The 144,179-nt window shown below is 46.3% G+C and overlaps 1 protein-coding gene across 1 annotated transcript; it reads right to left on the reverse strand.

Moving 5' to 3' along the window:
* Positions 1 to 1,104: 1,104 nt before the first annotated feature.
* On the reverse strand, positions 1,105 to 80,856 carry FKBP1B (FKBP prolyl isomerase 1B). The gene is made up of 4 exons (XM_075341162.1): positions 80,723 to 80,856; positions 69,780 to 69,827; positions 8,329 to 8,441; positions 1,105 to 5,488 (listed from the first exon to the last, which is right to left on the reverse strand). The coding sequence occupies exons 1-4, from the start codon at positions 80,757 to 80,759 to the stop codon at positions 5,360 to 5,362; spliced, it is 327 nt and encodes a 108-aa protein (XP_075197277.1). The 5' UTR covers positions 80,760 to 80,856; the 3' UTR covers positions 1,105 to 5,359.
* Between the last annotated feature and the right edge of the window lie 63,323 nt (positions 80,857 to 144,179).

Raw genomic sequence — 144,179 nt, forward strand, 5'->3', positions numbered from 1 at the left:
GAAGGGCTATTAAAAGGGAACCAGTCATCCATAAGTGCAGAGCAGAGTGCTACAAAGCAGGGGCAGAGCTATAGTGGTCGCAGTGATTGCGACTGGGCCCAGGAGTGCAGGCGGCCCAATGGCCACAGCCCCTGCATCAGCTGGTTGTGCATCCGAGGCTGCACATCCAGCTGAAATGCATTGCGGTGCAGAGAGTGGACAGGTTCCTGCACTACAATACTCACTGCCGGCTGGCAGCTAACACTGGCGTCCTTGTGGCTGAGCCAGCGCATGTCAATGATGTCATGCATTGCCATAGCACGGACGCTGATGAAAGCTACCAGCCACTGCGGTTCGGCTATAGAGGAGCTGGGGAGGTTGAGTTTAGTCTATATCAGGAGGGAACAGTAAATGCCAGGAGTGGCTTTGGAGAGGAACATATGTACCAGGAGGAGGACAGTATATAGTAGGAGGGGCCCAGGAGAGGAACATATGAACCAGGAGGGGGACAGATTATAGTAGGAGGGGCCCATGAGAGGAATATTTATACCAGGAGGGGCCCAGGAGAGGAACATATATACCAGGAGGGGCCCAGGAGAGGAACATATATACTAGGAGGGGGGACAGTAGATACCAGGAAGGGGCCAGTATATACCTGGATGGGGACAGTATAAACCAGGAGGGCCCCAGGAGAGGAATATATATACCAGGAGGGGGGCAGTATATACCAGGAGGGGCCCAGTATATACCAGAAGGGGGACAGTATATGCCAGGATGGGGGGTATATTTACTAGGAAGGAGCCCAGGATGAGTTACATTAGAACAGGATGGAGGACATTACTACATAATGGGGAAGAGGACAACTTGTATGTCTTTACACGATTTAGAACGCTAAATGTATACATACATATACATACATCTGACCAATATACGGAGATGGGGTGGCCCAGGTCCAAATTTTGCATCGGTACCCATCGAACTCCAGTTACGCCACTGCTACAAAGAGTGCCAGTTCTAAAGGGTCAGTTGCACCGACCAATTACGGGAAAAGGCAAAAATAAAAGCTTGCAATAATTTAAACAGAAAGAATAAAGAAAACCAAAAACCATACAGACAAAGCCAAGGTGATTTTTCTTAAAATTTATTCCTTTTTTTGTAATATATATATATAGATCTGTATATACGTAGTTAAAGGAGAGGCTCTCTTTAGATCAGCAGCAAGCAAGACTTACAGGACTGAGTTGGTGTGATACAGCAGATAACCGTTAGCTAATGCCCATTTGAGTGCAGAATGTGCCGAGAACGTCCCCCGAAGGTCTCCATTCCTAAGTGTACTGTAAGGCAGTGGGCTTTATCCCATTAGTTTTATTTTTTTTTGTAGTGAGTTATGCCACAAGCAAATTAAAGGTTGTTGCTTCCAGTCGAGGCTTTACAGTCAGAAAAAAAATAATTCTGCCCCCCTCCATTTCCAAACACTTTTTCAGGAGTCATCATTTTGCTTGTTGAGACAATGGTCATGATTGAGCAGCAGTTTTTTTTTTTAAAATCACTGAACCCTGAGAAGTGAAGTTGCGGTATTATTTCTAGCACATAGAATGGCTGGGGGTCCCCATGTGTAATGCCTTAACCAAAAACAGTCGAAAGATTACGACCTCGGTCTTAGACAACAAACTCACGTTGGCCAAAAATTTGCCTTCATACCGGTAACTGGGATCTTTAGAATAATGGAACGATTGTCACAAAAAGTTAAATATTTTTGGTTCTTAAAAAAACCCAAAAAAACCAAAAAGAAAAACGGAAACAAAAATCCCCCTTCAGTTAAAGATAATATTGACAAGTAAAAAAACAAAACCAAAGTACTGTATTTTTCGTTTTATAAGACGCCCCGGATTATAAGACACTCCAAATTTGAAGGTGGAAAATAGGAAAAAAAATAATTTTTACTGTTAAAATGAGGGTCCGTCTTATAATCCTAGTGCCTCTTATATTAGCTCACCAGGAGGTAGCGGCGGTGGTGGAGCAGCTCAGGAGGGTCGGCGATGCTGCGGGCTCGGAGGAGGGGGTGTCCCGACTTAAGAGGGCCAGTGTGCAGAGGGTCGGCGATACAGTGGGCTCGTGGGGTGTCATGGCGGCGAGCACCATTGATCTTCGGGCAGGCTCAGAGGAGGGGGTGTTGCGTCTCAGGGTCAGTGTGCTGAGAGTCGGAGATACTGTGGGCTTGTTGGGTGTCATAGCGGCGAGCACCATTGATCTGCATGCGGGCTTGGAGGAGGGGGTGTTGCGTCTCATGAGGGTTAGTGTGCTGAGGGTCGGCGATACAGTGGACTCGTGGGGTGTCATGGCGGCGAGCACCATTGATCTGCGGGCAGGCCCAGAGGAGGGGGTGTTGTGTCTCAGGGTCAGTGTGCTCACGGTCGGCGATACTGTGGGCTTGTGGGGTGTCATGGTGGTGAGCACCATTGATCTGCAGGCGGGCTCAGAGGACAGGGTGTTTCGGCTCAAGAGGGTCAGTGATACTGCGGGCTTGTGGGGTGTAGCAGCAAAGAGCACTATTGATCTGCCGGCAGACTGCGGGCTCCATTGAATCGCTGACGGACTTCAAGAAAATGGCCGCAAAGTCCTATCTGCGTACGCACCGCCTCTGTGGCTATTTTCTTGAAGTCCATCTCATCAACTGCGGGCGATTTAAAGCAGCCCGCAGTCCGCCAGCAGATCAATGGTGCTCGCCACCGCGACACCCCACGAGTGTGCAGTATCGCCGATCCTCCGCTGCCGTAGACCTACCCTCTTGAGCTGCAACACCCCCTTCTCCAAGCCCACCGGCAGATCAATGGCGGCCTCTGCAGTGACACCCGAGCCCGCAGTATCGCCAACCCTCCGCTGCCACCCACTAACCCTTTTGAGCTGCGATACCCCCCTCTCCAAGCCCGCCGACAGATCAATGGCGCCCGCCGCCGTGACACCCCAGGAGCTCGCAGTATTGCCAACACTGTGCCACCACCGCCACCCTGGTAAGCCATATGTAGTTTGTAAGACGCACGCTCATTTTTCCCCCCAGTCTTGGGGGAAAAAAAAAGCATCTTACAAACCGGAAAATACGGTAAATAAAAATGTTCTACCCGAAAAAACAAAAACAGCATCAATCCACCATGGGCAATGACGGTACCATAACTCAGCCCCATTGTGTTGAAATACAATTTATGGTGTATTTTTCTGGAAACAAAAACAGAATGAGGTGGATAATGGATTTACATGCCAAAATAACAGGGGCCCTGGCTAGTTTGGGTGTTTTCATGACGATTGACTCCACACACAAAATGGCAACTCCTTATAAAACCGAATTGCAAAAAAAGGCAAAGCAAAAAAAACCCATTTTCCCCACTGGAAGGAAATGCTTAACAAAATGTACAACTTAGAGAGTGTTATAGCCAAAACAGCAGACTTGTTTGTGGTTAAAGTAGTTTTTTTTTGTTTTCTCCCTTTCCTTGTCTTCTTAGAAATCCATAAAGTTATTAAACTTCAAGACAAAAAACACAGACACCACTTAAGAAAATAAAATGACAATAACAGCAATGATCACCCCCCTCTTCTTGAGGAGCAGATTAATTCTTTTTTTGTGTATTTTTTTTTTTTTTAAATTTCCTTACATTTTTATTTTTTTTATTATTATTTTTATTTTTTACTTCTGGGCTGAGGCCAAGATCTGGGAAGATACTGTGATGAATGTATTAAAAAAAAAAACAATAGGTAAGTCCCTTCAAAGAGGCAGCCCCTTTGGCAATTTTTTTTAAGTCTATAAAGCAGTATTAAAGTTTTAAAATTAAATGAGTAAAAAAAAAATTTTAAAGGACAGCTGGCCATACTATAAAAAAAAAAAATTACATTAAAAAAATAATATATTTAGTAGAGTGGTGCAAAGAAAAAAATAAAAAAAATACTACATTTGGTAAAGTGGTGCAAAAAAACTAAAAAAAACAAATAAAAAATACTATATTTATTAGAGTCGTGCAAAAAAATAAATAAAAAAATATATTTAGTAGAGTAGTGAAAAAACCCATATTACTAAATATAGTATTTTTTATTTATTTTTTTTGCACGGCTCTACTAAATATAGTTTTTTTTGCACCACTCTACTAAATATAGAATTTTTTATTTTATTTTTTTGCAGCACTCTGCTAAATATAGTATTTATTTTTTTACACCACTCTACTAAAGATATTATTTTTTATTTTTATTTATTTTTTGCACCACTTTACTAAAGATATTATTTTTTATTTATTTATTTGCACCACTCTACTAAATAAATAGTAATTTTTATTTGAGTGGTGCAAAAAACCTAGAAAAAAGAATAATACAAAATACTATACTAAGTAGAATGATGCAAATCGATATGCATCACCAGGTCCATTTGCCATGACAGTCATCTCTTCTTGGTAGAACTGCTGCTCTTCTTTTGAATAACTGGCCTGGCACGATGTCACATGTGGTTTATACTGTTAAACTGATGTTGTGCCAGGTTAGTTAATCAAAAGAAGAGTCACAAACGCAGTCAGGTTTGAGGCGGATCTCACGCCCTCCTTCCCAGTGGTCACAAATTTCGGTGGTGGTCAATGGACTGGGCTGGACGACGCGTTTCGCACCACCCCTAATACTTAATAATATACTTAAAATACAATAAAAACTAAACAAAAAAAAATTGTTTTTGAAGACTCCCCCCCCCCCCCCCCCATCTACTCAACTACATTGTTTGATGCCGTTTGATCTTCAATTTTTTCGGGACTGCCTCTTTCAGCTGCCAAAGAACAGGACGACTTTAAGGATCAGCAGCAGATGGTTTTCAGTTTTAGCTTCAAACCGGCCACACGAGATACATTCATATTTTACGCAATTTGTGATGAAAGTTCATTCCTGGCCTTCTAAACAGCCAATGAATGTCGCCACCAAAAGATCACAATCCTACGAACGCTTTCGTAACTTTGTGGAATGTATGTGATTTGGAAGGTCTTCGTATATCTCGAGTATGAGCCGGTTATTTGAGCATCATTGATCTAAATGAAGGAGATCCGATGGGAGATCAATGAGTCCTTCATATCTCAATGACCTTAGTAGGAGCATGCTAAGATTGACCTACATTAGAAGACCATAGATTCCGTAGTCCTGTTATAATAATGCCAGAGAAGACTGCAAAGGAAGACAATGCAGTCCGCTTTGGCCATGGTTTAATGTAAAGACTTGTGGGCCCACTTTCTGCTGAAGTCTCCCTATTTAAGCTCGTCAACTTCTCCAGCAGAGAGGGTGGTGGTGGAGGAGGTGGTCAGTTAAAGGAAGAGATGGATAATGGTTTTGGAGATCTTTTTTCTCAGCCTGCCCTTGTATACGTTCACTCAATTTTCAAAAGCTCCACATCAAAAAGCAAGGTAGCGTTGGGCGGGATGACTCCAGGGTGTCCAGTGGCTCCGTACGCAACATCCGGTGTGCAGGTCAATTTTGCTCGTTGACCCAAACTCATCTGAAGAACGGGAAAGACAAAGAAAAATTCAGTCTGTACAAGAGAAATAATTGGAGCAGATTTACATTGGTGCTTGGACATTTGAGAAACCTTTAGAATTTTCAATAGCTCTACATAAATTTGGCTAAAAATGAAATTGGATTAACACAATAGTCCAAAAAGTTGATAAAAACAAAAATATTGGACTGTAATTTTTTAAACTTAGGATAATGATCTCATATGACATGTCTGAGTGAGGCCAAAATATGTGAACCTTTGCGGCCAGTATCTGGTGTGACCTCCTTATGCATCTAAACATTTCTGATAATTGTTGATTAGTCCAGCACACAGAGGAATTTTAACCCTTCCCTCCCTACAAACAGCTTCAATTCTATGTTTGTCACAATAACTTTTTTTTTTTGCAAACAACGCCAACTGTCATGGCGGCGTCAGGATCTGGGGAAACTTCAGATTCTTGCACTCTGCCTTTTAACTTCTCTGATGTCTGTCATCAGCGCAGGGAGACTCAGGTGTCGACCCACAGACTTGTAGTTCATAGGCAGGCTAGCAAGAATTAATCTCTGCTGGGCTGCTTGTTAATCTCTTTTAGTCACATGCTATAGGAGACCCAGTCACATTCACTCCCCTCCTACGGTATATATGCTGGCTGGACTTTTGCATTAGTGCCAGCTATAGCTATACTATACCGGCCTGGATAGGTGGATTTATCCAGACTTACTGGAAGTTGTTATATTAGTTATGGTGCCAGCTATAGCTTGACTATACCTGGCCTGGAGAGGAGGATTTATCCAGGCTTACTGTTGGTTGTTATATTAGTTATGGTGCCAGCTATAGCTTGACTATACCTGGCGTGGAGAGATGAATTTATCCAGGCTTACTGGTGGTTGTTATATTAGTTATGGTGCCAGCTATAGCTTGACTATACCCGGCCTGGAGAGGAGGATTTATCCAGGCTTACTGGTGGTTGTTAAATTAGCTATGGTGCTAGCTATAGCTTGACTATACCTGGCGTGGAGAGATGGATTTATCCAGGCTTACTGGTGGTTGTTATATTAGTTATGGTGCCAGCTATAGCTTGTCTATATCTGGTGTGGAGAGATGAATTTATCCAGGCTTACTGGTGGTTGTTATATTAGTTATAGTGCCAGCTATAGCTTGACTATACCTGGCCTGGAGAGGAGGATTTATCCAGGCTTACTGGTGGTTGTTATATTAGTTATGGTGCCAGCTATAGCTTGACTATACCTGGCCTGGAGAGGTGTATTTACTTGTTATATTATTGTTGTGTTTGGTTGTGGTGTTAATCCTTGTCCTTTTGTTGCTGCATTACTTCACATGCTCTTCTCTTTAGATTTTTGTTGTTTGATCCTGTGAGTTTGTAATGTGTCTCACTTTTGTTTTTTCCCCTGTCTGTCTTATCTGTGTTCCACATTCCTGCCGCCCCTTCTTTCCCTGGGGGGAGGGGATGAACAGATTAGCTTTAGTCAGGAGTATAGTAAGGTTTGGGGCTCCAGAATCTCCACCATCAGGAATCAGGAGGACAGGATAGTCTAGTGTCTCCTAGCTTGAGAGCCAGTATAAGGAGCCCCTGTCCCTCACTATCCCACAGTCACATCTTGACAATTTTATTGGCAGTTTTTTTTCCCCGCGAACTGCTACCTCTAGGGGTTGAACTTTAAAGGGGTTGTCCACTACTTTTACAATGATGGCCTATCCATTGGATGGGCTATCAATGTCTGATCGGCCTGAGGCCGACAACCAGACGATCAGCTGTTTACGATGCCGGCGGCAGCAGCTGGAAATGCTCAGTTCCAAAGCTGCCCCATCAACTGTACAACTGCCTGCCTCCTATTGATTTCAATGGGAGGTGGATGTGCAGTACCCGGCTGCGGACGTTATCAGAAGACGGTTAGCTCCGGAACAGAGCATTTCCAGCCGTCTACTGCTGCCATCGACACAGAGAACACCTAATCGGCAGTAATGCCAGGTGTCGGGCCCTGGCTGATCAGACATTGATAGGGCATCATTGTAAAAGTAGTGGACAACCCTTTTTAAGGAGTTACAAAACCAGGATCAGAGTTAGCTCCAATCCCACCCAATAAAAAAGGGGTATATTACAGCTGACAATCACTATAGATGCTACCCACACAGCTAACTCTTGTGAATCAAAGGCCTAAGTCCCCTGCTCTGTAATAATGAGATGGCTCTGCTAACCCAGTCCCTGTCTACAAAGCAAAGCTTATCAATGAGCTTCAGAAAATAGGAATATGTCTGCTCCACGACTAAAAAAACTTAAAAATGTAAGGTCTGTTTATGTAGCTAGTCACATACAATATATATAAGGCATATAAAAGTAGTTCTGGATGGGAGGGTTTGTCACACCATGGAAACAATTATCCAATTTGGGCAATTCTCTCCCAGCAGCTATACTTGATCTTGTAGTTCCCCGGTGAAGAAATGCCTCTGCCTTTCTATAAAAAGCATCTTAGCCGCCAGTCACTCGTGAATCACAGGCTTCTTATATTATCGGGAGACGTCCAGGCTATAATGAGGCCAGGATGAAAATACACATAGGGAGGACATAACATATTTTATGAGATGGTGTAAAAATAGCAGCGTCATTTATATTGGTGTCACATTGGGGACAGGAGGCGCGCAGCGATCGCAATATATGAAGGACAAATTACCGTCTTCTCAGAGTTCAGCAAGCTCCAAGAATAGTGGGACATGAAAAAAAGCCTCTTACCCTCCCCCGCTCCCCAAAAACGCCACCATTTTTGACCACAGTGGTTCATTGCTTTTCAATAGATGTTATTGAGGGTTTGCGGGATATGGCGTACCTGTGCAATGCCGTCATCCCAGCCTTTAATCACTTCCTGCCGTCCTAGCCGAAATTTGAAAGGCTTGTTTCTGTCTCTGGAGGAGTCAAACTTCTTCCCATTCTGAAGCATACCTGAAAACATCAATTTAAAAAAAAAATATGTTTAGGAAATTTGTTTCAAAACACTCTCAATATTGAAATTGTAACGCCAAGAAGGAAACCCTGCGAAATTCTGGAAATCACAGGATGGATAGACATGTTAATAATATGGAAATGATGAAAAAATGGAAGCAAAATTTTGAGCGTCACGTGCAGAAATCCCCGCACTTTCAACCTTGGCTGCTATCACTGAGGTTATTAATGGTTGTCTGAGGAATGTTCTGCCACTGAATGCACTTGAGCAAATCATCAAGGTCCACTGCTGGCAGCGCCTTTTGTAATTGTTCCAAATGTGCTTGATAGGAGACAAGTTCGAGAGGCTGAAGGCCATGGTACTACTATAATACTAAAAATAAAACAGCTATGATAATGCCCCATATGTAAAAAATATAACTATAATACTGCTTCTATGTACATGAATATAACTACTATAATACTGCCTCGAAGTTCATGAATATATACAGTAACTACTATAATACTGCCCTTATGTACAAGAATATAACAACTATAATACTTTCCCATATGTAAAAGAATATAACTACTATAATACTGCTTCTATGCACAAGAATATCCCTAACTGCTATAATACTGCTCCCTATGTACAAGAATATAACTATTATAATACTGCTCCTATGCACAAGAATATAACTACTATAAAACTGCCCCCTACATACAAAAATACAACTATTATAATACTGCTCTTATGTACAAGAATATAACTATTATAATACTGGCCCTATGTACACGAATATAACTACTATAATACTGCCTCTATGTACAAGAATATAACTACTATAATACTGCTCCTATGCACAAGAATATACGTAACTACTATAATACTGCCTCTTATGTACAAGAATATATCTACTATAATACTGCTCCCTATGTACAAGAATATAACTGCTATAATACTGCCCCTAAGTACAAGAATATATCTACTATAATACTGCCCCTATGTACAAGAATATAACTACTATAATACTGCTCCCTATGTACAAGAATATAACTACTATAATACTGCCCCCTGTATACAAGAATATAACTACTATAATACTGTCCCTATACACAAGAATATAACTACTATAATACTGCGCCCTATATACAAGAATATAACTACTATAATACTGCCCCTATGTACAAGAATATAACTACTATAATACTGCCCCCTATGTACAAGAATTTAACTACTATAATACTGCCCCTATGTACAAGACTATAACTACTATAATACTGCCCCTATGTACAAAAATATAACTACTATAATACTGCTTCTATGTACAAGAATATAACTACTATAATACTGCCCCCTATGTGCAAGAATATAACTACTATAATACTGCTCCTATGTACAGGAATATAACTACTATAATACTGCCTCTATGTACAAGACTATAACTACTATAATACTGCCCCTATATACAAGAATATAACTACTATAATACTGTCCCTATACACAAGAATATAACTACTATAATACTGCGCCCTATATACAAGAATATAACTACTATAATACTGCTCCTATGTACAGGAATATAACTACTATAATACTGCCTCTATGTATAAGAATATAACTACTATAATACTGCTCCTATGTACAAGAATATAACTACTATAATACGGCATCTATGTACAAGAATATAACTACTATAATACTGCCCTCTATGTACAAGAATATAACTACTATAATACTGCCCCTATGTACAAAAATATAACTACTATAATACTGGCCCTATGTACAAGAATATAACTACTATAATACTGCTCCTATGTACAAGAATATAACTACTATAATACTGCCCCCATGTACAAGAATATAACTACTATAATACTGGCCCTATGTACAAGAATATAACTACTGTCCCCTATATACAAGAATATAACTACTATAATACTGCGTCTATGTACAAGAATATAACTACTACTGTATAATACTGCTCCAATAATTTTAGTGGTTATATCTCATGACGGCGGACACACTGCGAATAAACTGTAATATTATTTTCCCCCAATAGGTGGCGTTATTTGATAGCTTGCGGTTATCAGCCATCACTGCAGTTCCCCAGAATACTTGGTGTACATTATTACCCTGCACTGTTTTTACAGAAGAGGGATGAATCACGCTCCGCTCACTATGAGGTTTACATTGGGAGACATTACAATATGTATCCCTGTGCTGTCACATTTTCCGTCGCCTCTGGCTCCTATCATCAGGAGGACACCGCTCCTCCCTGTACTACAGTTCCAGAAGTCTGGCAGTGACACCAAAGAGGTAAACCAGACGACATCTTCCTGAATAACAGAATATGAACTTTCCATCAGGGAAGTCCACCGACAAAACACAGTACGAGGTGAATTGTGACCTCTGCACAGACCATTATCTGACCTCAGCGACCTTGCTGACTAAATACGTTTCCTTGTTCACCAATTCTAATCCTATTACTATTCCTATTGAACCTAAGAGGTCATGAAGAGTGATTGCAGCAGTATGATTGCCAAAACTGTCTGGATCTGACATCATGTAGACCAGGGCTGGTCGTCTCGCGGGCTGCATCTGGCCCTCTGGTTGCTCCAGTCCGGTCTGAAGGGTACAAAATACCATGCCCTCTATGCTCGGCCATGTGAAGGCTCATACTGTATATAATGGGTTATGTGAGGGGTCATAATGTATATAAGGAGCTATGTGAGGGCTCATACTGTATATAAGGGGCCATGTGAGGGCTCATACTGTATATAAGGGGTTATGTGAGGGTTCATACTGAATATAAGGGGTTATATGAGGGCTCATATTGTATATAAATAGCTATGTGGGGGCTCATACTGTATATAAAAGGCCACGTGGGGGCTCATACTGTATATATGGGGCCATGTGGGGGCTCATACTGAATATAAGGGGTTATATGAGGGCTCATATTGTATACAAGGAGCTATGTGGGGGCTCATACTGTATATAAGGGGCCATGTGAGGGCTCATACTATATAAAGAGGGGTATGTGAGGGCTCATACTGTATATAAGGGGTTTTGTGAGCGCTTATACTGTATATAAGGGGTTATGATAATGTGAGGGCTCATATTGTATATAAGGAACTATGTGAGGGCTCATACTGTATATAAGGGGCTATGTGAGGGCTCATAATGTATATAAGGAGCTATGTAAATAGCTCATACTGTATATAAGATGGTATGTGAAGGGTCATACTGTATATAAGGGGTTTTGTGAGGGCTTATACTGTATATAAGGAGCTATGTGGGGGCTCATACTGTATATAAGGGGCCATGTGAGGGCTCATACTGTATAAAGAGGGGTATGTGAGGGCTCATACTGTATATAAGGGGATATGTGAGGGCTCATACTGTATATAAGGGGTTATGTGAGGGCTCATACTATATATAAGAGGCTATGTGAGGGCTCATAATGTATATAAGATGGTATGTGAAGGGTCATACTGTATATAGGAGGCTATGTAAGGCTCATATATATAGGAGGCTATGTGGGGCTCAAAATGAATATAAGGGGCTAAGGGGGCTTATACTGTATATAGGATGTTAAGTGGGGATCATAATATATATAGGGGGCTACGTGGGGCTCATGTGGGAAGCTATGTGAGGGATCATGATGTATATAGGAAGCTATGTGGGGGCTCATGTATATAGTCGGCTATGTAGGGCTCATGTATATAGGAGGCAATGTGATGGATAACGCTGTATATAGGAGGCTATGTGGGACTCAATGTATATACGGAGGTTATGTGGGGGCTCACTGTATATAGAGGGGCTTTCTCTATGGGGGCTCACATTGTATATAAAGGGGCCATGTGAGGTGCTCACACTGTATATAGAGGAGCCATGTGGGGGCTCACACTGTATATAGGGGTCTGTGTGTCAACTCATACGTCATATAGCGGGATGTCAGCATAGATAATTCTGCTCAATATTAAATGATACAATTAATATTTATATAAAAAAAATACTTATATTTAATATTAACATTGAGCAAAAGTCATTTCAGCCTCCACATCATTCACGGTTTCTCATGTGGCCCCTCGGGAAAATTATAATTGCCGACCCCTGAATTAGACCATACAGTGGTGCTGGTAAGTATGTGAACCCTTCAGAATTTTCCATATTTCTACATAAATTTTTCCTAGAATTACATCAGACAATTTCACACAAGTCCTAAAAGTGGAAGAAGAAAGTAGTGATCACCTCTTTGACCATGCTTTTGTTGAACGACTTGTCTGCTTTGGGTCATTGTCTTGCTGTACGAGTCTATTCAGATGTCCTGACATTTTCCTTTAGAATTTGCTAAAACAATGCAGAATTTATTGCTCCATCAGATTACAAGTCGTCCTGGCCTAGATGCAGCAAAAAAGCTAAAAATAAGACCTACCCCGAAAATAAGCCCTAGAAGCATTTTTCAGTCATTTTGGAGTATACCTAAAATGTGAGCCCTTCTCCAAAAATAAGCCCCAGTTGGGGTTCATCATACTAATGGTGTCCTGAAATAGGGTTTGGGCAGCCCTTTCAGGATATGTAACTTTTATTGGTGTACGGTGCTGTAAGCCCCAAAAGTATATACTCACCAGTTAGTTAATAGAATGAATATTCACCCTTTTGATGGCCCATAAAGGGCCCCTAAACACCTTACATTGTAAGCCCTTTGCTAAAAATAAGCACCAGTGGGGGTTCATCATACTAATAGTATCTTGAAATGCGGCTTGGGCAGCCCTTTCAGGATATGTAACTTTATTGGTGTACGGTGCTGTAAGCCCCAGAACTTTATAGTCACATGCCGGCTAGTTAATGGAATGAATATTCACCCCTTTTCCGGCCCATAAGGGGTCCCTATATACCTTACATTGTAATCCCTATGCCAAAAATAAGCACTAGTTGGGGTTCCTCATACTAATGGTATCTTGAAATACAATTTGGGCACCCCTTTCAGGATATGTAACTTTTATTGGTGTATGGTGCTGTAAGCCCTGGAAGTTTATAGTCACATGCCAGCTAGTTAATGAAATGAATATTCACCCCTTTTGTGGCCCAGAAGTGGCCCATATACACCTTAAATTGTAAGCCCTACGCCAAAAATAAGCACTAGTTGGGGTTCATCATACTAATGGTATCCTGAAATAGGGTTTGGGCAGCTCTTTCAGGATATGTAACTTTTATTGGTGTATGGTGCTGTAAACCTAGAAGTTTATAGTCACATGCCGGCTAGTTAATGAAATGAATATTCACCCCTTTTGTGGCCCATAAGTGGCCCCTAAACCCCTTCAATTGTAAGCCCTATGCCAAAAATAAGCACTAGTTGGGGTTCATCATACTAATAGTATCTTGAAATACAGTTTGGGCAGTCCTTTCAGGTATGTAACTTTTATTGGTATACGGTGCTGTAAGCACCGAAAGTTTATAGCCGCATGCCGGCTAGTTAATGGAATGAATATTCTCCCTTTTTGTGGCCCATAAGGGGCCCCTAAACCCCTTAAATTGTAAGCCCTACGCCAAAAATAAGCCTTAGTTGGGGTTCATCATACCAATGGTATCCTGAAATAGGGTTTGGGCAGCCCTTTCAGGATATGTAACTTTTATTGGTGTATAGTGCTGTAAGCCCCAGAAGTTTATAGTCACATGCCGGCTAGTTAATGGAATGAATATTCACCCCTTTTGTGGCCCAGAAGTGGCCCATATACACCTTAAATTGTAAGCCCTACGCCAAAAATAAGCACTAGTTGGGGTTCATCATACTAATAGTATCTTGAAATATGGCTTGGGCAGCCCTTTCAGGATATGTAACTTTTATTGGTGAAGTTTATAGTTACATGCCAGCTAGTTAATGGAATGAATATTCACCCTCTCTCCGCCCATAATTTCAGCAGGACCGTCTGATCATGTAAACATTGCCCTCCTAACTTTGTCAACTCATCATCCATTTTGGGAGTGTTAGGAGCCCCCTTTTCACGTTAAAAAGATAGACAATGTTGAATTACAAAGCCTGATCCTTTTGTTCCTCTGGAAAATAAATCACAAGAAGTGACAGGCAGCAAATTTCTCCACTATCCCCATTTAAAATACATAAATGGGGAAGTCGGGAGAGATTGCGGTCTGCCCAATTAATGTTCTAGTTGAACTGGTACCTCGCGACTTTAGCCCTTTTTCATCAAATGCCAGAATTATGGTGGAAAATTATTTGAAATTTTGCAAACATTTTTGCACAATTTGTAGGTGCGCTAAAATTTTGCAAATAGAGTATAATTCTTATGCTGGAACAAGGCAGCTGAAAGATATAGTCATTAGGAGGGGCACATTCTTTGGTGCAAATTGGACCTCGAATTTTCTCATGTTGATTCACTTTAAGGATGAATCCAATTTTCATTTCCCCGTCCTCCCCTTTATATCAGAGCCATAACTTTTTATATATTGTCGTCTCTACATCAGGGCTTGCATGTCACAAGACGAGCAATAGTTTGGAATGGCACCAGTTGCTTTACCATGTATTATACTGAAAAACTGCTGAAAACTACGGAAACAGACAGTCAGGAGAAAGCAAAACTCTGTTACTCCGCACTCACACAGAGGTACAAGACAGTAAGAGATTAGGAGGAAAAGAAGAGCAGGAAGAAAGCAACAAGACAACAGGGTTACACTCCGCAACCACACGAAACAAAAGCAAAAGAGCAACACATCTGGGACACCAAAGCTCATAGACCAACACAGGACAACCTGTAGCTGGTAGTTTGGAATTACACCAGTCGCTTTTCCATGTAATATACTGAAAAACTGCTGAAATCCACATAAACAGACAGTCAGGGGAAACCAAAACTCTGTTACTCCGCATGCACACAGAAGTACAAGACAATAAGAGATTAGGAGGAAAACAAGAGCAGGAAGGAAGCAACAAGACAACAGGGTTACACTCCGCAACCGTACGAAGCAAAAGCAACACGTCTGGGACACCAAGGCTCACAGTCCAACACAGGATATAATATACTGAAAAACGGGGGGAAAGTGAAATAGGGAAGGAAACTCAATTCCGTCATTTTGTTTTAAATTATAAAAAGGAGAACAATTCAATTTTTATTTTAATTATTTTTTTTAGCCTGGCCTATGGCAGAGTTTCACAGAAGCACCTAGATGATGGTGACGGGGACCTTCAGCCACCCCTCGGCACCCTGCTGTTCCTTTACCCCACTAGAATCATGCCAAAAATGATAAGCAAGACTCTAGCAAGACCGGCGTGGCGGACGTTAGCCTACATCGTCGGACTGCGGCAATGAGTATGTGACAATATGATTGTCTTTGGTTATTCTTGGATGTCTTGATAGGTTTACAAGGAGATGATAAGAATAAAAGGCCCGAAAAAGTGGCATAAGACAGGATGGGTAAAAATAGCCGAGGAATGCACAGTCTGGGAATGTTTATGGAGAGCGTCAGGCCTGACAACCACGTCGGCAACTGTGCTGTGTTTTCATCTGGGACCACAGTTGTTCGGGCCGGTGTGATGAGTGAGACCACTAGGACACAGACTGTTATCCTGAGAAAAGGCTCTAGCTCAAAGGGATGGGTGGGAAAATAATAATACCAGGGATTAATGGATAATAATCTTCATGCAATTGGGTAATAAGTAAAATGAAATTGCGATGGAGATGCGAATTGTTTTTGTCACGAAGACTATGGGACAGCGGGGAACCGGGGCTACTAAGGTGACTTTCAAGCTAGGTAACCATATGCTATCCTTATCCTCAGGGATACTCCTAATGGTGGAGAGGCCTGAGCCTCCTTCCTGGCCTTGCTCCTGACCAGTCCTGATCTTATTTCCTCTCCCCCTCCCCACAGGAAGGGACGTAACAGGAGTTTGTTGAAAACCACAGAAACTGACAGACAAGGGAAACCAAAACTCTGTTAGGCTACTTTCACAAATCAGGGTTTTTTTTGCAGCACGCACAATACGGCAAAAAACGGATAAAATGGATCCGGCGCCGGATCAGTTTTATCTAGGGATGATCGAATACCTCAAATATTCGGCTTCGCGAATATTTGCCGAATAGGTCGCCACTATTCGCGAATATTCGATGCGCAATGTAAGTCTATGGGAAACCCGAATAACAACTATTCGGATCTATTCGGGCTTCCCATAGACTTCCATTGCGCATCGAATATTCGCATAGCGGCGAGTTATCCGTTGAATATTCGCAAAGCCGAATATTTGAGGTATTCAATCATCCCTAGTTTTATCCCCATTCATTTGTATTAGCGCCGGATGGCCTTGCGTTGCATCTAGCTTTTGCAGGATCCGGCGAGATTAGCTAATGCTACGGTCGGATGTAATGGGCCTTGTAGCGTTTTTTGTCTCTGTCAAAAAATCAGACCATGCCAGACCCGGCGCCGTCCGTCATGTTGTATAATGGAAGCCAATAGGCGCCGGATCCATCGTCATCTGGCAAAAAACGCATTCCGGTGATGGATCCGGTTGTTTAATCTGAGCATGCTCAGATGAGATGTGAATTCATTTCTGGCCTTTCTCTCTCTCTCCGTCGGTCCCCCCCCCCTCTCTCCCCCAATCCCATACTCACTGATCACCGACGCAGCACTGCACGGCTGTCACAAAGCTCTGGCGGCTTCTCCTCTTTTGAAAATGCCGGCTGCTCATTATTCTATCTCATATTCACTGCTTCCCCCGCCCACCGGCGAGATTGATTGGTTGCAGTCAGACACACCCCCACGCTGAGTGACAGCTGTCTCACTGCAACTAATCACAGTCACCGGTGGGTGGGTCTATGTAGTGCAGTACAATACATAAATAAATAATTTAAAAAACGGCGTGCAGTCCCCCAAAATTGATACCAGCCAAAGTAAAGCCACACAGCTGAAGGCTGGTATTCTCAGGATGGGGAGCCGCACGTTATCGGAAGCCCCCAGCCTAAAAATATCAGCCAGTGCCGCCCGGAATTGCCATTTTCATATGATGCGACACTCCCGGGACTCTACCAGGTTTATCCCAAATTGCCCTGGTGCGGTGGCAATCGGGGAAATAAAGAGTTAATGGCAGCCCATAGCTGCCACTAAGTCCTAGGTTAATCATGGCAAGCGTCTATGAGACACCCCACATGATTAATCTATAGTGAAAGTAAATAAACACAAACACCCTCTTTCACCACTTTATTAATCCCCAAACACCCCTCCAAATCCGGCGTAATCCACACAAGGTCCCACGATGCTTTTAGCTCTGCTACATCGGAAGCTGACAGTGGCCATAGAACACCGCTGCTCTCTGTGAGCTCCACAGAGAAACTGAAGTGAGTCGCGCTGTCAGCAGTGACGTTACTCAGGTAGTGCCAGTGTGTGCGGTGATGATGGGGCGGTAGTGGCGGTGTGCACGTTGATGATGGGGGTGGTAGTGCCTGCTTGTGTGCAGTGATGATGGGGGCGGTAGTGCCGGTGTGTGCGGTGATAATGGAGGCGGTTGTGCCGGAGTGTGTGGTGATGATGGGGGCAGTAGTGCCGGTGTGTGCGGTGATGATAGGAGCGGTAGTGCCGGTGTGTGCGGTGATGATGGGGGCGGTAGTGCCGATGCATGCGGTGATGATGGGGGCGGTAGTGCCGGTGTGTGCGGTGATGATGGGGGCGGTTGTGCCGGTGTGTGCAGTTATGATGGGGGCGGTAGTGCCGGAGTGTGTGCGGTGATGATGGGGGCGGTAGTGCCGGTGTGTGCGGTGATGATAGGGGCGGTAGTGCCGGTGTGTGCGGTGATGATGGGGGCGGTTGTGCCGGTGTGTGCGGTGATGATGGGGGCGGTAGTGCCGGTGTGTGCGGTGATGATGGGGGCGGTAGTGCCGGTGTGTGCGGTGATGATGGGGGCGGTAGTGCCGGTGTGTGCGGTGATGATGGGGGCGGTAGTGCCGGTGTGTGCGGTGATTATGGGGGCGGTAGTGCCGGTGTGTGCGGTGATGATGGGGTCTCTCTCCCTCTCTCTCTCTCTCTCCCCCTTTGGCATAAAAAAGAAAAAAAAAACCCCAAACAAACGAATCCGTTTTCTGCTGGATCCGTCGCATCAGTTTTTACACAATCTGCGACGGATCCGTTGCATCAGTCACAAACCGGATTGTGCCTGATGGCAAAAAATGTATATGTGAAAGTAGCATTACTGAGCACGCACACAGAGCTACAAGACAATAATAGGATTAGGAGAAAAACAACTGCAGGAAGGAAGCAACAAGACAACAACGGTACACTCCGCACCAAGCAAAAGCAACATGTCTGGGACACCAAAGCTCACAAACCAACACAGGATAACCTATAGCTGGCATGGTTAGAAGATTTCATCCAGCATAAATAGGAGGAGACCATATGTGATTGGCGTCCCCACCACATATGATCACAGGATCCTATCAGGCAGACTAGCAGAGATTAACTCATGCTAGCCTGTCTATGAATCAGCACACAGCAGGTCGACACCTGAGTCTGTATGTGTTGATCCCAGACACCAGAGAAACCATCAGGCGGAGTGTCAGAATCTGCAATGTGAACAGAACCCGACGCCACCAAAAGGTGTCCAGTATAAAATTAGCCCATATTTTCAAAGTAGCTCCCTTTGTAGCACCTCAATAAAAGAGTTTATAGGTCCCACCAGTCTGATAATATTCCTCATCGAAATAGGATGGTAACGTGAATCGGCCGACCAGTCGTACTTGATATAAATCTACCATAAGGTCGGCTGGTGCGGTTTCCACATGTACCGACAACTTGCTTGTCTCACTTGCTTCTATGCCGCTGAGCCTCCTGATCCAGCCAAATCAGATTAATTGTGTGGTTCCTTTTGCACAATTCAATAACGCTGCTCTTAATGTAGGTAGAAAATATGTATTATAGACACTAACGTAATTGAACAGCACTTAGGGTAATCCAAGGAAAGATCATGACTTCATCCCCACACCATTACCAGGATAGTCAATGGTGAAGGGACACATAATAATATTATAAAGAGGGTTCCTTTGGGGAATAAAGTTTTTGAAACTTTTTTAATGCATATATTGCACAGGTCATGACTTGACAAGTCCTAGATGTAAAGTATCTAACATGTTGAGAGCTCTGCTAAAAGACTAAAAGAATATAAAGAACGTACCTATAATAGGTAAAAGACGAGAACTAATGTGCACTCCTCACCATTGAACTTGCAACGCCAAGAAGGAAAAGTCGTGTAGCAACAGAAAACATGTTAAAGGAGAAATGGAAACGAAACTTCCAAAACTCCATTTATTTCAGTATGGAATATAAGCACCACTCGCAATAATCCCCGCACTTACAGGGTTGACTGCTATCAATGAGGTTAAGAATGGTTGTCTGAGGAAGGTTCTGCCATCCTGAATGCACTTGAGAAAATCATCAAGATCCTCTGCTGGCAGCTCCTGTGTAATTGCCGACCAATGATGTCCTATAAGTGCTTGATGGGAGCCAAGTCTGGAGAGCTTGCAGCATGTTTAGGCCACACATGTTGCCAATCCAACCGTAGTAGGATCAACATGCACACTGGTGTTGTTATTGTCACGATTCTTCTGTGCAGAGGATCTTGCACACTGATGATGCTCTGCTGCACCTTTCTAAATTAAGGAGCCTGTAGTCACATGTTTCCTTTGTGCAGAGCATCTTGCATATTTGGAGATGCTCTGCTGTGTTTCTTTGAGCTCTAGCTAAAAGGTTGTTTGACAGCACAGGATTCCATGCAGGTTCTGGGAGGTTCTGATTACTCAGGTGTTCCACCTTCCTGGTAATTGCTCTGTTTCATTACTGAGCATGCTCTCCCAGAACCTCGCCAGTCGTACTCTCTGGTTCTGCAGTTGTGCTCTTGGTTTGTGTTCTGATCTACGTTTCTTGACCTTGGACTGTTTATTGACCCCTCTCTAACTGCTCCCTGTTCTTGTCGATACCTCCTGGCTTCTGACCTCAAACCGTTTACCTGACCACGTCTCTGTCTGCTCCCTGAATCTATACTTACTGTCCTGAATTTCTGACCCTCGGCCTGTGACCTGACTGCGTTTCTGCTTACTCCCTGTGTCCTGTCGTGTCTTCCGGTTTCCTGGCTTGTCTGACTACCCTTTCGTTATATTGAAAAATTAACATTTTCACATTCCCTTGTGAAGTCTGTCCTCTTCAATCTCCGGTTATCATTGCTTCCAAGACAAACGTTGGACTCATCATTGTTAAGGACAGACCTCCATTCCAGCCTTCTTTTTCGTTTTGCTCTGCCCTATGAAAGTCTTTAAAAGCGGTGGCATCAGGTCAATGGGGCATGGACGTCTGGCTCGTAGGTCAATGTTTGTGACTACGCCTTCTGATGGTGTGTTGTAGACACGGTTTCCTGCCTTAAGGCCCATTTACACACAGCGACATCGCTAGAGATGTCGCTGCCGATCGCACCCGCCCCCGTCATTTGTGCGTCACGTGCAAATCGCTGCCCATGGCGCACAATATTGTTAGTACCCATCACACGGACTTACCTGCCTAGCGGCGTCGCTGTGGCTGGCGAACCGCCTCCTTTCTAAGGGGGCGGTTTGTGTGGCGTCACATCGACGTCACACGGCAGGCGTCCAATAGAAGCAGAGGGGCGGAGAGCAGCCACATGAAAGACGCCCACCTCGTTGCCGGAGGACGCAGGTACGGTGTTGTTCCTCGTTCCCGGGGTGTCACACATAGCGATGTGTGCTGCCTCAGGAACGACGAACAACCTACGTCCTGCAACAGCAACGATATTATGAAAATGAACGACGTGTCAACGATCAACGATTAGGTGAGTATTTTTGATCGTCAGCGGTCGTTCGTATGTGTCACACGCAACGACGTCGCTAACAAGGCTGGATGTGCGTCATGAATTCTGTGACCCCAACGATATCTTGTTAGCGATGTCGTTGCGTGTAAAGTGGCCTTTAGTCTTTGTATGTGACACCAGATTTCACCTGCAGTGCAGAAAGGATCACTACACACCATTATTTGAATCTGATAAAACCAAGATGGAATCGTCACATTGGTCCTAGTCCTGAGATTACGATGAGGGGAGACAGCGTGCAATAGACAGGACCCTCTAATCTAAATACCAAGTGCACTGACAGCTTTGTGTTACAATACACCAGCGGTATGTCCATTTCTCCAAAGTGTCCCAAGAGCTATTTTTTCATATGACAACATCAGGCTCTATGTCGTTTGTGTTATTATGACTAGCCTACATGGTCTAAACGTGCTACCATAGCCTGCAGCGTCTCCAGACTTGTCTCCCATCGAGCACATACTGAATACGGAACAAATCAAGTGGTTTAAAAAACAATTTGTTTTAGCTCTTGATGTTGCAATATCAATGTTAAGAAGTGTAATACTGCCCCTGTAACAAGAATTTAACTATTATAATACTACCCCAATGTACAAGAATATAACTACTATAATACTGCCCCTGTAACAAGAATTTAACTACTATAATACTACCCCAATGTACAAGAATGTAACTACTATAATACTGCCCCTATGTACAAGAATATAACTACTATAATACTGCCCCTATGTACAAGAATATAACTACTATAATACTGCCCCCATGTAAAAGAATATAACTACTATAATACTGTCCCTATATACAAGAATATAACTACTATAATACTGCCCCTATGTGCAAGAATATAACTACTATAATACTGCCCCACCCATGTAGAAGAATATAACTACTATAATACTGCCCCCATGTAAAAGAATATAACTACTATAATACTGTCCCTATATACAAGAATATAACTACTATAATACTGCCCCTATGTACAAGAATATAACTACTATAATACTGCCCCCATGTAAAAGAATATAACTACTATAATACTGTCCCTATATACAAGAATATAACTACTATAATACTGCCCCTATGTGCAAGAATATAACTACTATAATACTGCCCCCCACCCATGTAGAAGACTATAACTACTATAATACTACCTGTATGTACATGAATATAACTACTATAATACTGCCCCTATATACAAGAATATAACTACTATAATACTGCCTCCTATGTACAAGAATATAACTACTATAATACTACCCTAATGTACAAGAATATAAATTACTATAATACTGCTCCTATGTATCAGAATATAACTACTATAATACTGCCCCTATATACAAGAATATAACTACTATAATACTGTCCCTTATATACAAGAATATAACTACTAAAAATACTGCTCCTATGTACAAGAATATAACTACGTTAATACTGTCTCTATGTACAATAATATATGGAATGCATTTTAATGGGCATATACAGTGCCTTGCGAAAGTATTTGGCCCCCTTGAATTTTTCAATCTTTTCCCCACATTTCAGGCTTCAAACATAAAGATAAAAATGTTAATGTTCTGGTGAAGAATCAACAACAAGTGGGACACAATTGTGAAGGTGAGCTAAATTTATTGCTTATTTAAAACTTTTATAAAAAAGAATAAACTGAAAATTGGGGCGTGCAATATTATTCATCCCCTTTACTTTCAGTGCAGCAAACTCACTCCAGAAGTTCACTGAGGATCTCTGAATGATCCAATGTAGTCCTAAATGACTGATGATGATAAATATAATCCCCCGTGTGTAATCAAGTCTCCGTATAAATGCCCCTGCTCTGTGATAGTCTCAGGGTTCTGTTTAAAGCACAGAGAGCATCATGAAGACCAAGGAACACAACAGGTAGGTCCGTGATACTGTTGTGGAGAAGTTTAAAGCCGGATTTGGTTACAAAAAGATTTCCAAAACCTTAAACATCCCAAGAAGCACTGTGCAAGCGATCATATTGAAATGGAAGGAGTATCATACCACTGCAAATCTACCAAGACCCGGCCGTCCATCCAAACTTTCATCTCAAACAAGGAGAAGACTGATCAGAGATGCAGCCAAGAGGCCCATGATCACTCTGGATGAACTGCAAAGATCTACAGCTGAGGTGGGAGAGTCTGTCCATAGGACAACAATCAGTCGTACACTGCACAAATCTGGCCTTTATGGAAGAGTGGCAAGAAGAAAGCCATTTCTCAAAGATATCCATAAAAAGTGTTGTTTAAAGTTTGCCACAAGCCACCTGGGAGACACCAAACATGTGGAAGAAGGTGCTCTGGTCAGATGAAACCAAAACCGAACTATTTGAGCACAATGCCAAACGATATGTTTGGTGTAAAAGCATCACAGCTCATCACCCTGAACACACCATCCCCACTGTCAAACATGGTGGTGGCAGAATCATGGTTTTGGCCTGCTTTTTTTCAGCAGGGACAGGGAAGATGGGTAAAATTGATGGGAAGATGGATGGAGCTAAATACAGGACCATTCTTGAAGAAAATCTGTTGGAGTCTGCAAAAGACCTGAGACTGGGACGGAGATTTGTCTTCCAACAAGACAATGATCCCAAACATAAAGCAAAGTCTACAATGGAATGGTTCACAAATAAACATATCCAGGTGTTAGAATGGCCAAGTCACAATCCAGACCTGAACCCAATCGAGAATCTGTGGAAAGAGCTGAAAACTGCTGTTCACAAACGCTCTCCATCCAACCTCACTCAGCTCCATCTGTTTGGGCAAGAATTTCAGTCTCTCGATGTGCAAAACTGATAGGCACATACCCCAAGCGACTGCAGCTGTAATCGCAGCAAAAGATGGTGCTATAAAGTATTAACTTAAAGGGGATGAATAATATTGCACACCCCAATTTTCAGTTTTTTATTTTTTTACAAAAATTTAAAATAAGCAATAAATATCTTTCACCTTCACAATTGTGTCCCACTTGTTGTTGATTCTTCACCATAACATTTTTATCTTTATGTTTGAAGCCTGAAATGTGGGAAAAGGTTGAAAAATTCAAAGGGGCTGAATACTTTCGCAAGGCACTGTATATTCAAAATTTCACAGACGCAATCTATGTAAGCCCAGCATTTCAGCAGTATGGGTTTAATGCTTAGCAATGAAAGCACCATGAGAGAAATCTGACAATCTTTGGGGCGTCCTCCTATGGCAATAGCTTTGAATGCAGGTTTTATACAGTTTCAGAATAAAAAGGCTCAACGAAAAAACAATTGGTGTGTGCTCGGCGGGGGCACAATCACGCTGCCTTACTCAATAGGCCACAGCGGAGGAGAAGCTTTACAAGTGGAGGATTTCAGCATGGAAAGCGTATCCAGCGCAGTATAATTAGCCGTGTTCTGCGCTCTTGTACTCTACAGGGGAAGTTTCTCTGAAATCCTCGGCTTGGGAATAATTAGGTGCACAGCACAGACGAGGAGCAGCGGGACCCAACAATGAAATCAAAGGCTTTTGTGCATTCCTCTTATAGAACTTTACACCAGAATCTGTTTTTTAGTTTCATTTTTTTTTCTTTTTGTCTTCCGGTACAAGAAAAAGGTAAATTGTTATGTTAATTATGCTATAAAAGGAAGCGTACAAACCCCCCCCCCTCAATAATTAAAGGGGCTATCCATCTACTATGACAATTTTTTTATTTTTATTTACGGTAAATACATTAATTTTTGTGGCTAAAATCATTTTTGCAAATGATCCATTAGATGCGACAACTCCAGCACTTTACCCGGCTCCTCCCGATTGCCCTGGTGCGGTGGCAATCTGGGTAACTAAGGCGTTAATAGCAGCCCACAGCTGCCTGCCACTAAGCCCTAGATTAGTAATGGAAGACATCTATGAGATGCCCCCTTTACTAATCTGTAAGGGAAAGGAAATAAGCACAAATACCAAAAAATATCTTTTATTTGAAGTAAAATACAAAGAAAGACCACCCTCTTTCACCCTTTTATTAACCCCAAAAACACCCCTGCAGGTCTGACATAATCCTCAAAAGGTGCCACAATGCTTCCAGCTCTGCTACCTCACAGAGAGCGATCATGAAGTATGACCAAATGCTGTGAGGTTCAGGTAGAAAATGAATAAGTCTCGTGATGAGTGGTTATGTCCCTTGAGGTCAGGTTAGCCGTGGTCACGGCTGGAGGTTCCCAAGGTCATACATACCTGTGACCGCAGGTGACCTGAACTCAGGGTACCTCAATAAACTCAAGTGAGGTTACTGAAGTCACATCAAGGTCAGGTTGCATGCGGTCACAGGTGGATGACCGTGGGAACCTCCAGCCATGGCCATGTCTAACCTGTGTGACATCACCACTGATCGCTGCAGCTAATTCATTCTCTGCTTGGAGCTCACAGTGGGCAATCATGTTTCATGATCACGAGCTGTCACTCAGATATAGCAGTGCTAGAAGCATCAATGGACCTTGTGTGGATTACGTCAGACCTGAAGGAGTGTTATTGGGGTTAATAAAGGAGTGAAAGAGGGTGGTCTTTTTTGTATTTTATTTCAAATAAATATTTTTTTCAGTGTTTGTTTTTTTATTTAATTTTACTTACAGATTAGTGATGGGGAGATCTCATAGATACCTCCCATCACTAATTTGGGGTTTAGTGGCAGTTGTGGGCTTCTATTAACCCCTTAGTTACCCAGATTGCCACCGCACCAAGGAAATCGGGTAAGGTGCTGGGGTTGTCACCAAGTGATGCGATCCCATAATCGTGCGAGTCATACATTCGTGTGAGAGCAAGGGTCATTTAAGGGGCTACTTTTCTTCCGTCCTGGCTCAGTTTCAGAGAGAAGGAACAGCAGGTTGCAGCTCTAAATCTTGAACAGCTTCTAGGTGGTGTTCACGTATAATTATTACATACAGTGAGGCGCACCAGCGTACCTTACAGAGGAGATGTAACCTCTGCAACTGACCTCGTAGTCACCTAAAGTAAAGAGAGCATAGGAGATCCCAGGGGGTATGCTGTGCTGATAGTCCTGTATATATGTGGACTGTGAGAATCTCACACAACATGTCAACGAGAAAAATTAAAATTATGCTGTTAAAGTATTTATTTAAAAAAAAAACAAAAACACAAAACCATCCTGAGGGCAAAACAGACTCAAAAAATGACTCAATAATGCGGGTCACCAGCCTCGTCATGTGTTCAGATTGCATCCGGGCTCGCTGCTGCCAAGCATCACTTGTTATCCAATATCCAAGGTCACGCAGTACACACGCCTGCTCTGTGCACAAGCACCGATGCATATTCATGCCCCTTAGATAAATGGCTTTTATTAGATTTATCACCCTCATAAGATAACGTGTAATGGAATTATACCCATATATCACAGCACCCCTGCCCTGCGGCGTCATGGTACACAGTAAGGCTCATCATTCCATTCATGCACCCTCTATTTTTTTGCGTAAACTTTGCATTCTAGACATTTTTATCTTTTTCTACAAATTTTCAATGTCTCGCGCATCATTTTTAGTTCTCTTTCTTTATATTATTATTTTTATATTCATTTATATTATTATTATTTACATTCTGCTTTTTCATTTTTGATTTCCATGACAAGTTTTTCATGATTTTCATTATCTAGATGTTTTCGGCTAATTTATCATTCACGACTTTTTAAAATGTCACAACATTTTTGCGCAAAGATTCTTGGGTCGTATGGAGAACTCTGACATTTCTGTTTTATTGACGATTTGTATGGAGTGGAAACCTAGCAGTAAATGCTGCGGGCTAGCTCTGATCAAAGAGGTTTAACCGTTTAGATACCATTGTGAATAGCGACCATGGCATTTAAGTGGTTACATATGGTAGATGGCAGTCTGTTGCCCCCTTTGAGGTCCTAGCGACTTACTATTGGGAACCTGATGAGTTTTTGTTTTTTTTGGCTGCGTTTTGAAAAGAAAAAAAAAAAGGTATTTCGGCATGGATGGAGCAACAATCAGAAACCTATCACTTAGTAGTGAAAGAAGAAATTGTGGCTCCGGCTTCCAAGTTCATATAAAACGATGAGTTTTTATTTCATCCTTCTAAAAATTTGTTGTATACATCATGAAAGAATAAACAGTGCGCCAGAGATGGCAACGCGTTTCGAGAGCAGAGATTCGGCAGCATGTGGCCTTTTCCCAAATCTTTGCCTATGCCAGATTTAAAGGATTTAACTGAAGGCTATTAATTGGAGATGAGCGGACTCACGGATATGGGACTGGCGTGTCCCTGTTGTCTTTTTTTAAAAAATCTGGTTCCATTCTGGAATTTGGTCCCCATACGAGTCTATGGGGACCAGAATATGGAGAGTAAAAAATGTTGGTAGAAGGGATAGGAAGATAGGAGCGTGGGCGCTGTATGTACTGAGGATACGTCATGGCGGTATACTGCTTCACAGTTATGCATTCACTTCCGCAGCCGATAATTAATCCTCATTGAATATTCACTGCTTTCCCAGCTCACCGGCGCCTGTGATTGGTTGCAGTCAGACGCGGCCCCAGAATGTGTGACAGCGTGTCCGACCAATCACAGACCCGGTGAGCCAGTCTATAGCGTACAGTAAAAATAAATAAATAAAAAAATTGGCGTAGGATTCCCCATATTATGAAGCGAGCAATTCATACTAACCGAGGCTCCGTCGCGGCTGTTACTGCTCCATGCGGCTGTATATTGGTTCCGTGGCCTCTCCTTCACTTCCTGGGCCCATTGCTCATCCATATGCACTGCTTTCTCCGCCCGCTGGCCGGCCTGGCATCTGTGATTCGTTGTAGTCAGATGCGCCACCAATCTGTGCGACAGTGTCTGCCTGCAACTAATCACAGGTGCTGTCTGCGAGTCAGTATCATGGTATACAATAAAACAATTGACGTAGGGTCCCCCCATAGTATGATACCCAGCACAGATAAAGCATACAGCTACAGGCTGCAGCCCCTAGCCCTGCACATATCTTGGCTGTGTATCAACATAAAAGGAACCGCATGCGGTTTTTTAATTGTTAATTATTTAAATAAATAATTTAAAAAAACAGGGTGCGGTTACCCCAATTTTAATACTTAGCCAAAATAAAGCCTGACAACTGGGGGCTGGTATTCTCAGACTGGGGAGGTCCATGCTGATTGGACTGCCCCAAAGCCTAAAAATAGCAACCTGCAGCAGCCCTGGAATTGTCGCATCCCTTAGAAGCGACAAGCCCGGCACTTTACCCGGCTCTTCTTGATTGCCCTGCTGCGGTGGGAACAGGGGTAATAAGGAGTTTTTGGTAGCCCACAACAGCCAATAAAGGCCCCGTTACACACAACGACGTATCTAACGATATATCGCCAGGGTCACGGATTCTGTGACGCACATCCGGCATCGTTAGCGACGTCGTTGCGTGTGACACCAACGAGCGGCCGTTAACGATGGAAAATACTCACCAAATCGTCCATCGTTGACACGTCGTTCATTTTCAAAAAATCGTTACTTGTTGAGGATGCAGGTTGTTCCTCGTTCCTGCGGCAGCACACATCGCTACGTGTGACACCTCGGGAACGACGAACTACAGCTTACCTGTGGCCTCCGGCAATGAGGAAGGAAGGAGGTGGGCGGAATGTTTGGCCCGCTCATCTCCGCCCCTCTGCTTCTATTGGGCGGCTGCTTAGTGACGCCGCTGTGACGCCGCACGAACGCTCCCTTAGAAAGGAGGCGGGTCGCCGGCCACAGCGACGTCACTAGGCAGGTAAGTACGTGTGACGACTCCTAACGATATTGTGCGCCACGGGCAGCAATTTGCCTGTGACGCACAAACGACAGCGGCGGGTACGCTTGCTAGCGATATTGCTGCATGTAACGGGGCCTTAAGTCCTGGATTAGTAATGGGAGGGTCTATGACACACTCCCCATCACTAATCTGTAAGTGAAAGCAAATAAACACAAAACACTGAAAGAATCCTTTACTTAGAGTGAAATACAAAAAAACACCCTCTGTATGAACCTCAAAACACCCCTGCAGGTCCAATGTAATCCATATGAGGTCCCACGATGATTCTGCTCTGCTACATCTAAGTCGCAGAGAGCGGCCATAGAGCATGACTGCCCGCTGTGACTGCCTGCAGACAGAGAGTGAACCGGGATCATTAAGTTTCATTTTTATTTTCTTTATTTTCCTTTTTTTTAAAAATTTTTGAGTGTCGGATCTGGATCAAACACCCGGTATCCCGGACTCGACACCTGGGCACCTTTGAACTCACTTTTAGGCTAGGGCCCCACTTTGCGTTCTCCTACTTGCAGTTTAGAACGCACGTTTTTGCCTTAATTGATTTATCCAAAGTTGCCTTTTTCTGAAATTTAGCGCTGAAAACGCATGCGTATTTCCTGCGTTTTAGCTGCGTTTTCAGCGCTTTTTACATGCTTTTCCACTTGCGTTTGGAAAGATGCGTTTTGAACATAAAGATACAGCTAAATAAAGTTTAAGCAGTCAAACAGAATGAAAAAAAGGAAAAAAGTTAAACAAATCTATAATTTAAAGTAAAATGATGGAAATATATTTATATCATTAATTTTTTGCGTTAATTCGACATTTAATGAAAAATTAGCAATAAATTAATAATTTTTTTAATTTTATTGGTTGGACTATGCGTGTGTGTAAAGGGACATATGAAATCATTATGTTGATGTCCAAAAAACATGCGTTTTTGAAGTCCAAAACGCATGTTTTCTGCACCAAAAAAGCAGGTTAAATGCAGGAATTTGGAGGATTCTTGGTTTTTGCCATTTCTCAATGTTATCAAAACTGACCGAAAATGGCAAAAACAATTGACATGCTGCTTCTTTGAACGAATGGTTTTTGCCACAAAATATGCAAATTCGCAGATGCGTTTACAAACGCAAAGTGGGGTTGGAAAAATCCCATTTGCGATTGATTTTAATGGGAAATAGAAACGCAAGCATTTTGGCAGGAAAAAGGTGCTTCTCAAAACAGACCAAAAAAGCACCAGAAACGCAAAGTGGGGCCCTAGCCTAAAGGGGGCTTTACACGCTATGACATCGCTAATGCGGGGTCACGGAATTGGTGACGCACATCCGGCCGCATTAGCGATGTTGCTGCGTGTGACACCTATGAGCGATTTTGCATCGTCGCAAAAACGTGCAAAATCGCTCATCGGTGACATGGGGGTCCATTCTCAAATATCGTTACTGCAGCAGTAACGAAGTTGTTCGTCGTTCCTGCGGCAGCACACATCGCTCCGTGTGACACCGCAGGAACGAGGAAGCTCTCCTTACCTGCCTCCCGGCCGCTATGAGGAAGGAAGGAGGTGGGCGAGATGTTACGTCCCGCTCATCTCTGCCCCTCCGCTTCTATTGGGCGGCCGCTCAATGACGTCGCTGTGACGCCGCAGAAAGGAGGCGGTTCGCCGGTCACAGCAACGTCGCCGGGCAGGTAAGTACGTGTGACGGGTCTGGGCGATGTTGTGCGGCACGAGCAGCGATTTGCCTGTGTCGCACAACAGATGGGGGCGGGTACCCACGCTAGCGATATCGGTACCGATATCGCAGCGTGTAAAGCCTGCTTTACAGTCTGGATCTGCCAATCACTATTGATGATCCAATTATGTTCATATCAGTTGTATGCGGCTGAGCTGTAGTACCAGACAGAGCCTATGGGCAAGAGTGGCGCTGTTTAAAAAAAAAAAATATAAAAAAGGTAAACCCTTTTTTTTTAATTCTTTTTTATTTTTTAGGTTTTTTTTCTTGTATCCAACTGAAAATGTTCCCTCCAACAGGGTTTACCCATCACGTCAGCCTCATAAGGAAACAAAAACAACCCCCTCCCATCGCGGAGAGGTTAATAATGAACACCGTGCTGCCGAGGAAGACAATATGTGCCGTATATAGAAACAGATTCTCTCTATACATCCAAGCTGTAAAATTATCCGCACTCATTACGCCTATTAATTTTCTAAAAGATCATTTGGGACCCGGTTCGAAGACACAAACCCAAAGCCGCTAATTAGCAGTAATGCATTTTCTCTTCCAGCGGGATTAGAAAGCTTAATGTTAATATAATAACATATGCCAAGACATGCCGAGCAGTGTGTGGGTTACAGCTTCGGAGCGCGGGGGGAAATGGATAGAACAATGGCACAGTCTGCTCGTGGCTGTCACTCCACAGCGCTCCGACGTCACACAGACACCTACTTACTCAGTGACTAACAATTATGTGGGTCTGTAATAAGAAAGGAACACAGATTTCTGCGCAAAAACCCCTTCGCTGCTGCTTCGATGCGAGCGGCATGTCCCAGCCTGCGTTTCCCCCACTAAACTACAACTCCCATCCTCTATTTACCAGCCACATTATGACCATGGCATTCCTGCTGAATAACAGTAGTAATTTTCCGATACTCTCTCGGGAGAGGTTTTCGCTATATGTATCTGTATCATGTAGCCACCCAGTGGTTGCGATGTGAACTGCGGCCTGTCGAGGCTTTTGTTACCGCGTCAGGACGTATATAATATTGCTGATTGGCTGCACTGGTCTTAGCTTACCTAGAATGATTGAAGGGGCTATATACCTCCCCTTCAATCATTCTTCCAATCCTTCCCTGTTCTCCCCACCGGCCGGGTCTACAAAGGCCGGTGGGGAGAACAGGGAAGGATTGGAAGAATGATTGAAGGGGAGGTATATATTGTCCCTTTTTATTTTAAATGTTGGATAAAGTATTTTTCCGCTCATTTCGGACTCACAGATTGTGCTGTAAATTCTGCAAAAATGCATTTTATTACGGAGTTTGAGTCTACATTAACTCCTTCACCCCCCGGCGATTTTTCCTCCCCTTCTTCAAAGAGCCGCAACTTTTTTTTTATTTTTTCTGTCAAGATTTACGTATGAGGGCTTTTTTTTTTTTTTTGCTGCACGAGTTGTATTTTTTGAAAGGAAATACTAATTTTACTGTATAGTATACCGGAAAAGGGCAAAAAAAAATATATATAAAATCTCAAATTCCACAATTGATTTTTGGATTTTTTTTATTTACCATGTTCACTATACGGTAAAATTGACCAAGCACTACGATTCCCCAGATCAGTACGAGTTTATAGATACCAAACATGTATAGGTTTTTTTTTTAAATTTAATTGGTGATAAAAATTTCTGAAATTTGTCCCCTCAAAAAAAAAGTCAATTTTTGGGGGGGGACAAATTTCTGAAATTTTTATCACCAATTAAATAAGAAAAACAAAACCCTATACATGTTTGGTATCTATGATTCGTACTGATCTGGGGAATCGTACTGCTTGGTCAGTTTTACCATATAATGAACATGGTAAATAAATAATCCAAAAAACAATTGCGGAATTTGAGATTTTATATTTTCCTTTTTTTTTTTACTGTTTTCCGGTATACTATATGGTAAAATTAGAATTTTCTTTCAAAAATATTTTTGTTGCTATTTTCCGAGACCCGTAGCGCTCTCATTTTTTGGGATCCAGGGTTCAGTGATGTCTTATTTTTTGAGTCCTGAGCTGCCGTTTTTAATGATACCATTTTTGGGTAGATACGATGTTTTAATCGCCTGTTATTGCCTTTTATTGCATTGTTACGGCGGCCCAAAAAAACTAATTCTGTTGTTTTGAACTTTTTTTGTTACGTCGTTTACCGATTAGATTATTTATTTTAGATTTTGATAGATTGGACATTTCTGAACTCTGGGATACCAAATATATGTATTTTTTAATGTTTTATTTTCAATGGGTGAAAAAAGGGGGGTGATTTGAACTTTAGTATTTTTTTTTATATTTTTATCCATCTAATATATAAAGCTGAATGTGTGTATGTATGTGTGTGTGTATGTGTATGTGTATGTATGTGTGTGTGTGTGTCCGGGATTGGCATCTACACCGTCGCAGCTACAGCCACAAAATTTTGCACACTCACACGTCTGGACCCCGAGAGCGTCATAGGCTATGTTTTGAGGGGAAATTTTAACCCCGCGCTTTACAGTTATTTGCCAAAAAACCTGCCTCTATTAAAGCGAATGGAGCTGGGAGCCACAGTGCAGCCAGAACTTCAGAAGAATGCCCAGCCACGCCCTTATATGGAATGTTGGCGTGTCACAATGCAGCCAGGGAAAGAGACAGACACAGGCAGGGAAAGAGGCAGACACAGACAGGGTAAGAAACAGACAGACAAGTAAGAGACAGACACAAGGAGACAGACACAGACAAAGAGACAGACTGACAGGGAAAGACACAGACAGGGAAAGAGAGAGACAGGTTAAGAGACAGACACAGACAGGTAAAGAGATAGACACAGACAAAGAGACAGAGACAGACACAGGGAAATAGACAGACAGGGAAAGAGAGGGAAAGAGACAGACAGGGTAAGAGACAGACAAAGACAGGTAAAGAGACAGTCAAAGAAACAGACACAGGGAAAGAGACAGACAGGGAAAGATAGGGAAAGAGACAGGGAAAGAGACAGACTGGGAAAGTGACAGAGATAGATAGACAGACAGGGAAAGAGATTGAGACAGATGGAGAAAGAGACAGAGACAGTCAGAGACAGACAGGGAAAGAGACAGACAAAGAGATAGAGAGAGAGAGAGAGACAGACAGAGAGATATATACAGAGGGGGAGACAGACACAATTACATTTATATTTATTTGTTTTGTGGTTTTTGTGTGCAGAATACATTTTTGTTAATACATTCTATTTTGTTAACAGCAGTTATTAACCCGGGTGAAGCCGGGTAGTGCAGCTAGTTATATATATATATATATATATATATATATATATATATATATATATATATATATATATATACTGTATATACACACACACATATGTACAGTGCTGGCCAAAAGTATTGGCACCCCTGCAATTCTGTCAGATAATACTCAGTTTCTTCTTGAAAATGATTGCAATCACAAATTCATTGGTATTATTATCTTCATTTATTTTGCTTGCAATGAAAAAACACAAAAGAGAATGAAACAAAAATCAAATCATTGATCATTTCACACAAAACTCCAAAAATGGGCCAGACAAAAGTATTGGCACCCTTAGCCTAATACTTAGTTGCACAACCCTTAGCCAAAATAACTTCCAACAACCGCTTCCGGTAACCATCAATGAGTTTCTTACAATGCTCCCCTGGAATTTTAGACCATTCTTCTTTGGCAAACTGCTCCAGGTCCCTGAGATGTGAAGGGGGCCTTCTCCAAACTGCCATTTTGAGATCTCTCCACAGGTGTTCTATGGGATTCAGGTCTGGACTCATTGCTGGCCACTTTAGTAGTCTCCAGTGCTTTCTCTCAAATCATTTTCTAGTGCTTTTTGAAGTGTGTTTTGGGTCATTGTCCTGCTGGAAGACCCATGACCTCTGAGGAAGACCCAGCTTTCTCACACTGGGCCCTACATTATGCTGCAAAATTTGTTGGTAGTCTTCAGACTTCATAATGCCATGCACACGGTCAAGCAGTCCAGTGCCAGAGGCAGCAAAGCAACTCCAAAACATCAGGGAACCTCCGCCATGTTTGACTGAAGGGACTGTGTTTTTTTCTTTGAATGCCTCTTTTTTTTTTTTTCCTGTAAACTCTATGTTGATGGCTTTTCCCAAAAAGCTCTATTTTTGTCTCATCTGACCAGAGAACATTCTTTCAAAATGTTTTAGGTTTTCTCAGGTAAGTTTTGGCAAACTCCAGCCTAGCTTTTTTATGTCTCGGGGTAAGAAGTGGGGTCTTCCTGGGTATCCTACCATACAGTCCTTTTTCATTCAGACGCTGACGGATAGTACGGGTTGACAATGATGTACCCTCGGACTGCAGGGCAGCTTGAACTTGTTTGGATGTTAGTCGAGGTTCTTTATCCACCAACTGCACAATCTTGCATTGAAATCTCTCGTCAATTTTTCTTTTCCTTCCACATCTAGGGAGGTTAGCCACAGTGCCATGGGCTTTAAACTTCTTGATGACACTGTGCACCGTAGACACAGGAACTTTCAGGTCTTTGGAGATGGACTTGTAGCCTTGAGATTGCTCATGCTTCCTCACAATTTGGATTCTCAAGTTCTCAGACAGTTCTTTGATCTTCTTTCTTTTCTCCATGCTCAATGTGGTGCACACAAGGACACAGGACAGAGGTTGAGTCAACTTTAATCCATGTCAACTGGCTGCAAGTGTGATATAGTTATTGCCAACACCTGTTAGGTGCCACAGGTAAGTTACAGGGGCTGTTAATTACACAAATTACAGAAGCATCACATGATTTTTCAAACAGTGCCAATACTTATGTCCACCCCGTTTTTTATCTTTGGTGTGGAATTATATCCAATTTGGCTTTATGACATTTTTTTTTATTTTTTTTTCATTGAAGACAAATGAAATGAAGATAATAATACCAAAGAATATGTGATTGCAATCATTTTCAGGAAGAAACTGAGTATTCTCTGACAGAATTGCAGGGGTGCCAATACTTTTGGCCAGCACTGTAATATATATATGTATATATATACATACATACATACACACACATACACACACATGCACACATACATACATACATACATACATACATACACAGTGTATATATATATATATATATATATATATATATATATATATATATATAATGACAATTAAAAAAAATAATATATATATTATGCTTTTGTTATTTTTTTAATTCCTTCCTTTCATTGTCTTTACTAATCCCTTGGGATCAGCATCAGCCCCGCTTCATAAAGCTGAAATCATAATCTCCTATGAATGTCGCTTGCAGCCGGCGTTCACAGGACATTTGTCATGACAGACACAGAAGACATCAGCTGATATCCGGCTGTCATGAAGACCCATTGGCGCCCCGAGATCACGTCATGAGACCGCTGATGGGAGTGGGAAATGGCGCGCTCCCTGCTAGCGTGTGTTAAATCCAAAATTTGGAAAATGACAAACAAATACCACATCATAAATTGACACTTTGTGGATTTAAAGGGAACCTATTAGCACATTTTTACATATGGAAGTAGTGGTATGGCTGTAAAGGCACTTGTTCCTCAATAAAAAAAAATAAATCCTTTTTTCTGTAAAGATACGATATGCCAATAATGAGAAATCTGGTATAGAAGCCACATGCAAATGAGGCTGGAAGTGCACTGGGGGCGTGTCAATGCACTCAGAAAAATGCACTGACACGCCCCTTTTGCACTGATTCATATACGGCTTCTATTCCTGATTTCTCATGACTTGCACATCGAACATCTACAAGGAAAGTATGATTTTTACTGCGTGACAAGCGCCAACAAGCCATACCCCTAGTGCTGACGGTTTCCCTTAAAGCGCACCAATCACTAGGATTTTCCTATATAGCCTAAAGCCAGTGCTATACTGACACTATCAGGCTGATTCTATACATATATTTAATTGTCAGCTCAGATATATAGATTTTGAAATACAACCTAGTAAAGTTTGTAAAATCAGCAGCTTGTTGAGTGGCAGCAGCTGCCGATCAGATAATAGCTGGGGGGGGGGTATTCATAGTGATTCCCGCTACCCCTGTTACTTATGATAATTCTATTACACAATCGTTTTACTTTGTGACTAAAAGGTCCTGTGCTGATGTCATACCCATGTGATCAGAAGGGGTGGGGCCTCAGCCAACATAGTGCGTCGCCCAGGGATAGGGGGGATTTATGGTATGGGGACGTAGGTGTACGGCCGGAGCCGTGCTTTGAGTTTGTGACACCACCCACGGGATGTGGTGAAGGTGGACACCACTGCTGCAGTTACGGGGCACCCGGGGGAGATGGTATGCAGCAAGTTGTTAACCCCTCTGTGGGCAGGGATGGTGGCCCTGGGAGCCCTTGGGGGTGTTTTAGCGGTGCAGGGAGATGGGCGGCTGGAGGGCACTGGTGTACTCACTATTAGAATGAAACACTCGAGTCTCTGGTAAACCAAGATGATGGTGGTCGGTGCCCGCAGCCGGCTGCAGTTGGGTTCCCCCACCCGGTTGGTGGTCTCTGCCTTTCTCCTACACCTGTTTGAGATGTTGGACTACCTGCGCTTGCAGCGTCAGGAGTCCACTTCCCGGCTTGTGGATGTCGGAAGAGCCCGTTTGCCCACAGACGCTGGCCCGTGGGATCTCTGAGCCGTGGCGGTGGCTGCTTATCTCCCTCGTTGGGCTGTTATCTTCTATGAGGGACTTTGGGTGGGAAAGGACCTCAAGTCCAGACTGCAATCAGTTAATTAACTCAGTCCAGTAGTTTCTAGACCTCGTTTCAGGGTCTGAGTACCCCCTCTGTGCTCCAGTTTCCCGCGTCGGTACCAGCGGGCCACTACCCTGTCCCGGTCCACCACGGTTCCACCGAGCTGTCTTCCCGGTTTCTGCAGGCAGAGGCCTCCGTATGCCTCCTAGCCAGAGGTACAGGGCTCCTACCGTGGAACCTGTCAGACAGTTGCAGACCTGACACACAGACCTGACCTCCTCCACTCATCTAATTACTTTTCTCGCCTCAGGCTCTCTGAACTCCTCGGTGGGCATGTCCAACCACCTGGCTGCACTCCCTGGTGTGTCCATCCAGTCCTGAGGGAGGTGACTAGGGTTTAAATGGTTGGCTGGTGTTACCTACTGAGGGGACTGGTGTAATGCGGGGCCCTATCTGTGACTACCTGGCTTGTCCAGGGCGTCACAATAGCTTATACCAAGAAGCAACATTTTTCTGTTGGCTGAGGCCCCGACCCTTCTGGTCATTGGTATGACATCAGCACAGGTCCTTCTAGTCACAAATTAAAACTATTGTATAATAGAATTAGCATAAATAACAGGGGGAGGATGGACAGGCAGGGGGCAGGAACCACTATGAATACCCACCCCAGCTATCAGCTGCTCGGCAGCTGCTGTCACTCAACAAGCTGCTGATTTTACAAACTTTACTTGCTTGTGTTTCAAAACCTATACATCCGAGCTGACAACAAAAAGGTATGTAAAGACTCAGCCTGATAGTGCCAGTACAGCACTGGCTTTACATTATATAGTAAAATCCAGGTGATTGGTGCGCTTTAATATTCTGTACTGTAGGGCTATATTTGTTCAATGTTAGCCACTTTACGGTTAATGGATTTCGCTGAGGATTTTTTTTTATCCCAAGCAAAATCCCCGGAATTTCAGGTACGTTTGACCGTTCCCTCGGTGGATTTTGAGCTCTAAATTAGAAACAGTTTTGAGCCCCATGAATATATAATAAATCAGCATCGAAATTTTAAATTGGAATATTTAATCTTTATCAAGGTGGAATTCCAGAGCGTGCTAGGACTTGTAGCTTCAGATGCGCTGCAGACTGTGACGCTCTCGTGCCCTAACTCAAAACTCCAAGCATGACTTCAACACTCCCACCAAAACATCCTGTACAGGGTTAAACTGGTGATGCAGATCCAAATATATATCCATCATGCTGGCTTTTTAATGTTTGGAAGTCTTAAAGGAGTTATCCACCTTTGAGGACTTTTTTTACTAAAGGCCCCGTCACACTAAGCAACATCGCTAGCAACATCGCTGCTAACGAACAACTTTTGTGACGTTGCTAGCGATGTTGCTGTGTGTGACATCCAGCAACAACCTGGCCCCTGCTGTGAGGTCGTTGGTTGTTGCTGAATGTCCTGGGCCATTTTTTAGTTGTTGCTGTCCCGCTGTGAAGCACACATCGCTGTGTGTGACAGCGAGACAGCAACAACTAATGTGCAGGCAGCAGAAGCCGGCTTCTGCGGAGGCTGGTAACCAATGTAAACATCGGGTAACCAAGAAGCCCTGTCCTTGGTTACCCGATATTTACCTTTGATACCAGACTCAGCCGCTCTCACTGTCAGTGCCGTGCCGGCTCCTGCTCTGTACACATGTAGCTGCAGGACACATCGGGTTAATTAACCCGATGTGTGCTGTAGCTAGGAGAGCAAGGAGCCAGCGCTAAGCATTGTGCGCTGCTCCCTGCTCTGTGCACATTAGCTGCAGCACACATCGGGTAATTAACCCGATATGTGCTGTACTAGGAGAGCAGGGAGCCAGCGCTAAGCATTGTGCGCTGCTCCCTGCTCTGTGCACATTAGCTGCAGCACACATCGGGTAATTAACCCGATGTGTGCTGTAACTAGGAGAGCAGGGAGCCAGCGCTCAGTGTGCGCTGCTCCCTGCTCTCTGCACGTGTGGCTGGACACTGGTTGCTGGTGAGCTCACCAGCAACTCGTGTAGCCACGCTCCAGCGATCCCTGCCAGGTCAGGTTGCTGGTGGGATCGCTGGAGCGTCGCAGTGTGACAGCTCACCAGCAACCTCCTAGCAACTTACCAGCGATCCCTATCGTTGTTGGGATCGCTGGTAAGTTGCTTAGTGTGACTGGACCTTAAGTCTGTCAGGTGATTTTCTAGTACAATACTAATGTTATCTTTAAATATGGCTTAACCTTTCAGGATCAGTAAGTTTTATTGTTCTACCTTATTCTGTTATCTTGTTGCTCTGTAGAATTCAGTGTCTCATGCATGGTAGTCAAGTGTATGTAAATACAATTTGCATATTCACACCTCCCAGTGCATTCACTTTCCCTGCTGAGAGGTGGGAGGGAGTATGGGTGGGGGCAGCAGTGCAAATTCAGTTCAGATTTACTTTCACTGATGCCAGCACTGAGAGATGGGAGGGGGGAGCAGGGTATATGCAGTTTGTCTTTACATATGCTTAACTAGTTACTATGTCACAATGAATTCCACTGAGCTTACAACAAGATAACAGGATAAGGTAGAGCAATAAAACTTACTGATCCTGAAAGGTCTCCTTAAGCCCTATTTAAAGATAACATTAGTATTGTACTAGAAAATTACCTGACAGATTCCCTTTAAATTCATATATTTAAGGGTAAATAAATATTTACAATTGGGTTTCATTATAAATGTAGCACTGTTCAGCTTTTGTAGGTTCTTTCTTTTCCTGTACATTCAACCTTGATACGATCTGTCCACATAAATCAGCTGAGAACAGCTCAAAAAGGGCAAATAAAAAGAGTTAAAAGAGTTAGAAGCTTTCCCATTGGACCTTTAGAATGAGCTCACTAGGGGATGTTCATTTTACCCATTTAGCAGCCAGAAATAGACATAGAGAAGCTCAGACAAAAGATAAAAGTTACTAACCCTTCTTCAGACCTTACTGATGGATTCTCAGTTAGCCCATTTTATAGTCGGCATTAGACAGAGGTTATACAAAGTAAAAGGTGCAAAATGTTAATGGAACCCAATTGTAAAAATTATTTTTAATCCCAATTATATGCACTTAAGTAAAAAAATTCCACAAATGCGGAAAACCCCCATTAAGTAGCCTTTATTCACTTTACATATCTTTGGAAAAAATCCTGCACACATAAATTACTGGAAATCTAGGATAATTATTTTAATTATTTGCTTTTTTTATTATTTTCCATTTTGGTGGTGACATCTCCATTTTTTCAGATACTTAGCTCCAATTCTCATTAATAGACTTTTAAAATATAATATTCTTGCTGTCGACAGCCACCACTAGGGGGAGCTCATTGTATTCAACATACATTAAAATAAAAAGTAGTAGCCTGAGCTCCCTCTAGTGGTGACTGCTGGCAAACAAAAAATAATATTAATAATAGCAACAACAGAGTTTTAACCCCTTAGTTACAGATCCAACTTTCTGACATGTGTCACTTTATGTGGTAATAAATGTGGAATATTTCAACATATCCCAGACTCCCAATCAAGAGCTCTTACCTAGCGAAATCAAATACCATGCTTTGCACTGATGAGTTGGAAAAACCCCCAAAACACGTGTCTCTGGTTTGGCTTCTTTTCTAAATCAGTGGCAAGGCTTGTTGAAGGGTCAATATTGACTTTTAGGGGTACTTTGCATGCTGCAACATCGGTAACAATGTGTTACCGACGCTGCAGCGATAGTCCCCGACCCCGTCGCAGGTACGATATCTTGTGATTGCTGCCATAGCGAACATTATCGCTACAGCAGCTTCACATGAACTCACCTGCCCTGCGACGTCGCTCTGGCCGGCAACCCGCCTCCTTACTAAGGTGGCGGGTCGTGCGGCGTCATAGCGACGTCATACGGCAGGCAGCCAATAGAAGCGGAGGGGCGGAGATGAGCGGGACGTAAACATCCCGCCCACCTCCTTCCTTCCGCATAGCCGGCCGGGACGCAGGTAGGAGTTGTTCCTCGCTCCAGCGGCTTCACACACAGCGATATGTGCTGCCTGCTGAAAGGAGGAACAACATCGTACCGTCGCAGCAGCGGCATTATGGAAATGTCGGACCCTACACCGATCATACGATAACGACGCTTTTGTGCTCGTTAATCGTATGTAAAAGGCTTTACACACTACGATGTCGACCCCATCTGCGATATCGTAGTGTGCAAAGTACCCCTTAGGATTGCTACATCTGATAGTTGGCATTAAATTTTAAGTCCTCTTTCTATCTGAAGAGGCTGTTTGTATACTTGAATTTCCACAGGAATATTGCATGGCCTATAAGTCTCCTTACGCTTGGAACTCTCCAAAAAGAAAACTGTTCCCTTCTTAACCAAAAGTCAGAGGCCAATTACCTAACCAAATCAGACCTCCTGCTTTGCACTAAGGAGAGGCAATCACCCCGAAACACGTCTGCAAATGGAGCTTCTGGTTGGCTTCTTGTCCTAAGGGGCACTTTGCACACTACGACATCGCAAGCCGATGCTTGCGATGTCGAGCGTGATAGTCCCCGCCCCTGTCGCACATGCGATATCTTGTGATCGCTGCAGTAGCGAACATTATCGCTATGTTAGCTTCACATGCACATAACTGCCCTGCGACGTCGCTCTGGCCGGCGACCAGCCTCCTTCCTAAGGGGGGCTCGTGCGGCGTCGCAGCGACGTCACATGGCATGCGGCCAATAGAAGCGGAGGGGCGGAGATGAGCGGGACGTAAAGATCCCGCCCACCTCCGTCCTTCCTCATAGCCGGCGTGAGCCGTGATGACGCAGGTAAGCGGATATTCCTCGCTCCTGCGGCTTCATACACAGCGATGTGTGCTGCCGCAGGGGAACAAGGAACAACATTGTACCTGTGACTGCACCGGCATTATGAAAATGTCGGACACTACACCGATGATACGATTACGACGCTTTTGCGCTTGTTAAATGTATCAAAAAGGATTTACACACTACGACATCGACTGCGACGCCGGATGTGCGTCACTTTCGATTTGACCCCACAGACATCGCACCTGCGATGTCGTAGCGTGCAAAGTACCCCTAAGTCATAAGGCAAGATCCGTTAAAGGGTTGATATTGACTTTTAGGATTGCTACTCCCAATAATTGGCACCAGAGATCTCTCTATCAACATATCCCAGTGATTTTGAGATATTTTTTTGTCACAATTTATTTTATGTTAGTGGTAAATTTAAGTTGATATATTTTGTGTTTATTTATGAAAATATCAGAAATCTATCAGAAATATAAAATAATTAGAATTTACAAATTTTTAACGTTTAAACCTTTAGTTAGCACCTTAAGACAATCACACCACACAAAACAGTTAAAGGGAACCTGTCACCAGATTTTTCCCTATTAAACCAAAAATATCCCCTTCTGCAGCTCCTCGGCTGCATTCTAGGAAGGTTCATCTTGTTGCTGGCCCTCTTTTCAGACCTCTAAACCAACTTAATAAAATATTACCTTTTCGTATGCAAATTAATTTGGTTGGCCAGATGGGTGGGCTCTATTTCACCTTCTATCCCCCCTCCTGCCACTGTTCGCCGTCCCCCAGTCTTGATTTGCATGGATGACGATGGCCCCGTCATTCTCCACGTTGATGCCGAAGTCTCGCGCAGGCGCAGTTAGCAGAGGCCACTATCGCGAGCCTGAGCAGAAACTCTCTCTCTCACACGCCAGTGATGTAGTTGCGCAGGCTCGAGATTATGGGCGGGTACTAGGATGATGCTGGTGAGGTCATACACAGCGCCGCCCATAATCTCAAGCCTGCGCAAATACATCACCGGCGCGCGAGATGTATTTGCTCTGAAAAATGCACTAGGGTTTACTTTCAAGGGATGTCTTATATTTTTATTGCTGTATGTTTACCCATTGTGTTGCTGTAAGCCACAGAAAATTTATAGTTGAGCGCTCGCTGTTAATACAAAATTAATATACACCCCTTTCCCGCCCACCCTTCTGTGCTGTTGTCAGTGATTCGTGCATTTTTTCAGATACTTAGCTCCAATTATTATTATTATTTATTATTGTTATAGCGCCATTTATTCCATGGCGCTTTACAAGTGAAAGAGGGTATACGTACAACAATCATTAACAGTACAAAACAGACTGGTATAGGAGGAGAGAGGATCTCATTAATAGACTTTTAAAATATAATATTCTTGCTGCCGACAGCCACCACTAGGGGGAGATCAACGCATACAACATACATTAAAATATAAAGTAGTAGCCTGAGCTCCCTCTAGTGGTGACTGCTGGCAAACAAAAAATAATAATAATAACAACAGAGTTTTAACCCTTTAGTTACAGATCCAACTTTCTGACATGTGTCACTTTGTGGTAATAAATGTGGAATATTTCAACATATCCCAGACCCAAAGTCAAGAGCTCTTACCTAGCCAAATCAAATATCATGCTTTGCACTGATGAGTGGCAAAAAAACCCCAAAACACATGTCTCTGGTTTGGCTTCTTTCCTAAATCAGTGGCAAGGCTTGTTGAAGGGTCAATATTGACTTTTAGGATTGCTACATCTGATAGTTGGCATTACATTTTAAGTCCTCTTTCTCTCTGAAGAGTCTGTTTGTAAAATGCACTGGGGTTTAATTTAAAGGGATGTCTTATATTTTTTATTGCTGTATGTTTACCCATTGTGTTGCTGTAAGCCACAGAAACTTTATAGTGGAGTGCCCGCTGTTAATAATACAAAATTAATATTCACCTCTTCCCCCGCCCACCCTTCTGTGCTGTTGTCAGTGATTGGTGCAGTCAGACTGCTGTACTCACCCAGTGATAATATAAAATTAATATTCACCCCTTCCCCCGCCCAACTCTATGTGCCATCATCAGTGATTGGTGCAGGTACGCTGCTGTACTTGCCCGCTGTTAATTTAAAATGAATATTCACCCCTTCCCCTGCCCAACTCTCTGCGGCAGGTCAGTGATTGGTGCAGTCAGACTGCTATACTCACCTGCTGTTAATTTAAAATGAATATTCACCCCTTCCCCCGCCCGCAACTCTGTGGCAGGACAGTGATTAGTGCAGTCAGGTTGCCGTACTTGCCCCACGATGGCATCTTGATCCTTGGACTGGCCGGCGGTTCTACTGACATGAGAGTGACAGCTGCATAGAAATACACACTGACATGGTCAGGTCAAGAGAGCCACCAGCAAGCCTGAGGATTGCAATGCAATCGTCGGGCAAGGAATACAGCTGTCTGACTGCACCAATCAATGATGCTAGCACAGAAGGGTGGGTGGGGGAAGGGGTGAATATTCATTTTGTATTAACAGAGGGCGAGTACAGCAGTCTGACTGCACCAATCACTGATGTTGGCATAGAGGAGCAGGTAGGGAAGGGGTGAATATTCATTTTGTATTAACAGAGGGTGTGTACAGTAGTCTGACTGCACCAATCACTGAAGCTGGCACAGAGGGGTGGGTGGGGGAATTTGTGAATATTCAGTTTGTATTAACAGCAGGTGAGTACAGCAGTCTCACTGCGCCAATCACTGACGCCAACACAGAGGGCTACTATAAATTTTCCAGAGCTTACCTCAACACAACAAGGCAACGTACAGCAATAAAAGTTACATATCCTGAAAGGGCTGCACACAGGCTCCATTTCAGAATACTAACAGTGTGATTATGCACAGCTTGGGCTTATTTATGGAGTAGGGCTATCTCAACAAAGGCCAAAAAATGCTGCTAGAGGTTAAGTCCAAAGTAGGTCTAACGTTCGGGGAAATACGGTATTATATTTTAGAGCGCACCTTGCACAAGATCTGAAATGACCAGTTATTGCTCCTGTTTTATTCCCGCTGGCTCCCATCAGTATTCAGGGTTATTTTTTTTTTACGGCCGTTATACGGTTCAAGAGATATGGGTTTTCTATTTGGAGATATATTTTATGATGTCACTAAGGGGGCGTGGCTCACAGAGTAATTATGCAGAGCAGCCTGAAGACATGATTCCTGTGAGCCACGCCCCCTTTGTAAAGACCATAAAAACTAACACCAAATAAAAAGGCCAATATCTCTGGAACCGTATGGCGGATTCTAAAAAAGAAAAAACATAGGATACTCAGGGGAAGCAGTGTAAATAAAATAAGATAAAAAACTGGGTATTTTCGACCTAGTGACAAATTCCCTTTAAGCAAATTTTACTGGAGGACACATTGATGCATAATTTCCTGCTATAATAATACGAAGGGGCATGTTTTATTCTGATTTCCAGTCAGAAAAATAAAAATTTTACCCAAATTTCACATTTATTTAAGGACCCTTTTGCGATTTATGTATATGGTATTTAAAAGCGACGGTAATGTAAAAATTAAAGCTCGGCAATATTAACCATGAACCTAGCAGTGAGGGCAATGCTGCATTATTTAAGCTGCCTGGTTTAAAAAGCAAAAAGGGTCCAGTTGCCAGATCCAAGGTGGGTGTTAATTCTGGAAAATAAACACGGGATTTGGGCCCATGTGAGATCATCACCTGCCACAACATCTTATAAGACACGATCCTTCATTGACATTTCTGCCCATGTAGCGCAGCAGAGCTGTGTGTGCTGCGTGTAACATAATACCGCAGTAATCTGTCTGGGCATTGCAAATCAGAAATATGTCTGCTGTCTACGAATCCCACCAGATCATGCCCATTAAGCAATATTACCAGCCCGATGTAACTAGAGGTGATGGGATTCCTCCACCCGGCTATACTTAGCAATGGAAAAAAGCAACTGCATCAGAAACACTAGACCCCCGTCCATCTGCCCCTATACTGGGACCACGTGTCTGTCTGGAAGTAAAAATACATCTGTTAATTGTCTGCACATCAGGCCTCGCTCAGTCAGACGATGACATATGTCCTGGCAGGGGATCTTTGCGGGGATATACTGCTATGATTTATGTCGTTATTTATATAGCACAAGCATAATCTACAGAGAAGACATCAGTATCACTCCAAGATGGGCTCACAATCCAAATACATACAAAGGATCAGATCAAAAAGATGCCAATAAACTGCCGAGATGAGAGGCAACATCCATGTAGTTACGGCACCATATCGTAAAAAATCCTTGGGATAGACGTGTGCCAAGTGAACAAATTAGGGATATGAATATATTCATTCAATACCGCCATACCTGAACGAGGAGTGGCTCATGCCAACATGGAATTACAACTGGCGAATAGGGCCATGGGATTAAATGTCCCCGGAATGGAGAGTCAAACGTTCGAAGGTCTGAAGCTTCACACTATTCCTTACGGCTCAGCAATCTCACGGTGACGGCAAACTTGCCAACTTTTTGAAATAGCTGTTGGAAATTCCAGAACTTCCAATTCTTTTCCCATAACCATGACCCTTTTATAGACTCCATCCATGCCTCTATTTCAGCCCATTCTTTGAATGTGCGTCTAGACACCGGGGCTCACTCTGATGATGAAGCATCATGTCGCCACAAACAGGAACCTTTAAGGGAGGTTCGAGGAGGCTTGGGGGACTTGGGAAATTTGACACATCTTTCTGGAGTAGCCAAGGTCTTCCTTAGGGATGGCAAGTATGGGCTACTTATGAAAGACCCTATTAGGTCCTTCATGTACACAATGCAGGTATGACCTACTACCATTTTTAGGTCCTTTCTGTACAATGGCCTTATGTCATGACTCACTCATGGCTCAGCCTCTACAAAGCCACTGTACGTGTTTGTTTTCCTGCTGACGGTATCCTCTGGGAGTTAGGTGATGTGGGAGGAGCCTATTCTGTTTTGTCTCGTTCCGGGGGTCATGCTAGTTTATCTTAGAGTTTTTTCTCTCAGAACGCAGCCAGTAATAGTTCCTGCTTTGCAGTGTGTGCTTCCTGATTCCCGTGAGTTTGTTCTGATCTTGTCCCGCTATCCAGTACTACTTCCCGTGACCACCAGTCTTGTCTGACTTCGCTGTCTCCCTACCTGCTCTCTACTTGTTATCCCCTCTTTAATCCCTCCTCTATACTTACTTGTTCTCTCGGCTTCTTACCCCAGTTTGTGCTCTAACTACAGCTCTGATTCTCTTTGGCTCTTGATGTGACCTCCTGGCTTTCTGACCCTCGGCTCTCACCTGACTCCGTCTTCACTTGCTTCTCTGTACAGACGTGACCTCCAGTCACTGACTTTCGGCTTACCGACCACTCTATTACATCTGCGCACTGGTGCTAGTGACCTCTAGTGGGCTTGCGCTAAACTGCACTCAGGAGCACTACATCCTCCCTGAGTTCCTGTGCTCCCTAATGGTAGCATCACACCTTAGATGTCTTGGTAAGAACCAGGGGTGAAATAAGATTGGTTGTGGCCAGTGGTAAAAACATGTGTGTAACCACAGTGACCCCCATATACACATATGGCCCTCTACACTAAAGTCTACTGGAGCTTTGGAGACATTCAAGCCAGAAATTATCTTCAGCTGGCCATATGCTGGCGATAACAATTTGCCCAGAAGTTATCTTAGTTTGGTAGACAACTATCCTTCCCGACTTTGCCCACATGAGCTGCCGTCTTGACTCTTCATATGTATTCAACAAAGATGTACCAGAAAGTCACTGGCAGACAAAAATGGCACAAGCCTTTCTCCCTGGAAATCACAATGATGGGCATTGAACTTTTAACTGGCCGATTCTTCTCTGTTCCAAAAAATGTTGGAGGCCTCCTTTGGCCTTCAGCCAAAACTGTTCTAAAGAAATTCATAGGTCCCAGTCATGCCCTCTAAATAGTTCCCAAATTGCTAACCATTGGGTGCCAACTTACAAGAACTCCTAAAAGTTGAAGAGAAGGTGCACTACGAGCCAACCAGGGATTCACCGGAAACCTCTTCCCTATAGGGTGCTTTACACGCTGCCACAACGCTACCGATATATCGTCGGGGTCACGTCGTTGGTGATGCATATCCAGAGGCGGTAGCGACATCGCAGCGTGTGAAACCAAGGAGCGATTATCAACGATCGAAAAATCATTAAAAAATGGTGATTGTTGACACGTCGCTCCTTTCCTTAAAATCGCTGCTGCCACAGGTACGATGTTGTTCGTCATTCCTGCCGCACCACACATCGCTATGTGTGACACCGCAGGAACGACGAAGATCTCCTTACCTGCGTCCACCGTCAATGCGGAAGGAAGGAGGTGTGCGGCATGTTCCGGTCGCTCACCTCTGCCCCTCTGCTTCTATTGGCCGGCCACTTAGTGATGCCACAGTGACGTCGCTATGACGCCGAACGCACCTCCCCCTTGAAGGAGGGAATGTTCGGCGGTCACAGCGACGTCGCTAACAAGGTATGTGCGTGTGACACTGCCGTAGCGATAATGTTCGCTACGGCAGCGAGCACCAAATGTCGCACGAACGACGGGGGCGGGTGCTATCGTGCTCGACATCGCTAGCTATGGCTAGCAATGTCGCAGCGTGTAAAGCACCCTTATGTTGTAACGTACACTAGAAATTCCCGCTGCACAAGAAAGGGAGAAAGAGAACGGATGGTCCCTCCTCTACTGTTTCGCAAATGCTCTAAAGGGTGCTTTACACGCTGCGACATCGCTACCGATATATCGTTGGGGTCACATCGTTAGTGACGCACATCCGGCGCCGGTAGCGACATTGCAGCGTGTGACACCAAGGAGCGACGATCAACGATCGAAAAATTGTTCAAAAACGGTGATCGTTGACATGTTGCTCCTTTCCTTAATATCGCTACTGCAGGTACGATGTTGTTCGTCGTTCCTGCGGCATCACACATCGCTATGTGTGACACCGCAAGAACGACGAACAGCTCCTTACCTGCGTCCACCGGCAATGCAGAAGGAAGGAGGTGGGCGGGATGTTACGTCTTGCTCATCTCTGCCCCTCCGCTTCTATTGGCCGGCCACTTACTGATGCCGCAGTGACGTCGCTATGACGCCCGAACGCACCTCCCCCTTGAAGGAGGGAATGTTCGGCGGTCACAGCGACGTCGCTAACAAGGTATGTGCGTGTGACGCTGTCGTAGCGATAATGTTCGCTACGGCAGAGAGCACCAAATGTCGCACGAACGACGGGGGCGGGTGCTATCGCGCACGACATCGCTAGCGATGTCGCAGTGTGTAAAGCACCTTTAAGTCGAATGACAACATTTTGTTCTCTAAGAGAAAAAATCCCATTATCAAGAATATAATAACTTGTGAGTGTGAACGTTCCAGGTAATTACAACTTCTGCCGCTCATTAGAATCGGTTTTGTTGCGCCGCCTTTTCTTTTTTGGCCTGCATAATAAAGTGCGCATTAGGTGGATATTCCGCCTATGGTCCATTGTTTAGTATGTTTCTTTTATCCTCTGTCGATTCTGCCTCCTCCAGTCTCCCATTATCTCTTTTGAGGAGTAGTATTTGTATGCCCACTCATTGCTATTACTAAAGCCCACTCACTGATCTAGTTCCTAAAGCATTGCTATATTACATCATATGGTATTATGGGAATAACAAAAATAATAGTAATATTGTTATTATTAATAAATAAAATATTATTGCATATTTTTGAAAATGTGTAAAAATCTGCGCTTATTTCAGGGAGACCATATGTTTAATATGAATAGATCATGTTCAATTTCAATTTGTGACTGTCTTTAGGGGAGATAAGAAAAGGGGACAGCAGCTTACGCCCCTCTATAAGATGGATATATCAGGCTCAGCTAAAATTGAGGGTGAATGTGTTTGGGGACTTTGGAAGGAGAAGCGATTGCCGAAAGAGCAAACTGGGTAAGCATCGTAAATTCTAAAAGTTTAAATGGGTTGTAAAACATTAGAAAAAACAAGGCTGCTATCTTTCATAAGCAGCGCCACTCCATATTACAGCCCTGATACATTTGCTTAAAATATTGTCTATCAGGGGATACTGTTATGTCTGCCAATACAAATCTACTTTTGTTGTCTCAAGTGAAACTATGTGAACATCAAGTTCATTGTATATGTTAATGTGTAACCATCAAGCTCATTGACTTATGTGAGACTGGGTTACCATCAAGCCCATTGTATATGTTATTGTGTGTAACCATCAAGCCCATTGTATATGTTATTGTGTGTAACCATCAAGCCCATTGTATATGTTATTGTGTGTAACCATCAAGCCCATTGTATATGTTATTGTGTGTAACCATCAAGCCCATTGTATATGTTATTGTGTGTAACCATCAAGCCCATTGTATATGTTAGTGTGTGTAACCATCAAGCCCATTGTATATGTTAGTGTGTGTAACCATCAAGCCCATTGTGTATGTTAGTGTGTGTAACCATCAAGCCCATTGTATATGTTAGTGTGTGTAACCATCAAGCCCATTGTGTATGTTAGTGTGTGTAACCATCAAGCCCATTGTATATGTTAGTGTGTGTAACCATCAAGCCCATTGTATATGTTAGTGTGTGTAACCATCAAGCCCATTGTATATGTTAGTGTGTTTAACCATCAAGCCCATTGTATATGTTAGTGTGTTTAACCATCAAGCCCATTGTATATGTTATTGTGTGTAACCATCAAGCCCATTGTGTATGTTAGTGTGTGTAACCATCAAGCCCATTGTATATGTTAGTGTGTGTAACCATCAATCCCATTATGTATGTTAGTGTGTATAACCATCAAGCCCATTATGTATGTGTCAGTAACCATCAAGCCCATTATGTATGTTAGTGTGTGTAACCATCAAGCCTATTCTGTATGTTAGTGTGTGTAACCATCAAGCCCATTGTGTATGTTAGTGTGTGTAACTATCAAGCCCATTATGCATGTTAGTGTGTGTAACCATCAAGCCCATTATGTATGTTAGTGACAGTAACCATCAAGCCCATTGTGTATGTTAGTGTGTATAACCATCAAGCCCATTGTGTATGTTAGTGTATGTAACCATCAATCCCATTATGTATGTTAGTGTGTGTAACCATCAAGCCCATTGTGTATGTTAGTGTGTGTAACCATCAAGCCCATTGTATATGTTAGTGTGTGTAACCATCAAGCCCATTATGTATGTTAGTGTGTATAACCATCAAGCCCATTATGTATGTTAGTGTCAGTAACCATCAAGCCCATTATGTATGTTAGTGTGTGTAACCATCAAGCCTATTCTGTATGTTAGTGTGTGTAACCATCAAGCCCATTGTGTATGTTAGTGTGTGTAACTATCAAGCCCATTATGCATGTTAGTGTGAGTAACCATCAAGCCCATTGTGTATGTTAGTGTGTATAACCATCAAGCCCATTGTGTATGTTAGTGTATGTAACCATCAATCCCATTATGTATGTTAGTGTGTGTAACCATCAAGCCCATTGTGTATGTTAGTGTGTGTAACCATCAAGCCCATTGTATATGTTAGTGTGTGTAACCATCAATCCCATTATGTATGTTAGTGTGTATAACCATCAAGCCAATTGTGTATGTTAGTGTGTGTAACCATCAAGCCCATTGTATATGTTAGTGTATGTAACCATCAATCCCATTATGTATGTTAGTGTGTGTAACCATCAAGCCCATTGTGTATGTTAGTGTGTATAACCATCAAGCCCATTGTATATGTTAGTGTGTGTAACCATCAAGCCCATTGTGTATGTTAGTGTGTGTAACCATCAAGCTTATTGACTCATGTGACACTGTATCTATCAAACTCATTTTATTTGTGAGGTTAGGTAACTAGTGATGAGTTAGCACTACCATGCTCGGGTGCTCAGTACTCATAACTAAATGATGAGCGAGCACTACCATGCTCGGGTGCTTGTTACTAGTGATAAGCGGGCACTACCATGCTCGGGTGCTCGGTACTCTTAACTAGTGATGAGTGAGCACTACCATGCTCGGGTGCTCGATACTCGTAACTAGTGATGAGCAGGCACTACCATGCTCGTGTGCTCGGTACTCGTAACTAGTGATGATTGAGCTCTACTATGCTTGGGTGCTCGGTACTTGTAACTAGTGATGAGCGGGCACTACCATGCTCGGGTGCTCGGTACTCGTAACTAGTGATGAGCGGGCACTACCATGCTTGGGTACTCGGTGTGGCAATGTGTCCCTCCCCAACCCCCGGTCTGTATTCATGTACTCTATGCCATATAGGGTCATGTAGGTTGCTTGGCTTTCTTTGTTCTTCGTCGGATTGCCGGGTGGCGTCCCCAGAACTTTGAGGACTCATTGTGGACTCTAAATATTGATATTAGATGTTCTATGCTCCCTGCCTCAATAAAGCTTGTTGGATTGTTCATCGGCCCGGTGTCCCTGCCTGCTCTGTCCCATACCCCGTCACAAACTGGTGACAGCGGTGGGATCAGAGCAGAAGGAATGGAGGACAATGGTGCATCAACATCTGGAACCAGAACCTCAGAGTACAAGAACTGGACTTTGTCGAGCCTCAAAACAAAGGCCCGTTTTTTAGGAGTCGGCTACAAAGGACTCTCCAAGGAGCAACTAATTGAGGCTTTGCCTGTAAGATGGCACTGAGGAAGTATTTCCACAGCAAAGGGAGGAAAGACGGGAGCTGGAAGTAAATATCCAAAAAAGTCAGTGGGTTGTGTGGTATGAGGAGGAGATAACACTGCTGGGAGAGGAGGCCACCATAGAAGATAAGAGGGAGGCTATTCGCAGAGCTCAAGAGAGGGCATTGCTGGAGGGGAGGCTCACTGTGGAAGCAGCTAGAACCTCCAGAGAGACTGTACCCACAGCACCCACCATTAGTGAATTCCCCAGAGTGTCCCGTAAGGACTTTAAACCGTTTAATGAGGCTGAAGACGACATTGAGGGCTTCTTCCAGGATTTCGAGCATCAGTGCCGGTTGATAGAAGTCCCAGAAAGGGAGAGAGTCCGACATCTGGTGGGGCTCTAAGAGGGTGGAGCTGCTGAAGCTTATAGAACTATAGACCCCCGGTGGAACTGCGATTATGGAACCATTAAAAAAACCACATTGGAACATTACTGTGGCCTCAGATACATACAGGACTCCGTTCTGCACTTTAGCCTGTGATGGGGAAGGGTCTTTCAAAATGTATGCCCACAGACTCAAACAAGTATGTCATCGCTGGCTGGAGGGAGAGGGAGCCTTAACTTGGGAGACCTTCTTCCAGGTCATCCTAAAACAACAGTTCTATGCCAAGTGCCCTACTGAGATCCAGGAATGGGTGCGTGAGAGGAGACACAGTAGAACAAGCTGCAGCTCTAGCTGATGAGGTGCTCACTATCAGGTCTCAGTGGACGAAGCTGCTAGAGAGGGAGAAAAAATGACCAGCACCCAAACACCAGAGGTTCCTTGTCCTTCAGTACCCAATGTTCCCCCTCCAGGAGTGGATCTACAGGCACTGGAGAACAGACTGATGGAGGATCAGTTAGTTGGGTGTGGGCTGAGGTTCGAGCAGCTGGGATCTTCGCTGAGGCAAGACCCTGGCGCCTGTGTGTGGACTTATGGAAGCTGTCACGTGGGATTGGGTTGGGTCCCTTATCTGTTAAATCCATTGATTTCCTCCAAGGATTACTTCTACGTGTACTCTGGCGTCGGATTGCCGGGTGGCGCCCCCGGAACTTTGAGGGCTCACTGTGGACTCTAAATATTGATATTAACTGTTCTATGCTCCCTGCCTCAATAAAGGTTGTTGGATTGTTCATCGGCCCGGTGTCCGTGCCTGCTCTGTCGCATACCCAGTCACACTCGGTACTTGTAACTAGTGATGAGCGGGCACTACCATGCTCGGGTGCTCGGTACTCGTAGTGAACTGTCGAACGCTTGGATGGGCTCGACTCGTGAACGGAGTATGATGGAAATCAATGAGAAACTGGAGCTTCTTGCCTCGTGTGAGACTGTAACTATCGAGCTCTTTGTCTCCCTGTTGTGCTAACACTTGTCTTTGCCGGTTTGCTTCCACGATTGCTGAACATTGAACGACTCTGTACCTAATGGGTGCTATATTTTCTGCATTATATGTAAAGGGGCATACCTATCAATATTTCCACCTTACCTGTACATTTAATGCTTCTCTTGTCCTGTACTGCAGGGGAGGTTAACCCTTGCTGCCATGTTCCTCATAAATTGGAGCTAGCCCTGGGGTTCCTGGAAGCCACAAACCTTGTGAACAGATTCTTTTTTGTGTACTAAGAGCAAAGCTCTGGTCACACATGGTGCAATATACGAGGGTTAAATGTGAGATTTGCAGAGCAGCGAGCCGCGGCTGGATGTCATCCAGTAATGCCATCCAAATGGATGTGAATTAGTTATTGATAGAAAACAATAAATGTGCTAAGAACGATTCATGGAGAAGTCAGATAAGGAGCTTGATCAATACATACATTATCTAGGCCACTCTGTAAGTCGCACTGTTCTGCATTTTTACTGAAGATCCTAAAAGCACCCATCTCTCTTTTTAAAGGGGAATTCCATTTTCTAGACATTTATGGCGCATCCATGTCATAAATGTTTAATAGATGCTCTGGGAATGACACCATGCTTGTTTACACGCACAACTCACATAGAAGTGAATGGACAGGTCTACACATGTATGGCCACCTCTCTATTCATCACTGCCCTTTTTCATGCAAAATTTGGAATACCTCTTTATATCTAATATAGGATATGATGGCTACCGGCCCTCGTGCAGAATAGGATTTAGCAGACAGCCATTCTTTGGATTAGGACCACCATCTTATGGCTTATTTTATAGATTGGTGGAACTTCGCTGCGTATATATGATAATGTTCAATTTTAAAGGGGGGTTCAGATCACAAGAACCCCAAATGCAGATGGATGTTATTAGTCTCATGAATTGTCACAAGTGTGTCCCACTCCGGGGAGACCACTGGCAAGTCTGGGATCAAGTGGTCACAATGCCTTATTGTTCACAGGTCTACAACTGGTGTTTGAATGCATTTACTTTCTTTGAGTGCTGCAGGGGTTAAAGTACTTTTTCCTATCTGGCTGTCCTTTGTAGCCTTAAGGCCCCGTCACACTAAGCAACATCGCTAGCAACATCGCTGCTAACGAACAACTTTTGTGACGTTGCTAGCGATGTTGCTGTGTGTGACATCCAGCAACAACCTGGCCCCTGCTGTGAGGTCGTTGGTTGTTGCTGAATGTCCTGGGCCATTTTTTAGTTGTTGCTGTCCTGCTGTGAAGCACAGATCGCTGTGTGTGACAGCGAGACAGCAACAACTAATGTGCAGGCAGCAGGAGCCGGCTTCTGTGGAGGCTGGTAACCAATGTAAACATCGGGTAACCAAGAAGCCCTGTCCTTGGTTACCCGATATTTACCTTTGTTACCAGCCTCCTCCGCTCTCACTGTCAGTGCCGGCTCCTGCTCTGTGCACATGTAGCTGCAGCATACATCGGGTTAATTAACCCGATGTGTGCTGTAACTAGGAGAGCAGGGAGCCAGCGCTCAGTGTGCGCTGCTCCCTGCTCTGTGCACATTTAGCTGCAGCACACATCGGGTTAATTAACCCGATGTGTGCTGTAACTAGGAGAGCAAGGAGCCAGTGCTCAGTGTGCGCTGCTCCCTGCTCTCTGCACGTGTAGCTGCAGCACACATCGGGTAATTAACCCGATGTGTGCTGTAACTAGGACAGCAGGGAGCCAGCGCTCAGTGTGCGCTGCTCCCTGCACGTGTAGCTCCGTGCGGTGGTAACCAAGGTAAATATCGGGTTGGTTACCCGATATTTACCTTAGTTACCAAGCGCAGCATCTTGCACACGGCGCTGGGGGCTGGTCACTGGTTGCTGGTGAGCTCACCAGCAACTCGTGTAGCCACGCTCCAGCGATCCCTGCCAGGTCAGGTTGCTGGTGGGATCGCTGGAGCGTCGCAGTGTGACATCTCACCAGCAACCTCCTAGCAACTTACCAGCGATCCCTATCGTTGTTGGGATCGCTGGTAAGTTGCTTAGTGTGACTGGACCTTTAATCTCAGGTACAGCTGTTTTGTGACCACTCCCCTTCTCTATAAAATGTCAAACGTCTTACCATCTGATGCCGGTTATAGAATCTCATTCTAGTGCTGACCACTTTGGAAGGAGCTTGTCTCTGGAAGAAGCTGAGGAGTCTTGACTATTGCAGCTGCAGTGTTTTGCTGCATTGAAGAAACTTGGAGTGTTTTCCTTTTCATGTCGTTTGTCCCCTCTGTCGGTCTCCCTTACCTGGTATTGTATTACTAGAATCTTGGAGTGTTTTCCTTTTTATGTCTTTTGTCTCCTCTGTCGGTCTCCCTTACCTGGTATTGTATTACTGCAGTGGTGAGACTAGTGCTCTTGCCACCCTTCTCACTAGCCAGGGTGAGTTCAGGGCAAGCGAGGGCCTAGGCACGTCATTGTGAAGTACCCGTATAGGGATGTTAGAGAGCTTAGGGTTCAAAATCTGGTGAATTGCAGTAGGTGTCCCCTCTCCCTATCACCAGGGTCTTCTTTCTTTACCATCCCCATTGTCATCCTTGTGTTGCGCTGAATGCTGAGCATCTGTACATCTGGTGTGACCCATATGAGTCAAGCATCTTCTCTCGATCTAGCAGACCCGTGGCTAATATGAATGGCAGCATGCAAGTGTACATTTCTCCTATAGAGGCCACTGCAGAGGACGGCATGAAGAGGTCGGACAAAACAGGTGACGATCAGGTGATCGCCGCAGCTGACCTCATATTAAAGGATTATCTAATCACAGGATGGACTAAAAAAAAATATATTAATTATATACTATATTAATCTTAAAATCTAACCTCTTTAACCCCTTTAATTTAAAGGGACAATCTGAGCGCAATCTAAAAATACAGCTTTTCCCTGGAGTTTGGCCCCCCTAACGCCAGCTCCAAAGCCCCTCCTATAGGGACCCTGTCCATCAGTGGATTCATAGCGGTCTTCATTCAGGACCACTTAATGTCTGGGCAGTCAATAAATTAGAATATTGACTATTGGACTGGACCTGGTGTTTAAGTCCAGCACCATCATTAATACAGCGCTGTCCTCTGTATATTCTATAGCGATAAATGGCTACCGGGAAAAGACACATAGGGGACTGGTTACAACTGGTGAATCATTATTGATCCCAATATAAACAGTAGGATTTATACGTCTTTCTGCTGCTGCGTAGAAATAAAACTTGAGTTTACAGAAATCTAAATTCTACGGGGATTTCTTGCTATAAACAAGTATCAATTCACGCCGCTTGTTGACTCATTAAAACTTTGCCTCCAGCACATTTACCCTTAAAAAGAAATTCCTTAAAGACACAAATCTATAGTCTTAGACGTGAGAAGATGTCATCAGTTTTGATGAGCGGCCGCGGTACAATATCCCCTTTCTGCACGGTACAGCTTGATATATAGATGACGTTATTAGCCAAATCAATATTTTATTCATTAATGTATAAATCTACAGGAATGGAAGAAAAATACATTTACATTTAACTTTGCAATTTATATCCAACTAGCTGTAGTACCCGGCATTGCCCGGGATAGTAACTAAGGGTCTCTCTGTCTCTCTCACTCTCTCTCTATCCGTCCCTCTCTATCCGTTTTTCTTCTCCCTGTCCGCCTCTATCTCTCTATCTGTATGTCTCTGTCTCTCTGTGTTTCTCTCTGTATCTGTGTCTCTCTGTCTGTCTTTCTGTGTGTCTCTGTATCTGTGTGTCTCCCTGTCTGTCTCTCTATCTCTGTGTGTCTGTCTCTGTGTGTCTGTCTCTCTCTGTGTGTCTCTGTATCTGTGGATCTCCCTGTCTGTCTCTCTGTCTCTATCTCTGTGTGTCTCTGTCTCTCTGTATGTGTGTCTCTGTTTGTCTTTCTGTCTCTCTCTCTCTCTGTATCTGTGTCTCCCTGTCTGTCTCTCTGTCTGTGTGTCTCTCTATGTGTCTTTGTATTTGTGTGTCTCCCTGTTTGTCTATTTATCTGTGTGTATCTCTGTCTGTGTGTCTCTCTCTCTGTGTCTATTTGTATTTGTGTGTCTCCCTGTCTGTCTCTCTGTGTGTCTGTCTCTCTCTGTGTTTCTCTCTTTCTGTATTTGTGTGTCTCCCTGTGTATCTCTGTCTGCCTCTCTATCTGCCTGTCTCTCTGTCTGTCTCTGTCTCGCTCTCTGTCTCCCTGTCTATCTCTCTGTCTCCCTGTCTGTGTGTCTCGGTCTGTCCCTCTTTGTCTCTTTCACTCTGTCCCTCTCTCTCTCTGTCTGTCCCTCTTTGTCCGTTTCTCTCTCTGTATTTTTCTCTGTCTGTCCCTCTTTGTCTGCCTCTCTGTCTGTCTCTCCACCAAAATCATATCACCTCACACATAAGCTTCTTATACTAATAATGTCCTTTGTTGACTATAGCAACCAATCACAGCTGCTATTAATGACCTGTAGCTCCCAGCTCCATTGACTTTAATGTAAGCAGTTTTTTTGGTGAATAACTGTAAAGCGCGGGATTAAATTTTCCCCTCAAAACATAGTCTATGACGTTCCCGGAGTCAAATGAGGTGGCTGTGCAAAATTTTGTGATTGTAAATGTGACGGTGCGGATTCCTTTAGCGGACATACACACACACACACACACACACACACACATACATACATACACACACACAAACACACGCTTTATATATTAGATTACCTTTTACACACTGGTCTAGGCAGGAGGATGGCGATCACACAAGATGGAGCAGGCCCCGGACTGAGAGCCGCGACACCCATCAGACCGGACCCCCCTACGTGAGTATTATTAAGGTGTTTTTTAGGTTCTATAGAGCGGCCTTGGCTCTAATATACAGTATCCTAGAATGCTGTATTTAAGGGCTCACTGATGGTGGCCGCAGTTTATAAGGGAAAATCCAGGTGACAGGTTCCCTTTAAGTCCAGGAAATGAAAATCCGAATTTCCAAGGACTTTCCTTATTTGTTTGATGCACTGCCTACAAAAAAAGAGGGGAGGTTTACATAAATCCAGCCCCAAAAGTGGGAGGTCTCCTGACGGAACTGCCTTTGGAATAGACAGTGATTGGCTGCAGAGGTCACATGACTGCAGCACTTCTTCCTGTTCTGCCTTACAGATAGGTGACCCCTGCAGTCAATCACTGGCTACAGCACAGATAGGTGACCCCTGCAGTCAATCACTGGCTACAGCAATGATGTGTTGGTCACCGATCCAAACAGACCAAAAAGTAAAGAGACCGGCGGGGAACCTTGGGGCATTGGAATGGGGGCAGCAGGACCTCAGTAAGGTGAACATTACCTTTCATGAATATTTTCCAGTATTTCGAGAGCTGGACAACCTATTTAAAGGGTTATACCGGAAAAATAAAAACAGTTTTGCAGCCACACTGAATACTTTTAGAAGAATTTCTTCACTTTGTTTTCAATCCCAAAGGTTAAGCTAGGGGTAAAGTTCTCCTTTAAGGAAAAAAACCCTTCAAACGCTACAAGAGGAACTCTAGTCTAGTTCTAGTCTCCTGTTTCCGTCAGATTTATGCCCACAGGGGATATAGTAAGATACAGGTTCTCTTATCTGGTCTCTTTCACAGGAAAAATATCAAAAACCTCACACGACGGCTTTGGTAAAGAACAGGCGTCACATCCTTACATGTGAATCGCAGCCATGATTTATTCATCTCTCCTGTGCGAACACTGACAATGAAGTGCGCACATTCCACATCAAAGCTGCCACATGGAGAGATGGTGGATGATCGACGCAGAGCCCCACTACAAAGCACCAATGACGAGGGATGGTCCCTGATGGACGCCTCCTGGATAAATCACACGTAGCTCCGAAATGGAAGAAAAACTTTCCAAATAGGATTTATTCCGCTATAACGAAATCTGCGCCATCTGGAAGTCACCAGATTGCAAGGATATTACCGGGCTCTTTTGTCTTCACAGAAAGGGAGGACCCATATGTGCCGGTTCTGTCGATAGTAATGGGTACAGGCTGTTTTAGGACTGTGATAGCGCGTTTCAAAAGTGATCAGTATACACCCTTAAGGTGGCCGTGCATCGGATATATCAGACAGCCGAAAAAGCTAAACTAGACCTGAAAGTAGATAGTTGTGCACAAGTTGTCCTTGGGGTCGTTTTTGGGCTTTCCAATCCCAGAAAGCATAGATCACAGCTGTGACCAATTTGAGTTGTCCTAAGGGGTTATGGGCAACATTTATTAGGTATATATCTGCAGGATAAATCAAAACTTGTTGGTCAGTGGAGGTCCAAGCCCACTAATCCCAAGGAGAGGATTGGAAATGCCCTTTTAGTAGTCCCGGTGGCCAGCACAGAGCTACACTTTTTCTGGGCCACCAGTGCTGGAGTAGTACTTTGGGATCATAATGGGATATACTGGCTTAGCTTTTAAAGGGTTAAACAATCATATATATGACTTTTGGTCATGAAGGTTTCCCTTAAGGGAAACACATTTCCTTAAAGGGTGGCCAGAGCCTTTAGACTGGCTGACAAATAGTCAGTTGGTGTAACATGTGTGTCCTGCTCTGGGGAGAACTCTGGTGGGTCTGGGACCAGAAGGTCACAACACCTTTTTGTTCGCAGGTCCATATCTTGTATTTGAGTAAATCTACTTTCTTTTAGTGAGGTAGAGCTTGAGAACTCTTTCCTATCTGGCTGATCTTTGTAGCTTTAATCTCAAGTGCAGCTCTTTTGTGACCACTCTCCTTTTCTATAAAATGTGACTTGTCTTACCATCTGATGCTGGTTATAGATTCTCATTTCTATGCTGACCACTTTGGAGGGAGCCTGTCTCTGGAAGAAGCTGAAAAGTCGTGATTATTGAAGTTATGCTGTTTAGCTGCATTGGAGAATCATGAAGTGCTTTCCTGTTTGTGTCTATTTCCCTCTATCTGTCTCCCATACCTTGTGTTTGTATTATTACAGTTTTGAGACTAGTGTTCTTGCCAGCCTTCTCATTAGCCAGGGTAAGTTCAGGGCAAGAGAGGGCCTAGGCACGTGACGGTGATGAGGGGAAGGATTCATATAGGGATGTTTGGGAGTGAATGGTACTGACTCAGGTGAATTGCAGTAAGTGTCTCCTCTCCCATCTCCTTGGCCTTCCTTCTATGTCATTCCTGTTGTTACCCTTGTGTTGTACTGCATGCTTCAGCGTAACAGTTGGCCAATATACAACCTTCTGGTTGTTAGCCCCGAAGAACGTGACCAATAAATGGACAAGCCAGTAGGGCCAAACAATTAGCCAGATTTCTCTCTTGGGCTACCTCGCAGAAGTGAACGAGGGAAGGTCAGGAGGTCTCTCACACATAAGATGAAGGTCAGCCAAACACACTGATTTCGTCTGTATCGGCCAACTTTCTGATCTGTATGGAGACCTCCTGATTCTCCCGACAGATGACCAATACTTTGGTTTTCAGGGTAGATAAGTTGCTTTCTCCTTTCTCCCACTCGAAAACACATGAACTCGAGGGCGAGAACCTATGTGTATGGAGGAGTCAGGAGAAATATCTCATGTCTATGACCGGCTGAAGGATGGAGGCGGCAGACATTTGTTCATCGACTATTGCTGGCATGTCAGCTTCCTGCCCACCTGCTCTTATTGTACATGTACAATATTCAATCATGTTATTATTTTTTTTCCCACTATTATTTTATCATAAAGCAATCAAAATGATTTAACACTAGAACTACTGGACTCGTGACACGTATATAGAAATATATGGTGCAAAGTAGTCAAAATGACTACCTCAGTAGTTCTAGTGTTAAAAAGGTTTTCGTTTCTGGTTCAGACAACCTTTACTTGTTAGAAAGGTTACTTTAAAAGGGAACCTGTCACCAGATTTGTTGACTATAAGCTGCGGCCACCACCAGTGGGCTCTTATATACAGCATTCTTGAATACTGTATATAAGAGCCCAGGCTGCTCTGTATAACATTAAAATCATTTAATAATACTCACCTAAGGGGCGGTGCAGTGTAGACTGGTTGAGTGAGTGTCTCCGTTCTCCGGTACCAGCGCTTCCTCTGTCGACCATCTTTGTCCTCCTTCTTTTGAAGCCTGGGTACATGACGCATCCTACGTCATTCACACTAGCCAGCATTGAGGTCCTGCGCAGGCGCACTTTGATCTGTCCTGAGCAGGGCAGATCAAAGTATTGTAGTGCGCCTGTGCGGGACCTCAATGCCGGATAGTGTGCATTATGTAGGACGCGTCATGCACCCAGGCTTCAGAAGAAGGAGGACAAAGGTGGCCGAAAGAGGAAGCGCCGGTACCGGAGAACAGACACCCATCCGACTAGTCCGCACCGCACTGCCCCGTAGGTGAGTATTATAAAGTCATTTTTACATTCTACATAGCAGCCTGGGCTCTTATATAAGAGGGCACTGGTGGTTCCCGCAGCTTATAGTGACCAAATCGGGTGACAGGTTCTCTTTAACAATTAAGCCGATCACAAAGTGTCTCCCTGGTGGAAATCCCAGCGATCAGCTGTAATCTATAAAGAAGCCTGGTAGTGTCTAATTTACCTGCAGCGCCACCACTGGAGAAATGATGCATTACACAGTAGTCATTAAAATCAGGAGAGAACAAGCAGGACAGGACAGGTCCTCCAGAGTGAGAGATGCTCTTTATCACCGCTCTGGGGAAGAGATGAAGATCTAGAATTTCCCAATAGGGTATATGATGAAACCAGACACCCCCTTTTTAATAAAATATAAAAAAATTGTCAAATGACTATTTACAACACAGAAAAATCTCGATTTAATTGTAGACCTCCAAATGCCAGTCTCGCCAAGGTATGGAGTTTTCCTTTTTAGGGCAGAGAACCCCCTCATGAGAATTGATTAAAACAGGATTTCTAGAGAACAGATCCATAACCCCCTCTCCATTACAACCCACCGCATCCTGTGATTGAATTGCCAATTCCCTTGTAAGCCACCATCTGTATTAAGAATAATTTATGCGCGTTGTCAGTGTGCACATAAAACGTATTTATCAATATTTTATGACTTATTAAAGGCATTGCACAGCTAATGGATTTAAAAGGAACCTTAGAAGATCATTTAGAAACCCAACCCTTCCGAAAGTGAGACATGGGTTTATTTATTACAATATATCATGCTGTATTAAAGGGGTTGTCCAGGATTAGAAAAAAAAAGGGTCTACTGTGCTAGAAACAGCGCCACTCTTGTTAATGGGCTGTGTCTGCATTTATGCATTTAAGTGATTCTGCAGTGCATTAACAAAAGAGTTGCCTTATCTAGAAAGATAATCCACTTTTCTACTCCTGGAAAACCCAAATATTGGAGATCTAGACTGATATATAATAGCACTTTAGTTTCTGATATCTTATGATCCAAATTATTAGGGTCATTGGCAGCTATAGACATTCATCTACATCAGGCATGTCAAACTCATATACGGAGGTACAAAATTAAAAGATTTAGAGAAAGTTATGGGTCAACCTAGTCACGGCCCTACATAGTCTTCCATACAGAATAATGTGCTCCACATTGCCCTCCATACAGAATAATGTGCTCCACATAGCCCTCCATACAGAATAATGGGCCCCAGAAAGTCTTCCATACAGAACAATGTGCTCCACATAACTTCCATACAGAATAATGGGCCCTACATAGTCCTCCATACAGAATAATGGGCCTCACATAGCTCTCCATGCAGAATAATGGGCTTCACATAGCCCTCCATACAGAATAATGGGCCCTACATAGCCCTCCATACAGAATAATAGGCCCCACATAGCCCTCCATACAGAATAATGTTCCCCATATAGCCCACCATTCAAAATAATGGGCCCTACATAGCCCTCCATACAGAATAATGGCCCCACATATCTATCCATACAGAATAATAGGCCCCACATAGCCCTCCATACAGAATAATGGCCCCACATAGCCCTCCATACAGAATAATGGACCCCACATAGCCCTCCATACAGAATAATGGGCCCCACATAGTCCTCCATACAGAATAATGGGCCCCACATAGCCCTCCATACAGAATAATGGCCCCACATAGCCCTCCATACAGAATAATTGACCCCACATAGCCCTCCATACAGAATAATGGCCCCACATAGTCCTCCATAGAGAATAATGGGCCCCACATAGTCCTCCATCCAGAATAATGGGCCCCATATAGCCCACCATTCAAAATAATGGGCCCCACATAGCTCTCCATACAGAATAATGGGCCCCACATAGCCCTCCATACAGAATAATGGCCCCACATATCCATCCATACAGAATAATGGGCCCCACATAGCCCTCCATACAGAATAATGGCCCCACATAGCCCTCCATACAGAATAATTGACCCCACATAGCCCTCCATACAGAATAATGGCCCCACATAGTCCTCCATAGAGAATAATGGGCCCCACATAGCCCTCCATACAGAATAATGGGCCCCATATAGCCCACCATTCAAAATAATGGGCCCCACATAGCTCTCCATACAGAATAATGGGCCCCACATAGCCCTCCATACAGAATAATGGCCCCACATATCCATCCATACAGAATAATGGGACCCACATAGTCCTCCATACAGAATAATGGGACCCACATATCCATCCATACAGAATAATGGGACCCACATAGCTCACCATACAGAATAATGGGACCCACATATCCATCCATACAGAATAATGGGACCCACATAGTCCTCCATAGAGAATAATGGGCCCCACATAGTCCTCCATCCAGAATAATGGGCCCCATATTGCCACCATACAGTATTATGGGCCCACATTAAAAAAAAATGAAATTCTCACCTCTCCTCTTTTCCCCGCTGTTCCGGTCTCGGTAGTGAGCCCTCTGAAGCTCTTCACCTCTAGCACCGCTGTGCTGAGACGTCAGACGCACAATGATGAGGGAGGTAGCAGATCGCCTCCATCTTCCATCATTGCTTTCAATTGTAACACCATTCAAGATGCTGATACAGTGGAAAATGCAATGCTGGGCATGGGGGGAGGGGCGGTGGCGGGCCAAATAAAATCAGCCTGCGGGCCAGAGTATGACGTATGTGATCTACATGGTCATTTCATGGTAAGATGGAAAATATAAAATAGGGCAGCACCCACACAGACCGCGCAAAATAATGATCAGTCCAGTTCCGTGATGTTAAAACCGCACTTGCTGACCTTTTTTTCCGCAATGTCCGAGGGCTCCGCAGAATAGGTGGAAATACATTAACTCTTCTTCAAAATACACAACATTGCCTGCAAAACTGTCCTAAATGAAGAGTAGAGGGTTACCATACGAGCAGAGCGTCGCTGGAAGGCTGGAGGTGGCTTTTATTACAGGGACATAATGCTGAGCCAGCACTTACAGTATCGCCCAGAGACACCCTAGGAATATGAACTGGTGCTCGTAAGCTGAGCCGGTCCTGCACATACTGTAACACGAATGTGACCACTCTCAAGTGTCCCCGATGCAAAAACCAAATGTATAAGGCATGTATATTGCTCCCTCATAAATATCGTCAACTGCAGCGACACTTTGCAGTCTTTGGTCATAGAACTCTTTACTGATCGGGCTCCATCTAACCAAACTGTGTCCTCTCCTATCCGTTGAGAATGTGGCAGCGAAGGTTATATTTCTGTCCAGAAGCTTCACTGATGCCTCCTCCTTGTGCCAGCCATTACACTGATTGCTCATCCACAACAGATACAAACTTCTCTCGCTCTCACCTATAAATCTCTTCTCTGTTCTGCAGCGTGCTATATCTCATCCCTTATTTCCGTCTATTGTGCCGCCCTCGTGCCAGCAGCCGCCGCTGCTCGGGTCCAGACCCGCTGTGTGTGTCTGTGGCTCGAGGGATCCTCCGGACCTGGGGGTCATGTGGACACGCCGAATAAAAAGGGGGGACATACTGTAGATGTACGGGCTAGGCCGTATTAAGTTTGTGATGCCACCCATGGTGTGTGGTGAAGTGGGACACCACGGCTGCTGTTGTGGGATACCTGGGGGAGATGTAGTGGCAGCTGGATGTTAACCCCTCCGTGGGTAGGGATGGTTGCCCCGGGACCCAGTGTCTTTGTGCAGAGGATAGCGATGGCAAGGGCCGGTGCGCCCGGACGTGCGAGGGGATGTTTGGTTACTCACAGCAAATTAATCACACGAGTCTTTTGGTAAACAAAGGTGTTAGTGGCCGGCCGCCGCGGCCGGTTGCAGTCAGGTCCCCCACCCGGTCTGGTGGTCACTGTCCTTTTCCCTCTGCACTTGTTTTGTGTATCGTGGACTGCCTGGTCTGGAACTCAGGAGTCCGCTCCCGGCTGGCTGTGGCCTAAGGAGCCGTGCCCCCAGACGCTGGCCTGTGGGATCTATGGGCCCTGGCGGTGGCCTTGTCCCTATCGGTGGGCTGTTGTCTTCTTTAGGGTCTTTGGGTGGGACAGGAGCTATAATCCTGTCCTCAATTGGTTAATTAGCTAGGCCACTGGTTTCGGTCCTGGCTTCAGGGTCCGAGTACCCCTTCTGTGCTACGGTTTCCGGGTCAGTTCTCCGTGTTGGTACCAGCAGGCTACAACCCTGTCCCGGTCCACCTCGGATCTGCTGAGCCGTCTTCCCGTCTCCTGCTGACGGAGACCACTGTCTGCCACCTAGCCAAAGGCACCAGGGCTCCGACCCTGGCACCGGTCAACTTCCTCTGCTGGAGCTACACCTAGCTCCAGCCTACACTCCTCTCCACTTGAACTACAAACTTCACTCCCCTGTGTTTTCCCACCCCGGGCTGTCTAAACCCCTAGGTGGGCGTTTCCAACCGCCTGGTCACGCCCACTGGTGTGCCTGTCTTGCCCTAAGGGGGGTGATTAGGGTTTCAGGTCGGCTGTGTGTTACCTAGGTGAGGGAAGGTGTTATGCGGGGGCCTATCTGTGACTACCTGTGCCCACCGTTCTGATTTAAGACTCATATCCTCCATAATCCAAACCTCGTACCTCCGTCTACAAGACTTTGCTCATGCTGCGCAAGTGTTCTGGAATGCACTACCCGAAAAAATCCAACCCCTACATAGCCCCTATGTTTTCAAGCATGCTTTAAAACATATCTCTTTAGACAGGCTTATCATCTCAACTCACTATCCTAACTCTCCCCTATTCATTCCTTCTAAATGTTATGATGTGTTCCCTCCTATTCATCGTTCTCCGCTTCCTCCTGGCGTCCAACAGCATGTGGTTCCAGTACTTAGAGAAATACTGGCTGATGAAGGATCATGCAACTTCATATCATAGCCCATATTTATTGTAATGATGGCCGGACTGTACATGACAAGCATGTTCTACGTATTGTACACCCCCTACTAACAATGACTCTATACAACCACATCCTTTACCAAATTTGAAAAGCTTAAAGAGTCATCCCTCATTACCATAGATTGGTATTATTGGATAGTGCTTGTACAAATAAGCACTTTGGCAATTTACTGCTTATTAAAATTTGCAACTGTTCTTTAGATATCAACACTTTTCTTTTGTTGACATCTTGTTGTCTAGGAGACCGACCACCGCTGCTGTATATCTTGTAAACACTGCGCTGATGTAGGCCAGTATTAGGCGGTAACAGCGCACTCCAGCCTTCATCCCCAGCTTCAAATCAGTGCTTACAAGCTCAATAGCAAAGTATTTCTGAATACTGAGTATGTTCTCCTTTTTAGTTGCGATGGTCAGTCTCCAAGACAACAAGGTGTAAACAAAAGAAAAGTGATAATATCTCAAGAATAGTGATGGGCGAACCTCGAATGTAAAAGTCCGGATCCATGCGGTTTTAAGGGGCCCGGGTGCTGGACCAGGGACTGGGATCTGGCACTGGGGAAATTAAAAATATAAAGGAAAAATAAAGAAAATAAGAATAAAGCGAGCACTTCATACTTACCGAGGTTCCGTCGCGGCTGTACACTGCTCCTGCGGCCTTCTTGTGCCGCTCATCATTGCTCATACATATGCACTGCTTTCCCCACCCACCAGCTGGCCTGGCCTCTATGAATGGCTGCAGTCAGACGCGCCCCCAGCCTGTGTAACAGTGTCTGCCTGCAACTAATCACAGGCTCTGTCTGCGGGTCAGAATCACGATTCGTGAACCAGGAGGGCTCAGGATCAGCAGAGGAGGAGACATCGCAGGCGCAGCTTATCCGGAGCCTACTGCTTCATGATTCCTGAACCAGGAGGGATAAGGATGAGAAGAGGAGGAGACATCACGGGCGCAGCTCATCCTGAGTCTGCTGTTTCATGATTCATGAACCAGGAGGGCTCAGGATGAGCAGAGGAGGAGACATCGCAGGCGCAGCTCATTCTGAGCCTGCTGTTTCATGATTCATGAATTAGGAGGGCTCAGGATGAGCAGAGGAGGAGACTTCTCGGGCACAGGTCATCCTGAGCTGATTTTGAACACGGCCCTCTATCACGTGACAAACTACGTCATACCTGGAGGGAGACCGTACATTCTAGCATCTACCTTTATTTTCTGTGAGTCTACACAGCTCTACTCAAGAACGGCTGAAAATTTTAAGAAGCAGTAAATTGCAAAATTGCTTGTATTTCCAAGCACTATCTGACAATATCCATTTAATAAGATGGGAATATCTTTTAAAGGGGGTTGTTTAGTGATTCAAAATGATTTTCAAGGGCTCAAATAGAATTAAAATAGAAATACTCGACCACAAATAATCCCAGTGACTATACTTTCTGTTCCCTTTGGCTACATGTAGACAATGTCAGGAAATTTCTTCTTACTGGCACAGGTAAGTCACAGCAGTGACCATTGGTTGACTAAGCGGGCATTTACGGTGTTGTGAAAGAGAACAGTATGGACCAGGTGAGACAGAATGGGAGTGGCGGAGAATCAGTAAGGGGGTGAGTTTGGTTTTCTTTTTAGAAAACCAGTCTGAGGCCTTCAAAATATTTGGAGGTTTGGATTTTCCGTCACATGAACAGCCCAATCACTGGGACATCTTTTTTAAGATTGTCCTCTCATATTTAGGACAGTGCCACCTCCTATTGAGCCCTTATGACCAGTAATATGACATGTCATTATGCCTTAGGAACCCATAGAATCTCTCCATAACAAACATAAAAACTTTACTTGTGTTTCAGAGAACCCCTTTTCTAGGTCTTAAGAAACATCAGGGTTCTAGCAAACTTTGGTTTTGAAGGCGATACTGCTTTTTTGTGGGTGCGGGAGATACATAGATGACAACAACTGAGCCCTCTTTTTGCATCTCATCAAGAGAAGGTGCACATCATTAGCAAGAAGGTGGCATTCTCCCATCCAACATAAATATGAGTCAGGACATCCTGTGTCTTACCTGTGTAGTGGACGACGCATGTCTGACCCTTCTTGGGGAAAGTCCTTCCTAAAAGTAAAAAAAAGAAAAAGTAGAACATATATATGCAAATGTGCCAAAGTGACTGGAAATCGTTTATAACGGGAATATTCAGAATGATCCAGTGTAATGTAATTAATGGCTCTATACCACAGATTCCTGATAAGTGGCCTATTATACAGTATGTAGAAAGTTGTCCTTTGTCTTCTCTTGTTAATAGACTGTATACAATAATCGTGGAAATCACTTCCAATACCATGTTACTACAAACAAAAACCTGACCTCAAGAGCCTATTTTGTTCCCATGGAATATATTGGTCAGCGCTGACCAACGTGCCTTGTGTTACATTACTACAGCTTCCTTTCGGAACTAACAGCTAGTCATCCTGACCACCCATGCATGGGTTCTTATGACTAGGCCTCATCCACAAATTCCAAACCTGTGGGGTATTAGCTCTGGTAGGCAATGGCAGAAACGCTGTAAAGAGGCAAACACAGTGTTCTCAGTCCAAAACTCAGTGTTTTATTCACACTGGTGCTTTGCAAAATTCCAACTTGTCAAACAGCATAGCATAGGTCCTAGACATGCCAGTCCATTTAGGCACGTTATTCTCACAAAACCTGCTTCAGATTTCCAGCCCAAACACCACCCCACACTGAGGAGTTAGGGCTACTTATGCTGTCCTAACACCTTCAACTGTGCAGCCCGGGCTTTGACACTAAACCTGGGATAGCAGAGAAGGTCCAGGCCACGGCTTGACCTCTTCCCTGCTGCTCACAAGTAAAAAAGAGGCACTTTCTGGGAGGAATAAATCTACCACCTACCAAAATACCCCACACTACCTTATGGACACTTCAAATTACCCCAATAATTCTCTCTCATTTTCAGGAAGCCCCTTATTAAGAGCTAAGATACAACTGGATCCTACAAGACTTTGGTTCCTATGTGACTGCTCATATGATTTCTATATTTGTGAGCCATCAACGTTCTTTAATACTTCTCTCAATGTTTCGTTGAGAAAAACAGAAAACAAAGCGGTTGACAAGTGACCGCTAGTATCCATATTGCATATGAGCGGTCACATGACCACCGATTGAACCGTGAAACACAATGGCGGGACTAGGACACACCGTCAATGTTCAACTACATCCCTATATGGCCTCCCAAAAAAACTTTAGAGGGGGAATGATTTTAAGCTTATGCACGACAACCATCTTGGGAACAAAAACATTGGGCGTTGAAACCCAATATGTGTCATCCTTTATTTTCCCCCAATAATGTGTATTGGAAGGAACAGTTGAATGGTGGGCTAGCCCTGCTGACAACAGGATAGAAGACTTCATTCTAAGCTTTCTATACAGATCAATGTATATTATTGACTTTTAACATGCGCCCACAATTAGGAACTATAATGTGTTGCCATGACAATCAATCTTCTCCTAGCCTGGACTGGTCCTCCAGCTAGGCCAAAGCTCATGTTCATTGTTGGTGTGGTATATGGACATGGGAACATGTAAGAAATAGCGTGTAGTACTCAGAACAGTGGCTGTGCTTTTGTTTCTTCTCCTTCTTCCCCATTATTTCCCATCACTGACATTCTTTAGTGTTTCCTTCATACTCCCCGTAGGATGGATAGGGATTTGTAGAGACTTCTGTAGAATCCTAATGACACAAATACCAAGTTCATATAGCTGTCAGGTAATGTATTCCACAGTCAGCCCTCCTACATGTTGACTGTTGCTAGGTAACAGTGAGTTCTCTAAGATCATCAGGATCTGAAAGAGGAGCCCTCCACCCCAACCCGAGCAAACTCCGTGACCCTTACAGCCTCAGGCTGCATCATTAACACATAGGGCGAGATATTTTGTAATAATTGCAGCTCTGAAATGAAGCAGCGGGAGAAAAGAACATTAAGAGTAATGTTCTCGATAGCACAAAAGGCAATCATAATGATCCCGGCCTTCAAAGTCTAATGCCACCTTAATTCTCATTTCCCCTCTGGTTAACATGTCAATAAGAGGACAAATACCATAGATGCAGTATAGAAGTATTGAAGCCCTTTTACCAAGTTGGTCACCATAAGCACTCACACCTAACCTTACTCCGGAGGTTCTCCTACCTGGACATAACCCGGGGAACAATTTGCCATCTTATCGTCAGTAGTCTCCTTGAAAAATAGTCAGTGGCTGCCAAATGTAAAATGACTGATATGAGGGAACAATAGAGGGCATCCAAATACCCACCAAAATACCCACATTGAGATCTGCTCCACAACTCTAGCCAAACTAGACTTTCTGTCACCGAGAGCAAAGATTGTCTACTTCCCTACCCTGTATCTAAGCATCATAGATCCAAAAGAGTGGTTGGTTGATGTCTTCTATGCCACCTATGGCATCTACCCAAGTTATTCACCAAATTAGAGTGGTTTGTTGATGCCCTCGATGGCACCCATCTCATTGAGCCAACTCTCCAAGGTAGGGTGGTTGGTCGATGCCTTCAATGACACATATGTCATCAAGCCAAGCTACTCTCCAAGATAGGATGGTTGGTTGATTTCTTCAATTACACCCATGTCATCAAGCCACTCTCCAAGGTAAGGTGGTTGGTTGTTGCCTTCAATGGCATCCATTTCTTCAAGCCAAGCCACTCTCCAATGTAGGGTGTCATGATTCATGCATGGCTCTGCCGTTCCTGAGCCGGTGCATGTATTCTGCCTCCGGGAGGGGCCTGTTTGCTCTGGCCTTGTTCTGGGGGTCACGCCGCCATATCTTTGGTGCTGCTGCCTCCAGGACGTCGCCAATGATATTTCCGGCTTTGCTATTTGCTCTTCTCGTGTGAGTACTCTGTTTCGTGTCCTGATACCAGGTATCGTTCGTCCTGAACTCTGACCCTTCTGCCTGACCTGACCTCCGTCCCTCCTACCTTGCCTGACCTCTGTCCCTCTTGTCCTGCCTGACCTCTGTCCCTCCTGCCTGTTCTGTCCTCCATCTGTCCTGCTTGACCTTCCCTCTGTACCTCTGTGTCCTCCGGATTCCGTTCCTGCTCTGTGTCCTCCACCTGCTCCTCCCTGTTGACTTGTTTTCCTGGGATCCGACTTTGGCTCTGCTTCTTGACTTCGGCTTGTTTCCTCCCTGGTACAGTCGTGACATCCTGGCATTAACCCTTTTCTGTTTGAATATACATACGCTGTGCTTACGACCTCTGTTGGACATTTGAATTATTGCACTCAGGAGTAGTTGCACATCTGAGTCCCAGCACCACCAAGTGGTAGCCAGACATAGGGTGGTTGGCTGTTGCCTTCAATGACACACATATCATCAAACCAAGCTACTCTCCAAGGTAGGATGGTTGCCTGATGCCCTTGATGGCACCCATGTGATCAACCCGTAGCTACTAGCCTGACTCTACTACAGAGACTGCGATAGGCACAAGTGGACATTATTTATTGGCATATCAGCTAAAAAAAAATCAACAATACTACAACCTGATACTAATTTTTATGGACAGGATTGGAGCTAAAAATCAGATGCAACTTTTCCAAATGTTGAGTGTTTTTTAGTACTCTCACAAACATTGCTGTCTGCTAACGGATATAGTCACGAACACTGATGAGCATGGTACTGGATAGGACTATAGACCACTTCTCCATTTACCGATGCAAAAAATGTAAAAATAATTGTTGTGGCGTCATTGAATTTCAGGCATTACTACTGGGGGCATCGTGTACAGTATCACCCATGTATACAGTGGTCGATGTGCCATCTGGTTTTGGAGTAAAAGGTTAACCCATCTGGTGCTAAAGTGAAGGGTTTAAACATAGAAACATCCTACGCCTGACCTTTTCTGAAGAACCTCCCTAGTCTCCAGCTCAGTTACACTGGGAGTACAGTGTGAATGTCATATATACACAGAAGGATCATAGTAGGAGCCACATTATTTCACATAGCTACGGTCTACACCAAGCAAAAATATTACCAGAGAAAATTATCCCGTTCCAAGAAAATGATTAAAATCTGCAATACTTTTTTTTTGTAAATGAATTTTTACATTTTGGTTCATTGTCCAGTGTAATGCAATGTTTAAGGGCTTATCCAGTTAAAAGACTGATTTACAGGAGTCTTCTGTTTGGATTTCTCTTCACCACAGTGTCTCTTCTTCTGGATGACCTGCATTACATACACAACTCATTGATTGAACTAATTCTGTGTACTACTTAGTTTCCCCTGTGGAGGCGCTGCAGGAAAATTTAATCTTTACTGCCAGGTTCCCAATACAAATTTCAGCTGATTGGTGGTAATACCAGCATACACTCTGTGAAGATCCTTCTAAGGCCGGTTTTAAACTATGGGTCCGAGAATGGTGTCCTGGCTCAAACTCAACAACCTCATTGGGATTTATTAGGCTGTTGGGTTTAGAGCAGAAGACCCAAAACTAATCCGGATTTTGAGTTTTGTACTTGGACCATAAATGATGGACGTGTGAAACCAGCCTTACAAATAGGGATTATCCAAACTGGAGAACCCTTGCTAATAAGATCCTGACATCTCTAAGTTTAATTAATGGGGAATTCCACCTTAAATCATCTTCTGAGGTGTCATTCAGACAAAACAACTGAAGCCTTATGATCTGGAACCTTCATAGGTTCCTAAAACAAAGGGTTCATTGTACTGAGTTAAAAAATTTCAGTGCTGGAGCTTTCGGAGTATCACTCTAATATTTGGGGGCTAAACAGAGCTCCAAGAATTTGAGTGGGTCTTAAATCAGAGATCTTATCTTCTGAGTCACCATATGGTAGGTAGGATGATTATTTTACATGGATCATTCCTCTATTTGCTAATGATTTGTCGATACCAGGTCTAGTGTTGAGAAGATAATTTTTGGACATATTAGGACCCAAATTGAAAAAAATAGGTCTTGTTTGGTTGGGTAGATAGAAAAGAAGCAAAGGCAGCTTTCACCTGATACGATCCAAGGAAGTGAGAATATGCTGAACGAACATCAAGAATGTATCTGTCCATGGACAGTGAATGGCAATGTCACCAAATATTTAGAGGCACTGATTGTCCTATATGCAACCAACTCAACTGTAATATCTAGGGCCACCTCCAAATGTTCACAGCAGAAGACACCTTATAAAGGTTAGCTCGGATCCAAAAGTCTAATGTCTATGGTGTGTACCAGACTCTCTTATTTTCCAGTTTCTGGAGCTAAATTAGCTGAGATAGGGTTGGGAAATAACCATTTATGGGTTGTCGAAAAGCCTCTTAATTCTCCTCCCTCCATAGACAGCCAAACCAATCCCACCATAAAGGATGCTCTGGCATATAATGGAGGTACATTAGAGGAGCTCTCCTTCATCCCATCACATCTCAAGACAAAAGGTTATACCTCAGGGTATTGGAGATACCAAATTATCTTCATGGTCCTGATAACATCGCACCTATCACACATAGAAGATAGACTCATAGAATGGTAGAGTTCGAAGGGACCTCCTGGGTCATCTGGTCCAACCCCCTGCTCAGAGAATAGAAACGTAGGTGAAATCAACCATTTATTTCTAAGTTTTTACGATCTAGGGGTAAATGGTCAGCGGAATGTCTCCACACGTTCCTAAGCCAAGTAAGTCCTTATGTCAAAGTGGTCCCGAGGCTATGATTGTACGCTGTGCTGCACAGTATGAGTGTCAGTACCCCTTGGGCTACATATTTCTAGGTCAATTAACATAGGTCTATGGCCAACTTTAGCACATCTATCTGTAGCATCCCACTTGGACTATTAGGGTAGGTCTACACAGGACAGTTACAGGCAAGGGCTTTTCACATTTCAGTACTGGTCAATTTTCACTACAGATTTCGTCTGCATCGCGTTGATGTAAAATCTCATCCACATCATGGGTAATGTAAGACGCAAAAGACGTTAGGGGTGGAAAATCCAAAAAGAAATCCCACCTATATCGATGTACCCTTATGCCAGAGCTAAAATCCCTTTTTGTAGCTGATTTTTTTCCTGGATCCACAATAAAATCCTCAGCTGAAACATGAGGATTTTATAGCAGATTTTGCTGCAGATTTCAACCTATGCATTGCAAAGAGTTAAACCCACGGTGAAAAATCTGCAGAATGATCTGCAGTGTGAGAATTAGGTGTCGGATATCTCATTTGCTTTACGCCTATGGATTTTTTTTATCCACAAATCCGGATGGAAAATCCACAGAAAATCCACACTGTTCTTACATTTTGGGCAAAGAAGACTTTATCAGCTGTGGAATTTTCACACTGAAAATCTGCAGATTTGCATTTTTGAATCCATGATGTCAATCTAGGCTGCAGATTTTTACCCGGCGTATGGATAAGGTCGATGCTCGTACTGGAGGACACGGAGGATTTTACGCATGAAAATTCCGGATGCACAATACTTTACATATCTGTGTGAATATACAACCGCAAATGTGCTGCAATTGCCCTCATCTAGTGCCGACATACAATAATCCACACCATAATTCCCAGACCATACCGTCTGGAGACTTACAGAAAACAATGAGACCGGAGATAAGGAAATATGTTTTCTTAAGAAATACCTGAGCGGAAATAACCCGCATATCTTCATACGAGCACACGCACGCACCGAGAGCGCAAGGTGGGGGAAACACAAAGAATCGCAGAGGTATTGCCGAGCATTCATATGATGGGCTGGATATAGACTGGTGGATATGGGAACATGTCAGATGAATACACAACACTGAATCAATGAATGAATCAAGATGTAGCAGAGCTGTGCAGAGCTTTCAGCCAGTCCCAGAATACATCACCTATGCCTTTACATAGGACTGCAGGTAAACTTTACTGACTGATCTAACAAGAATTAAATCTATTAAATCTCAAATCAACTTCACTATAACGTAAATGAAGCAGAGCTGAATTTGTCATTTAATATTTTGGGGATATGGGACGTGTAAGCCATGAGTAATGGGAGAAAAGACATATGAGGAACTCAACTTTGCTACATCCGTATCCCGAAAGGATTGCGTTTTACGAATGGAGAACATATCTGGAATTGGCGATAATAATAATAATAATGTATTCTTAGAGGTTAATTTGGTATTTATAATGTGAGACCCCCATGGGGACAGGGAGAGATGACTGGCACGGGATAGGTTACAAAAAATAAATAATGGAGAAGCTATTCATTTCTTATGGCAAATTACATTGTTTTTGATATGAAGTATTTCTTCTATGTTTCCATATTTACTATAATCGATACATCTGTAATTATGATGCATTGAAGGATGAATACAACAATAGATAAAGAGATAGACAGATAAAAAGAGAATAGATAGAGGGATAGATAGATAGATAGATAGAGGGATAGATAGATAGAGAGATAGAGGGATAGATAGAGGGATAGATAGATAGAGGGATAGATAGATAGAGGGATAGATAGATAGAGGGATAGATAGATAGAGGGATAGATAGAGGGATAGATAGAGGGATAGATAGAGGGATAGATAGAGGGATAGATAGATAGAGGGATAGATAGAGGGATAGATAGATAGATATATAGATAGAGAGATAGATAGATAGATAAAAATAGGATAGATAGATAAAAATAGGATAGATAGAGGGATAGATAGATAGAGGGATAGATAGATAGAGGGATAGATAGATAGAGGGATAGATAGATAGAGGGATAGATAGATAGAGGGATAGATAGAGGGATAGATAGAGGGATAGATAGAGGGATAGATAGAGGGATAGATAGAGGGATAGATAGATAGAGGGATAGATAGAGGGATAGATAGATAGAGGGATAGATAGATAGATAGAGAGATAGATAGAGGGATAGATAGAGGGATAGATAGATAGAGAGATAGATAGATAGATAAAAATAGGATAGATAGAGGGATAGATAGATAGAGGGATAGATAGATAGAGGGATAGATAGATAGAGGGATAGATAGAGGGATAGATAGAGGGATAGATAGAGGGATAGATAGAGGGATAGATAGAGGGATAGATAGATAGAGGGATAGATAGAGGGATAGATAGATAGAGGGATAGATAGATAGATAGAGAGATAGATAGAGGGATAGATAGAGGGATAGATAGATAGAGGGATAGATAGATAGAGGGATAGATAGATAGAGGGATAGATAGATAGAGGGATAGATAGAGGGATAGATAGAGGGATAGATAGATAGAGGGATAGATAGAGGGATAGATAGATAGATATATAGATAGAGAGATAGATAGATAGATAAAAATAGGATAGATAGATAAAAATAGGATAGATAGAGGGATAGATAGATAGAGGGATAGATAGATAGAGGGATAGATAGATAGAGGGATAGATAGATAGAGGGATAGATAGATAGAGGGATAGATAGATAGAGGGATAGATAGAGGGATAGATAGAGGGATAGATAGAGGGATAGATAGAGGGATAGATAGAGGGATAGATAGAGGGATAGATAGATAGAGGGATAGATAGAGGGATAGATAGATAGAGGGATAGATAGATAGATAGAGAGATAGATAGAGGGATAGATAGAGGGATAGATAGATAGAGAGATAGATAGATAGATAAAAATAGGATAGATAGAGGGATAGATGATGGATTGACAGAAGGATAGATAGAATCATAGATGGATAGCTAGAGAAATAGATAGGATAGATGATAGAAGCATACATGGATAGATAGAAGGATAGATGGATGATAGATAAAACCTACAACTTGCTAAGTAACCTGCAGTCCATATAGCACTGCACGACCATCTCTGCCCTCACTTACTATATCCTCACCCATCCCTTGTAGACTGTGAGCCCTTGCAGGCAGGGTCCTCTCTCCTCCTGTACCGGTCTGTGCCTTGTATTGTTTATGATTATGGTTCTTGTTCCTACTATTTATACCCCTTCTCACATGTAAAGTGCCATGGAATAAACAGCACTATAATGATAAATAAAAATAATAGATTGAAATATAGATAGATGATAGAGGGATAGATAGATAGATATATAGATAGATAGAGGGATAGATAGATAGATAGAGGGATAGATAGATAGATAGATAGATAGATAGATAGAAAGATAGATAGATAGATAGAGAGATAGATAGAGGGATAGAGAGATAGATAGATAGAGGGATAGATAGATAGAAAGATAGATAGATAGAGGGATAGATAGATAGATAGATAGATAGATAGATAGATAGATAGATAGATAGATAGATAGATAGATAGATAGAAAGATAGATAGATAGATAGAGAGATAGATAGAGGGATAGAGAGATAGATAGATAGAGGGATAGATAGATAGAAAGATAGATAGATAGAGGGATAGATAGATAGATAGATAGAGGGATAGATAGATAGATAGATAGATAGATAGATAGATAGATAGATAGATAGAGGGGTAGATAGATAGATAGATAGAGGGATAGATAGATAGATAGATAGAGGGATAGATAGATAGAGGGATAGATAGATAGAGGGATAGATAGAGGGATAGATAGAGGGATAGATAGAGGGATAGATAGAGGGATAGATAGAGGGATAGATAGAGGGATAGATAGAGGGATAGATAGATAAATAGAAAAATAGATAGAGAGATAAACAGATAGGAGGCGAGAAATTGAGAGACAGACAGACAGATAGATAGATCCTATCTAAATTAGCCTTTGATCTCTCTTATAACTACAAATGTATCTTTGTTATATTAAATATTGAAACATAGGAAAAAGTTATATAAAATAATAACAATGTAACATAAGAAATACATAATAGATAGATTGAAAGATAGAAGGATACATGAATGGATAGATAGATAGATATATAGAGGGATAGATAGATAGATAGATAGATAGAGGGATAGATAGATAGATAGATAGATAGAGGGATAGATAGATGGATAGATAGATGGAGGGATAGATAGATAGAGGGATAGATAGATAGAGGGATAGATAGATGGATAGATAGATGGAGGGATAGATAGATAGAGGGATAGATAGATAGATGGATAGATAGATAGATAGATAGATAGATAGAGGGATAGATAGATAGATAGATGAAAGACAGATGGATAGAGGGATAGATAGAGGGATAGATAGATAATAGAGGGATAGATAGATAGATAGATAGATAGAGGGATAGATAGATAGATAGATAGATAGATAGAGGGATAGATAGATAATAGAGGGATAGATGGATGGATGGATAAATAGATAGATAGATAGATAGATAGATGGATAGAGGGATAGATAGACAGAGGGATAGAGGGATAGATAGACAGAGGGATAGATAGATAGATAGAGGGATAGATAGACAGAGGGATAGAGGGATAGATAGACAGAGGGATAGATAGATAGAGGGATAGATAGATAGATAGAGGGATAGATAGATAGAGGGATAGATAGACAGAGGGATAGATAGACAGAGGGATAGATAGATAGATGGATGGATGGATAGATAGATGGATGGATTGATAGACATGAGATAGATAGACCACGTTGCGCATTAATATTATCTGCTACTATGGGGGCTCCAGCCTTCTCGCAGCCCCTCTTCCAGTGTGTACAGATATAGCAGATCTGAGTTTGCCATTGGACACTGTGTTATTTGTGGTTTATGTAGCCCTCAGCCGCACAAAAGGATCAGCTCCATGACACATTCAGCTCTGCTACACCGGTGCTGGGGAAAATAACAGAGGCTATGAACAAAAGAAGCAGTTGTCAGTGATGGAGCGGGGCCGCCCGTGCAGTGGCGGCTGCATATAGTGACGGCTGCATATAGCGGCGGCTGCATATAGCGGGGGCTGCATATAGCGGGGGCTGCATATAGCGGCGGCTGCATATAGCGGCGGCTGCAGGCTGCATATAGCGGCGGCTGCATATAGCGGCGGCTGCATATGTGCGTATATGTGGCGAGGCATACCGTCTCCTGGAGTGATGGTCTCTATCTCCACTCCCATGGCTGTGCTGTGCGCTGTGGACAGGTCTGGGCTTCCTGTGTGTATGGCTCTCCGCCTGTGCCGGGGACAGCACCTCTCTGCTGTGCTGGAGGGGGCTGTCTGCTCTGCAGCCAATAGTGCAGCGGCTGGGCAGGAAGGGCTTGGCGGGGGCTGGATCTGCAGGCAGGGAATGCTGAATGGGGGGAATAGTCTGCTGTAAGCCTGTTAACCCTCTGCACGCCGGTGCTTGCAGCCATATTGGCCGGGCACATGTTTTTACCTGTTCTGTGCTGGCCAATTGGCTGTAACTATATTTTTTTTATTAGAATCCTAGAATTTTGCGACTTACACGCGTTTTGTGTCTAGTAGTTTTTTTATGATGGCAGTCTCTGATGTCAGTTATCATTCCTTCTTTCCCTTTTTGCGATTTCATTTTCCTTTTTTTCCAAAGTCTATCATTTATTTTTCCATACAGATAAATGTGTGAGGGCTTCTCTTTAGCTGGCTGTGTGCACACAGTGCGTTTTTTTTAATGCATTTTTAATTTCAATGTATTTTTAATGCAGTTTTGTCACAAAACTGCCAGCAAATCCTTATGCCAGCAAAATCCATCAGAATCCTGAAGTGTAGCGCACATGTTGATTATTTTTTTCCTTGCAGATTGGGTGCAGAAAATATTTTTTAGGAAGTCAATTCTTTCAGCATTTATCACCAGCAATGCAAATGCAAAGAATACAGGAAAAAAAATACATAAAAAAGGCAGTAAAACGTGGCAAAAAAATGCATCAAAAACACTGTAAAATATGCATAAAAAAACGGAAAAATGCATAAAAAAATTCAAAAAAGCATCCAAAATGCTGCAAACAAATGCATCAAAATGCGCCGAAACACTGCAAAAACGTCATCAAAAACATGGTGAAATGTAGCAAAAAATGCATAAAAAACGTGGCAAAATGCCGCAAAAAAAAATGTATAAAAAGCACAGTGAAACATCACAAAAAAAAATGCATCAAACTGCAACGAAACACTGCAAAAATTGCATCAAAAACGTGGCGAAATGCAAAAAAAAAAATCAAAAACACAGCAAAACACTGCAAAAAAAGTGCATCAAAACCACTGCAAAAAATGCAACAAAAAATGGCAAAATGTAGCAAAAAATGTATGAAAAACATGGCAAAATCCTGCAAAAAAGCATAAAAAACACAGCGAAATGCTAAAAAAATGCATAAAACACGGCAAAACGCTGCACAAATTCATCAAAAACGTGGCAAAACGCAAAAAAAGCATCAAAAACATGTCAAAATGCTGCAAAAAAGTGCAGCAAAACCGCTGCAAAAAATGCATCAAAAACATGGCAAAAAAAGCATCAAAAACACAGCGAAACGCAAAAAAAATGCATCAGACCACGGCAAAATGCTGCAAAAATGTATCAAAAACGCGGCAAAATGCTGCAAAAAATGCATACAAAATGTGGCTAAACACTGACAAAAATTCATAAAAATGTTGCAAAAGATGCACCAAAATCGTGGCAAAATGCTGCAAAAATATAAAAACGCGACAAAATGCTGCAAAAATATAAAAACGCGACAAAATGCTGCAAAAAAACTCCAAACATCCAGCGAAACACTGCAAAAATTCAGCAAAAATGTGGCAAAATGCTGCAAAAATATAAAAACGCGATAAAATGCTGCAAAAATATAAAAACGCGACAAAATGCTGCAAAAAAACTCCAAACATCCAGCGAAACACTGCAAAAATTCAGCAAAAATGTGGCAAAACGCTGCAAAAAATGCATAAAAACGTGGCGAAACACTGCAAAAACTGCAATAAAAATGCCCGTTTTTATGCCGCATTTTCATGCCAACAGATGCAGAAATGATGCAGAAATTTCTGAAACCAAATACTTAACGTGTTTGTAAAAATAAAATAAAAATGTTTTATTGATGGATGGATCGGCGTGAGGGCTTGTTTTTTGCATATCGAGCTGTAGTTTTTATTATTACCATTATTGGGGTGCATCAATGTTTTGGTCACTTTGCATTTCATTTTTGGGGGGAGGAGGAGCGACAAAGGCAATACAGCATTCAGCATATGGGTTAAATAATTTCATAGTTTCATAGACCGGAATGTTTCCAAATGCAGTGAGGCCAAATATGTTTATTTCTTCAATTATTTTTGGATGGGAAATAAACAATAAATAAAGATTGACCCAAGACCAGTCCACCCAAATAATAACGGAGTCCAGAGCAGACCCCCTAAATTAATACGGACCCTCCAGATTCCCTAAACTAAATCAAACCTACTACCAGTCTACAGAAGCTGCGCCTGTCAGATCAGTTGTTCCTGACGGCCATGATCTTAACCAGACCAACTAATAAATACAGATCCCAGACCCTCTAAATAAAGACTACCTCAAATCCAGGCCCCCTAAATAAAAACTGACTCCCTAAATGAATACTGACCCCCCCCCCATATTCACTATTGTAATATCGACCCTTACTAGACACCCCTTAATATCAACTATGGAATCGACTACCGCTTAATATGGGCCCCCGACGAGACCAACTAAAAAATACTGACCGACAATGTTGTGTGTAGTGAGGAAATCATCCAGCCCTGATATAAAAGCTGTTATAGTATCTGCCATTACTACCTCTTGTGGTCGGCATTCCACAGTCTGACTGCTCTAACTGTAAAGAACCCTTTCCTATTTAGCTGCCGGAATCGCTTTTCTTCCACTCGCAGTGAGTGCCCCCTGGTCCTTAGTATTGTCTTTGGAAGGAATAAGTCATGAGCCAGTCCTTTATATTGACCACACATGTATTTATACATACAGTTAAGTCCAGAAATATTTGGACAGTGACACAATTTTGGCGAGTTGGGCTCTGCATGCCACCACATTGGATTTGAAATGAAACCTTTACAACAGAATTCAAGTGCAGATTGTAACGTTTAATTTGAAGGTTTGAACAAAAATATCTGATAGAAATTGTAGGAATTGTGCACATTTCTTTACAAACACTCCACATTTTAGGAGGTCAAAAGTAATTGGACAAATAAACCAAACCCAAACAAAATATTTTTATTTTCAATATTTTGTTGCGAATCCTTTGGAGGCAATCACTGCCTTAAGTCTGGAACCCATGGACATCACCAAACGCTGGGTTTCCTCCTTCTTAATGCTTTGCCAGGCCTTTACAGCCGCAGCCTTCAGGTCTTGCTTGTTTGTGGCTCTTTCCGTCTTAAGTCTGGATTTGAGCAAGTGAAATGCATGCTCAATTGTGTTAAGATCTGGTGATTGACTTGGCCATTGCAGAATGTTCCACTTTTTTGCACTCATGAACTCCTGGGTAGCTTTGGCTGTATGCTTGGGGTCATTGTCCATCTGTACTATGAAGCGCCGTCCGATCAACTTTGCGGCATTTGGCTGAATCTGGGCTGAAAGTATATCCCGGTACACTTCAGAATTCATCCGGCTACTCTTGTCTGCTGTTATGTCATCAATAAACACAAGTGACCCAGTGCCATTGAAAGCCATGCATGCCCATGCCATCACGTTGCCTCCACCATGTTTTACAGAGGATGTGGTGTGCCTTGGATCATGTGCCGTTTCCTTTCTTCTCCAAACTTTTTTCTTCCCATCATTCTGGTACAGGTTGATCTTTGTCTCATCTGTCCATAGAATACTTTTCCAGAACTGAGCTGGCTTCATGAGGTGTTTTTCAGCAAATGTAACTCTGGCCTGTCTATTTTTGGAATTGATGAATGGTTTGCATCTAGATGTGAACCCTTTGTATTTACTTTCATGGAGTCTTCTCTTTACTGTTGACTTAGAGACAGATACACCTACTTCACTGAGAGTGTTCTGGACTTCAGTTGATGTTGTGAACGGGTTCTTCTTCACCAAAGAAAGTATGCGGCGATCATCCACCACTGTTGTCATCCGTGGACGCCCAGGCCTTTTTGAGTTCCCAAGCTCACCAGTCAATTCCTTTTTTCTCAGAATGTACCCGACTGTTGATTTTGCTACTCCCAGCATGTCTGCTATCTCTCTGATGGATTTTTTCTTTTTTTTCAGCCTCAGGATGTTCTGCTTCACCTCAATTGAGAGTTCCTTAGACCGCATGTTGTCTGGTCACAGCAACAGCTTCCAAATGCAAAACCACACACCTGTAATCAACCCCAGACCTTTTAACTACTTCATTGATTACAGGTTAACGAGGGAGATGCCTTCAGAGTTAATTGCAGCCCTTAGAGTCCCTTGTCCACTTACTTTTGGTCCCTTTAAAAAGAGCAGGCTATGCATTACAGAGCTATGATTCCTAAACCCTTTCTCCGATTTGGATGTGAAAACTCTCATATTGCAGCTGGGAGTGTGCACTTTCAGCCCATATTATATATATAATTGTATTTCTGAACATGTTTTTGTAAACAGCTAAAATAACAAAACTTGTGTCACTGTCCAAATATTTCTGGACCTAACTGTATAAATGAGATCTCCTCTGAGACGTCTTTTTTCCCCTTGTTACTGATATTCCAGGAAGTTGGCAAATATTCTTCAATTGCATCAATTCCATACAAGATCACAGTGGCTCTTGTGGTATTCTATAATACCGTATAGAATATCTACAGGGAAATACTCTCATCAGTGTTCACCAAGGAGCTAGTTGTTCCAGGGATCATTTAACAAGTCAAAAATCAAAGTTCACCACCTGATATAATTAATTTAACACAAGAAGAAGTATGCCTGCGTCTGAGTAACTTAAACATTGACAAATCCTCCGGGCCAGATGGGATTCATCCACGTATACTGAGGGAACTGAGCTCAGTAGTTGACAGACCACTGTATCTCTGTATAAATCTGGATATTGGTAATGCAGCTGATGTGATTTATTTGGACTTTGCAAAGGCATTTGATACTGTACCACATAATAGCCTTATACTGAAGCTCCAGAAGCAAGGACTAGGGGAAACTATGTGCAGACGGGTAAGGAATTGGCTAAAAAATAGGAAACAAAGAGTAGTCATAAATAGTACATACTCTAAATGGGCTATAGTCAGCAGTGGGGACCGCAGGGATCTGTGCTAGGACCGATTCTTTATAATCTCTTTATTAATGACCTTATGGATGGGATTGATAGTAAAGTGTCAGTCTTTGCTGATGACACCAAACTATGTAGGATATTAAAAACTGACCTTGATAGTACAATATTACAATACGATCTGATAAGATGTCAGAATGGGCAGATACTTGGCAAATGAGATTTAATGTTGATAAATGTAAAGTAATGCACCTAGGACGGAGTAATCCTATAGCTGCATATACATTAAATAGAAGTAAACTCGGGACTACAGAACAGGAGAAGGACTTGGGTATTCTCATTACAAATAAGCTGAGCAGCAGCACTCAATGTCAAGCAGCAGCTGCTAAAGCAAACAAGATTTTAGGGTGTATAAAAAGAGAGATTAGTAGAGTTGAGCGCGGTTCGCGGTTCGAGGTTCTCCAGTTTGGGGCTCGAGTGATTTTGGGGGCTGTTCTAGATCGAACTAGAACTCGAGCTTTTTGCAAAAGCTCGATAGTTCTAGATACGTTCGATAACGGTTCTAGCAGCAAAAAGCAGGGCTTTTTACAGCTACAGTGTGCAGGAGCCATCGCTGGCAGCCTGCCACAAGCTGGTAACCAAGATAAACATCGGGTATCCAACCAAAGCGCTTTGGTTAGTAACCCGATGTTTATCCTAGTTACGTGCAGGAAGCCCACACTTCCCCGCTCAGCTCGCTCCGCCCCCTCCTGCCCGCGGCATGTACACTAGAGATGAGCGAACCGGTCCCGGTTCGGCTCGAGGCGGTTCGCCGAACGGGGGGTCTGGCTCGAGTTCGGCTCGTCGAACGTTCGACGAACCGAACTCGAGCCCATAGGAAACAATGGCAGGCAATCACAAACACAGTAAAACACCTAGAAAACACCCTGAAAGGTGTCCAAAAGGTGACAAACAACTCACAACATAACACAAACACATGGGAAAGTGACAAGGACATATACTCATGTGAAAACAAAACAGCTGGACAAGGAAAAAGAGGGAGACACACAGATATATGAGTATATGCAAAGAAACATCGATTCCATTATTGTGCAACTTGAGCCCTGCTCATTTTAGGCTTCCAATCTGGATAAATTGCCTGAGCTCGCCACGTACGCCTTGAGGATCTTGTCGTGTCCTGCAGCCAGCGTTCTCTCGGAACCTGTCTTCAGTGCTGCTGGGGGTCTGCTGGCAGATAAGCACACGTGTCTGTCCACTGACAATGTGGACCTGGCTCTCAGAGGACTTTTCTTCCCCTGGGTCAGCCAGGGGAGGCGAAAGGCACGCGTATTTTTGAGAGTGCTTCATGCAAAGCATCTTTTTCTTTGTCAAAAGGGGGGCTCAACCGATGCCAGTCAAGTGGGGTGTGTGTGGCCCAGTTAGTGGCAACGAGGGAGACTGTGGTTGGAGTCCCCTCGCTGTGTCTCTAAAAGAACCAAGATGAACAAGTCATGGCTCTCAGAGGACTTTTCTTCCCCTGGGTCAGCCAGGGGACGGGAAAGGCACGCGTATTTTTGAGAGTGCTTCATGCAAAGCATCTTTTTCTTTTTCAAAAGGGGGCTCAACCGATGCCAGTCAAGTGGGGTGTGTGTGGCCCAGTTAGTGGCAACGAGGGAGACTGTGGTTGGAGTCCCCTCGCTGTGTCTCTAAAAGAACCAAGATGAACAAGTCATGGCTCTCAGAGGACTTTTCTTCCCCTGGGTCAGCCAGGGGACGGGAAAGGCACGCGTATTTTTGAGAGTGCTTCATGCAAAGCATCTTTTTCTTTTTCAAAAGGGGGCTCAACCGATGCCAGTCAAGTGGGGTGTGTGTGGCCCAGTTAGTGGCAACGAGGGAGACTGTGGTTGGAGTCCCCTCGCTGTGTCTCTAAAAGAACCAAGATGAACAAGTCATGGCTCTCAGAGGACTTTTCTTCCCCTGGGTCAGCCAGGGGACGGGAAAGGCACGCGTATTTTTGAGAGTGCTTCATGAAAAGCATCTTTTTCTTTGTCAAAAGGGGGGGTCAACCGATGCCAGTCAAGTGGGGTGTGTGTGGCCCAGTTAGTGGCAACGAGGGAGACTGTGGTTGGAGTCCCCTCGCTGTGTCTCTAAAAGAACCAAGATGAACAAGTCATGGCTCTCAGAGGACTTTTCTTCCCCTGGGTCAGCCAGGGGACGGGAAAGGCACGCGTATTTTTGAGAGTGCTTCATGCAAAGCATCTTTTTCTTTGTCAAAAGGGGGGGTCAACCGATGCCAGTCAAGTGGGGTGTGTGTGGCCCAGTTAGTGGCAACGAGGGAGACTGTGGTTGGAGTCCCCTCGCTGTGTCTCTAAAAGAACCAAGATGAACAAGTCATGGCTCTCAGAGGACTTTTCTTCCCCTGGGTCAGCCAGGGGACGGGAAAGGCACGCGTATTTTTGAGAGTGCTTCATGCAAAGCATCTTTTTCTTTTTCAAAAGGGGGCTCAACCGATGCCAGTCAAGTGGGGTGTGTGTGGCCCAGTTAGTGGCAACGAGGGAGACTGTGGTTGGAGTCCCCTCGCTGTGTCTCTAAAAGAACCAAGATGAACAAGTCATGGCTCTCAGAGGACTTTTCTTCCCCTGGGTCAGCCAGGGGACGGGAAAGGCACGCGTATTTTTGAGAGTGCTTCATGCAAAGCATCTTTTTCTTTGTCAAAAGGGGGGGTCAACCGATGCCAGTCAAGTGGGGTGTGTGTGGCCCAGTTAGTGGCAACGAGGGAGACTGTGGTTGGAGTCCCCTCGCTGTGTCTCTAAAAGAACCAAGATGAACAAGTCATGGCTCTCAGAGGACTTTTCTTCCCCTGGGTCAGCCAGGGGACGGGAAAGGCACGCGTATTTTTGAGAGTGCTTCATGCAAAGCATCTTTTTCTTTGTCAAAAGGGGGGGTCAACCGATGCCAGTCAAGTGGGGTGTGTGTGGCCCAGTTAGTGGCAACGAGGGAGACTGTGGTTGGAGTCCCCTCGCTGTGTCTCTAAAAGAACCAAGATGAACAAGTCATGGCTCTCAGAGGACTTTTCTTCCCCTGGGTCAGCCAGGGGACGGGAAAGGCACGCGTATTTTTGAGAGTGCTTCATGCAAAGCATCTTTTTCTTTGTCAAAAGGGGGGGTCAACCGATGCCAGTCAAGTGGGGTGTGTGTGGCCCAGTTAGTGTCAACGAGGGAGACTGTGGTTGGAGTCCCCTCGCTGTGTCTCTAAAAGAACCAAGATGAACAAGTCATGGCTCTCAGAGGACTTTTCTTCCCCTGGGTCAGCCAGGGGACGGGAAAGGCACGCGTATTTTTGAGAGTGCTTCATGCAAAGCATCTTTTTCTTTTTCAAAAGGGGGCTCAACCGATGCCAGTCAAGTGGGGTGTGTGTGGCCCAGTTAGTGGCAACGAGGGAGACTGTGGTTGGAGTCCCCTCGCTGTGTCTCTAAAAGAACCAAGATGAACAAGTCATGGCTCTCAGAGGACTTTTCTTCCCCTGGGTCAGCCAGGGGACGGGAAAGGCACGCGTATTTTTGAGAGTGCTTCATGCAAAGCATCTTTTTCTTTTTCAAAAGGGGGCTCAACCGATGCCAGTCAAGTGGGGTGTGTGTGGCCCAGTTAGTGGCAACGAGGGAGACTGTGGTTGGAGTCCCCTCGCTGTGTCTCTAAAAGAACCAAGATGAACAAGTCATGGCTCTCAGAGGACTTTTCTTCCCCTGGGTCAGCCAGGGGACGGGAAAGGCACGCGTATTTTTGAGAGTGCTTCATGCAAAGCATCTTTTTCTTTGTCAAAAGGGGGGGTCAACCGATGCCAGTCAAGTGGGGTGTGTGTGGCCCAGTTAGTGGCAACGAGGGAGACTGTGGTTGGAGTCCCCTCGCTGTGTCTCTAAAAGAACCAAGATGAACAAGTCATGGCTCTCAGAGGACTTTTCTTCCCCTGGGTCAGCCAGGGGACGGGAAAGGCACGCGTATTTTTGAGAGTGCTTCATGCAAAGCATCTTTTTCTTTTTCAAAAGGGGGCTCAACCGATGCCAGTCAAGTGGGGTGTGTGTGGCCCAGTTAGTGGCAACGAGGGAGACTGTGGTTGGAGTCCCCTCGCTGTGTCTCTAAAAGAACCAAGATGAACAAGTCATGGCTCTCAGAGGACTTTTCTTCCCCTGGGTCAGCCAGGGGACGGGAAAGGCACGCGTATTTTTGAGAGTGCTTCATGCAAAGCATCTTTTTCTTTTTCAAAAGGGGGCTCAACCGATGCCAGTCAAGTGGGGTGTGTGTGGCCCAGTTAGTGGCAACGAGGGAGACTGTGGTTGGAGTCCCCTCGCTGTGTTTTACATGCTTTTAGAAGGGCATGAAATGGCTTGGAGGTTGACTTTCATCATATGCAAACTGTTGGCTACCAAAATGCTGCCTTTCCAACAACTGTGGTTATAGGCAATGAGGAACATACTGATGAAGATGAGACGCAGATACCCGATTGGGATGACAACTTAAATATTCGGTCAGGGCAAGAAGAAACTCGGTCTGAGGGGTAGGGGAGTGCAAACACAACAATTGATGATTAAGTTCTAGATCACACCTACTGTCAACCCACAGTCAGACACTCGAGGAGGTCAACAGAGGCGGTGGAGGAGGATGCAACCGACGTCGAAGTAACCTGGCGCCTTCCTGGACACAGTCGGAGCACTGGTAGCACGTCTACAACTGCATCCTCAGCCACCACTCTGCCTCTGAGCATTATTCGGGGTGGATCAACAGGTCGCATGGCCTCTAAGCCTTGCCTAGCCAGGTCCTTTTTTGACATAGAAAAAGATCGCCCAAATTATGTGATCTGTAAAATTTGTCATGGTTCTCTTAGTAGAGGTCAAAACCTCAGCAGTTTGACAACTTCTTCCATGAATCGTCACATGAATAAATATCATATGGCCCGATGGGAAGCTCACCGTGCTGCAATGCGGCCTAGCGGAGCGAACCATCCACCGCCTGCCCCTTCCAGTGCATCCGCGCGCTCGTCATCTTCTAGGACTGTGGGGACAGCTGTCACACCTGTTTTTCCACCCACAACTTCCACCACTGTAACCGCAACAGGCAGTTTGCTTGGTAGGTCGTCAGTTGGTTTGGAAGGGGAAACAAGTGAGTGTGTACAGCTCTCTCAGACATCGATAGCACCAACTTTGGATGAAGGCAACATCATGTCTCCGCCTGCACTTTCCTCACAAAGCTGCATTTTTCCAGGGACACCCGACTCAACACCGTCTACACACAGCAGCCAGATCTCTGTCCCTCAGATGTGGTCAAATAAAAGGCCACTTCCTGCGACCCATGACAAAGCGAAGAGGTTGACTCTATCCCTCTGTAAGCTGTTGACTACAGAAATGCTGCCTTTCCGCCTAGTGGACACACAGGATTTTAGAGACCTTATGTCTGTCGCTGTGCCCCAGTACCAGATGCCTAGTCGCCACTACTTCTCTAAGAAAGGTGTGCCCGCGCTACACCAGCATGTCGCACACAACATCACCGCTTCCTTGAGAAACTCTGTGTGTGAACGGGTGCATTTCACCACCGATACTTGGACCAGTAAGCATGGACAGGGACGTTACATGTCGCTGACTGGCCACTGGGTAACTATGGTGATAGATGGTGAAGGGTCTGCTGCACAAGTCTTGCCGTCCCCACGACTTGTGTGTCAATCCTCTGTCTGTCCAAGTTCCGCCACTGCTTCTGCATCCTCCACCTCATCTGGGTCCTCCACCTCCGCCCCAAGCCTGCCTGGTCAGGCCACCAGCGTTCTCACTGCGCAGAAGGAATCACGCACCCCTCATTACTATGCTGGTAGCAGAGCGCAACGGCATCAGGCGGTCTTTAGCTTGACATGTCTTTGAAATAGGAGTCACACAGCGACTGAGTTGTGGGCAGCTCTGGAGACTGATTTTGATAAATGGTTGTCTCCACTCAACCTGCAGCCTGGTAAGGCCGTGTGCGACAATGCTGCAAACCTGGGTGCGGCCCTTCGCCTGGGCAAGGTGACACACGTGCCTTGTATGGCTCACGTGTTTAACCTTGTTGTCCAGCAATTTTTAACACACTATCCCGGCCTAGATGGCCTTCTGACCAGGGCACGGAAACTGTCTGCAGTGCTCACTTCCGCCGTTCAACCGCCGCACCTGAGCGACTTGCATCGCTCCAGAAGTCTTTCGGCCTGCCGGTTCATCGCCTGAAATGCGATGTGGCGACACGCTGGAATTCAACTCTCCACATGTTACAGCGACTGTGGCAGCACCGGCGAGCCCTGGTGCAATACGTCATGATGTATAGCCTGGGCCAACGAGATGCAGAAGTGGGGCAGATCACCCTGATGGAGTGATCTCAGATCAAGGACCTATGCACCCTTCTGCACAGTTTCGACATGGCGACGAATATGTTTAGCGCTGACAATGCCATTATCAGCATGACGATTACAGTCATTTACATGCTGGAGCACACGCTAAACACTATTCGTAGTCAGGGGGTGGGACAACAGGAAGGGGAGGAACTACAGGAGGATTCATATGCGCAAGACACAACAACATCACCAAGGTCCAGACGTTCATCATCACCAACGCGGCAGGCATGGGACCATGGGGGACAGGGATCAACAAGGGCGCATGGTAGCAGGTGAGATGTTGAGGAAGGTGCAGGAGGACATGAAGATATGGAGGACGAACTGTCCATGGACATGGAAGACTCAGCAGATGAGGGGGACCTTGGTCAAATTTCAGTTGAAAGAGGTTGGGGGGAGATGACAGAGGAAGAAAGAACGGTTAGCACCTCTATGCCACAAACACAGCGTGGACTTGGTGCGCATGGCTGCGCAAGACACATGAGTGCCTTCTTGTTGCACTACCTCCAACATGACCCTCGTATTGTCAAAATTAGAAGTGATGATGACTACTGGCTTGCCACACTATTAGATCCCCGGGACAAGTCCAAATTTTGTGACATAATTCCACCCATAGAAAGGGACGCACGTATGCAGGAGTATCAGCAGAAGCTGTTACTCGATCTTAGCTCGGCTTTTCCACCAAACAACCGTGCAGGTGAAGGGAGTGATTCTCCCAGTTGTAACTTGACAAACATGGGACGGCCTCGTCATCTTCAACAGTCTACCCGTACCAGTAGGACCGTATCTGGTGCTGGTAACAGCAATTTTATGGAATCTTTTCATAATTTTTTTAGACCCTCCTTTGCAAGGCCACCAGAGACAACAAGTCTGACACATAGTCAACGGATGGAGAGGATGATACAGGAGTATCTCCAAATGAACATCGATGCAATGACTTTGCAAATGGAGCCTTGCTCCTTTTGTGCTTCAAATCTAGAAAAATGTCAAGAGCTCTCCAGTTACGCCTCGAAGATTTTGTCGTGTCCAGCTGCCAGCGTTGTCTCTGAACGTGTCTTCAGTGCTGCTGGGTGTGTGCTGACAGATAAGCGCACGCGTCTGTCCAGTGACAATGTGGACAGACTGACGTTCATCAAAATGAACAAGTCATGGATCCAGAAGGAATTTACTACCCCTGTGTCATCCTGGGGAGAGTAAATGCTTGTGGATTTGGAATGTGCTTGATGCAAATCAAAACATCCTGTTTGCAACTAGGGCACAAGTGCTGCCACTGATGGGGTGTCTGTGTGGGGCCCAATTTTTGGAAAAAAAGGGAGACTCCGCTTGGAGTAACCCTTGCTTGCTGTGTTTTTTAAAAATGATACAAGATGAACAGATCTGAAGGCAAGATGAAGCCAACATCATGTCTCCGCCTGCACTTTTCTCACAAACCTGCATTTTTCCAGGGACACCCTACTCAACACCGTCTACAGACAGCAGCCAGATCTCTGTCCCTCAGATGTGGTCAAATAAAAGGCCACTTACTGCGACCCATGACAAAGCTAAGTGGTTGACTCTATCCCTCTGTAAGCTGTTGGCTACCGAAATGCTGCCTTTACGCGTAGTGGACACACAGGATTTTACAGACCTTATGTCTGTCGCTGTGCCCCAGTACCAGATGCCCAATCACCACTGCTTCTCCAAGAAAAGCATGCCCGCGCTACACCGGCATGTCGCACACAACATCACCACTTCCTTGAGAAAATCTGTGTGCGACAGGGTGCATTTCAACACAGATACTTGGACCAGTAAGCATAGACAGGGTCATTACATGTCACTGACTGGGCACTGGCAAACTATGGTGAGAGATGGAGAAGGGTCTGCTGTACAAGTCTTGCCGTCCCCACGAGTTGTTTCAATCCTTGTTCTGTATGTAGAAGTTAATACACTGCTTCTGCCTCTTCAACCTCGTGTGGGTCCTCTACCTTTGCGCAAACCCTGTGTGGTCAGGCCACCCTTCCTTGCAACTGCGCACAAGGACTACCACACACCTCCTTACTATGCTGGCAGCAGAGCTCAATGCCATCAGGCGGTCAAAGTTTTACTTTGAAATGTATGGGAAATGTGAGTCACACCGCTATTACAGAGAATAGTAGTCAGGCAGGGTCAAAACATTAATTGAGGAACAGGAACAGAATGGGACGGCCAGGACTTAATCAGAAAACAAGCAGAGGTGAAATGCGTATCGGCCAACAAGGTACATAAACAGCAAGCAGGAAAAGTAGTCAGGTAACAAGCACACAAAATCATAAAACTGAACTGGGGGTAAAATTAACCAGAGGTTCATAGCTATGTCTGGCAGTGGTCTGCAGACAGGATGGGCATAAAAAAGGGTGTGGTGTCTTCCCATTGGTTGTAGCTGAATGATGGTATTTCATCTGTGAGATACCCACCAGCTACATTCAGCCAGAGATTCTGCATCTGTCAAGGTAATGCAGCCCAGTGGGTGAGCATAACCTGCGTCCACCTGCGCCGCTGGCATCGACTACTCTCCCATCATCAGCACTATTCATGAAAGGAACACGTTGTCACCTGGCGACCGGAGTACAAATTGACGGAGCGGACTCCGTTGGTGACTTAACAGCCGTGTGCGGCAATGATGCAAACCTGGCTGCGGGCCATCCTCAGGGCAATGTGACACACGTGCCTTTTATGGCTCACGTGTTGATCCGAATTCTCCAGCAATTTTTAAAACACCATCACGGCCTACATGGCCTTGTGCAGCGGGCACGCTCGCTATGTGCTCACTTCCATCGTGCGCACACAGCAGCTCAACAACTTTCATCACTCCGGAAGTCTTAGGGTCTGGCAGTTAAACGCCGTAAATGCGATGTTCCGACACGCAGGAATTGGAATCTGCACATGTTGCAGCGTGTGTGGCAGCACCGCAGAGCCCTGCTGAAATACGGTAAGACATATAGCCTGGGATAAGTTGATCCAGAGGTGGTGCAGATCACGCTGCTGGAGTGGTGTCAGATCAAGGACCTATGCACCCTGCTACACAGTTTTGAAATGTCGACGAAGATGTTTAGCACTGGCAATGTCATTCTCAGCGTGACAATTCTGGTCATCTACATGATGGAGCACACTAATTATTATTCGGAGTCAGGTGTTGGGACAAGAGGAAGGGGAGGAAGTACAGGAGGAGTCATATGCGGAAGGGATAACAAGATCTACGAGGTCCAGATGGTCAGCGGCACCTATGCGGCAGTCATGGTGAGGGAGAGGGATTAACAAGGGCGCATAGTATCAGCAAAAAGTGTTGATGAAAGTGCAGGAGCCCATGAAGAAATGGAGGACGAACTGGCGATGGGCATGGAAGACTCAGCAGATGAGTGAGAGCTTGCTCACATTTCGGTTGTGCGAGGTTGTGGGTAGAGGGCAGAGGAAGGATGCACGATTCTCACCTCTCTGCCACCAACACACCAAGGACTTGGTCCTCCTGGATGCACAAGACACATGAGCGCCTTCTTGCTGCACTACCTACATGACCCTCGGATTGTATGAATTTGAAGTAATCCTGAATACTGGGTTGCCACACTGTTAGATCCCCGGTACAAGACAAAATTTGGCGAACTAATTCCTGCCATAGAAATAGACGCACGTATACAGGAGTATCTGCAGAATGTGGTACGCAATCTTAGATCTACTTTTCCACTAAACACCAGTGCTGCACAGAGTGAATCTCAACACTTTGTCATGGATAGGAGGAAATGGTCTTTTACTTGTCCACATCGGAGGGACCGAGGGATGGCTGCTGTGCTGAGATGGCGTTGAGTACGGTGTCCCTGCACAGTTGCACTTTTGGTCATATCCCAAAATGAGTTGAAAAAGGACAGATGCTGTTGGAAAGGGGAACAGGTGTGTTGGAAAGGGGAAAAAAATTTTGGTCCGTGGATTTGGTGGTTAAACAACTGTAACATTTGCTGAAGAAACAACATCTGTTACAGTGGGACTGGCAGATTTGGATAAAGTGGTATATAATCTGTGACCGCTATATAACAAAAATTAATAAGAAAAGAAAGAGAAAGGTATATATCACCTTCAGCAGTCAGTGTCCACCGTGCTCCCAGTTGGAAAAGGAGAGGTTGGCAACTTGAAGGTTTGGTGGAGGATACAGAGCTGTGTGGCTATGAAACTAATAGTAGCCTGAACCGAGTTAGACGCCATTCGGATCTGGAGACTGTGAGCCCTGTTAGCGTCACAGGGTCCACATGCCCACCCAGCCCAGGAACTCCCTGTTAACAACACAGGGGCCATTGAGTACGCTGACCGTGTGCGTAGGGGCCACACCTGTGGACAGCAGGCGCATCAGCAGCAGCAGGCCTGTTAATGCCACTGGGCTGCACAAGCAGGACTGTTAGGACAGGAGCTGGTCTTAACCGTTCTGCGTTACCAACTGTGGTGGTGGCCTGCATCCACCACCCTATCCCTGCCTACCTCTGGCCTAAAGCCGCAATGGGTTCAACACATGGAGGTGTGCTCTTTCGGAGCATAATAGAAGACTGCGCACCTCCTTGTTGGCTCCAGCCCCTTTTATAACCTGGGTCCGCCCCAAACCAGGGTGAACCACAATGCACCTCCTGGAGACAAAAGCAGAGTGACACGTCATGAGTGGCATAACTAGCGTCCTATTTGGAAACGCAACTTCAATGATGACCTCATGGCTGCCATGACCCAAACACCTCACCAGTCATCGTCTGACCATCAATAATGCGGTGACAAGTCATAGGTGTGGGCCTCTGCAAGCCATTTGGGAGGACACCTGATGCCCTGTGGTCTATATGGGACCCCCACATCAGGGCCAGGGCCAAAGAGTTCATTACCGGACCTAGTCTCTGATGCAGGAAGTGCCTGAGCATGCTCAGTAGCATGAAATACAGTCTCTGAAAAAAGACTATCAGCTTTAGCATGGTGTCTAGGCACAAAACAGGACTTAGACCCGGCACAGAATGCAAGCACCTGTGCAAAGAGGCTTTTCACACTTAGTGTGGGAGCATGCGCTGTATCCCGAAATGAAGACTTAGCGTCAGGAATGGCACAGTCAGGCTGAGCATACTCACTAGGCGAAACACTGTAATTATGCTGCAGCTGGGGTACATCGGCACACGCATGCGCACTAGCTGCCTCTCCACACTTAGACGTGGAGGGGAAATTTGTCTTGGAGATGCTGTCTATGAACAGAAGGAAAAGCTAAAGGAAGCCTGACTTTCTATCCCTCCGAATTATGAAATGCAGCAATGAATTCCATGAGTTTGCTATAACATTAGCGTAGCTAAATGTGCATGAGGGTGTGATGTAGAGGTGCTAGAAATAGCTTGTCACCAGTGGGGCACTAATGGAATACAACAGCCAGTTCTATGATGCCACAAAATGGCAGTATTTTGTGCTATCATTATAGCTTATTAAAAACAGAGCACGAGGTTGTCATGCAGAGGTGCTGCACATAGATTTGCAGTAGTGTGAATAGACAAAAGTACAATAGCCACGTTTAGGATACAACTAGGTACAGTGAGTGTTTGCTAGTATAATGGCTGAGTTTAAAAAAGTTTGAGTGTGCAATGCAGGCAGACGTGCTGCAAATATCGTTCCAATAGTGTGAATTGACAAAAGTACAATAGCCACGTTTAGGATACAACTAGGTACACTGAGTGTTTGCTACTATAAATGGCTGAGTTTAAAAAAGTTTGAGTGTGCAATGCAGGCAGACGTGCTGCAAATAACGTTCCAATACTGTGAATTGACAAAAGTACAATAGCCACGTTTAGGATACAACTAGGTACACTGAGTGTTTGCTACTATAAATGGCTGAGTTTAAAAAAGTTTGAGTGTGCAATGCAGGCAGACGTGCTGCAAATAACGTTCCAATACTGTGAATTGACAAAAGTACAATAGCCACGTTTAGGATACAACTAGGTACACTGAGTGTTTGCTACTATAAATGGCTGAGTTTAAAAAAGTTAGAGTGTGCAATGCAGGCAGACGTGCTGCAAATATCGTTCCAATACTGTGAATAGACAAAAGTACAATAGCCACGTTTAGGATACAACTAGGTACACTGAGTGTTTGCTAGTATAATGGCTTAGTAACAATGAGTTGTAGTGTGCAATGCAGGCAGACGTGCTCTGCAAATGTCTTTGCACTAGTGGGACTATAGCAAAGTCCAATAGCCACGTTTAGGATGCCACTAGGTACACTGAGTGTTTGCTAGTAAAATTGCTTAGTTTAAAAAAGTTGGAGTGTGCAATGCAGGCAGATGTGCTCTGCTAATATCTTTGCACTAGTGGGACTATAGCAAAGTCCAATAGCCACGTATAGGATGCCACTAGGTACACTGAGTGTTTGCTAGTATAATGGCTTGGTTTTAATGAGTTGGAGTGTGCAATGCAGGCAGACGCGCTCTGCAAATGTCTTTGCACTAGTGGGACTATAGCAAAGTCCAATAGCCACGTATAGGATGCCACTAGGTACACTGAGTGTTTGCTAGTATAATGGCTTGGTTAGAATGAGTTGTAGTGTGCAATGCAGGCAGATGTGCTCTGCTAATGTCTTTGCACTAGTGGGACTATAGCAAAGTCCAATAGCCACGTATAGGATGCCACTAGGTACACTGAGTGTTTGCTAGTATAATGGCTTAGTTAAAATGAGTTTGAGTGTGCAATGCCGGCAGACGCGCTATGCAAATGTCTTTGCACTAGTGGGACTATAGCAAAGTCCAATAGCCACGTATAGGATGCCACTAGGTACACTGAGTGTTTGCTAGTATAATGGCTTGGTTTTAATGAGTTGGAGTGTGCAATGCAGGCAGACGCGCTCTGCAAATGTCTTTGCACTAGTGGGACTATAGCAAAGTCCAATAGCCACGTATAGGATGCCACTAGGTACACTGAGTGTTTGCTAGTATAATGGCTTGGTTAGAATGAGTTGTAGTGTGCAATGCAGGCAGACGCGCTCTGCAAATGTCTTTGCACTAGTGGGACTATAGCAAAGTCCAATAGCCACGTATAGGATGCCACTAGGTACACTGAGTGTTTGCTAGTATAATGGCTTGGTTAGAATGAGTTGTAGTGTGCAATGCAGGCAGACGCGCTCTGCAAATGTCTTTGCAGTAGTGGGACTATAGCAAAGTCCAATAGCCACGTATAGGATGCCACTAGGTACACTGAGTGTTTGCTAGTATAATGGCTTAGTTATCAGTTGGAGTGTGCAGAGGACAAGAGGGTACAGTGGCAGGATTGTGGTGCTCTGGGTAGAGGAATGGAAGCCTGCCTTTCTATTCCCTCCTAATGGTGAAATGCAGGTAGGAAATCCCTGACCTGGGCTACACAGACGCTGTTGCTGTTTGCAGGACCTGTCACCTATGGCTCTCTGACCCTGCCGGTTGGAGCCCTTAAAAGGACTGCTATAAAGTGCTCTCCCTAAGCTGTCTAACGCTGTGTATGCAGCGCATACAGCTGTATCGGCTATAGGACTCAGGAAGACGGAGCTGCGACAGTGATGTCTGACACCAAAGACGCAGAAGGCAGATAATGGCGTCCGTGAAGAAAATGTCCGGTTTTATAATGCAGGGACATGTGACATGCAGATCCTATCACACATGCCGTTGCTTCTCTGGCTCAAAGTCCACTTAGCTGTGTGTGTGTCTGGGATTGGCTGACATGCTGGCCCGCCCCACAAGACGCGCGCGCTTAGGGAAGGAAGACAAGAAAAAAAAAAAAAAAAAATGGCGATCGCCATTATAGAAACAGCAGTGATCTGAAGGCGCTGTTCACGCACACTATACACTGAAATGTGATAATAGTTTGATTCACAGAGTGACTTACACTATTACAGCAGAAACCAAGCTATGATTTAGCTGTTTTTTGGCTGCTAGAACCGTTCTCGAACGTTTCTAGAACTACCGAGCTTTTGCAAAAAGCTCGAGTTCTAGTTCGATCTAGAACATGCCCCAAAATCACTCGAGCCGCGAACTGGAGAACCACGAACCACGAACCGCGCTCAACTCTAATGTACACACGTACACACACACACACACACACACACACACACACACACACACACACACACACACACATGGTCCCGCTCGGCTTACCTGCGGTGATGAAGTCCTGCCATCCCGACCTCAGCGCTGTCACTGTCCTCCATGGCCGCCGCTTGTCACATTGTCACATCACCTTCTCTCGCTTCCGACCCGAGACTGACTAGCGGTGACGTCATGGGCCGCTCGCGATACTTGGCTGTGAAGGCGGCGGTCATTGAACTCAGTGACAGGGGCTGTCAGTGTGCTGGAGATCAGCGCAGGTAATGTACCTCGCTGACAGCAGCACTTGTCACCCCCCTGCAGTGACCTGGGCTGACCCATTGATGTTAGCTCAGGTCACTGCATTGCTCTCCCAGCCAATGGGGAACATCCTGCTCTTCATTGACTGGGACAGTGTGGATCGTCATGGCAACCCCTTGGATTACACCAGACCTGGATTTGTTTTTCTTTCTAATAAATTGGTTAAAGAGGGAATGTATTGGGGAGTGTTTTTTCAAATAAAAATGTGTTTGTCATCTATTTTTTTTCATTACTGACTGGGTTGGTGATGTCGGGTATCTGATAGACGCCTGACCTCACCAACCCCAGGGCTTGATGCCAGGTGACATTACACATCTGGTATTAACCCCATATATTACCCCGTTTGCCACCGCACCAGGGCGCGGGATGAGCTGGGGCGAAGCACCAGGATTGGCACATCTAATGGATGCGCCACTTCTGGGGCGGCTGCGGCCTGCTATTTTTAGGCTGGGGAGAGTCCAATAACCATGGACCTCCCTAGTCTGAGAATATCAGGCCTCAGCTGTCTGCTTTACCTTGGCTGGTGATCCAATTTTGGGGGGACCCCTACGTGTTTTTTTTTTTTAAATTATTTATTTAATTTAAAATAACAGCGTGGGGTGCCCTCAGTTTTGGATTACCAGCCAAGGTGAGGTTGCCAGCTGTGGTCTGCAGGCTGCAGCCGTCTGCTTTACCCTAGCTGGCTACAAAACTAGGGGGAACCCTACGTCATTTTTTTTTTCATTTTTTTGGCTAAATACAAAGCTAAGCACCCCTTAGTGCCACATGAAAGGCACCAAAGGGTGCAAAATTACAAAATGCAGGAGAGTGGGACATTATGTGTCTTTCTGCCATTATAATGACAGAAAAGACTGATATGAAGTGCACAAGCACAAGAAAATCACCAGAGCGCTCTACGCTGTGAAAAGCAGTAGAAAATGGCACTGGAGTGAACATGTGACCGCCTCATGTAGGATGAAGCTATGGATCCTGGGTAAATTCATGCTTTTTCCCTCATTCAGTTTTTTTGCAGTACACAAAAAAAACGGAAGGCACACGGATGACAAACAAATGACATACGGACCGTCTACGGAACGGAAACGGATGCCACACGGATGCACCCATGAAAAAAAACGGACTGTTTTTTGCAGACCACAAAAATGGATCGGTCGTGTTAATGTAGCCTTATTCTGATCTGCCGTTTATAAACAGCAGGCAGAAATAAGTGAATAGCGTCCCCCAGCGTCAGAAAATCTCCGGGGTTTCAGGGCTAGCTGAGACCCTTTAGATCATGATTCAGGACGGTTTTTCCGGTCCCCGCTCACGTGATCACAGGTATACACCGTACACCGATGATCACGTTACAGTAAATGACAGCGCCGGTAAAAAATTATTTATCTCCCATCTGGCGTGAACAAACACTTCTCCACTTCTTCTCCACATTTTCTCCACTTTTTCTCCACTTTTTCTCCACTTTTTCTCCACTTTTTCTCCACTTTTTCTCCACTTTTTCTCCGTTCTTTTTCTATGGTCGGTCTACCCATTAGCTCTGCCATGCATAGTGTAGCTCTACACCTACTGCACATGTTACTTTATGATTGACATCTCTTTCGTACCAGAGCTGTCTAAGCCTACTCTGACCCCATATTTGTCATTACTATATTGTCCTTGTACTGTATTATGACATTTGTATCATGTGTTTCATTTCTTGCTGTGTTGCAATTTTTTTGCTGCATCCCAATTGTACCTCTACATTGTTCGAGTTTATGTTATTGTTCTCTCACTCTTATGTGATACTGATTATTGTCATTTTTCATGATTACATGCAGATAAGTCCAATCTGACGAAGGCTCAGGCCGAAACGTCATTTGTAACTTGTTTTGGACAAAAACATATATGCTTATGAAAATTTTTTTTTTCTTAATACGGACCAATAAAGAGTGATTTTGCATTACTATCCGTTGTGACTTACTGACTTAGTCTGGGAGATTTAGAGTGCCGAGGTTACTCACTAATTTTATCTATTATTACCTCTGAGCACCTATATACCAGTGATTAGAGCTTCCTCTACAGTAGTTCTCCTGATTAGGCATGCCCTTACCTCATGAGCAGGGCATTGCAGCTTTGGTAGCAACCATTACGACATGGACTCTGCTGCTGTGGACCCGGGGAGAGTGAGTGCAGATTCATTGCACCCACACTCCTCACATGAAGGGTCCGCACTCCTAGAAAATGGGGGATACGTTCCCTGAGTGTCTCCCCCCCATATTCTAGACGGTCCAGAGTCGTCGTGGGACCCCTTTATTTTTTTTCTTACAATAAATTGGTGAAAGAGGAAATGTTTTGGGGACTGTTTTTTCAAATAAATTTCTTTTGTCGATTTTTTGTTTTTGTTAGTACTGACAGTTTATGATGTTGGGTATCTAATAGACGCCATGACATCACAAACTGCTGGGCTTGATCTCAGGTGACTTTACAGCTAGTATCAACCCGATTTATTACCCCGTTTGCCACTGCACCATGGCACGGGATGAGCTGGGGTGAAGCGCCAGGATTGGCGCATCTAGTGGATGCGCCACGTCTGGGGTGCCTTCGGCCTGCTATTTCTAGGCTGTGAAGGCCCAATAACTATGGACCTTCCCACCCTGAGAATACCAGACCACAGCTGTCCGCTTTACCTTGGCTAGTGATCCAATTTGGAGGGGACCCTACTTTTTTTGTGTAATTATTAATATTTATAAAATAATTATAAAAAAAGAGCCTGGGGGGACCTCCACATTGGATCCCCAACCACGGTAAAGCTGCCAGCTGTGGTTTTCAGGCTACAGACGTCTGCTTTACCCTAGCTGGCTATCAAAAATGGGGGGACCCAACGTCATTTTTTTTTTAACTATTTTTTAAATAGAAAAAATTAATGGGCTTCCCTGTATTTTGATTGCCAACCAAGGTAACGACAGGCAGATGGGGGTGGCAACCCATAGCTGTCTGCTTTATCTGCGCTGAGAATAAAAAATACCGCAGAGCGCTATGTCATTTTTTTTAAAGATTTATTTTTACAGCACTGTGATGTCCAGCAATCAAAATACAGGGAAGCCCATTTTGTTTTTAGTTATTTAAATAAATAATTAAAAAAAATATATATGGGCTCCCGCTGCATTTTTTGTATTGCTAGCTATGGGTAATCCAAGCAGCTACTGGCTGCTAACCCCCACTGCTTGGTGTTACCTTCACTGGCAATGGAAAATCCAGGGAAGCATTTTTTTATTTTTTGGCCAAAAAAACTACAAAAAAAGGACGTGAGCTTCGCCATATTTTTGTATGCTAGCCAGGTATATCAGGCAGGTGCTGGAAGAGTTGGATACAGCGCCAGAAGATGGCGCTTCTATGAAAGTGCCATTTTCTGAGGCGGCTGCAGACTGCAATTCGCAGCAGTGGGGCCCAGAAAGCTCAGGCCAACCTGTGCTGCGTATTCCAATCCCCAGCTGCCTAGATGTACCTGGCTGGACACAAAAATGGAGCAAAGCCTATGTCATTTGTTTTCTAATTATTTAATGAAATTCATGAAATAATAAAAAAAGGCTTCCCTTTATTTTTGGTTCCCAGCCGGGTACAAATAGGCAACTGTGGGTTGGGTGCAGCCGTACCTGCCTGCTGTACCTGGCTAGCATACAAAAATATGGCGAAGCCCACATAATTTTTTCAGCAAAAAACTTCTGCATACAGTCCTGGATGGAGTATGCTGAGTATGCTGACCCTTGTAGTTGTGCAGCTGCTGTGTGTCTGTATGGAGAAGAGCAGACAGCAGCTGCAGAACTACAAGGCTCAGCATACTCCATCCAGGACTGTATGCAGACGTTTTTTGCCCGCCAAAAAAATGACGTGGGCTTCGCCATATTTTTGTATGCTAGCCAGGTACAGCAGGCAGCCACGGGCTGCCTCCAACCCCCAGTTGCCTATTTGTACCCGGCTGGGAACCAAAAATATAGGGAAGCCCTTTTTTTTTAATTATTTCACTTATTTCATGAAATAATTAAAGAACAAATGATGTGGGCTTCGCCCCATTTTTGTGTCCAGCCGGGTACAACTAGGCAGCTGGGGATTGGAATCCGCAGCACAGGTTAGCCCGAGGTTTCTGGGCGCCTCTGCTGCGAATTTCAGTCCGCAGCCATCCCAGAAAATGGGGCTCTCATAGAAGCGCCATCATCTGGCGCTGTATCCAACTCTTCCAACAGCCCTGGAGCCCGGTGGCTTGTTGGGTAATCATGAGTTAATACTGGCTTTGTTTTACTAGCCAGTATTAAGCCAGAGATTCTTAATGTCAGGCACGTTTGACCCGGCCATTAAGAATCTCCAATAAAGGGTTAAAAAAAAAAAAAAAGACACCACACAGAGAAAAAATACTTTAATAGAAATAAATACACAGACACATTAGAGACTCCATCTTTATTACCCCCTGTCAGCCCTCCACGATCCTGCTCTTCTGTCTTTCTCGTTCAACAAATGCAGCTCTGCTACATCACTGCTGCATGGGGAAGACGCTGCTTCCCGTGGAGCATTCACTCCGTGAAAGCTGCACGAGAAGCAGCGTGCAGCCTTCACTCCGTGAGTGATCAGTGCTGCTGGCTGTCAGCGGTAACGCTGACAGACGCGTTACCATAGCAACGGTGCTCTCAGAGCCGCGATTAGCGGTGACGTCACCGCTAACTGCGTTGCTATGGCAACGGTGATCTCTGTGTCAGCCGGTCCCTAACGGAACGGGGAGTCGACCGTGTGCTAGAGCATGTCGCCGGTACACGGCGATACACAAATGTGCACCGTGTACCGGAGAGATGCACTCGCAGGTCCTACATGACGCGTCATAGTCATGTGGCCAGTCTGTAGCCAATGAGATAATAGCCGCGTGACTGGTCACATGGCTATTTTGACGTCACGATAGGTCCTGCATCACTGCTTGCAGTGCCGGTCACCGGGAGGATTCAGCGATCATCGGATGGAATAGCGGCAGGAGACAGAGTGCAGGAGGGATCGCGGGGACCGGTAAGTGTTATGGCAATGTTTATTAACTGTTTGTGTACATTTATCATGCATTTTTATGTGTTTGTGATTGCCTCCCATTATAGCCTATAGGTTTGAGTTTGGTTCGTCGAACGTTCGACGAGCCGAACTCGAACGGGACCCCCGTTCGGCGAACCGACCTCGAGCTGAACCGCGACCGGTTCGCTCATCTCTAGAGATTAGATCCCGTGATCCCAACGTATTGTTACCCCTCTATAAATCACTTGTAAGGCCACATCTGGAATATGGGATCCAGTTTTGGGCTCCACATTTTAAAAAGGACATTCAGAAGTTAGAGTCAGTTCAAAGGCGGCAACTAGACTACTACAAGGAATGGAGGCCGCCCGTATGATGAGAGGTTGAAAAGTTAGATATGTTTAGCTTAGAAAAAAGACGTCTCAGAGGAGATCTCATTTATGTGTATAAATACATGTGTGGTCAATATAAAGGACTGGCACATGACTTATTCCTTCCAAAGACAGTACTAAGAACCAGGGGGCACTCACTGCGAGTGGAAGAAAAGCGATTCCAGCAGATAAATAGGAAAGGGTTCTTTACAGTTAGAGCAGTCAGACTGTGGAATGCCGACCACAAGAGGTAGTAATGGCAGATACTATAACAGCTTTTATATCAGGGCTGGAGGATTTCCTCAGTATACAACATTGGCGGTTATAATAAGTGACTTAGGAACAAAATGTATAATTGATGGAGGAAGGATGAACTAGATGGACCGAGGGCTTTTTTCAACCTTAGTAACTATGTATTTTATAATCCAGTACGTCTGATAATCTGGCACTTGTTGTCAGCACAGAGGTGAAGTATAGCGGGGAGATACACAAGATGGCAAGCTAAAGACTCAATGGGAGGCAATACGCATAGCAGTTATATAGGTCAGGGCTTCGTGGAGATGATCACACGTTTGGATTGTGGTAGACGGCAGTGTGATATCGTCTATCAACACCTTTACGGTTAATCTATGGGGGGGACGCACAGAATCACAAGTGTACAATGCAACAATGTGCAATCGTGGGCAGAAAAAGCAGCACATGCCGACCACCAGGAGATAATCCCGACCTACTGCACACAGGGTATACTCGATTTCTACACTTTATTTTTATGACCACAAAATACCACTTTGATTTAGTCAATGGCTTATTTATTCATTTTATTTTTTCACATTTTTATACTTTTTTTATGTATTTATTAATAATAATAATAATAATAATAATAAAAAATAATAATAATAATGGTGTCAGTGTTTCCGAAACTGTATACACAGGACTCACTCAGTTCTGAGTAACTTTGAACTGGATCAGAGAATGCAACAATGCAGTAAGGCTACTCAGTGGTGAGTTAACAGGATATTTATTTCTTTACAGAAACAAAGCGTTGGCAGTGATATAGAATGATCAGGGAACAATACAGTTAACTAACAGAAGACCAATTAATAGACAGTTGCATTATTTAAAGGATAAATGCAATATTTTTACATTCAGTTACTCTACTCAAGGCACTAGATAGCATGTATAATTAACATTAAATTCATTTTGGTCTTTCTGTGAGGGAAGTGTCAGTGTCACCCTCACTCTTGTCACAATACCCCTTATACAGTATAAACAGTTCATTATATCGATACACAATCCTAACGGGACTGACCCAACCTGTTATGCTACAAGTCCAATTATAGCAAGAGACTTTATCGCTTAGTACCGTACTTCAAGGCAGGAAGCAATGGCATACAGGATTGTCCTCTGTTACTGCTGGATCATCTCCCTAGTATGGATCTTGTCACCTTCTTCTACTGGTGCTGATCATGGTCTTCTACTGGTGCTGGTCACAGTCTTCTACTGGCGCTGATCATGGTCTTCTACTGGTGCTGGTCACAGTCTTCTACTGGTGCTGGTCACGGTCTTCTACTGGTGCTGATCACGGTCTTCTACTGGTGCTGGTCACGGTCTTCTACTGGTGCTGGTCACGGTCTTCTACTGGCACTGATCATGGTTTTCTACTGGTGCTGGTCACGGTCTTCTACTGGTGCTGGTCACGGTCTTCTACTGTTGCTGGTCACGGTCTTCTACTGGTGCTGGTCACGGTCTTCTACTGGTGCTGGTCACGGTCTTCTACTGGTGCTGGTCACGGTCTTCTACTGGTGCTGGTCACGGTCTTCTACTGGTGCTGGTCACGGTCTTCTACTGTTGCTGGTCACGGTCTTCTACTGGTGCTGGTCACTGTCTTCTACTGGTGCTGGTCACGGTCTTCTACTGGTGCTGGTCACGGCCTTCTACTGGTGCTGGTCACAGTCTTCTACTGCTGCTGGTCACGGCCTTCTACTGGTGCTGGTCACAGTCTTCTACTGGTGCTGATCATGGTCTGCTACTGGTGCTGGTCACAGTCTTCTACTGGCACTGATCATGGTTTTCTACTGGTGCTGGTCACAGTCTTCTACTGGTGCTGATTACGATCTTCTACTGGTGCTGGTCACAGTCTTCTACTGGCGCTGATCATGGTCTTCTACTGGTGCTGGTCACAGTCTTCTACTGGCACTGATCATGGTCTTCTACTGGTGCTGGTCACAGTCTTCTACTGGTGCTGATCATGGTGTTCTACTGGAGCTGATCGTGGTCTTCTACCTGTGCTGGTCCCAGTCTTCTACTGGCGTTAATCACAGTCCTCTACTGGCGTTGATCATAGTCTTCTACTGGCGCTGGTCACTGTCTTCTACTGGCGCTGATCACTGTCTTCTACAGGGGTTGGGGTAGCACTGGTCTTTTTCTTGGCCAGATCATCCATAGGTACTTTTACTGCAGAGGGGGGAGGGTTCACAAGCTTGCTCCGCTGTTCACAATCCGGCTTCTCTTCAAGTCTTGGCACCAACTCCTCCCCTCCTTTGCCGTTGTGGGCTTTTAAATTTAGAAACTGTGCCACAGCTGTCATCTGACCAGCGTCCCCTTCAAACTTTTCCCTTGAGGAAACCTTTCATTCTTCAGTTCCTGCCTGCCCTGTACGACCAGCAGACGGCAATATTTACTCGCAAGTACTGCAAGATGTTGGCTATGTGCTTCTTCTGTTTACCATTAACTTACATATACAGTGATCAAAAAGGCAAAGAAAGTAAGAAACCATCTAAGGCTATGTGCGCACTTACCGGATTTTTCGCGGATTTTGCCGCGGATTTGCTGCATGTTTCGCTGCAGAAAATGTTCATAACATCTCTGCAGTGAATCACCAGCAAATCCTATGGAGAAAAAAAATCCTGTGCGCACTGGGCGGAATTTGACAGCTGCATGTTTTGCTGCGGGAATCCCGCAGCAAAAACAAGTGCATGTCACTTCTTTTCCGCACATCGCTGCGGGATTTCACTCCATTGACTCAATGTTAATCATGAAATCCCGCAGGGAATAACGCAGGCAGCAAATTCTGTGCGGTTCACTGCGTTTTCCTGCGTTATTCCCTGCGGTATTTTGCGGTTTACCTCCGGTAATGTGCATCACTTGCTTGCGGTTTTGCAGGGAAGTGATGTCATTACAGGAAGAGGAAGCCGTGCAGAGAGTAAACACACACACAGATCACAGACACAGACATCACAGACACAGACATCACAGACACATAGATCACATAGACACAGACACATAGAACACACATAGAAAGAAAACGGAAATATAGAAAAAAAAGAACGTGGGCTCCGCTGCATATTTACCTTCCAGCCGAGGTAAGCACACAGCGGCAGCCCGGTATTCTCAGGCTGGGGAGGGAGAGGGGCAGGGGTAATGTCCCCCGCCTCACTCCCCCTCCGGCAGCCGAGAATATCAGCCGCAGCTGCCCCGGCACTGTCGCATGCAATATGCGACAATACCGGCGTGTCCTCGGCTCTTCTTGCCACCGTGTAGCAGTGGTGGCAAGGTAATACAAGGGGTTAATGGTGATGGGGGACCACCGCCATTAACCCCAGGCTTGATCATGGCAGCGTCTATGTGACAGCTGACATGATCAACCCGTAAGTAAAGTGAAAAAAAACACAGACACCGAAAAATCCTTTATTTTAAATAAAACAAACAAGCCTCGTTCACCATTTTATTAACCCCCCCCAAACAAAGCTCCGGCGTAATCCAGGTCCGACGTCCAGCGCTGCTTCCATCCAGCCGCGACTGTCACAGACACAGCGCTGAATGAAAGCAGCAGAGGTAATTACCGGTCATTTCCCACGGCCGGTAATGTGAACTCACTGCCGACCGTGGGAAATGCAGCGATCTGTCATCTATCTCTCTATCTATCTATCCCTCTGTCTATCTATCTATCCCGCTATCTATTCTTCTGTCTATCTACTCTCAGAATTAAATGACTTTTTTTTTTTTTTTTTTTTTTCTTCAATGTGCTTTATTGCATTGAATGCAATAAAGCACATCCCAACCCGCACGCGGCAAAACCGCGGCAATACCGCGAATAATACCGCGGTAAAACCGCGGCAAACCGCATGCGGTTTTCGGGTGCGGTTTCCCGCGGTTTTTTGCCGCGGGTGCGGTAATCTTTGAGGGCATGTGGAATTTTCTCAAGAAAATTCCACTTCCCAGTGCGCACAGAGCCTAAGCCTTCTTCTTGGGAAGTCCTACTTTATCTGTTAGCCAGTGTGAAGGCAGGCGGGATGTGTGAACCCACTATGCCATGGGACCTTGGCTTACGCTAGAGGGTCATAACTAAGGGACTAATTTGTCTTCACTAGAACCTTTGGTGGTGAGATTAGGCTTGAGGTGCAGGAGTCACCAGGTGCTACTCCAGGGCAGTCCCTGGGCCTTAAGCAACTGACCGGAGAGTTAGGATCCAGGAGACGTAAGGCTGATCCAACAGACACAGGAAGACTGGATGAGGATTGGACAACCAGCACAGGTATAAGAAATAGATGAGGACTAGAGGGAAGAGGTCAGGAACAAACAGGAGGTAAGTCAGGGAGAAAACAGGCAAGATGAAGTGGAAACTAAAATGGACTGAGCAGACAAATGGAGCCCAACAGACAGGACAAGAAGTAATACAGATTGGGTAGACAGACAGTACAGATCATAGCTTTCAACCAAACTGAAAGGTCAGACACCAGAGTGGAGGCAGGAGCTGTCTAACAAGGCATCTGCTGGCAGGGGATTGGCCAGGGAAGCAGAACTCTGCTAGACGCAATCATAGAAATTCCAACTGTCTGGCCACACCTCCCTATAGCCAGGTGGAGACTCTACAAACCGAAGGATGCAGCAGAGCTGGGACTGCTGCAAGGCAGCCCAGCAAAAGATCTGCCACTAGTGAGCGCAGAGGAAAGAACACGATAAGTAGGATGATAATGAGAAGGCGTGTGAGACACCGGCGTGACAGCCAGCTCCCCACATCTGAAGCTGCATGATCTTGGGCAGCTACTTACTTTGCAATAACTTTCTAAAACATCATTGCAAAATAATATGTGATATCCCCATACACGTGTACCTCCACATTGGACCTGCATCATCAAACGTGTACTGGAATTTTTAGCATTTTTAGTCGACTGTTGGTTCTGTAGAAACAACCCAGACCAGAAAGCGTTCTACATGTAGACATGGCTTCATTGATAACACTGCTCCCCTTTTTCGAATGTTGTCAATGATAAAAGATAACAAGCATTAAAGTGGGCTTTACACGCTACGATATATCTAACGAGATGTCGGCGGGGTCACGTCGTAAGTGACGCACATCCGGCATCGTAAGGTACATTGTAGCATGTGACAGCGGTGAACGAGCAGAAATACTCACCTTCTCGTTCATCGTTGACACGTCGCTCATTTTAAAAAAAAAATCGAACGTCCGGTTGTTCATTGTTCCCGAGGCAGCACACATCACTCCGTGTGACACCCCGGGAACGATGAACTGCAGCTTACCTGCGGCCGCCAGCAATGCGGAAGGAAGGAGGTGGGCGGGATGTTACGTCCCACTCATCTCCGCCCCTCCGCTTCTATTGGCCGTCCGCTGTGTGACGTCGCTGTGATGCCGAACGTCCCTCCCCCTTCAGGAAGTGGATGTTCGCCGCCCACAGCGAGGTCATTTGGAAGGTTAGTGCGTGTGACGGGGGTTACAACATTGTGCGACACGGGCAAGACATTGCCCGTGCCGCACGAACGATGGGGGCGGGTGCGATCACAAATGCGATTGTACAAGAAATCGACACATGTAAAGCAGCCTTCACACATGTGCTTTTCAAATACTGACAAATGTTCGATTTGCTGAACTAATAATAATACCACCATACAGCGACCCAAAATCTTATCACATAGAGTTCAAATATTAATACTATTCATTACCTAAATAATACCCCCTCTTAGGTTGTCAAAACAACTAATAATATTGTATAGAATTGTACTATTACTATCATTATTTGTGTTTACCTTGCACGTCATCTCTGTACGCATGCGCTGCTGCCCTCTGTGTCGCCGCTGGCCGGGTGCTGTCTTGGTGACGCCGGCGCATGCGCGGGATCGGAATGACGCGTCTTTGCTCCCGCGCATGCGTCGTGTTTGTCTGACGGCTTCCCTGCCTGCGGTGATGCTGCGGGCGGCTGCGCATGCGTCATCTAATGCGATGACGTAGGCGGAAACCATACAGGGCGGCATATTTAAAACACTTTCGCAGTAAAGCGCTCATGTCTTCTTTTCCCTCCCTGATGAAGCTAGTGGGGTGCACAAGCCCCCACCAGTAGCGAAACACGTGTTGGTGGGTTTGGGGGAACTTTTCCTTCTGGGACCTGGCTGCTTGGCCTTTTTTGCTACTATCATTGGCACGACTGCACTTTATTGGTGGGTACTTATAATGGCTATTATGCTCTGCAAATTAGGCTACTGATGTATGTGACATTTTAAATTATTTGAGACACAAGCGTTTTGTTGTGAAAATGTATGCACTGACACTTTAATATAGTATTCTGCTTGTTGATTATGTTCACTCTTCATCGGTATTGATTACTTATATGTACCCATTTTTTCTACCAGATTAATGTATTATCCGTGCCCGCACCCAGCTCCCATTTTGAATGTTCTTAATCACTCAATGTTTTTATGTATATCCACTTGAACCCCCTTTTTGTGTGTCCCCTTTCCTTTTGATAATAAAATTTATTTGCACTATTTATTCCATTTTTCTCCTGTCTTTTACATTTTTAATATTGTATAGAGTCTAATTAACTAATATCCTCATATCATGCCCAAATAACAATGTTATCATACAGTGACCAAAAAACTTATAGCCTTACAAAGTATACAATTATCTGGATACTTGAATACAAAATAAAGTAGCAAGTGTGCGGCTTGTATAACTGGTGTGCTCTCTAAATAACTCAACATTCAGCTATTAATGTAAAAACCACTGGCAAGAAAAGTGAGTAGACCCCTAAGTGAAAATGGCCAAATTCTGCCCAATTAGCCATTTTTCCTCCCCGGTGTCATGTGATTCATTAGTGTTACGAGGTCTCAGGTGTGAATAGGGGACAGGTGTGTTACACTTGGTGTTATCTCTCACACACTCTCTCATACTGGTCACTGGAAGGTCAACATGGCTCCTCATGGCAAAGATTTCTCTGAGGATCTGAAAAAAAAATTGTTGATCTACATAAAAAGTGCCGACACCTTGAAACTGAGCAGCAGCACTGTGGCCAAGACCATGCAGTGGTTTACCAAGACAGGTTCCACTCGGAACAGGCCTCGGCATTGTCGAGTTGAGTGCACGTGCACAGTATCATTTCCAAATGTTGTATTTTCAAAATAGACGTATGACTGCTGCCAGCATTGCTACAGAGGTTACAGGGGTGGGGGGATCCGCCTGTCAGTGCTGAGACCATACGTCGCACATTGCATCATATTGGTCTGCATGGCTGTCATCCCAGAAGGAAGCCTCTTCTAAAGATGATGCTTAACAGAACCTACAAACTGCTGAAGACAAGCAGATTTAGGACATGGATTACTGGAACCGTGTCCTGTGGTCTGATGAGACCAAGCTAAACCTATTTGGCTCAGATGATGTGATGATGTAGCGGTAACCAGGTGAGGAGTGCCTACAGTCAGGCATGGTGGTGGGAGTGTCATGGTTTGGGACTGCATGAGTGCTGCCGGCTTTGGGGAGCTTCAGTTTATTGAGGGAATTATGAATGCCAAAATGTACTCTGACTTACTGGAGTAGAGCATGATCCCCTCCCTTCGGAAACTGGGCTGCAGGGCAGTTTTCCAAGATGATAATAACCCCAAATACACCTACAAGACAACCACTGAATTGCTAAAGAAACTGAGGGTAAAGGTGCTGAACTGGCCAAGAATGTCTCCAGACCTAAACCCTCCTTACATGGAAGGTGAAGGAGTGGGGGTCTCTAACATTCACCAACTCCATGATGTCGTTATGGAGGATGGAGGAGGATCCAGCGGCTCCTGTGAAGCTGTACTGTACTCTTTGCCTAAGGCCTCTTTCACACATCCGTTTTTTGTCGTCGGGCATAATCCGGCAATTTGTGGAAAAAAAAATATGTTTTTTTCGTCATAGACTTGGATTGGCGCCGGATTGTGCCGAATGGAATCACATTTCATCCGGCGTGCGTCGGATCTGGTGAAATTTCTGTGTCCGGCTGCACAAGGGAACGTTTTTTGTCACTGGCAAAAAAACGCACAGCACCGGATCCGTCGTAATGCGGCAAAAAAAGCATTCCACCGACGGATCCAGTTTTTTTTAACTGAGCATGCTCAGATGTGTAATTTCCTTTCTGGTTAGAAAATCTCTCTCTCTCTATGTCAGTCTCTCTCTCTCTCTGTCGGTCGGTCTCTCCCTCTCACCCCCTCTCTCATACTCCCCGATCACTGGCATGGCGCTGCATGGCTGTCACGCTGCTCCGGCGGCTTCTCCTACTTTGAAAATGCCAACCGCTCATTATTCCATCTCGTATTCACTGCTTCCCCTGGCCACCGATGCCTATGATGGGTTGCAGTCATACCAGCCCCCACACTGAGTGACAGCTGTCTCACTGCAACCAATCACAGCTGCCGGTGGGTGGGTCTATATCTTGCAATAAAATAAATAATAAAAAAACGACGTGCGGTCACCCCCAATTTTGTTACCAGCCAAGATAAAGCCACATGGCTGAGGGCCAGTATTCTCAGGATGGGAAGCCCCACGTTATAAGGAGCCCCCCAGCCTCAAAAATATCAGCCAGCAGTCGCCCCATAAATGTGGCATCCATCAGATACGACAGTCCTGGGACTCTACCCGGCTTTTGTCGAATTGCCCTGGTGCGGTGGCAAATTGGGGTAAGATGGAGTTAAGGGCAGCCCATAGCTGCCACTAAGTCCTAGCTTAGTCATAGCAGGTGTCTATGAGACACCCCCATCACTAAACTGTAGTGAAAGTAAATAAACACAAACACCGAAAAATCCTTTATTTGAAATAAAAGACAAGAAAACACCCTCTTTCACCACTTTATTAATCCCCAAACACCCCTCCAGATTCAGCGTAATCCACACGAGGTCCCACAATGCTTTCAGCTCTGCTACATCGGAAGCTGACAGAAGCGGTCGTGGAGGACCGCCGCTCGCTGTGAGCTCCATACAGCAACTGAAGTGAGTTGCGCTGTCAGCTGTGACGTCACTCAGGTTACCTGCGGCCACAGCTGGATTCTCAGTACAAACTGCTACAATGGATCCGTTTTTTTTACCGGATCAGTTGCATCAGTTTTACCACAATCTGCGACGGATCCGTTGCATCAGGCACAAACCGGATTGTGCCCGACGGCAAAAAACTGATGTGTGAAAGTAGCCTAAGACAGTTAAGGCAGTGCTTGAAAATAATGGTGGTCACAGAAAATATTGACATTTTGGGCACAATTTGGCCAATTTCACTTAGGGGTGTACTCACTTTTGTTGCCAGCGGTTCAGACATTAATGGCTGTGTGTTGGGTTATTTAGGGGACACTAAATTTACACGGATATACAAGCTGCACACTGACACTGTACATTGTATGAAACTCTCATATCTACAGTTGTCCCATGAAAAGATGTAATAAAATAACAAAAATGTGAGAGGTGTATTCACTTTTGTGATATACTGTATATCATCATACAATGTCCAAATAGATACTATTCTCATAATCTTTGTAGAGTTTCAAATTAACTAATATCCTCATGCAGTGCCCAAATATTAATATCTTTATAGTGTCCAAACCTAATATCCCCATAGACTGCACAAAAAACTAATATCCCCATAGGCTTCTCACGTAACTAAGATTTTCATAAATTGTCCAAACAGGCAACATCCTCATAGAGTGCCCAAAAAAGTAATATACCCATAGAGTTACCAAACCATTAATCTCCCCATAGAGTGTCCAAAAAAACCTATGCCCATGGAGGGCCCAAGTAACTAATACTCTCAAAGTGCCCAAATGGGTAATATCTGATATAGTGCTCAAATTAATAATATACCCATAGTGTGCCAACTCACTAATGTCCTCATAGAGTTCCAAAATATTTGATAGGCTCATAAAGTGCCAAAATAACTAATATCCTCATATAATGCCCAAATAACTATCCCAATAGCGTTCCCACTTAACTGATATTGTCATATACACTTTAAATAACTGATATTTCATAACATGCCTAAATAATTAAGATTAATAGAGTACCCAAATAGCTAATTTACCCATAGAGTGGCCAAATAGCTAATTTACCCATAGAGTGCCCAAATAACTAATATCCACAAAGAGTGACCAAATAACATCCTCGTATATTCGCACAGTGGTTGAAGTAGCTAATATGCTCATTCAGTTTTCAAATAGGCAACATCCTTATTTAGTGCCAAAATAACTAATATCTTCATGGAGTGCCCAATTAGGTAATATCCTCATAATTCTCATAGCGTGCACAATTAATTAGTATCCTCATGTAGTGCTCAAAGCACTAAAATCCTCATACAGTGTTCAAACAGGTAACTTTCTCATAGAGAATCCAAATAACAAATATCCCTATAGCATGTCCAAATAACCAATATGCCCAAAGAACTAAGATTCCCATAGAGTGCCCAAATAACTAAGATTCCCATAGAGTGCCCAAATAACTAAAATTCCTATAGAGTTCCCAAGTAACTAAGATCCTTGTAGAGTGCCCACATAATTTGGATCCCCATAAAGTGCTCAAGTAACTGATATTTTCATAGTACCCAAATAACTATCCCAGTAGAGTGCCCAAATAACTGATATTCTCATAGAGTGCCCAAATAAGTAAGATTCCCATAGAGTGCCCAAGTAACTGATATTCTCATAGACTGCACAAATGACTTATACCCCTATACAGTATATAACTACCCAAATAGAGCGCTCAAATAACTGCTATTCTCATAGAGTGCCCAAATAATAATAATAATAATTTATTCATTTTATATAGCGCTATTAATTCCATAGCGCTTTACATACATTGGGAACACTGTCCCCATTGGGGCTCACAATCTAAATTCCCTATCTGTATGTCTTTGGAGTGTGGGAGGAAACCGGAGTACCCGGAGGAAACCCACGCAAACACGGGGAGAACATACAAACTCCTTGCAGATGGTGTCCTTAGTGGGACTAGAACCCAGGACCTCAGCGCTGCAAGACTGCATTGCTAACCACTGAGCCACCGTGCCGCCTGCCCCAAATAACTAAGATCCCCATAGAGTGCCCAAATAACTATCCCAATAGAATAACCAAATAACTAAGATTTTCGTAGAGTGCCCACACAACTAAGATCCCCTTAGAATGCTCAAGTAAGGGATATTCTCATAGAGTGCCCAAATAACTATCCCAACTATCCCAATAGAGTGCCTAAATAACTAAGATTCCCATAGAGTGCACAAGTAACTGATATTCTCATAGTAGCCGACTAACTATTCTAGTGGATTGCCCAAATAACTGATATTCTCAAAGAGTGCCCAAATAAGTAAGATTCCCATAGAGTGTCCAAGTACGGTAACTGATATTCTCATAGACTGCATAAATGACTTATACCTCTATACAGTACCCAAATAACTACCCCAATAGAGTGCCCAATTAACTGCTATTCTCATAGAGTGTCCACACAACTAACATCCCCATAGAGTGCTCAAGTAACTGATTTTCTCATAGTGCTCAAATAACTGATAGTCCCACAGAGTACCCACATAACTATCCCAGTAGAGTGCTTAAATAACTGATATTCTCATAGAGTGCATAAATAACTAATTTCCTCATATAGTGACCAAATAACTGTGCTAAGCAGTGTAAGAATTATAGCTCGTAGATAAAGTCTTTATTGTTGATTGATGATAATTTCTAAGCTGAGTAGAGACCTGACCTTAGGGGTCGACAGTGGATATCATAAAATGCCTCCTCGCTGCCCCATACAGACAGCTAATAGATCAGCTAAGGTCTATTGGTTTACCAGTTATAGCTTGTAATTGGATAGATATCTGGTTTATCGAGAGTGTCTAGAGACTCGTGATCAATGATTCATATTTACTCAGGAGGTAATCCCGCACTAAAATGCTTCTCTGGGTTTTTCAATCAGGTCTTTTCAGAATGACGGTAATGATTTACAGTTATATCAGAAGCCATTATTCCCATATGTGTTTCAGACACAGGGTTCCTAATTGTACCTAAATGTAGAAATACAACGTCAGAATTTATGAGGGTCGAATAGACGGATGAAGCCTTCATATGGTAAGGTAAGCTAAAACACCAGAAAGCAGATAAAATGTGAAAAAAACCCCCAAAAACTAAAAAAAAGGTAGAGAAGACTAAAAGTGCCCATATAAAATAGACTGAAGCTGGCCATACACATGAGATTGCTTTAGCCAATCTTTCAGCAGACAGGAAAGTGCTGACTCTCCCATACCCAGGAGCTCGGCTGAGCGAGTGCTCCTGTGTTCTCTATGAGAAAGCTGCTGACACGTAAGCTGGCGGCTTATCTCCTGGAGAACAATGCAATCGTCAGTCCAAAATCGGACATTTGTGATCGACATGTCTCCCGAATCAGTCATCCAATGCCCCCATACACATTAGACCGTTGGTCAAACCTGTCAATATCGGCTGTAATAGCCGACATTAATTAAAAGTGTATGGGGTACTTAAGGCTGTATTGTAGGCCCGTCATGTCTACAACTTCATTTGCAGCAGTGTTGCTTGACTACATCTCAGAAGGTTGCTGAAAGCATGGTCCCATCTAAAAACTGGAGCTCAGGGTGCTGTCCTTGGACCCTCCATTGCACACAACCTACTTTTAGCTATTGTGTATGGCCAACTTACATGTACTAGCTAGACTCAGCTGGGCGGACTCAGCTGCTCTCTTTAAAAAAAAAACAACAAAAAAACAAAAAAAAACCCAAAACGCATCCAGTCTGGAATCCACCCTCATAAGTCTATGGGGATCAGAATCCGGAGATTAAAAAATGGTGGCAGAAGGGATAGGGGAATGGGAGCGCGTGCGTTGTACTTACTAAGGCTCTGGTATGTCTGTACGCTGCTCCCAGGCCTCGCATTCACTTCATGGGCCTCTAATTACAGCCAGACGCGCCCCCATCCTGAGTGTCAGCGTGTCAGCTGACTGCATCCAATAACAGGCGCCAGGACGGCCATTGGGCAGAAAAAGCAGTGTAACTGAAGGAGACCGTATATTCCTACATCTACCATGAGCCTAGAATGCATGGACTCATTCCAGGTTAGTGCGCGTGATTGGCTTTGTTAGTGGGCATGGTGATGGTTCCTGTGGTCCACCATAATCATGCAAGGGTGGGCGCCCCTGCACTCCCTATCTGGGGGTCTCACCCCCAGACCCACGCTTCTATTCTTAACACCTCAATGCCCACGTGGACTTAGAAAAATAATGTTTATTCTGGATGGAAACATCGGACGGCATTTTGAACATGCTGCTATCATGTGATAGGGAACGTGTTCAAATGATGTCTTCTTGGAAGGAGCCCATACACTCTAGCATCTACCATCAGTATCGTGGTATAAAAATACTTAAATAAAACAATTACTTCGGCCTGCAGGTGTGTTTGGGGGTTAATAAATAGGTGAAAGAGGGTGTCTTTTGTCTTTTATTCCAAATAAAGGATTTTTCGGTGTCTGTTTTACTTTACTTTCACTTACAGATTAGTGATAAGGGTGTCATAGACACCTGCCATCACTAGAGAGAAGGGAGTCAGCACGATCTGAAAGTGGCATTCATCATATAAAAAGTGCAAATCCACAGATTTAGTCCAACTGTACATACAAAATGAGATTTTTAGCAAATAATCAATTTTTTGAGCCACCCCTGCCACGTCACGGCAAGTCTCTATAGAGAGATTTGGGTCCTACTGTATATTAGAGAGGGGTCCTACTCTATATTATGTATTTCATGTGCCATGCGGCCTCCTAGATAAATTAAAAGCAGAACCATAATGGAGCACAAATACCTATAACCTGTATATAACCGTTTCCATGTCGCAAAAAGAGGCAACTGTAGATAAAAGGCAGCCCAGGTCTCAGCGTGTGCAGCAAACGCCACACATACCTGGACAATGTCAGAACTGACCTTCACAGTGCCAGACCAGCAACCATTAATAAAGGCCGACCAGATCCAAGTATGGTGCTTAATTAGCAATGCCAGTGTAAAAGGGTGAGGTGGCTGAATGTGAACAGCTACCAACAGGAGGAATATATTGCAAACCAAGGTCAGGCGTGCATGGCATGTTGGTGGTCAGCCACCAGACCAATATAGCATAACTACAACCAAACCAGGGCATTTGGGAAGAGCCGGTAAAATGCCGGGCTTGTCGCATCTAATGGATGCGACAATTCTGGGTGGCTGGAGGTTGATATTTTTAGGCTGGGTCTCCCCAGCCTGAGAATACCAGCCCCCAGCTGGCTTTATCATGGCTAGGTATGAAAATTGGTGGGACCGCACGTCGTTTTTTAAAATTATTTATTTAAATAATTGAAAAAAAAAAAAAGCCACATGCAGTTCCTCTGATTTTGATACACAGCCAAGATAAGAGCAGGACTGAATCGGCAGCCTGTAGCCATGGGCTTTATCTGTGCTGGGTATCAAAATACAGGGGAACCCTACATCAATTGTTTTAGGTCTTTATTTTTATACCTTGATACTGACCCGCATACAGCGTCTGTCAGTGACTTCAAGAAGATGCTGTCACAGGATGGGGGCGCGTCTGACTGCAACCAGTCACAGTCGACAGGACAGCCGGTGGGCGGGAAAAGCAGGGAAAGCCGTGTGTATGTGGTGAACCTAATGTGCGGCATAGGAAGTGAATGTGCAACCTGGAAGCAGTGTGCCTCCATGCCTCGGTAAAGTAAAGCCTCAGAAGTGCTAGCTTCATTCTTGTTTTCTTTATTGTTCCTTTATTTTTTTTAATTTCCCCAGTGGCGAATCTGGATCAAACACCTGGAATCCTCGGTCCCACACCCGGGCATCTTTGAAACCATGCGGATCTGGACTTTTACAGTCTGGGTCCACTCAGCCCTAGTGCTTACTATGCAGTGCCAGTAAGCTGCTGCTAAAGCCTGCGTAATAATGTTGTGTAAAAGAAAAATGACACTAGAGGCAGGACTGAATTACAATGCATTTGTTGATAAGAGCAAAGAAAGGCAACACAATACATAAGAGGATTGGGGTACTCACTTTTGTGGCAAGATTCAAAGTTTTGTTGATTCACCAAGTGGTTGGTGAAGCAGACGACCCCTTTTCCAGATGTAGAACCTGTACTTATCAGACATTATGAAATATTCTGTTTACTGTATATGAAGGGCCCCACGGGGTCTTTGGAATACTCGTTACCGGGCCGGTGATGGTCAGGGATATCAAGGGTGGCCCTGCCCGGTTTGGTGACCCTGTCGGTGTCAATAAAAGGGATTGATGGTGGGATGAAGAGGATAAAGGGTTTGACGATGTTGGGAGTAGTTGTCTCGTGACGCCACCTCTGGTGTGCAGCCAGGGATTAGCCACCGATGCGGGTGCTGTCAACTGGGGCGGACGTTGTCGCAGGTCGGATGGTTCGGCTCCCAACAGGTAGAGCCAGGCCCCACGGATGGATGATGGTGGCGGTAGTGACCGTTTGCACTGAAGCAAGGGGTGATGGCGCCGGCAAGGACGGGCTGACACAGTGGTTGCGGTTCAGGTCTTTACTCACTGTATGATGGCCGCCCACGGAGTGCTGATTTCCGCCGTGATGGGCCCCAGCTGATCCCAGATCCTTCGGAGGTCAGAACCGGTGCGGTAGTCTGTGAGCCCTTACTCCTTGCGCTGTGTGTGGGTCCCCGCGGCATGAAGCTACACAGGGTCCCCTGTAGTTGTAATTTAGTTCCCGTCCCGTTTGCAGGCAGCGCGAGTCCTTTTCGGGCCTGACCGTGATCTCGACTCCGGGTTCTATTTGCCATAGTGCTCCGGGATCTTGTGGTGGCCAGAGGGACGTGAAATGCCCCTGTCCAGCAGATCCTGATGGCGCAACCTGAAGTGTATGCCACCTTAGGGCTCTGCACCCTAAACAGCAGGTTCCTAGGGAGCAATTAAGCTCTCCCCTCATCAACCGTATTTTCTCCTATGTCCCACAGGAGCTACCGGTTACCAGCTCCTCTCCTGTCAACCTCCCCAAGCCAACTCCCTGTCTATCTGTGTATGTCCTCCTCACTCCCCTTGGTGGTCGCTACTCCCCTGAGTCCCTGTCACTAGTGGGTGGAAGCCCTAGTGTTTGGATGGCAACCTTAAGCCCCGACCCTAGCCCGGTCCCCAGTGGGGAGGGCAACCTATTGTATGTATGGAATGGATGGATGTGGAACCGTCACCGACCTCCTCCGGACCTGGGATGAGTGAGGTGCAGTACCCTGTGGCGACCGAAGCCTCAGGGGCGCCACATATATGCCATAAATGTCTTTTGTAGGGTAACTCCTTTTATGTGCAAAGTCTTGACATGTTGCTAGCATATGCCATCACTTAAAAGGGAATCTGTCACCAGGTTTTTGCTAACTAACCTGAGAGCATAATGTAGAGACAGAGACCCTGACTCCAGCGATGTATCACTTATTAAGCTTCCAAGCCCCTACCACTGATAAACACCTTTCTGCATATGCACAGTGTACACAGAAAGCTGCCAATCAGTGGTGTGGGCGGAGTTACAGTGTTACGCTCCTGTCGCTGGTTTACGCTCCATATAAGGCTTTGCAAGTACCCTGGTGTGTTTCAATTTGATGAACTCCCTTGGCCTGTTTCAGAGTTTCTTGGACTCACACATGGTATTGTTGGAGACGAACCTTGTTTGAGCGAGCTCTGAGAGACTGAGAAGGACTTGGTTCGTAATACTGCATCTTGGCTTCTGGTGAACTCCAGAGTCTTGTATGCAACCTGCTCCGAGTCTTTGGACCTTCTGACTCTGATGCCGCCATGACCCTCGGCGAGTTTTGAGCAAAACTCCATGTGACATTATCTCTTTCTCTACGAGGGGCCTCTGGACTGTCAGGACTAGATCTCTCCGGATGATGGCGACGAAATGCTCTAACCAGACACCCCGCATGGATATCAGAGGCTACTACGCAAGTCCTCTCCTCAGGACCATAACCTCACCAATGAACCAAGTACTGTAAACAACATGAGAATCTATAATTCTCGATACCTGAAACATCAAAGACCCATCAACTAAGATCGGAGGTGGGAAAAGGGGCTCCTGAACCCACAAACTTCAGCATCCTGTTACCTGTCTGCCAGCGGTCTCCAGTCATCCTGTTACCTGTCTGCCAGCGGTCTCCAGTCATCCTGTTACCTGTCTGCCAGCGGTCTCCAGCATCCTGTTACCTGTCTGCCAGTGATCTGCAGCATCCTGTTACCTGTCTTCTTGTGGTCTCCAGTCATCCTGTTACCTGTCTGCCAGCGGTCTCCAGTCATCCTGTTATCTGTCTGCCAGCGGTCTCCAGCATCCTGTTACTTGTCTGCCAGTGATCTGCAGCATCCTGTTACCTGTCTGCTGTGGTCTCCAGTCATCCTGTTACCTGTCTGCCAGCGGTCTCCAGTCATCCTGTTATCTGTCTGCCAGCGGTCTCCAGCATCCTGTTACTTGTCTGCCAGTGATCTGCAGCATCCTGTTACCTGTCTGCTGTGGTCTCCAGTCATCCTGTTACCGGTCTGCCAGCGGTCTCCAGCATCCTGTTACCTGTCTGCCAGCGGTCTCCAGCATCCTGTTACTTGTCTGACAGTGGTCTGCAGTCATCCTGTTACCTATCTGCCAGCGGTCTCCAGCATCCTGTTACCTGTCTGCCAGCGGTCTCCTGTATTCTGTTACTTGTCTGCCAGTGGTCTCCAGTCATCCTGTTACCTGTCTGCCAGCGGTCTCCTGTATCCTGTTACTTGTCTGACAGTGGTCTCCAGTCATCCTGTTACCTGTCTGCCAGCGGTCTCCAGCATCCTGTTACTTGTCTGCCAGTGATCTGCAGCATCCTGTTACCTGTCTGCCTGTGGTCTCCAGTCATCCTGTTACCTGTCTGACAGTGGTCTCCAGTCATCCTGTTACCTGTCTGCCTGTGGTCTCCAGCATCCTGTTACTTGTCTGCCAGTGGTCTCCAGCATCCTGTTACTTGTCTGCCAGTGGTCTCCAGTCATCCTGTTACCTGTCTGCCTGTGGTCTCCAGTCATCCTGTTACCTGTCTGCCAGCGGTCTCCAGCATCCTGTTACCTGTCTGCCAGCGGTCTCCAGCATCCTGTTATCTGTCTGCCAGCGGTCTCCAGCATCCTGTTACCTGTCTGCCAGCGGTCTCCAGCATCCTGTTACCTGTCTGCCAGCGGTCTCCAGCATCCTGTTACCTGTCTGCCAGCGGTCTCCAGCATCCTGTTACTTTTCTGACAGTGGTCTGCAGTCATCCTGTTACCTGTCTGCCTGTGGTCTGCAGTCATCCTGTTACCTGTCTGCCAGTGGTCTCCAGTCATCCTGTTACCGGTCTGCCAGCGGTCTCCAGCATCCTGTTACCTGTCTGCCAGCGGTCTCCAGTCATCCTGTTACTTGTCTGACAGTGGTCTGCAGTCATCCTGTTACCTGTCTGCCTGTGGTCTCCAGCATCCTGTTACCTGTCTGCCAGCAGTCTCCAGCATCCTGTTACCTTTCTGCCAGCGGTCTCCAGCATCCTGTTACTTGTCTGCCAGTGATCTGCAGCATCCTGTTACCTGTCTGCCTGTGGTCTCCAGTCATCCTGTTACCTGTCTGCCAGCGGTCTCCAGCATCCTGTTACTTGTCTGCCAGTGGTCTGCAGTCATCCTGTTACCTTTCTGCCAGCGGTCTCCAGAATCCTGTTACTTGTCTGCCAGTGATCTGCAGCATCCTGTTACTTGTCTGCCAGCGGTCTCCAGTCATCCTGTTACCTGTCTGCCTGTGGTCTCCAGTCATCCTGTTACCTGTCAATGTGGCGCCCTGGACTAGCCAGGTCGTTACAGAAAACACACAAACACCCCCGCCCCCATTAGACAGTGACACCAGCCAAACACAAAACCCTTGTTGCCTCCCTCCAGTGTCTGATGTCCACACCAGGTGGGGCGGAGCCAAGCAGTTGGCCCCACCCACCGAGGAGTTCAAAAGCCTGGAGGCGGGAAAAAGGACAGTTTAGTCCAGGAGGTGGAAGTGAGAGGAGTAAACTCTGGAGTGTCTGGGTTTGTGGCCCAGGCACTGACAGCAAGGTTGGCAGACGGTGGTGGCCGTCTGCAGGAGTGGTGAAGCAACACGGAACCGTAGGACCGGGGTCGGGCGTTGGCCCGCCGGTACCGACCGGGGAGCGAAGTGAAGCCAGCACACACAGGCAGGGCCATCGGACCCCGACCAGGCTTGGAGCCACCGACAATAGTCAAATCCGAGTGTGACCGGAACCCCAGGGGTTTCCTAACAACCAAAGACCCGATAGAAGGCAACCGCCCACACCGTGAGGATACACAGCTACCGCCTGAGGCTAGAGACCCAAGGGCCAGCGCCTGCGGGCAAACGGGCTCCTCCGGCATCCATCCAACGGGGAGCGGACTACCGTTGGAGATCCATAGTAGTCAACTAAGTACATCAAGGTGCAGGGAAAGACAGCCGCCATCACCTGTTCGGGGAGAGACACTGCAGCCAGCTGCGGGACCTGTCCATTCAGCCGTTTGGTTTACCGAGGACTTTGTGCATCTCTTACTGAGTGAGTACACCCGTGCCATCCGGCACCGCGCCGCGCTGTCCCTGCAACCCTGCACCTCACCAACCCTGCCTCCCCGTCACACCACCGGGCCCCGGGACCACCGACCCCTACCCACGGAGGGGGAAAACAACATCCCAGCTGCTCCCTACCATCGCTCCCGGGATCCCCGTCACCAGCAGCGGTGGTGCCCATCTTCACCACGACCCATGGGTGGCGTCACGGACTAAATCCCCCAAACCAACCACCCTTTTCACTCACGGGCGAGGAGCGCCACTCGAGTCCCCGGATCCGGCCCACCGCTCGAGCCACCGAGCAGCAGCCACGGCAGCGCCGGACCCGAGCGTTAGCAAGCGCGCAGCAGCGGCGGCATCGTCCTCCCCGCCCGCGACATCTGCCTGTGGTTTCCAGTCATCCTGTTACCTGTCTGCCTGTGGTCTACAGTCATCCTGTTACCTGTCTGCCAGCGGTCTCCAGTCATCCTGTTACCTGTCTGCCAGCGGTCTCCAGTCATCCTGTTACCTGTCTGCCAGCGGTCTCCAGTAATCCTGTTACCTGTCTGCCAGCGGTCTCCAGTCATCCTGTTACCTGTCTGCCAGCGGTCTCCAGTCATCCTGTTACTTGTCTGCCAGTGGTCTCCAGCATCTTGTTACTTGTCTGCCAGTGGTCTCCAGTCATCCTGTTACTTGTCTGCCAGTGGTCTCCAGTCATCCTGTTACCTGTCTGCCAGCGGTCTCCAGTCATCCTGTTACCTGTCTGCCAGCGGTCTCCAGCATCCTGTTACCTGTCTGCCAGTGGTCTCCAGTCATCCTGTTACCTGTCTGCCAGTGGTCTCCAGTCATCCTGTTACCTGTCTGCCAGTGGTCTCCAGTCATCCTGTTACCTGTCTGCCAGCGGTCTCCAGTCATCCTGTTACCTGTCTGCCAGTGGTCTCCAGTCATCCTGTTACCTGTCTGCCTGTGGTCTCCAGTCATCCTGTTACTTGTCTGCCAGCGGTCTCCAGTCATCCTGTTACTTGTCTGCCAGTGGTCTCCAGCATCCTGTTACCTGTCTGCCTGCGGTCTCCAGTCATCCTGTTACCTGTCTGCCAGTGGTCTCCAGCATCCTGTTACCTGTCTGCCAGTGGTCTCCAGTCATCCTGTTACTTGTCTGCCAGTGGTCTCCAGTCATCCTGTTACTTGTCTGCCAGTGGTCTCCAGCATCCTGTTACCTGTCTGCCTGCGGTCTCCAGTCATCCTATTACCTGTCTGCCAGTGGTCTCCAGCATCCTGTTACCTGTCTGCCAGTGGTCTCCAGTCATCCTGTTACTTGTCTGCCAGTGGTCTCCAGGATCCTGTTACCTGTCTGCCAGCGGTCTCCAGCATCCTGTTCCTTGTCTGCCAGTGGTCTCCAGTCATCCTGTTACTTATGTGACACCAGTCCCCTAAAAAGGTAACAGCAGCCAACCTAAAAACCTTGAGTCACCCCTCTCAGGCTTTGACGAGAGAGGCTGGTTGGAGGAAGGGCCTGCGGCAGAGGAGGCCGAGGCCCTGTCACCATGGCAACCGGTCACTACCCTCCGTGTCAGGGGTCCCCTGGACGTGGGGCCTCTGAGAGACTGCCGGGTAAGGAACTTTTTACCCGGCCCGTATGGGCATTACCCGGACCTTGACCCGTTCCTGGACTGGGGAAAAGGGGTGCTGACCTAGTTTTAGAGGCAGCATCAAGGTTTAGGTTTGCTTGGGTGGGCAAGCGGAAGGACCCGATCCCGTTTCCCGTTAATAAAAATGTTCTTAGATATGTGCAACGTTTAAGGATGTGCCTCCCGTAAGGGATGATTTAACCAGCTTACTTGAATATAAAAAGTTTATTATACTTGAATATGTTTTCCCGTTTATCTTTTACAGTTGAAAAGCAAACAAAAATAAACCGGTGGTGGTCGGGCAGCCCGCGGACGGTCTGCATTAAACCAAGGGGGAATATGATGCCCTGGACTAGCCAGGTAGTCACAGACAGGCCTGGGTCACCCCTCTCAGGTTTTGATGTTCACACCCGGGGCGGAGCCAGGCGGTTGGCCATGCCCACCGAGGAGTTCGGATAGCCTGAGGCGGGAAAAGCAAGCAGATGAAGTTAGGGAGGAGAGGAGAGCAGTCTACGAGGTGAAAGGAGAGGAGTTAGAAGGAGAAAATGTCTGTCGGGGATCTAGGTCGTAGCCCAGATACCCTGTGGCCAGGAGGCAGATGGTGGTTGTCGCCTGCAGGAGTCGGGAAGATGGCTGGTGGAACCGTAAGGGACCGGGACAGGGTAGTGGCCCGCCGGCACCGAACTGGGGAACCAACTGGAAACCGGAGCACCAGGAGGGGTACTCAGACCCAGAACGAGGCCCAGAAGCCACTGGACCGAGTCAAATTCACTGATTGGGGTCTGGACCTTAGGTTCTTTCTCACCCAAGTCCCGACTGAAGACAACAGCCCAACGCGGGGGATAGAAAACCACCGCTCAGGCAGAGAGATCCCACGGGCCAGCGTCTGCGGGCAAACAGGCTCTCCCGACACACACAAAGCCGGGGAGCGGACTCCCGTCGCTGAAGCACAGGCAGTCAAAATCTACAAACGAGGTGCAGAAGAAAGGCGAGGACCACCAAACCGGGTGGGGGACCAGACGCAGCCGGCTGCGAGCACCGACCACCATATTTTTGGTTTACCAGACACTCCGGTGTATCTGTCATAGTGAGTACAACAGTGCCCTCGGGCCATGCACCGCCCCGCATCACGCAAACACGCCCGCATCCCCACATCCTAACCCCAACAACCGGGCCCCGGGACCATCAACCCCCTACCCACGGAGGGGTCAACACCTGGCTGCGCAACACCGTCCCCGGGAGCCTAGTCAATGGCAGCGGTGGTGTCCACACTCACCACGACCCGTGGGTGGCGTCACGAACTTAAACCCAAAACCACGACTCCGGCCGTGAACCTCCCCACTGAATCCCCCTCACGTAGCGCCAGCCTGCCTTCAGAGCGACGTGACCCTCGGGTCCGGAGGCGCTCGAGCCACCCACAGATGAGCCCAGATTCGAGCGGCTCGGCTGTGGCCGAGCCCCGGGGCGGTACACTTGTCTGCCAGTGGTCTCCAGTCATCCTGTTTCCTGTCTGCCAGCGGTCTCGAGCATCCTGTTACCTGTCTGCCAGTGGTCTCGAGCATCCTGTTACCTGTCGGCCAGCGGTCTCGAGCATCCTGTTACCTGTCGGCCAGCGGTCTTGAGCATCCTGTTACCTGTCGGCCAGCGGTCTCGAGCATCCCTGTTTCCTGTGTACAGTTGTCTGTATTCTGGCTTGTTGTCTGAGGTCTTTTGCTACTCCGCCATCTTTCCCAGGTCTTCCTTTATGCTGCCATCTGCTCGAGCTATTCAGGCTATCAGTCCGTTATGTTCAGTAACACTCTGCCTGTCCATTATTTGACTGTGATTTCCTGGATTATATTAAATCATTATTTTTGCATTTTCCGTGTCCGTGTTCCACATGCTCCATCTGGCTGCTATATAAGAGGGTATCCAGTGCCCTGCCGCCCCTGAATATGTATGGTAAAACGATTTTTAGTGAAAGATGTTCTTCATATTATTGTTAAATGTGTTTACCTTGGGTAATTTGGCCGCTCGTCACTAGGTGTCACTGAGTCCCTGGTCTCTTATTGTGAGGGGAAGTGTGACGCCCTGGAACCCAGGGGTCACAGGTCATTACACTCACCACATACACCCCCACACTAGAAAGGTACCACCAGTCAACCACAAAGACCTGATTGCCTCCATCAGAGTCACACAGGCACACCAGGTGGGCGGAGTCAGGCGGAAAGACACGCCCCCGAGGAGTCTGCTGGCCTGAGGCAGGAAAAACACACACACAGTCCAGTTCAGTACAGTAGAGTGGAGAGAAGTGGAGTACAGTTCTGCTTGGGGCCTGGGCTGGAGCCTAGGACCCCAGATCAGTCAGACAGGCAGACGGCAGTGGCCGCCTGCAGGAGACCGGGATTACGACCGGTGGAACCGTGAGGGACCGGGACAGGGTAGTGGCCAGCCGGAACCGAACCGGGGAGCCAACAGGATACCGGAGCACCAGGCAGGGTACTCAGACCCAGAACTAGGCTATACGCCACCACCATAGTCGAATTAACTGATTTCGGTCTGGACCTTAGGGGGTTCATTCCCACCAAAGTCCCGATTGAAGGCAACAGCCCAACCCGTCCGGATAGTAGCCACCGCCAGAGGCCAGAGATCCAAGGGCCAGCGCCTGCTGGCAAAAGGGGCTCCTACGACACATACACACCGGGGAGTGGACTACCAGTGCCCAGGCACAGTGGTCACACTACAAACACAGGTGCAGGAGAAAGGCGGACATTGCCAACCTGACTAGGAAGCTGCAGCCGGCTGCGGGCCCCGTCCATCCCTCAGTTTGGTTTACCAGTGACTGTGTGGTTTAATCGTGAGTACACCAGTGCCATCAGGCACCACGCCTCACCGCAACCCTGCACCCCGGCCCTCGCACAACCAGGCCCCGGGACCAACATCCCCTACCCACGGAGGGGTCAACACCTAGCTGCGCCACTACACCGCTCCCGGGAGTCCCCGTACCTTCACCGCAGCGGTGGTGTCCACCATCACTACAACCCGTGGATGGCGTCACGAACAATCATCCCAAAACCCAATACCCGCATTCCCCCGCGCGTAGCGCCAAACCCCCGTGCAGAGCGACGTGACCCCCGGGTCCGTGAGAGGCTCGAGCCACCGCCCGCAGTGCAAGCACGGATCCGAGCGGCTCGGCGGTCGCAGCCGAGGCCGCGGGGCGGTACAGAAGCAGAGTGAGTGACAGGACGGCATGGGTTAACCTGGGGAGGACGGTTCCCAGCCCAGGAGGAGATATAGGGCAGAAGTTTCCAGGTACAGGGCAGTTAGGGAAAGAGAGACTAGTGAAAGGACCTGCATGGTCAGATGAAGTGGAGTGGAGTTGGGTGGTGTGGAGGTGTCAGGTAAAGGAAGAAGGAAGATAGAAGGAAGAAGTGGAAAAGGAGGATGCATTAGAGTGTGAGCTCTTCAGCGGCGAGGCGTAATCCCAGTATGGAGTTAGTGGAGAAGGCAGGCGTTCCTTGTTTTCAAAAGGAGAGAATAAATCGCTCCTTGGTGGCCGTAGTTGCAGAGCTGGGCTCGCTATGGAATAGCATGTATGAAAATGATGATGATGAAAAGTCTGCCTTTAAGAAATGTAAATTGTGTGCAAACCAATTGTTCCGTACAGTTATTTTAGTTATAACCGGTGGTGGACTCGTTTCTGACATTGCAGTTTGTGAGGCTGATTGTAGTGAATGGGATCCTGAGAGGCCGGTTGAAGACCCAGACATGCAGCCACAGACAGGTACCACCTCCACAGCCACTCCATACACCACTCTGCCCCCCAAGTCTGTACTGTGCAGGGTTGGGTTGAGGACAACAACCCTCGCACACAACTGACCCTCCCTGGCACTTTACGGCTGTGTACCGCCCTGAGAGGAGCCCGGCCGCTTCCTCCCTTGCTCGGGCCGAGCCGCTCGAGGTCCGGGCTCGGGTTGTCGGTGGCACGAGCGCCTCCGGACCAGGGGCCACGTCGCTCTGTTAGAGGGGAGAGGTAGCGGGGTGGTGATGTTGGTGTGGGACGAGGCGCGCAGCCGGGGAGGGCCGCGCTGTCGTCCAACGGGTCGTGACGCCACCCACGGGTCATGGTGACGGGATGCACCACCGCAGCGGCTGGAGTAAAGGCGGGCTCGTCCGGGATCGGTGTTGCAGCCGCAGCCGAGATGTTAGCCCCTCCGTGGGTAGGGGCAGTGTGTCCCAGGGCCTCGAAGCAGTCGGGGACTGGAGCGTTGATGTTGTTGTCGGGGTGCCGTGCCGCGGTGTAGTGTCGTGCCCGGATGGCACTGTTGTACTCACGATTGATTCACACTCAGAGTCACCGGTAAACCAAAGTTCGGATGTGGTTGGTTCCCGCGGCCGGCTGCTGATGTCACCTGTGGGGTTGATGGTGGCCCCTTTTCCCGTGCACCTCTGGATGTTGTGTTTCGGCCCCCCTGCCTAAGCAGTGGTAGCCCGCTCCCCGGCGTTGAGCTGCCGGAGGAGCCCTCGGTTGTCCGCAGGCGCTGACCCGTCGGGTGTTTGGCCCTTGGCGGTGGCGCTCACCCGGTCTCGGTGGGCTTTTGCCTTCTTTCGGGACTTTGGGTGTGGATGAACCCGTGAGGTCCAGCCAGCAATCAGTCAATTTACCTATACTCAGTGGCTTCTAAGCTAGGACGGGGTCTGAGTACCCGGTTTCTGGTGCTCCGGTACACGGTTGACTCCCCGGTTCGGGACTGGCGGGCTCGAACCCAGGCCCGGTCTGTACGGTTCCGCCGGTTGCTGTACCGGTACTCCTGCAGACGGCCACCCCCGTCTGCCTGCCTGACGTTTCCAAAGGGGCCCAGGCTCCTACCCGGGTCCCTGACAGCTGCTCCACTACCACTCATTGTCAACTCCAAAACTACTCTGTTTGAACTTCCTGCCCCAGGACAGTAGTCTCCTCAGTGGGCGTGCCTTTCCGCCTGACTCCACCTGGTGTGCTCTACTAGCCCTGAGGGGGGCATCACGTCTCCCTTTCGGGTGACATGTGTGTGACCTCACAGAGGATGGGGGTGTGTGTGTGTGTATGTGGTTGATGTAATTACCTGTGACCCCTGGGGTCCAGGGCGTCACGTACCCCCTGAGTTTAATGCTGACCGTCCGCGGGCTGCCCGACCAACTCCGGTTTATTTTTATTTTTCAACTGTAAAAACGGGAAAACACTTACAATTATAATAACATTTATACAAACTATGGTTACTGAACAGGAGGCATTTTGCTTTAACATTTCAAACTTTATTAAACGGTACGGGTTCATGTCCTTCCGCCTTTCCCACCCAAACAACCTAGCCTTGATGCTGCCCCTAAGAAATGGGCAACACCCCTTTTCCCCAGTCCGGAAATAGGAACATGGCCAGATCACCCAGGCGGGAACGGGTACGGTGCGGCACACCCGGCAGTTGTCAAGGGCTCCCCGGAGGATGGTCACCAGTCCCGGTGGTGACTGGACCCCAGCCTGCTCTGCTGCGGGTCTTACCTCCAATCTGCCTCTCCGGAGGCTAACGGAACGGGAAGGCATGTTAAAGGGGGATAGGGCAATATTTACAAGCCCAAAGGTTTTTGGGTGGCCGGCAAGTCTACAGCCTTGTCCATGAGCAGTTACTCACGCAACAGGGTAAACGGGGTTTTCAAACACAAGTTCCAACGGGGACGGGTCCTTTTTATTTAATCAGGTGAGTGTCTCGTCAATTGGTTACTGGTTCATTCAACTTATATACACAATCAAGTCTCGCACCCATAGATGGCAGTCTCCCTGTACCTAAGCGGGGGCCTACCTAGGTTGGGGCGAGCGGATCGTCTCAGTACTGGAGTGTCAATGGAAGGTAACGGGAGAGCGGGGACAACAGGTCCCTCCTGCCGGGTGTCGGGTGGATTAGGTAGAGGCCTAGGAGGACTGGGGGTAGGTGCATCCCTGGGCACTGGCTCTGCTGGTTCTCTGGCGGGCATTTCTGTCTCCACTTCTTCCGCGGGTTGTGGGAACATTATCACGGGAACAATCACCGCACCATTCTGCATGGACCAGTCTGCTGGAAAATCTCCCATGACGGTATGGATCACCCCTTTCTTTGTTACTTCATCACGGGGCACGGGAACTGGGGCCTCTTCTACCAACTTCCGGGGATCCGGGCATTTCTTCAGGTGGTCCCTGGAAACGGTAGCCGTGGTTCTCCCCTGGTCGCGACTGATCAGGTAGGTCTTCTCATTCTCCCATCCGGTGGGCTGTATAACATACGGGGTCCTTTCCCACTGATCGTCAAGCTTATGGGTTCTGCGTTTACGCTTCAGCAACAACATCTCTGGGTCCAAAAGGAGTAGCTGGAGCTCGTTGGTTAAAGCGCTGTTCCTGCTTCTCCCGGCTCTGACGCAGGTTCCGCTCCACATACTCCTGAATCCGCCGGTACTGTACTTGGCATTTGGCATCCCAGTTGGCGGTGGAGGGCAGGGCTTCAGGCGCTTCCAAGCCCATCTCTAGATCCACCGGCAGTCGCCCGGGTCGGGCCCTCATCAGGTACGCCGGGGTACACTTGGTGGAACTACAGGGTATGATGTTGTACATATCTACCAAGTCGGGCAGCTTCTCCGGCCACAAGTTCCGCTCTTCCAGGGGCAATGTTTTGAGGAGGTTCAGGACCAGATGGTTCATTTTCTCACACATCCCGTTGGTCTAGGCATGGTAGGGGGTGGTCCGGATTTTCTTGCACCCGTACAAGTGGCAGAACTCCTGAAACACTTCTGCTTCAAAGGCCGGACCCTGATCCGTAAGCACTTTCTCCGGGTAGCCGTGGGGCTGGCAGAAGTAGGCTTGAAAGGCCCTGGCGGCGGTGTGGCAAAATCAGATCTTTTACCGGGACAACCACCATGAATCTGGAGTAGTGGTCCACGATGGTTAAGGTGTAGGTGTACCCGTTTCGGCTGGGTGCAAGCTTGACATGGTCCAAGGCAACCAATTCCAGCGGCTGGTGGGTAACAATCGGCTGCAGCGGGGCTCTTTGGCTAGCTTCATCCCGTCTTCTCAGCGTACAAGGGCCGCACTCTCGGCACCACGCCTCTACGGAATCCCGCATCCCACTCCAGTAGAACCGCTCTCGTAACAGCATCTCCAGCTTCTTCCAACCGAAGTGCCCAGCGCCGTCATGATAAGCTCGAAGGACCTTGGGTACACAATCCTGAGGCACCACCAACTGACAAACCTTCTCGTGGGTCTTCGGGTCGATCAACTCCCGGTACAACTTCTGTTGGTACAGGCACAGGCGGTCCCTCTCTTTCCACAGTCGCTGGGCCTCGGAGGGGGCCGCCGGGTCCATCCAGCGCACGCCTTGGGCTAGCAGGGTCTTAACCAGTCGGACCGCAGGCGCCTGGTCTTGGGCTTCTCGCCACTGACTCGGCAGCGGATCGAGGTCCACCTGCTGCTGGGCCACACAGGGCTTCTCCTCCTGTGGCCGGTGGAACGCGGGTAGCTCTATCTCTTCCAGACGGTCCTCTTCCGCCCCCTCATCAGATAGATGCGGCATCCTGGAGAGGGCGTCCGCGTTGGTGTTCTTGCGACCGGCCCGGTTCTTGACGGTGAAGTCGTAGTTAGACAGCCGAGCCATCCATCTTTGCTCGAGAGCACCCAGCTTGGCTGTGTCCAAGTGCGTTAACGGGTTGTTGCCGTGTAGGCGGTGAACTTTGCTTCGGCCAGGTAGTGCTTGAACCTTTCGGTTATTGCCCACACCAGGGCCAGGAACTCCAGTTTGAAAAAGTTGTAGTTCTCGGGGTTCCGCTTGGTGGGACGAAGCTTCCAGCTAGCATAGGCGATCACCTTCTCCTTTCCGTCCTGGATCTGGGACAGTACAGCGCCTAGGCCAAAAAGCAGTCCGTGTACAACACGAAGGGAAGGCCGTAATCGGGGTAGGCTAGGATCGCCTCTCCTGTCAATGCCGACTTTAGTTGCCGAAAGGACTCTTCATGCTGTTCACCCCACACAAACGGGGCCCCGGATGGTCTACCGACCTTGGTCTGTCCCACAAGGAGGTCTTGCATCGGGGAGGCTATTTTCGTGTACCCATTGATGAAGCGGCGGTAGTAGCCTACCAGGCCCAAGAACTGTCGCACCTCTCTCACTGTGGTGAGGCCATTCCTGGATGGCTGTGATCTTCTCCAAGTCCGGGGCCACACCCTCAGCACTCACCACATGTCCGAGATACTGCACTTTGGGTTTCAGCAGGTGGCATTCGGACGGCTTCAGCTTCATCCCATATTTAGCCAGGGCCGCAAACACTTCCGCCAGGTGCTCCAGATGGGATTCATATGTCCTGGAATATACGATCACATCATCCAGATACAGCAGGACTATTTCGAAGTTAAGATGACCAAGACAACACTCCATGAACCTCTAGAAGGTCCCCGGGGCATTACACAGCCTGAATGGCATGCTGTTGAATTCGCAGAACCCCATCTGGGTAGTGAACGCGGTTTTTTTCACGGTCCTTTGGCGCAACGGCCACCTGCCAGTAGCCACTGGTGAGATCAAGAATGGAGAAATAGTTAGCGGTTTTTAACGCAGCCATAGACTCTTCAATGCGGGGGAAAGGATAGGCATCTGTGGCGCCGTGGACTAGCCAGGTCGTCACAGGTAACACACAAACACCCCCACCCCCACTAGACAGTAACATTAGCCAAACACAAAATCCTTGTTGCCTCCAGGGTCTGATGTCCACACCAGGTGAGGCGGAGCCAAGCGGTTGGCCCCACCCACCGAGGAGTTCACAGGCCTGGAGGCGGGAAAGGTGTCAGTTAGAAGTTGGAGTCTGAAGAGTGAAGAGTAAACACTTGGGTGTCTGGGTTTGTGGCCCAGGCACTGACAGCAAGGTTGGCAGACGGTGGTGGCCATCTGCAGGAGTGGTGAAGCAACGCAGAACGGTAGGACTGGGGTCGGGCGTTGGCCCGCCGGTACAGACCGGGGAGCGAAGTGAAGCCAGCACACACAGGCAGGGCCATCGGACCCCGACCAGGCTTGGAGCCGCCGACAATAGTCAAATCCGAGTGTGACCGGAACCCCAGGGTTTTCCTAACAGCCAGAGGCCCGATAGAAGGCAACTGCCCACACCGTGATTGTATACAGCTATCGCCTAAGGCTAGAGACCCAAGGGCCAGCGCCTGCGGGCAAACGGACTCCTCCGGCATCCATACACCGGGGAGCGGACTACCGTTGGGGGATCCATCATAGTCAATCAAGTACATCAAGGTGCAGGGAAAGACAGCCGCCATCACCTGTCCGGGGAGAGACACTGCAGCCGGCTGCGGGACCAGGTCCATCCAGCAGTTTGGTTTACCGAGGACTTTGTGCATCTCTTGCTGAGTGAGTACACCCGTGACATCCGGCACCGCGCCGCGCTGTCCCTGCAACCCTGCACCTCACCAACCCTGCCTCTCCGTCACACCACCGGGCCCTGGGACCACCGACCCCTACCCACGGAGCTGCTCCCTACCATCGCTCCCGGGATCCCCGTCACCAGCAGCGGTGGTGCCCATTTTCACCACGACCCGTGGGTGGCGTCACGGACTAAATCCCCCAAACCAACCACCCTTTTCACTCATGGGCGAGGGGCGCCGCTCGAGTCCCCGGATCCGGCCCACCGCTCGAGCCACCGAGCAGCAGCAGCCGCAGCAGCGCCGGACCCGAGCATTAGTGAACGCGCAGCGGCGGCGTCCTCCCTGCCCGCGACAACTTGGCGTCATGAACAGGATTGAACCCATCTACTTACCAATAGAAGTGCGCCTTGTGATCTCCGCCGGCGGTGTCCGGACGAAAATTTTGAAGCGCCACCATCTTGGCGCGAAAATCTCCCGCTCGAGCGTCTTCTCTGAGCAGGGAAGGAGCGAAAGCGAAGCCCTGCCCCCAACAAACGGAAGTGCTGAAGAGAACCAAGGGGGGGGCGGGTGTGTGTCTGCCTAATATAGTCGAGGCTATAAAAGCGGGGACGCCAGGACTCTGCAAACAATTGGTTCCTGGAACACTGCCGCGCACAATGTCCCGTCTGTCCGGCACCGCGGAAATCTCCGAGCCCACGCCAGGAACAGCGGCGTGGGTGGAAGCCCGGACCGCACAAATGTGCTGCCGCCTTCAAGCCCAGGTCCGGTTCTTGATGGAGGGCTGGGTGGCCGAGATGGAGGAAGTGGCGGCGGCCGTACGGAGACGCGAGGTGGAGGCAGAGATGGAGGAGCGGGTAAGCGACCCACGCCCCTGTGTCCGAGAACGACCGGCTGCTGCGGCTGAGGGGCCCGGCCTGCGCCCGCTCACCCCCCTGCCTCCCCCGCCATCCGTACCGGTTGCTGTTGCCCCTCCGCTCGGTCCGCTACCCCCAACACCAGTAGCGGAATCCAACCCGTCCGGCCTAGAGGACCAGCCTGGGGGCGTTGTTCGGGAAGGGCCTGTGTCCCTCCCGCTGCCATGGAAGGCCCCGCGGGAAGTAGCCGTCCGCGACGAGAAGCCGTCAGCCCTGGAAATGGCCGCACCCGAGACAGTCCCGGCTCCGGCAGTCCGCCCGGCCGTGGAAGAACCGGCCGCTGCTGGCCCGAAGGCCCAACCGGTGAGGCCAGCTGTCCCTGAATCCCCCGCCTCGGCTGAGGCTGCGCCGGGCCGCCACTGCAAAGCAGCAGTCCAGGCCACGTCACCGCAGGACCCCCACGAGAGAGTACCGGTAGTGGCTGGTGTGGGCGCGGTCCAGCGGGGCCGGGCCACCTGGTGACTTACACCCGCCACTGCAGAGAGAGGGGCTGGTTCACCCTGGACGTTAAGCAGAGGAAGAGCCGCGGTGAGCAGATGCGGCCCCAGCCCCCTCCTCCTCCACCAAGCCGTCCGGATGTGGAGGTGGAAGAGGTCCTGGATGAGTGTGACCTCAAGTAGTGGCAGCGGTACGCCGTTGCAAGCAAGTTTTCCCCGTTGGGACCCTCAGCAGTTTAAATGAATGACAAAAATCAACCGAAGATCACCTGATTGTCGACAGTGATTATCCCGGCCGTTGCCGGCAAGTTGTCCCCGGAGGGACTTTATGTGTTTACCACCTGCATGAGAGACTGCTCATGGACATGGCCGAGAACTGGCAGGCCACCCACGAACTGGTGGGCTTGTAAATAGTTTTATGGGATGGAAACCGTTGCCACCTCCGGAGAGGCAGATTGGAGGAAGGGCCCGCAGCAGAGCAGGCTGGGGCCCGGCCACCACCAGGACCGGTGGCCATCCTCCGGAGGTCAGGGGTCCCCCTGGACATGGGGTCCCCTGAAGTGACAGCCGGGTGCGAGCAACCGTACCCGTTCCCGCTCGGGCAGCCTGAACCTGGACTAGGGTCAAGGGGTGCTGCCCACTTCTTAGGGGCAGCATCAGGGCTAGGTTGCTTGGGTGGGAGAGCGGAAGACATCCGTCCGTCCGTCATTATTAAAAATGTTTTATATGTACAACGTTTAAGTGACCTAACAAAAATGCTTATATGTTTGAAATGTTTACATGTTATTTATGTCTTTGCAATTTTGAAAAAAGAAAAAAAAAAACAAAACGGTGATGGACGGGCAGCCCGCAGACGGTCTGCATTTCACCAAGGGGGAATGTAGCGCCCTGGACTAGCCAGGTCGTCACAGGTAACACACAAACACCCCCACCCCACTAGACAGTAACATTAGCCAAACACAAAATCCTTGTTGCCTCACTCCAGGGTCTGATATCCACACCTGGTGGGGCGGAGCCAAGCAGTTGGTCCCACCCACCAAGGAGTTCACAGGCCTGGAGGCGGGAAAAGTGTCAGTTAGAAGTTGGAGTTTGAAGAGTGAGGAGGAAACACTTGGGTGTCTGGGTTTGTGGCCCAGGCAGACAGCAAGGTTGGCAGACGGTGGTGGCCGTCTGCAGGAGTGGTAAAGCAACGCGGAACTGTAGGACCGGGGTCAGGCGTTGGCCCACCGGTACCGACCGGGGAGTGAAGTGAAGCCAGCACACACAGGCAGGGCCATCGGACCCCGACCAGGCTTGGAGCCGCCGACAATAGTCAAATCCGAGTGTGACCGGAACCCCAGGGGTTTCCTAACAGCCAAAGACCCGATAGAAGGCAACCGCCCACACCGTGAGGGTATACAGCTACAGCCTAAGGCTAGAGACCCAAGGGCCAGCGCCTGCGGGCAAACGGGCTCCTCCGGCATCCATACACCGGGGAGCGGACTACCGTTGGGGATCCATCGTAGTCAATCAAGTACATCAAGGTGCAGGGAAAGACAGCCGCCATTACCTGTCCGGGGACAGACACTGCAGCCGGCTGCAGGACCCTTCAATCCAGCCGTTTGGTTTACCGAGGACTTTGTGCATCTCTTGCTGAGTGAGTACACCCGTGCCATCCAGCACCGCGCCGCGCTGTCCCTGCAACCCTGCACCTCACCAACCCTGCCTCCCCGTCACACCACCGGGCCCCGGGACCACCGACCACTACCCACGGAGGGAGAAAACAACATCCCAGCTGCTCCCTACCATCGCTCCCGGGATCCCCGTCACCAGCAGCGGTGGTGCCCATCTTCACCACGACCAGTGTGTGGCGTCATGGACTACATCCCCCAAACCAACCACCCTTTTCACTCACGGGCGAAGGGCGCCGCTCGAGTCCCCGGATCCGGCCCACCGCTTGAGCCACCGAGCAGCAACAGCCGCAGCAGCGCCGGACCCGAGCATTAGCGAGCGCGCAGCGGCCTTCCGCACACGACACATCCTTATGTGTGATCTGGTTGATTTTGCGGTAGTCCACGCACATCCTCATGATGCCGTCCTTCTTTTTCACTAGCACCAGTGGGGCTGCCCAGGGACTACAACTATCCCGAATGACCCCCGCCTCCTTCATGTTGTGCAGCATATCTTTAGCGCACTGATAATGTGCTGGGGGAATTGGCCTATACCTGACAGGTGGAGAGATTGGTGGTGTGCGGGTGATGGATGTGGCACCCCTGGTGGTGCCGCCCAGGAGCGAAATGATGATCTGATGCAGAGCAGCAGTCGGCCCCCAGGGACGGGATTACCCGGGCAAGATCCTCATTCATGCGTTGCACCTTATCAGCCAGTTCGTCTCTTGCTCCCGTGGGTCCAGCCGGGGCTCGTAGGGACAGCAGTGGGGGTAGTACAGCTACAGGATCGGTGGCGACCGGCCCCCTCGGCCCCGATCGGCCGCGTCCGGGGGGGTTCATCTCCAGGGGCTGCAGGGCCTTGATTACCCGCTCTTTCACTACTGCAAAGTCTAGATCAGGGTGCTCGAGGGTCCACAACCGCAGCTGCTTGCGGTCTTCAGCAGACCCCAGGCCCCATAGGAACTGCTCCACCAACATCTTGTTGCTATCGGCCTCGCTGATGGTATCCACCCTCTTCAGGGTGTGGAGGGCTGTCTGCTGACGTAAGGCGTAGTCCCTGATGCTGTCCGGTGGCCATCCTCCGGAGGTCAGGGGTCCCCCTGGACATGGGGTCCCCTGAAGTGACAGCCGGGTGCGAGCAACCGTACCCGTTCCCGCTCGGGCAGCCTGAACCTGGACTAGGGTCAAGGGGTGCTGCCCACTTCTTAGGGGCAGCATCAGGGCTAGGTTGCTTGGGTGGGAGAGCGGAAAACATCCGTCCGTCCGTCATTATTAAAAATGTTTTATATGTACGTAAGGCGTAGTCCCTGATGCTGTCTGCTGGCAATGGTAAAACTGCATCCGGAGTTCGGCTGCGGTGCGAGTCTCGAAAGCGGCTGGAGCTTTTCAAAGATTATGGTCACAGAGGCCCGGTCCGCGTCAGCCCAGGTCTCCGTCTCCTGCTCAGCCGCCCCAGTCAGCTGCCCTAAGACTACCACCGCACGCTGCTTGCCAGTCATGGCATACAGGTCGAGAACCGAGCATATCTTTTTCCGGAAAGCCTGCAATGTATCAGGCTTCCCGTCGTACTGGGGTAGCCAGGCTGCACCGGGCACATAGGGCAGGGAGATCGGCGACCGCGGCCTCTTCTGCTTGTGCGACCGGAGCAGGGACAACCGCATCCCTGCCGTCGGGCGCCGCCGCTCTGGCGGTCTGCGCCATCCCATCGTCGCCGTCGGGTGCCGACATGTTCTTGCCGCTTCCCCCTTGGTTTTCTCTTTGCCCTCCTCCTTCGGGGCGGGGCTTCACTTTCGCGCCTTCACTGCTCGGGGAAGACGACTCGAGCGGGAAACTTTCGCGCCAAGATGGCGGGACTTCAACTTTTTCGGCAGGACGCCGCTGACAGAAACTTCTAAGGCACACTTTCCACAGGTAAGTGGACTGTCGGAATCCTGTTCGTGATGCCAGAAGAGTCGACGTGTACCGCCCTGAGAGGGGCCCGGCCGCTTCTTCCGCTTGCTCGGGCCGAGCCGCTCGAGGTCCGGGCTCGGGTTGTCGGTGGCACGAGCGCCTCCGGACCGGGGGCCATGTCGCTCTGTTAGAAGGGAGAGGTAGCGGGGTGGTGGTGGTGGTGTGGGACGAGGCACGCAGCCGGGGAGGGCCGCGCTGTCGTCCAACGGGTCGTGACGCCACCCACGGGTCATGGTGACGGGATGCACCACCGCTGCGGCTGGAGTGAAGCTGGGCTCGTCCGGGATCGGTGTTGAGGCCGCAGCCTAGATGTTAGCCATTCCGTGGGTAGGGGCGGTGTGTCCCAGGGCCCCGGTGCAGTCGGGGACTGGAGCTTTGATGTTGTTGTCGGGGTGCAGGGTGCCGTGCCGCGGTGTAGTGTCGTGCCCGGATGGCACTGGTGTACTCACGATTGATTCACACTCAGAGTCACTGGTAAACCAAAGTTCGGATGTGGTCGGTTCCCGCGGCCGGCTGCTGATGTCACCTGTGGGGTTGATAGTGGCCCCTTTTCCCGTGCACCTCTGGATGTTGTGTTTCGGCCCCCCTGCCTAAGCAGTGGTAGCACGCTCCCCGGCGTTGAGCTGCCAGAGGAGCCCTCGGTTGCCCGCAGGCGCTGGCCCGTCGGGTGTTTGGCCCTTGGCGGTGGCGCTCACCCGGTCTCGGTGGGCTTTTGCCTTCTTTCGGGACTTTGGGTGTGGATGAACCCGTGAGGTCCAGCCAGCAATCAGTCAATTTGCCTATTGGGTACCCTGTTTCTGGTGCTCCGGTACATGGTTGACTCACCGGTTCGAGACTGGTGAGCTCCAACCCAGGCTCGGTCCGTACGGTTCCGCCGGTTGCTGTACCGGTTCTCCTGCAGACGGCCACCACCGTCTGCCTGCCTGACGTTTGCAAAGGGGCCCAGGCTCCTACCCTTGTCCCTGACAGCTGCTCCACTACCACTCACTGTCAACTCCAAAACTACTCTGTTTGAACTTCCTGCCCCAGGACAGTAGTCTCCTCGGTGGGCGTGCCTTTCCGCCTGACTCCACCCACCTGGTGTGCTCTACTAGCCCTGAGGGAGGCATCACGTCTCCCTTTCGGGTGACATGTGTGTGACCTCATAGGGGATGGGGGTGTGTGTGTATGTGGTTGATGTAATTACCTGTGACCCCTGGGGTCTAGGGCGTCACAGCTGCACTTTGTGAGCCCGCCACATTTAACATACAGATTCCTTTTAATACTGGTCAGACCCCCACCAATCCTGAGAATGAAGGGTCTCATTGCTGACCCAGGAGTTCCCTGCACAGCTGGGTAGTGAATTTCAGCGGGAAAAAAAAAAAAAGTTATTGGGGTCCCAGAGATCAGGCCGCCACCAATCATAACGTTCACTTTATATTGGATACTCAATGTCTGGTTGGTGCAGGTAAAGTCCGTCACAGACGACCATAGAAAACTTACTGTTCTTGTTAAATAAGGGAATTATACATGTCTGAATCAGGTTTCTTTTTGTTTAAAATGTTAATGTGTTAAGTGTGCTGCAGACTAGCAATTATTTCTTGTAACATTGTCTGATTGATGTGTGATCAGCTAAGCGTAAACTAATGTGTGAGAGTAGTTACTGCCACATCATAAAATTAGCCTGGAAAACAGGACTTGTCACTATATTGGCAGCATTTACAAAAAGAGGCAGAAATAAAAAATACTGAGGATCATCTGGTCACCACTGGGGGAGCTGCCTCAGGAAAAGGGGTTAACGTAGAGAGAAGAAATGGCACTTCCTTGTAGGGATATCAAGAGACATAGGGGTGCTCTTCAGGTTCCAAAGCCGTGCAATGTAATTAAACAAGGCACTCCCGAACTGGAAAGTGATGCAAGGATGGTGTGATGCAAGGATGGCATAAAGTGCGGTATCCACCGCTGCAGGGGGGGTTTGAGCCCCCATGCAGTGGTGGATACCGCGCTTCACGTCATCCTGTGCTTCCAGTTCACTCCACTAATGTGCAACTGAGGAAGGTCCATAGTGGACCGAAAACGTTATTTCATGAACATTAAATAAACTTGCATCACTTTCAAGTTTGGGAGTGCCTTGTTTAATTACATTATCAGGAAAAGGGGTTGTCTATGGTAGAAATCAGTTATAGGACATGTACCTGTTGCAATGGGAGATAATATATATACTATATATGTTACTCACAGTAAATGAATCACACGAGTCTTTTGGTAAACCAAGGTGTTAGTGGTCGGCCGCCGCTGCCGGTTGCATTCAGGTCCCCCACCCAGGCTGGTGGTCACTGTCCTTTTCCTCTGCACTTGTTTTGTGTATGGTGGACTGCCTGGTCTGGAACTCAGGAGTCCGCTCCCGCCTGGATGTGGCCTTAGGAGCCGTGCCCGCAGACGCTGGCCCGTGGGATCTATGGGCCCTGGCGGTGGCCTTCTATTCCTATCG

Source organism: Anomaloglossus baeobatrachus, chromosome 3 (assembly GCF_048569485.1).
Source record: "Anomaloglossus baeobatrachus isolate aAnoBae1 chromosome 3, aAnoBae1.hap1, whole genome shotgun sequence".
Lineage (NCBI taxonomy): Eukaryota > Metazoa > Chordata > Amphibia > Anura > Aromobatidae > Anomaloglossus > Anomaloglossus baeobatrachus.

Coding starts and splice junctions, on each gene's coding strand:
- FKBP1B (XM_075341162.1), bottom strand. CDS start 80,759: ATGGGAGTGGAGATAGAGACCATCACTCCAGGAGACG. Junction 69,828..80,722: donor GACCATCACTCCAGGAGACG/GTATGCCTCGCC, acceptor TTTTACTTTTAG/GAAGGACTTTCCCCAAGAAG. Junction 8,442..69,779: donor ATGCGTCGTCCACTACACAG/GTAAGACACAGG, acceptor TGATGTTTTCAG/GTATGCTTCAGAATGGGAAG.